Genomic DNA, 139,914 nt, shown 5'->3' with positions numbered 1-139,914 from the left:
TGGCTGTCTTTAGACCAGCCCCAGGACCCACAGAGAGGACCTGGTGGGGAGAGACTGACCGTGACCCCTTTCTCTGTCCTCACCTGAGCCTGGGCCCTTGGCGGCATCCTGTGTCCTGTGTGTCTGGAGCCTCTGGCTTTGTGTCTCCTTTAAGTCCTGTCTGCTGTCTTCCCCACCCCTGACAAACAAGGCTGTCAGGCTGAGTGACCCAGGAGGGTGGAGGGCAGACATTCCTCTCTGCTGTCTTAAATTATTTCAAAAATATTCCTGCAGGAAGTGGAAACATGATGTTAGACTTGGAGTCATGCACAACCTGCATAGCCTCAGGTGCACTGGGCCTCTCTTTTCCCTGTCTGTGAAATGGACTATTTCCGTTCTCCCTCACAGGGTTGCCCCGGAGCACTTAGCCTCATAGGAAAGGCTCAAGGAACTCAGCTTTCAGCCTGTGGACTTCTCATTGTCAGCACAGTGGCCTCACTTGGGAAACTGAGACTTAAGCAAATTACCCCGAGGCAGGGTAAGGTGGGGGGCTGAAAGTTAGCGTCAGCATCTGGCAACCCTGAAGTGCTGGCTGGGGCTGTGACTGAGTGCTTCCTGCTATTTGCAGGGTCTGTGACTTTAGGTGGATGTTCAGCTCAGGGGACCTAGGGTACATCCACCTGCCTGTCACCCAAGTGCCGAGAAGACACCCTGAGGCCCTGGCCAGCTCCCTGCCAGCCAGCCCTAGCCTCAGGGAGAGGCTCAGCAGGGGCCCTTCCCTTATAAGGATAACTCAGCAACACGACCCAGCCAGCTGGGGAGGATGGGGGAAGGGAAGTGACTGCAGCGGCAGGGGCTATGCGGCTACAGCTGGAACCTAGGGCAGGCACTTGTCCACGACACTGTGCTTCTCCCCTTCCTCTGCCAGGGTTCAGCTGGACTTCCCAGAGGGTCCCACTGGCAGGAGTAGGAGGGGATGGCAGGGCCTGAGAGGCCAAAGGAGGTGACACACGGAGGTAGGATGCATAAACCGAGGCCACGAGAGGGGCCAGGATCCCTCCAGCTGTAGCAGAAGCACTCAGGTCTGCAGCCCACTCCTGGCTGGGCAGGTGATTGGAGGGTCCAGGGGAGTGTTCCCTTTCTTCCTTTGGACAAGTCAGAGAGGGTGGGGATGGGGCAGGTCAGCCTGTAGTGACATCATGTCCTGAGCTGGCAATGACCTGGGTCCCTGGGATACTGGCCTCCCCAGTAAGTTCAGCCACCCATTCTCTGAAAACCCACCAGGGAAATCACCAGGCGGTGGATGGGCCTAATCAGGATCTCTGAGCCCATCTAGTGTCACCTGTTGGTTTTAGAGAGGAGGAAGGAACAGCTCAAAGGGGATTTCAACTGGCACATTGATTCTGTTTTAGACTTGGAGGTGTGTGCATGTGTGTGTTTTCTTTGGTTTCCTTTTAAAGTTCCTTTTTAAGAAATCCTGACTGGGAGGGGGATAACTCAATTGGCTAATTCTCCCCTTGCATGTGCTGGGATCCCATATGACCACTGGTTCATGTCCCAGCTGCTCCACTTCCCATCCAGCTCCCTGCTTGTGGCCTAGGAAAGCAGCAGAGAATGGCCCAAAACCTTGGGACCCTGCACCTGTGTGGGAGACCTGGAGGAGGCTCCTGGCTTCGGATCAGCTTAGCTCCAGCTGTTGCAGGCCACTTTGGGGGAGTGAACCATTGGATGGAAGATCTTTCTCTCTGTCTCCCCTTCTTGCTGTGAGTCTGCCTTTCTTTCTTTTTTTTTTTTAAAGATTTTATTATTATTGGAAAGCCAGATATACAGAGAGGAGGAGAGACAGAGAAGATCTTCCATCCGATGATTCACTCCCCAAGTGAGCCGCAACGGGCCGGTACGCGCCAATCCGATGCCGGGACCTGGAACCTCTTCCGGGTCTCCCACGCGGGTGCAGGGTCCCAAAGCTTTGGACCGTCCTCAACTGCTTTCCCAGGGCACAAGCAGGGAGCTGGATGGGAAGTGGAGCTGCCGGGATTAGAACTGGCGCCCATATGGGATCCCGGGGCTTTCAAGGCGAGGACTTTTGCTGCTAGGCCACGCCGCCGGGCCCCAGTCTGCCTTTCTAATAGCAATGAGTAAATCTTTAGGCAATCCTAACTTGTTCACTGAATAAAAAGCCCAGGACTTTCTTTACACCTGGGCCTGGTTAGTTCTGAGGCCACATGTGGGATTGGCAGCCAGATGAGTCCAAATCCTAAGGGAGCACTCAATGTGATAGGAAGGAAGCGGGTCTCATGCTTCTGTGTAGAAGCTGTGTGACCTGGAGCAGACACTCAGCTTCTCTGAGTCTCAGTTCCTCTCCAAGGGCAGAAAATCTCTTCTGGCAGGTGGGGGTGGGGAGTGGAGGATGAAATGAGGCGATTTAGATAAAGCATTCAAGGGTTGGCATTGCGGCCTAGAGGCCTCAGCCGCTGCCTGCAATGCCAGTATCCCTGCTGCTCCATTTCCAACCCAGCCCCTTGCTAATGCTCCTGAGCAAAGCAGCAGACATGACCCCTGCAACCTACATGGGAGACAAGGAAGAAGCTCCAGCCTGGCTCAGCACTGGTCATGACAGCTGTTAGCTTTTTTCCTCCACTAACCCAAGACACCAGGCACCTCAAATGAGCCACAGGAGAGGACATTTATGTCAGCGAGAAGGGCAGCCATGGGGCAGAGAAAGTGGGAGCAGAAAGAGTGCAGGGTGGGGGGAAGAGAGAGAAGAAACAAAGGAGGTGAGGGAGCAAAGAGCAGAGCAGAGTGCAGAGACAGTGTGGAGCAGAGGGAGAACCAAGGGGAAAGGCCCCTTTCTAGCCTAGAGGTTGGCACGGGGTGAGGGGCGGTCAGGGATTGGCAGATGCAGCTGGACACCAGGAGTACATGCCTCCGAGGATTGGGGGAGTGGGGAGTCAAAAAGTATAGGGATTGGTGGAGAACGCAGTTTAAACCAAAAGGGCACAGAATTTAAACAAGTGAGGCCTTAAGGAGGTTGAGACCTAGCGGAAGCAGGGATTTAGAGTGGTGCTGGGTTTAAGGTGGTGTGTCAGTCTTCAGGGCTGCTGTTCCATGCGCTTATTACAACGGCCATCTTGGGAGCAAACCAGAGATACAAGATCTCTCCTCTCATTCTGACTTTTGACTAAATATTTCCTTTTTTTTTTTTAAAAGATAGAAACAACTCTTCTACATTCCCCAAATCTCCTCTCTCCTTGTTTCCAGTGACTGAGGATAAATATCATTCTAGCATCATCAATTTGTTTTGTTGGTTTTGAGCTTTGCTTCAATGGAGTGACACAGGGTGCATCCTTTTGAGTCTGACTTTGTTGGCTCAGCGTGTGTGTGTGAACTTGAGCTGTTATTCCATGTCACAGGCCACCATTCATCTTTAGCTGAAGAGGACCCACATGTTCAGGCCTCCTCCACCCATATGGCAGACTGGAAGTAGCTCCTGGCTTTGGACTGGCTCAGGCCTGACTGATGTGGCCATGTAGGGAGTGAACCAGTGGGTAGAAGATCTCTACTCTCTGTAACTTTGCTTTTCAAATGAATAATAAATCTTTAAAAAAAAAAAAAAAAGATTTTCCCTAGGTCTTGCCCTCATGCAAAAGCAGAAGCACTATGCTTGTGTTTATTTTCTTTATTTCTTTCTCTCTCTTTTTTTTTTTTTTTTTGATGGTCAATACCCAAAGTTTATTAACAGCCCCAGACGTTTTTGTCTCTCTCTTTTTTCTTTTTAAAGATTTATTTTTATTTACTTGAAAGACATAGTTACAGAAATAGTGAGAGACAGAGTGAGCTGTCCCATCTGCTGGTTCAACTCCTTAAATGGCCGAAACAGCTGGAACTGAGTCAGTCTGAAACCAGGAGCTTTCTCTGGTTCCCACGTGGGTGCAGGGCTCCAAGGATTGGGCCATCCTCGGCTGCTTTCCCAGGCACATCAGCAGGGAGCTGAATTGGAAGTAGAAGCAGTCGGGACATGAACCAACATCTTTGTGGGATGCTGGTGTCATAGGCACTGGCTTCATCTGCCATGTCACAACACCGGTTAGCAATTCATGTACTTTTACTTATTTAAAAGACAAAGTAACAAAGAGAGAGAGAGAAATAGAGAGAGAGAGAGATCTCCCACCTACTGGTTCACTCCCCAGATGGTCGCAACAACCGGGGCTGGGCCAGGCTAAAGCCAGGACTTAAGAACATTACCAGAATAGGGAGACCTACCTACTGTTTCCAAAGTGTGCATTACCAGTAAACTGGCGTGGGGATCCAAGGCAAGACTAGAACTCAGGCACTCCAAGCAGACATTTTAATCTCTGTGCCAAATGCCTGTCCCTAAAAATAAAGCTTTACCTTGGCTATGGCTGCTAGTAAGAGCACAAGGGGCTAGGGTCAGCCTTGTCCCACTCCAGCCTCTTGGCTGCCAGACGGCTGCGTGGCCAAGGTGAGGCCCTTGGGGCCCTGAGCCTGCAGAGATGCCAGAGCTGCTTGGCTGCCTCTACCCAGAGGCTGGGCTGGGTCCTCTGGGCTTCCTCCCTCCTCAGCCTTCCAGCCAAGTCAGCAACCTGGCCCTGCCCACTGCTCTTCCTTCCTGCCCCGTGGCCTGGGTCTGAAGGGAAGCAGGCCATGCTGAGTCCCTGGGATAGGTCTGGCTGAGCTGGCTGAGCCTGCTGTGTACAGCTCTGTCCCTGGGGGCCGGATGAAGGGGAAAGCCCCCAAGCCACAGTAAGCTGTCTGGATTGCTACAGGAGGTCTCTCCAAGCCAAACCTGCTCTTCCTGGGCCAGGGCTCAGCTCCTGGATGTAGTGGGTCTGGGAAGCAGGTTGTCTGTGTGAGTTCAGATGGATCCTGGCATTTTCCAGTCATTTTCAAATATTTGAGTTCTTCAACAGGGCTTTGTAAGGGTGGCATTGACCTTGAGTCCCCATGATCTGCTTCTTGGTTTCCTCATCTATGAAATAAGCAGAACGGGAGGGGAGGATGTGGTTGCCAGTGGGTGGCAGTCAGGGGTCATGTGACTGACAGGGCTCCTGAGTGCCCAGCCAGACCCAGGCCTTGGGGTACAGCTGTAGCAGCGAGAACGAAGACTTGGACCGGCATCTTCTTCCATCCCCAGGGCAAGGGAACAGCACGGGGACACGGGCTGGGCAAGGCCATGCAGTGCCCACTTGTCTGCACTGAGCAGAAGCCTGACCTGTTGGAAGGAAAGAGCTGCCAGCACTGCCTGCTCTTGCCAGCCGGCTGCACCAAATTCTTTTTTTTTTTTTTTTTTTTTTAAAGATTTATTTTTATTACAAAGTCAGATATACAGAGAGGAGGAGAAACAGAGAGGAAGATCTTCCGTCCGATGATTCACTCCCCAAGTGAGCCGCAACGGCCGGTGTGCGCCGATCCGAAGCCAGGAACCAGGAACCTCTTCCAGGTCTCCCACGCGGGTGCAGTGTCCCAATGCATTGGGCCGTCCTCAACTGCTTTCCCAGGGCACAAGCAGGGAGCTGGATGGGAAGTGGAGCTGCCGGGATTAGAACCAGTGCCCATATGGGATCCCGGGGTTTTCAAGGCGAGGACTTTAGCCGCTAGGCCACGCCGCCGGGCCCGGCTGCACCAAATTCTGGCCAGTGAGTCCCTGTCCTTCCGCAGCATGGCAGTGCTCTCCAGGGTAGCTGTTGAAGCCCTGGTACTTTCTCACATCCATATGGATGCCAGAGAGGAGCCAGTTGTGCTTGGGTGTTTGGCATCCCATAAAGAGAAGGGTCCCTGGACAATTCTTGTCCTCTCTTCACCCTGCCAGGGAGTGTCTAGAGCAAGAGAGGGTAAACCTGTGTGGGACCTACTTCAAAGCCCCGGCTGGGGCTGCAGGGGGCCAATTGGCTGGTCCTGACAGTCCCTGGGCCTGCGGGGGCACCCTTACAGAGGACAGTGTGGGGTGGAGGCAGGAGGGGAATGCCTTCCCATCCTCTGTCTTGGCTTGAGATCCACTCCTGACTTGCTGCTCACATGGCCCCTCATCCACATTGGGCTTTGTTAACCAGGGTCTGGCTTGAACTAGTGAATTGAGTCTGTATTTCTAGCAAAACAATAAACTGAAAGGGAAGAATCATGTCCACCTGAATATCAGTGGCGGAGAGGACCACACTTGAGCAGCAGTGGACGAGGCTGGGCAATGTGGCCTGCAGGAGGCCCCTGGACAAGCAGTGGCTGCTGTTGTCATGGCTGCATCATGGCCTTCTCTCTCAGGAACTTTTCAGAATGTCTTCCCTGGAGCCACCCCTCTGTAATTTATCAGAGAAAATCTAAAGAGGAGAGGAGCCTAGGGAACCTGCAATTTAGATACAGAGAGGCAGGGAAGGGTCTGGCCCTGGAGCAACACACATACACACAGAGGCCTGAATCCTCTGGCACCTCCCACTTCTTACTGTTTAGGAACTGGGCCCAGACCCAGTGTTGGTGCTACTGCTGGGAAGAGACCAAGATCCCCAAACACTGTTTTCCTTCTATCCTTTACAGTGTTGATTCCTGGAATCAAGAAGTAGGGTACTAAGAAGGGACCTAGTTCATGCTTCGGCAGGTAGACGGGGACCCCTCCCAGGCCAGGCTTCCTGAAATACAGCTAAGCAGCATTCTCAGGATTTGGCAGAATATTCAGCGTTGATTAAAGAAAGATCTCCTGTTGGGAATGCGGTGAGACAAGAGGAGAGATGGGCCTACCAGGGTCAGGTTTTGAAAGGCAGAGCAGAGCCCAGCATGCTAGCCTAAGTCCTTGCCTTGCATGTACTGGGATCCCTTATGGGCACCAGTTCATGTCCCAGCTGCTCCATTTCCCTTCCAGCTCCCTGCTTGTGGCCTAGAAAAGCAGTAGAGGATGACCCAAAGCCTTGGGACCATGTACTCACATGGGAGAACCAAAGGAAACTCCTGGCTTCAGATCAGCTCAGCTCTGGCCATTGTGGCCATTTGGGGAGTGACCCAGTGAGTAGAAGATCTTTCTCTCTGTCTCTCTCACTGTAACTCTGCCTTTCAAATAATAAACCAATAAATAAATGAACCTTAAAAAAAGGAAAGACAATCCAGTATGTAGGTTAATTCAGAATGAATTAGAAATTTGAATTTGGGCCTGGCGACGTGGCCTAGTGGCTGAGGTCCTAGCCTTGAAAACCCCGGGATCCCATATGGGCACTGGTTCTAATCCCGGCAGCTCCACTTCCCATCCAGCTCCCTGCTTGTGCCCTGGGAAAGCAGTCGAAGACGGCCCAATGCATTGGGACCCTGCACCCGCGTGGGAGACCCGGAAGAGGTTCCTGGTTCCTGGCATCGGATTGGCGCAGCAGCAGCCTGTTGCAGCTCACTTGGGGAGTGAATCATCGGATGGAGGATCTTCCTCTCTGTCTCTCCTCCTCTCTGTATATCCGGCTCTCCAATAATAATAAAAAATCTGTAAAAAAAAAAAAAAGAAATTTAAATTTAAGACTCAAACTATAATAGTCCTAGAAGAAAACAATGCAGGCAGGGGGAGGTAACTACAATGAGATATAACTTTAGCCCAGTCAGAATGGCTAAAATCCAATACAGAGAGAATTTCAAATGCTAGCAAAGATGTGGAGACAGGGAAACACTTATACCTTGTTGGGAACATAAATTAGTGCAGTACCGGAAAATAGTGTGGAGATTTCTCAAAAAACTAAAAATACACTGACACTATGATCCAGCAATCTCACTACTGGGTATACTCAAAGGACTTGAACACACTGAATCAAAGGGACACTTGTACCACCATGTTACAGCAGGACTGGTCACAATAGCCAAAACTTGGAATCAACCAAGGTGTCCATGATTAGATGAATGGATAAAGATAATGTGGCCTCTATATGCAATAGAATATTATTCAGCTATAAAGAAGAATAAAATTCTACCAGTTGCAGCAAAATGAATGCAATTGGAGGACATGATGTTGAGTGAAATAAGCTGGACCCACAAACACGAATATCGAATGTTCTCTCTTGTAAGTGGGAGCTAAACTTAAACAAAAAGAACTGTTTCTGTGTATCAGTATTGCTGCAAATATATTTTATTGTTTTAAATATTCAGTATTTATTTATTTTTTATTTATTTATTTATTTATTTTTAAAGATTTATTCCTCTTATTACAGCCAGATATACACAGAGGAGGAGAGACAGAAAGGAAGATCCTCCGTCCGATGATTCACTTCCCAAGTGAGCCACAACGGGCCGGTGCTGTGCCGATCCGAAGCCGTGAACCTGGAACCTCTTCCGGGTCTCCCACACGGGTACAGGGTCCCAATGCATTGGGCCGTCCTCAACTGCTTTCCCAGGGCACAAGCAGGGAGCTGGATGGGAAGTGGAGCTGCCGGGATTAGAATCAGTGCCCATATGGGATCCCGGGGTTTTCAAGGCGAGGACTTTAGCCGCTAGGCCACGCCGCCGGGCCCAATTCATTTTTTATTTTTATTGCAAAGTCAGATATACAGAGAGGAGAAGAGACAGAGAGGAAGCTCTTTAGTCTGATGATTCACTCCCCAAGTGACTGAAATGGCCAGGGCTGAGCCGATCCAAAGCCAGGAGTTAGGAACCTCCTCCAGGTCTCCCACGTGGGTGCAGGGTCCCAATGCATTGGGCCGTCCTCGACTGCTTTCCCAGGCCACAAGCAGGGAGCTGGATGGAAGTGGAGCTGCCAGAATTAGAACCAGCACCCATATGGAATCCTGGCACATACAAGGTGAGGACTTCAGCCACTCAGCTACTGTGCCAGGCCCTCAAATAAATAATTTTTAAAAATTCAACTATAAATGGATCAATAACTCAAAATTAGGAAAAATTATTTAATATTGTATTGATATTCCTCATTAAAACTAGGGAATACTGGGGTTGGCACCATGGTTTATTAGGCTAAGCCTCTGCCTATAGCACCAGCATTCCATATTGATGCCAGTTCAAGTCCAGGTGGCTCAACTTCAATCCATCTCCCTGCTTATGGTCTGGGAAAGTGGTGGAGAACGGCTCAAGTCCTTAGGTCCCTACTGCCATCTGGGAGACCCTGAAGAAGCTCTAGGCTCCCAGTTGCAAACAGGCTCAGTTCCAGCCATTGAGACCATTTTGGAAGTGAACCAGTGTGTGGAAAAATCTCTCTATGCCTCTATTTTTTAATCTCTCTCTTTCTCTCTGTACCTCTGCCTTTCAAATAAAAATTAAATGTTTTTAAAAGAAAATGTAGAAAAATACACAGAGAAAACTTGTATGAATCAATTAACAAGAAAAAAACCAATGTAGTAGAAAAATAATTAAAAGGGCCTGGTGGTGTGGCCTAGTGGCTAAAGTTCTCACCTTGAATGCACTGGGATCCCATATGGGCGCCGGTTCTAATCCCGGCAGCTCCACTTCCCATCCAGCTCCCTGCTTGTGGCCTGGGAAAGCAGGAGAGGATGGCCCAATGCTTTGGGATCCTGCACCTGTGTGGGAGACCTGGAGGAAGCTCCTAGCTCCTGGCTTAGGATCAGCACGCATCGGCCCGTTGCGGCTCACTTGGGGAGTGAATCGTCGGATGGAAGATCTTCCTCTCTGTCTCTCCTCCTCTGTGTATATCTGACTTTGCAATAAAAATAAATACATCTTTAAAAAAAAAGAAAAATAATAAAAAGATAGGAGTGTGGAAGGAAAAGCTCAGCCACCTCTGCCTTGAGGCAAATGCAAATTCTCCAAACAGTGACTATCGTTTTACATTCATTTAACTGGCAAAGTTAAAATGTTTGACAATACCAAGGTGAAAGATACAGATCATGAGATGTCTCATAGCGCTTTTTGGAGTAAAAATTAACACAACCATGTTAGAAAACAGTCTGGCATGTCCTTGTTGAGCCAAAAGTACTCCCTGGTTACATTATTATTCCTGATTTAAAAATGGGCAAACAGAGGCACAGAGTGATGGTGAAGGGACCAGCCCAAGGTTACTGCTAGTGAACTTAAAGGCTTGGATTTGCATGGCACTGCTGGTCTCCAAGAAGGATACAGGGCCCAGACAAGATTTCCAGACCCGAGGCCACCACTGGTGAGGCTGGAGTTTTCTGAGACTTCATAGATAAAAGCTAAGCGGAATATTTGAAGGTGGCATGAAGAAAGACACACAGTCACAGCCTTGCAGGGAGAAAGACATTTTCCTGGGCTTCTGTGCCAGAGTAAGTTCTGGAATAATCATTCAGGTGCATGACCCTCCTTCCCTCCAAAGCAACTACTGCCCTGCAAAGGCCCACAGGGACCCAGTCCTGTGAGAATGCAGGGAGAAGGCACAGTGTCCTTGGCAGGGGTCAGTCCTGTGAGAGAGGCACGCAGGAGGTCGGTTCCTCCGGTGGATGGCAGCACAGGCACTGACCCCTCACCCCGTCTCAGGCGTGTCTGGAACCCACAGGTCCTCCTAAGACCCAGCTGAGCTGGGGATTAGTGCAGCTTACAACAGACAGAAGTGTGGGCATAAAGCTTGGGGGAGGCAGAACAGGCTGTGGAATCCAGGCTTCCGGCAGGAACGTGGCAGGCCACATACCAGGCCCCCAAGCTCACCTCCGGGGAGCCCTGCCTGCACAGGCACATTCACCTCCACAGCTTTCTTCCTCCGAGATCCCCTTGGCTGCCCTCTGGGTATTCTGCACCAAGCCGAAGGCTTTGCCAGGCAGGTTTCTAGGTTGGACTCATGGGGTCATTTCCAACTGCCAGCCAGATTCAAGAGGAGATGCTACCTATAGGAGTGTGTTTTTGGGGAAGGATGGTGACAGGAGGTAAGACCCTCTGTGTAGATGGATCACTACACCTGCTTGAAACATCAACATTCAAGCCACCATAGAAGGGTCCTGAGAACTGGAGCGCATGTAAGCCACGGGTCCCACATCACTCCTAGCTGTTTGAAAACACACGCACATGTTTGGTTATCTGTGCTTATCCTTTCTGCGTTACAAAACAGTATAACTTAATCCTCTCATGCAACTGGACTTTTGTACCCATCCACCAATTCTTCTGGATTCCCAGTCTTTCCCAGCTCCTGTTCCCATTTTATCAACTTTTTAAGCTTCCATACTGAGAGAGAACAAGCAGGATTGGTCTCTCTGTGCTTGGTCTACATCAGCTGTCATGATGTCCTCTAGTTCTGTACAAGTTGCTGCAAATGGGAGAACTGCTGTTTTCATGCAACAGTGCATTTTAAAAAGATTTATTTATTTTTATTTGAAAGGCAGATTTTTTTACAGAAAGAAGGAGAGGTTTTTAATTTGCTGGTTCACTCCCTATCTGGCTACACTGGCTGGAGTTGAGCTGATCTGAAGCCAGAAGCCAGGAACTTCTTCTGGGTCTCCCATTTGGGTGCAGGGTCCCAAGGCTTTGAACCATCCTTCACCTTTTTCTCAGACTATGCTGGGAGCTGGAAGGCAAATGGAGTGGCCAGGATGCGAATCAGCACCCATATGGGATGCCAGCATTTGTGGGAGAAGGATTATCCTGCTTTACCACAAGCTGGTCTCCAACAGTGCAATTTTTTTAAAGATTTATTTTATTTTTATTGGAAAGATGGATATACAGAGAGGAGGAGAGACAGAGAGGAAGATCTTCAATCCAATGGTTCATTCCACAAGCAGCTGCAACGGCTGGAGCTGAGTCAATCCAAAACCAGGAGCCAGGAGCTTTTTCCAGGTCTCCCACGTGAGTGCAGAGTCCCAAAGCATTGGGCTGTCCTCGACTGCTTTCCCAGGCCACAAGCAGAGAGCTGGATGGGAAGTGGGGCCACGGGGATTAGAACCGGCGCCCATATGGGATCCTGGCGCACTCAAGGCAAGGACCTTAACTCTATGCTATCGTGCCGGGCCCAATAGTGCAATTTTTATGACTGACTGATACGCCATTGTGTTTTACTACATTTTCATTGTCTATTCATCCAGCAATAAATACCCAGGTTGATTTCACATCTTGGGAATGACAATGGTGTTATGATAAACGTGGGAGTGCAGGTATTTCTTAGGCTACTGAGCTCCATTTCTTTAGATAAATGCTCAGTATTGAGATTGCTGGGTTATATGGTAGCTCCATTTTTAGTTTTTTGGTTGTTTTTTTTTTTTTTTTAGGAACCTTCTTGCTGTTTTTCATCATGGATATACTAATTGTGTTCCTACCAACACTGTAGGAAAGTTCCTCTTTTTCTGCCAGTGTCTGTCTTTTTTTTTTCCCTTTTCCTCCTAAGATTTTGTTTTACTTATTTGAAAGGCAGAAGTACAGAGAGAGGCACAGAGACAGAAAGATTTGTCTGCTGGTTCACTCCCTCAAACAGCTGTGTTATCAGTGGCTGGGTCAGGCCAAAGCTGGGAGCCTGGAACTCAGCATCTAATTCTCCCAGTGTAGACACCCTGAGCCATCATCTGTTATTGCCCTGTGTGCATTTGCAGGGGACTGAATGGGATGTAGAGCAGCCAGGATACACACCTGTGCTCTGATATGAGATGCTAACTTGCTGAGCCACTAAGCCGCTGTCATTTTCTCTTTTGGACGACATTCTAGCTATGGAATGAGATGATACCTCCCAGTCGTGAACATGTTTGGGATCTTGCTAACAGCTGTGCAGGGCAGGGATTTAAACGAGCTTCTGGAATAGATGAGGTCATGGAGAGGGCCCGGGCCGGCAAACGACTTCCAAGCTAAGCAGAGCCCACACTTGGATGCAGATCTTTCCACTCCAGATTCCAGCCTGCTGGGGGTTGCCTGGATGGGCGGGGATAGAGGGAACCCATTGACTGGAGGAGGGAAATGGGCCTGGGGCAGATGCCTCGGAGGGGTGGGGAGTGCGGGTTTGCGACAGAGATGGGCCACCCGAGGGAGGGGCTCTGGGGGTACGAGAGGGTATTTCGCCTGTGTTTGCTTTCTGGTCTCTGAGGACCTCCCAGCTCTGCCTCCTCTGCTCCCTGCCAGACACCAACCAGGCACCAGGCACATCTTGTGAGCTTGTCAGGGCTGACCCAGTCACGAGGCTCCTGACCGTGACCGTGTTCCTCGTGCAACCTCAGATGAGTCAGGAGAGGAAGCGGGTGCCAAGGGTTTCTGGGGAGTCTCTGCATGCTGCAGGCAGCTCAGGGCCTGGGGCGGGGTGGGGGAGATCTCCTGGAACCCCTGGAGGCTGGGGTTCCAACGACCTGGGCTGTGGGACTACCTGATCAAAACGTCCTCAAACTGAATGTGACTTACTCCCCATAGCGGGGCACCAGCAAGGTCACTGAGGGTACGAGTAGGACTGGGCCAGTGCCAGGCAGGCCCTGGACTTGCCTAGAAGAACGTGAACCACAGCAAGAGCCAGTCCTGGCCCAGACACCTGCCCACCCCCATCACAGAGACCTTTCTCTGTCACCAACCCCCCTCCCCCCTTTTTTTTTCTCTTTTGTAAACTCAGATTCTGGAAATTGCATTCAATACGATTACATCAGTGTGCTGTCAAAGAGAACCAGATCAGGAATCACTAATCTTAAAATCCCCCCAAGAATTCAAAGAATCTAAAAATTTGGAAAGAAATATATTTTTATTTTCACCAACTTCCGCCTGGGTTTCCTTTTTAATGACCAATTTTGGCAGCAAGCCTTAACTGTGTTAGCAGGAACTTTGATGGTGTAGTTACTTTAAAATCATGTTTCAGTTTCTGGAGATATTTCAAAATGTGGTTTATGCTCATAGCTGTTTCACAACTGCAACTGTTGCTGGATGTTGATGTTTCATGCATTAATTATAAAACAGTATTACAGGGCCCAGCGGCGTGGCCTAGTGGCTAAAGTCCTCGCCTTGAAAGCCCCGGGATCCCATATGGGCGCCGGTTCTAATCCTGGCAGCTCCACTTCCCATCCAGCTCCCTGCTTGTGGCCTGGGAAAGCAGTCAAGGACGGCCCAAAGATTTGGGACCCTGCACCCACATGGGAGAACCTGGAAGAGGTTCCTGGTTCCCGGCTTCGGATCAGCACAGCACAGGCCGTTGTGGTCACTTGGGGAGTGAATCATCAGACGGAAGATCTTCCTCTCTGTCTCTCCTCCTCTCTGTATATCTGACTTTGTAATAAAAATAAATCTTAAAAAAAAAAAAAAACAGTATTACAAGGGCTGGTGCCGTGGTATAGTAGGTTAAGCCTCTACCTGTGGCACCAGCATCCCATATGTGTGCCAGTTCAAATCCCGGCTGCTCTGCTCCAAACCAGGTTCCTACTAATGGCCTGGGAAAGAAATGAAAGATGTCTCTTGTGTTTGGGCTCTTGCCAGCCATGTGGGAGACGCAGAAGACTATCTTGGCTCCTGGCTTCGGACTGGCCCAGCTCTGGTTGAGTTCTGCCCCAGCTCCAGCTGTTGTGGCCATCTGGGGAGTGAACCAGCGGATGGAAGATCTCTGTCTTCCTCTGTGTCTGTCTCTATATAGAAAAAAAAAATATATATATATAAGCTGAACTTATCAAGAGATTGTTCATAAATTCTGGAAAAAAACCCATTATTACTACATGAACCTTTTTCTTTTCTTTTTTTGAAAATTGTCAAGTACATTTTGATATACTTGACTTTCTTTGTGAGCCTAATGCTCTGATTTGAATATCCCCTCCAAAACTCAGGTGAATTTTAATTGCTGATTAAAAAGAATGATGCATACCTTTGAGAGACAGAGAAATTCATCCCCTCAGTGTTTGCCACAGGCAAGGAGCTAAATTCAGGAGTCAGGAATGCAAGCCGCTCTCCCACGGGGATCCCAGGAACCTAAAGCATCTGAGCTGGAGCCATTGTGTGCAAGCATCTGCATCATCAGGAAGCTAGAGTCCAGAGCTGAGTAGGGAACCCAGGTACTTCCTTGCAGGATGTGGCATCTCACTTAGCAGCTAGGTTATAAGCCCATCCCAAAGTGAGGGCCTCACTGTAGAAAGCAACAGAGGTGGGCACCTTTAAAAAGCAGCCATTAGTTCAAGGACAGTGTCCTCATGAAGACAGAGTTGCTTCTACCAGTTGAACCGTCTCCTAAACAGGCATACACAGAGTTTAACTTAACAGTCCATCTGTGATGCCGGCATCTCATATGGGCACCAGTTCATGTCCTGTCTGCTCCAGTTCTGACCCAGCTCCTGCATAATGTGCCTGGGAAAGCAGCAGAGGATGGTGCGTAAGCTGCTACACCCACATAGGAGATCCAGAAAAAACTCTGGGCTCCTGGCTTCAGCCTGGCCCAACCCCAGCTATTGCAGCCATTTACAGAGTGAATCAGCAGAAGGAAGATCTCTCTCTCTCTCTCACTCTGTCACTTTGTCCTTCAAATAAAATTAAAATACATTTTTAATCTTGCTCTAGTTAACAAAACTGATGCTTAGTCTTAGCAATGTGAAGTTTTAAAAACTTGAGCGTGTGAGACTGATGGTGTGGATGGAGAGGCATGGCCACAGGCTAGTGTGACAGGTGGCAAAGGGAAGTCAGAGCCCTTCTTGGTTTCCTGCCCCCACAGGGCTTCCACTGATGGAATGATGTCCTGGAGGTCTTTGCCTGTTTTTATTTTTTAAAATAAATTTCAATCCTTTTTTTAAAAGATTTATTTTTACTGGAAAGTCAGAATTACAGAGAGAAGGAGAGACAGAGAAAAAGATCTTCCATTTGCTGGTTCCCTCCCCAAGTGGCTCCAGTGGCAGGAGCTGAGCTGATTGGAAGCTAGGAGCTACTTCTGGGTCTCCCACATGAGTGCAAGTTCCCAAGGCTTTGGGCCATCCTCCACTACTTTCCCAGGCCATAAGCAGGGAGATGGATGGGAAATTAAACAACCAGGACATGAACCCATGCCCACATGGGGTCCCAGAGTTTGCGAAGTGAGGATTTAGCCATTGAGCCAATGCATGAGGCCTTAAATTTTCATTTTATTTGAAAGTGGGGAGAGAGAGAGAAAGAGAGAGATTAAGCTTCTATGTGCTGGTTCATGGCCATGACTACCAGGTCTTGGCCAGAGACAAAGGCAAGAACACAGAACTCTCTCCAGGTCTTCCATATAGGTGACAAGGGCCCAAACACCTGAACTACCACTGCACCCAGGGTGTGTATTGGCTGGAAGCGGAGCTGGGATTTGAACTCAGGCACTTGTGATATGGGACACAAGTATCCTAAGCAGCCTCTGAACTGCTGTGCCAAACTCCAGCCCCAGGAGACTCTTCTTGTGTCACGTCTTGGAGTGGGTGTGCGCTTGACCTCCTTAACAGTTGGCCTGACCTCTGAGGTTGACCCCAGACTGTAGGGTGAGTTGACCTGGCCTTGTTTGGGCTCTGCGGCCTCCCTTGGTCCCCTGGGCATGGTAGGCGGGCAGGCTGCCAAGCCTACGCTCAAGTGCATGGAACTGGCTCCCTGGGTGAGTCTGGAGACCCTGGAGAGGAGCTGCTTCCCCCTGCTGATGGCTGCTCCATGAGCAAGGCTGAAACCAAGCCAGATGGAGAACAGGAAGCAGGACTCAGAACACCAAGTCACAATTGAGAGGGGAAGGGGAAGCCAGGCCACCTACTTTCTAGCTGTGGGAGTCTGGCCCTCTTCAGAGCTGGGCCCATGCACCCACAGGTCTGTCCTCCCTCTTCCTGCCCCTTCCCGCCCTAGACGCCAGCAACTCAGCTCCCAGCTCTGGGGTTAGCAGAAATGAAATGGCCCCCGTCACAGATATGGCCAGAGGATTATGCAGGCAGAGCCCATCCAGGAGTCCCTCTGCGTTTGCCAGCCATGGTGGCCAGAAAGAGGCTCATATGTTTGGTCTCTGACCAGGAATTTCAAGCATGTTAGGAAAACTTCAGGCAGGGACTGGTGTTAGGGTGCAGTCGGTTAAGCTACTGCTAGCAATACTTACATCCCATATCGGATTGGCAGCTCGAGTCCCAGCTGCTCCACTTCTGATCCAGCTCCTTGTGAATGCACATGGGAAGCTGGTGGAAGGTGGTTCAAGTGCTTGGGCCCCTGCATCCACATTGGAGACCTGCGTGAAACTTCTGGCTGCTGGCTTCAGCCTGGTATAACCTGGTTTTGGACATTTGGGAAGTGAATGAGCAGATGGAAGATCTCTTTTTTTCTCTCTGCCAAATAAATAAATAAACCAATAACACATAATAATAATAAAGCTTTAGCCATTCAGGCTTCACTTTTCAGATCTGTTTTCCTTGCTCTTTCATCTGTCCTCTTAATATTTTCCTTTAAATCAATTCCTTTTAAAACAACCCAGGGGCCTGTGATGTTGTGGCACAGCAAGGTAAGCAGCTGCCTAAGATGCTGGTGGTCCATACTGAAGTGTCAGTTCACATCCCAGATGCTCTACTTTTTTTTGTTGTTGTTGTTAAAATTTATTCATTGGTGGAGTCCAGATAAGTTTGAGCAGTGGGCAGGTGTCTGGATGCCCCAGACACATGGCTGTGTCTGGGGGATCCTGTGCCAGGCCAGGTTTCCTGCTGGGGATCCTGGATCCCCATCCACCACTGGTGGGTTTGGGAGGGTCTTGGGCTCGTGGGCAGCCATAGCGCCAACTGGCACTGGGTTCCAACAGCTGGCCACTTGGCGGCGAGCTCTGGGGTCTTGGGGGTATGGAATTACTGCCTAGGGACATCCATGGGTAATGCCATTGTACATGTAGGTGAGGATTGAGTCCTGAGGAACACCTAGCAACAGGATCACTGTACTTGCAGGTAAGTGAGGGGACTGAGACTTGGTGGTTTGGAGGGAAGAGACCTGAAGATCTTTATGGGTCAAACTGATGTACCAGCTCACATGGGAGTCCTGGGTTGGACTTGTTAGCATGGAACATGGCTGATTACCACATGCCGGTGAACACACAAGCTATGGCTAGGGGCCTGTCTGGCAGGGCTAGATCCTAGTACCTGACACTGAGTGTTGGATCAGGGAATGGGTCGCATTAGATTCGGCCATGACATCAACCAACATGCAAGAGAACCAGGTCCAGGATTGAATTCTGTGGGAGATATGTGGGCCCAACCCTATGGAACTACAAGTCCCACTGGTTAGCTTGAGAGTTGGGATGGGTTATGGGCTGAGCTGGGTGTGACATGGAACTCACTGATACTCACCGGTACTGGGGCTGGGAACAAGTGGACAGGTCTAGGCTGCAGCACCCACATGAGCACCCTAAAACAGGGTGAAGGGTGAGCTGGGCCACACCAGCTCATACAAAGGTCAGGACAGATGGGGCAGGCCATGTTGAGTAAGGGCCAAGCACCTGCTGGTGTGTGTGAGACACAGGTCTGGGAGTGGCCTGAGCAGGGGAACCTGGGAAACTCTCCTAGTGGGTCACAACTCCCACTGATGAACACATGGTCCAGACCTGGGGTTGGGCAGCTGGACAAGGTAACTTCCTCTGTTAGCAAGTATGTGAGTTGGTTTTGGAAGGGGGCAAACAGGCAGGGCCAAGCAAACAATAGCCCACTGGCAAGTGCAGAAAACAGGATGGAGTACAGGTCATGTTGGGCTAGGCTGCCATATCTACTGGTTTTGCATGAGCCAGGGATGACAGCAGACTGAACAGGGCCAAGTTGTGGCACCTGTCAGTGAGAGCTAGGACTGGGGGCTGGCTGGGTCATGCCAGTTTGCAGCATCTAAAGGCAAAGGTCAAGAGAGAGGAGGGGTTATGCCAAGCTGGGTCAGAGCAACCACTGGCACATGGGAGGTCTGTGGCTGGGATCAGGCCTGGTTGGAAAGCTAAGATGACGTCCTGGCTGGGTTGTGGGTCCCACTGGTGAATGTGGCGGCCAGAATGGGGGCTGCAGTCTGATCTGGACATGGATGCTGTCTCCCTTGGCATGGGTGTGGACTGGGCCTGGGGTGTGCAAGACTGGACTAGACCCTAGCACCTATTGGAGCTCATGAGAACCAGGATGGGTGTAGGCTGGGCTGGGCTAAGTCTCTGTACCTGCTGAGCCATGTGTGAGCTATGTCTGGGTATGGATCAGGCTTGGCTCGGCTGTAGCATCCAACAGTAAGAACTGGAATTTATACAATTAAAAAAAAAGGGTGAGGGGGAAGGAAATAAAAAAGATTTATTTATTGAGCACAACTGCTCCACTTTCAATTTATTTGTATTGGAAATTCAGATTTGCAGAGAGAAAGAGAGAGAGAGAGGATCTTCCATCTGCTGGTTTACTCTCCAAGTAGCCCCAACAGCCGAAACTGAGCCGATCCGAAGCCAGGAGCCAGGAGCCAGGAGTTTCTTCTGGGTCTCCTACATGAGTGCAGGGTCCCAAGGCTTTGGACCGTACTCTAATACTTTCCTAGACTACAATCAGGGAGCTGGGAAGGAAGTAGAGCAGGTGGGATACAAATCGGCACCCATATGGGATCCTTGTACATGCAAGGTAAAGACTTTAGCAGCTAGGCTACTGCACTGGACCCAGCTCGCTTGCTTGCTTGCTTGCTTTCTCTTTCCTTCCTCCCTTCTTTATTTCTTTTTTAAAGATTTATTTATTTTTTATTGAAAAGTCAGATATACAAAGAAGAGGAGAGACAGAGATCTTTCATCTGATGATTCACTCCCCAAGAGACAACAAAGGCCAGAGCTGAGTTGATCTGAAGCCAGGAGCCAGGAGCTTCCTCCAGGTCTCCTGTGTGGGCCCACATACCCCCCATAGAATCCACACGATGGCTCAATGGAAGCTGGTACACGCACAGGGTGCCCATATGCGATCCCAGTGCTTGCAAGATGAGGATTTAGCCATTGAGCCATGGGTGTAGAGACCCAAGGACTTGAGACCCTCCCTCCTGGTGGGCACTCTGCCTGTGGGAAGAAGCTTGTGGGGGTCGGGCTCTATCCTGGCACAGCCAGGATCATTCACTGTAGCACCGTGTGCCCGTGAATGAACGAACACTTGACTATCTCTGGACCTGAGTCTTCTCAGCTGCAAAAGGAAGAGCCCCGATCTGTGAACCCAGCTCTTTCTCCCACTTCCTCTCCGGGACTGCAGAGGAGGTGGGTGGAACAACGAGGCGTTCCTGCCTTTTCTATTGAGCAACTGAGTTTTGTTTCTCTTCTGGTTGAGGATGTGGGAAACAGAAGGGTAGGATGAGGGTGGAGAGGAAGCTACTGGTGGGAGGTGGGAGAGTGGCTGCCACCAAGCCCCTCCCCGCGGGAAATTCCCTCCACTGCCCCTCTTCCAGTGAACCATGGGAAATGTTTGGGCAAGGACATGGGTCAAGGGTATGGCTGTGCCTGCCTCTGGAACACTCACCCTGAATGCTGACCTGGGGCTCCAAAGGGGAGTGGGAGTGGACAGAGATCACAAAGTTGCCCCACCCACCTCTGGGTTTTCCAGAAAGGGAACTGAGGCCCAGCGGGGCTGGGTGACTGGTAGGGGTCATGTAGTGGTTTGGAAGCAGAGTGAGACAAGACCTTGGTCTCCTAAGCTCTGCTGCTGCGACTCTTAGCAGAAAAGTTCAAATTGGAAGATGCTGTAACCACACCACTACTGGAGTAACTGGGTTTGAGTGCCAGCTCTGCTTCCAATATTATCCCATTAACGTGCACCCTGGCAGGCAGCAGGTGATGGCCCAAGCACTTGGGTCCCAGTTACCTATGTGGGAGACCCAGATGGAGCTTCTGTTCTGGTTCCTGGCTTTGGTGTGCTCTGGTGTCCTGGCTGTTGAGAGCATTTGGGGAGTAAATCAAATCTGTCAACTAAGTAAAAGAAAGTTCCACTTCCTTTTTTTTGAAGATTTATTTATGTATTTATTTTTGGAAAATCAGATTTGTAGAAAAAGGAGAGACAGAAAGATCTTCTACCCACTAGTTCCCTCCAAAATGGCTACAACAGCTGAAAATGAGCCAATCCGAGGCCAGGAGCTTCTTCCAGATCTCCGACAGGGATGCAGGGTGCCAAGGATTGGGGCCATCCTCTATTTCTTTCCCAGGCCACAAGCAGAGAGCTGAATGGAAACGGAGCAGCTGAAACATGAACCAGTGTCCATATGGGATCCTGGCATGTGTGAGGCGAGGAATTAGCCACTGAGCCACCAGGCTCGACCCTCTAATTCACTCTTTTATTGGAAAGTCAAATATACAGAGAGGAAGAGAGACAGAGAGAAAGATCTTCCATCCACTGATTCGCTCCCCAAGTGGCTGCAACGGCCAGAGCTGAGTCAATCCAAAGGCAGGAGCCAAGAGCCTCCTCCAGGTTTCCTACATGGGTGCAGGATCCCAAGGCTTTGGGCCATCCTTGACTGCTTTTCCAGACCACAAGCAGGGAGCTGGATGGGAAGTGGAGCTGCCAGGATTAGAACCGGCACCCATATAGGATCCTGCTGTGTGCAAGGTGAGGACTTCAGCCACTAGGCTACTGTGCCAGGCCCCTCTAAATTGTTCTTAACAGGAAGTGTGGGCACTTTTGTTCTGACAACCACAGCTGCTACACACACACACCTTGGTACTCAGGTACTGTACCCACAGAGAGCCATCTGCTTGTATTCTATCTGTGTCTGTAATCTGGATGCCATCCAGTCTGAGGCTCCCACCTTGCATTATCTGTATGTCTTGCATTTTCTTCCTCTCCTTTTTTCTTTGTTTCTTTCTTTTTTTTTTTTTTAAAGATTTATTTATTTTATTACAAAGTCAGATATACAGAGAGAAGGAGAGACAGACAGGAAGATCTTTCATCCGATGATTCACTCCCCAAGAGAGGAAGATCTACCAACCACTCATTCACTTTCCAAATGGTCACAATGGTCAGAGCTGGGCCAATCTGAAGCCAGGAGCCAGGAGCTTCTTCTGGATCTCCCACATGTGCAGGGTACCGAGGATTTGGGAATTAGAGCAGCTGGGACATGAACTGGCTTTCATATGGGTCTCACCACTTGGCTTATGTGTTGACAGCAGAAGGCAACTTTGAAGGGTTGGAGCTGAGACGGGGGAGAGTTGGTTGAAGGGGAGACCAGGAGGGGCCTGCATCCTTGGAGCCACACCCTAGTGGGTCAGTGGCCAACATAGGCCCATCGATTGGGCTCATGGCTGATGCCATCAATCTAGGGCCTGGAAGAGCTGCTCCTGGTCCAAGGGGCCAAATTGACAGAGACACTGCACATCTGCCATGGGGGCCATTCGGCACACAAGGGACACTTGTACACCTTCATGCTTCACGGCCCCTTGTTGGAGCCTCAGAATACCCATACTAGAAACCCTAATTTTCTCATTTCACCACTGAAGCAATGGGGCTCAGAGGGGGTTAACTGACTTGCTCACAGTGGCCCAACATGGAACAGGCAATTCTTCCTGAACCGTCACTGCTTCAACACAGAGTCTGGGGCGATCGTGTTGATAGACAGCCTGGTCATAAGCCTGGCCTTAGCTGCAAGGGAGGCTAGGTGAGGGAGTGTCTGAGTGGAAGCTGTTTTTCCCAAGGAGTGGAAAATTCCCTTGAGTGGGCGGGGGTGTGGTTTCAATACAAAGGACAAATGCCAACCCTATTACCTCGTGGGGATGTTAGTAAGAATAAAATGATCGAGTCTTTCAAAATGTGTTTGGCACCCACCTCCCACAAAGAAAATGCTCAGTAACCATCAACTTTCGTTCCACTCAAACTCTGGGTTCCTCATGGAAGTGGGTCTGATTTTCGCTTTCCACTGTATCCCCAGGGTGGGGGCAATGCCACCGTAGGAGCTTGACATGCTTCCTAAGGGACACGAGTGGCTTGCCCCTCACATCTGTGCTCTTGTCACTCTCTTTTATGACCTGCCCATGGCCATGGCTTTTCTCAAGGAGGAGCCCTGTGAGGGGCAGGAGCATGCTGTGGAAGGAGTCAGGGATTACAATGAGGTTCTCACATATGCTGGCTGCGTGGGCTTAGCCGAGTCACCTCCATCTCGGTTTGCACACCTGCAGATTGGGTCCGACGACCTTAGCTGCCCTCAGCTTGTGGTGTGAGGAACAAGTGAGAAACTGGTTGCGCAGCTGTGAGAAGCCTTGAACCCCAGAGCCAACCAGGAAGAGGTTGATAAAGATCCCACCCGAGGACTGGCCTTTGGAGAGGGACCCGGGGCCATGCACGAGGGGAAGTGGCCTTCCTGTCCCCTTCAGGGGACAAGGGTGTGCTCCTGTATCTGCGAGCCGAAGCTATTTTTACCCGGTACAACTGCGATGATGATGACGGGGCCTCTTCCTGAAAGGGAAGGGTGGCGAGCGGAGGCCTGAGTCATCAGCAGGGCGGTGAGGTTGCACAGGCTGCCGCAAGGATGTGTGTGGCAAGCGGGCCTGCCTGCAAAACGACTACCTCCTCCTGTAGCGGCTCCCGGGAGGCGGAGAGGCCCAGAGGAGTTTAGGTGTCAGTTTAGGGCTTAGGGACATGTCCATGTGCTCGACACTAGATGTTGGGCAGTTGTCCCATCTGACTGAAGCCTGGTAGCCCCCATGGTAGACAAGATCTCTTACCCAGAGGACACTGAGACTGGCTGAGGGGATGTGATGGACATGGCCTCCACAGAAAGCCTGTCAGGGCCGAGAGATTCGGATCTTTACTGGAATGGCAGAGGAAGGCTTCCCAAAGACAGCTCTGTGTGAGCAGGGCCCTCACAGCTGGACAGAACGTGGCATTCTTGAGGAGAAATTAGGTCACATGACATGGAGTGGCTCCAACATGGCTGGCTGGGACTGGTCAAGCTTGGGGGTGCCAAGTAACTGAGGGTGGCTGGCAGGATGGGCAAGAGGAGCTCTTTGGGGTCTCCCAGAGCTGTGCAGGCCCTGGGCAACCTCCCCAAGATACAGTCATAGGAAGGGGAAGAGAGCTGTGGTGGGGGTGGGGAACAGGGGGTGACCCATCGGGCCCAGAGGAAACCCAGGGTGGCTTCCTGCTGTTCCCCCTTCCGGAGGCTGAGCTCAGCAGGAGCTGAGTCCTTACTGTAACCCGCTTGGCCACTGGCACACAGCTTCCTAAGTTGAGCTGGAGTTTGTGAGAGTTCTTTGAGGGATGGACTCCAGCAAATAAGAGAGGCTGATGAGCCCCTTCTGTGGTCCTTGGTAGGACCCCAAGCCAGTCTTTCTGTCCAAGCCTCAGTTTCCCCAACTGTAACACACAGAGTGGACACCATGGTCTCTAAGGGACTCTGTTGTGCTGACCAGGGCCTGGGAGGCCAATGATAATAGCTGGGTACAGCCCTCAGGGTTCCCTCCACCCTCAAGGAAGGAGGGTGTCCCTGGCCATTCCCTGAGCAGGGCTAAGGCCGAGAAGCAGGACGTGTTGCTTTTGCCCCTATTCCATGGCAGGTGGCTTGATGGCTCTAATGGTCATTCCCTCCTGCTCTGTTTTCTGGCCCAGGTCCTGGCACTTGTGTTGGGATCTGTAAGGACAAGAGGGGCCTTTGAACTGTCAGAGAAAACAGACATTTTTTATACTTCCGCTATTGAGAGGCGAAGAGAATGAGTGTGAGAGCGCACAGTTCTGTGCTGTTCACTCCTCAAACACCTGTGGTGGCTGGGACTTGGTCTGGTCAAGGACAGAAATTCTATCCAGGTCTTCCATGTGGGTGGCAGGGACCAAGTCCTTGAATCACCAGTGCCTGCTGGGGTCTGGAGTTAGAAAGCAGTTGTGGGGCCCGGCGGCGTGGCCTAGCGGCTAAAGTCCTCGCCTTGAAAGCCCCGGGATCCCATATGGGCGCCGGTTCTAATCCCGGCAGCTCCATTTCCCATCCAGCTCCCTGCTTGTGGCCTGGGAAAGCAGTCGAGGACGGCCCAATGCTTTGGGACCCTGCACCCGTGTGGGAGACCCGGAAGAGGTTCCAGGTTCCCTGCTTCGGATCGGTGCGCACCGGCCCGTTGCGGCTCACTTGGGGAGTGAATCATCGGATGGAGGATCTTCCTCTCTGTCTCTCCTCCTCTGTGTATATCTGGCTGTAATAAAATGAATAAATCTTAAAAAAAAAAACAAAAAAACAAAAAACAAAAAACAAAAAACAGTTGTGGGTATTGAACTCAGACCCTGTGAGGTGGGACATGGGATGTCTTAGCTGCTCCGCTCCCTGCTGCTGCTTGCTCACATGGTTTGGGTCAGCAGGAAGAGCAGGATCTCGTTTTGACGACACCACGGTTGCAGCTGCCCAGAGCTGCCCCTTACCCTCTCGGATGCCAAGCCCTGGCCTTGTGTGGGCCTGCCTTTCCCGTTAACTCCAGATGGAACTTTTGGTTTCAGTGTCTGAAAGAGAAACTTCTACTTGTCTGGACTCATGTATCTGTGTGGACAGATGACACACCTGGGAGGTTGGGGCAGCTGGCATCTGTATGCCCAGGATCGTGGGAACCCTAGTTCCCAACTAAATCCCAGAACATATGCAGGAAACTGAAATTTTGCAACCCGCCTGGGTATGTGATGGGTGTGTAACACTGGGTTCTTGGGGATCACTTGATACTCTAAAAGAGTGTTCACCCCTGGCTTCTCCATTCCTGGGCTGATGCCTACCGAGGCTGGCAAACGTGGGGCAAGTACGGGGCGGGTTCGGGTGGAATCTGAGTAAAGGGACAACCAGGCATGCACCGGTTTCCAGGCCTGGGACAAGTTGCATTCCTGAGCCTGTGTCTTCTTCCACGGCAGAAGGGGTGATTTATATTGCTGATTTGTATTAGGCCTGCAGCCAGGTGTTGTGTGCGGCTTGCCGTGTGTTTATTCAGAAAAGTATGGATAAAGGGCTCCAGTGTGCTAGGGACACTGTGAGGTCAAAGGAGGACATGGAACTGGAGGAAGTGAGGTGAGGAAGACTGAGGAAAGCCAAGGTCAGATGCAGGGGAGTGGTGGAGGCCATAGCGTAAGCTGGCTCTTGGAGGCAGCATCCTGGCACAGGCCAACCTAGGGAAGCACTCTGCGGCAATGCTGTTTTCTTTTTTTTTCTTAAGGATTTATTTATTTTTATTGGAAAGGCAGATATACAGAGAGGAGGAGAGACAGAGAGGAAGATCCTCCGTCTGCTGATTCATTCCCCAAGTGGTTGCAACGGCTGGAGCTGAGCCCATCGAAGCCAGGAGCCAAGAGCCTCTTCTGGGTCTCCCATGCGGGTGCAGGGTCCCAAAGCTTTGGGCCATCCTCGACTGCTTTCCCAGGCCACAAACAGGAAGCTGGATGGGAAGCGGGGCTGCCGGGATTAGAACCGGTGCCCATATGGGATCCCGGGCATGCAAGGCAAGGACTTAAACCATTACACTATCACGCTGGGCCCAGCAGTGCTTTTCAATGGAAGCCAGTCCTGGCTGGCCGGGAAAGAGCTTCTGACCTAAACTCAGAGTCCTTGGGTGGTAAGAGTACAGCCAAAGAGCCACCCCTCAACAGGATGCCGTGGGGAAAGGCCCTCCCCACTGGGGTTCTGGGAACTCACATCCAACAGGAGGGGCTGTGGGGAAGGGACTGTCCTCTCCCCACCTAGCAGGCTCTGTCTTCATTTGCAGCTTCCAAGGCCCCCACTAAGGGCTGCCACCCAAGAAGAAGCCAGTCACGGTCAGATCTGGCTGAACCACGGGCTCAGGCTGAAGGACATAGGTCTGTGAGTGAAGGTGGGGCATGTGCTAGGGCCTCCCTTTCCAGTGCCCCAAAGGCTGCAATGACACCCCACCTGCCCAGTGAGCAGCAGCTGGCCCGGCCAAAGGCAGAGGGGGGCTGTGACTTGCAGCACCTCTCCTGGCAGAGGGGGGCAGACACAAATGCCTGCCAAGGCACATCCTTGAACAGGTGCCCACGCTGTGTCCACAGGGATGGGTGTGCACACCAAGCTGGCACATGTAGGAAGCTCCCAACACCTGGCAGTCACACAAAACACAACGAAGCAATGTGTAAGCCACGCTGGCCTCGGCTATCCCACACCACAGCCGATCTTGTCAGTCCACCTCCGTGCTGCCAGCTTTGCCTTTCTGCTCTCAGTGTCCACTCCCCTTCCCCACGTCAGCCTGGGATACTGCAGTTCGCCCTTCAGGTTCCCTGCCTCCACCCAGGACCCCATAGTGTGTTCCGTGCCATAGCCAGAGCCACCGCAGGGCTCAAAACCCCCATGTGTGTCTCACTCAGAGCCTAAAACAGGTCCTGAAATCCCAACACTCCTGGTTTTTGGACAAGCAAGATTTTTTTTTTTTTTAATTGGAAAGGCAGATGTACACAGAGAATGAGAGAAAGATCTTCAACATCCAGAGCTGAGCCAATCTGAAGCCAGAAGCCAAGACTTTCTTCTGGGTCTCCCACGTGGGTGCAGAGTTACAAAGCTTTGGGCCATCTTAACTGCTTTCCCAGGTCACAAGCAAGGTGCTAGATGGGAAGTGGAGCAGCTGGGAGATGAACCAGTGCCCATATTTGATCCCGGTAGTTGCAAGGAGAGGATTTAGCCACTAGGCTATCATGCCAGGCCAAAACAAAATTCTTTATATAAAAAAGTGACACTAAGGGTGCATGCTTGCTTGCTATCAAAATGTTTATTTATTGTACTTTTCATCTATTTGCAAGGCAGAATGATAGAGAAACAGAGATTGTTCATTCTCTAGTTCACACCCCCAGATGCCCGGGGTACCCAGAGTTGGGCCAGGTCAAAACCAGGCGCCCACAACTAATTTGTATGTCCTCTGTGGGTGGCAGGGTCTCCAGTACTTGAGCCGTGATTACCCGCTGCTTCCCAGGGTGTGTGTTATCAGGAAGCTGGGATGGAAATCCAGGAGCCAGCATTGCAACCAGGCACTGAGAGGGGATGTGGGTGAGCTGGTGTCACATGCCTGCCCCCAAACACTCTGATACTGTTTTCTTCTCCCGTTCACCCCGCACCTATAACACAATTTCCTTACATATCCTCTTCCTACCTGCATTTTGCTCTGTCCACGACTCTCTTCCATTAGATGCCTGATGGCGGACCCATCTTACTGCCTTCCAGCTTGCTCCAATATCTTGTCTTTTCTTGGCATTCTGGCAGAGTACAGCACTCCAGTTGGGGTTATCTCCAGGTTGGAAGAAGACCCCCGGGGGGGGGAGTGCAGTGCCAAGGTCCCGCAGCAAGGGACACCTGCAGTATTCCCAAGCTTGGCTGTTGGGGAGCAGGAACCAGGAAGAAAGCTGAGAGAGGGCCACCTGCTGGGAGGACATCAGGATGACCTGTCTGCCTGCAGTTCTTGGCCTTTCCACCTCCTCCCCAAAGTCCTCTTCCCTTGGTCTACTTATACCTCTTAGCATCTCTGTGTCCTCATTATTGCTGCCTGTATTGTCTATAAGCACCAGGAGGGCAGGAATTTTCATGTTTTTATCCTTTCCTACATCTCAAATACTTAGAACACCGGCATGTAGTAGGCACTTGCAGTAGGCATTCAATAAATAATTATTGGACACAGCGTGATGGCTTAAGATCCCATAATGGCGCCGGTTCGTGTCCTGGCTGCTCCACTTTCCATCCAGCTCCCTGTTGTGGCCTGGGAAAGCAGTCAAGGAGGACCCAAACCCTTGGGACCCTGCACCTATGTGGGAGACCTGGAAGAGGTTCCTGGCAACTGGCTTCCGGATGGCTCAGGTCTGGCCGTTGCAGCCACTTGGGGAGTGAATCAGCAGATGGAAGATATTTTTCTGTGTTTCTCATTCTTTCTGTAAATCTGTCTTTCCAAAAAATTGAATAAATCTTACAAAAATAAAAAATAAATTTAAAAAGAAATAATTGCTGAATAACTGAATACCACCCAGTCTCTTGGGGCACCTTAAAGAAAGCCTTTGTGTCTCAACGAGGCCCCTGCCTGGGGAAGGAGTGGATGGCTCCTGTGCTCTGGGGGTCTTGGAACAGGGGTAGGACAGCAGAGCCCTGGCTGGGAAGGGAGGAAGCCTGCAGGGCTGAGGCCACTGCAGCCTCCAGACCCTGCAGTTCCTGCAGCACGTCTGCCCGAGGCTGCGACTTAGGGATGTACTTGGCCAAGGCATCCATGTGCTTGGTCTCTGCCACAAGGCCTGGGTCTGTGAAATCTCCCACCTTCTGAATCAGCTCTTTCTGTGCCCCTCTGCTGGGCCTCCATTGAGTGCTTTCTTCAAGGACTTGGTGTGCATTCGGAAGCCCAGGAGCTGCAGGATGGGGGATGGAGACAGGGTTTCAGGTCTCCATGGCCCCCTCCAATTCCTAGCAACAGGGGCTCCTTGGAACCAACCTGATCCCAGCGTTACCACTGGTGCTTTCTTGGGCTCCTTCCTCCACAGGTGCCTGGGATGCTTGGCTCTCTTTGAGACGGCTTTGTCCCTCTAAACCTCTATGTCCTATGAGAGAGAATACTCACACGAGTGTAAGATGTAGCCTCATCCTCCAGTTGTCAGCTTGTGCACTTTCTCCTGGGCGTCTGTGAGCTGAAAGCAATGTCAATTGCAACACCAAGCTTTGGGGCGAGAACCCTGGAAAATGAATTTATTTTCATCTGGAAAAAAAAATCAGTATCTGAGATCACCAGCAAATGATGAAAAAAATAAAACAACATACTATCCAAAGCTCAAATGTCCTAAAAACTGATCACTTCAACATACAAAAAGTAAAAAACCTAAATTAAGAAAAGGTTAAAAAAAAGGATCAAATGACCACATACCACCCACTGCAAAAAAAGTACTTGCAATGTGTTACCAAAGGTTAATCTTTTTTAAAAAATATTTATTTTATTATTATTTTTTTAATTGGAAAGAAAGATAAACAGAGAAAAGGAGAGACAGAGAGAAAGATCTTCTGTTCGCTGGTTCATTTCCCAAGTGGCTGCAATGGCCAGAGCTGAGCTGCTCCGAAGCCAGCAGCCGGAACTTGCTTCCGGATCTCCCACGTGGGTGCAGGGTCCCAAGGCCATCCTTTTCATCCCAAGGCCTGTTTTCCCAGGCCACAAGCAGGGAGCTGGATGGGAAGTGGAGCAGCTGGAGCATGAGCAATGCCCATATGGGATCCTGGTGCAAGCAAGACAAGCATCTAGCCGCTAGGCTATTGCAGCGGGCCCAGACAAAAGCTAATCTTAACATACACATTTTATAGATCAATATGGAAATAAAAATTTAAAAATGGGCAAAGTGTGTAAACAGACACAAGGAAAGGGAATTCAATAATGGACAGCAGATGCATGAAAAAAAATGCTCTGCATTCATAATTAAAGACATGCAAAAGGAAACAGCAAAGAAATACCCTTTTCAACTACCAGATTGACACCACTGAAGATGTGTCATGGTGTGCCGTGTTGGTGAGGGCGTGATGCGAAGCGTAACAGTGGTCAGTTTGGAAATCGCTGCTGTGGAGGGGTACTGGAGCCACCACTTCTTTGAAGCCTTTTCTGTGGAGAGCTGAGATCTGTACACCCTCCGTTTGAATTTGTGTTGCACTGTGTTACCTAGCTAATAAAATGTAGCAGAAATCACATTGTCCTAGTTTCAAGTGTGATCCTTAAGCTTCCCAGTAGGTTCTACTTCTTACCTCGTAGACATCAACTACAGGTTACCTATAACGAGTATATCATCTGGCACTTTTTAAAAAAATTTATTTTATTTTTATTGGGAAGTCAAATTTAGAGTGAAGGAAAGACAGAGAGAAAAATCTTCCATCCACTGGTTCACTCCCCAGGTGGCCATAACTGCCGGAGCTGAGCTGATGCTGAGCCGGTCTGAAGACAGGAGTCAGGATTCTCTTCTGGGTCTCCCACACAGGTACAAGGTCCCAAGACTCTGGGCTGTCCTCAACTGCTTTCCCAGGCCACAAGTAAGGAGCTGGAAGTAGAGCAGCCAGGACCCGAACCTTTGCCATATGGGATTCCGGCATGTGCAAAGTGAGGATTTTAGCCACTAAGTTACCACATTGGGCTCTCACCTAGCAATCTTATGCTGTGGATGTGAGTATGTGGAGTCAGAGGACAAGGAGAAGAGAGGCCCCATCACGTGGGTGACAAAGACACCTTGGAAGAAAATCGAAAACGAACCGACCATCTGAGCCCTTCCTGAAATCCTGAACAAAATGATAGCTTTAAGCACAACACTTTGGGGGTGGCTTGGTACATATAACAGGTGTCTGGCACAGCCATCAAACTGAAATGAGCTCTTAGTCCCAGTGATTGTACTTCTATAAATCTAATCTGCTGAGATGTTTGCAGCGTGCATCAAACCAACCCGGCAACGAAGTGGATTACTGTATTGTTGCTAACAGCACAAGACTGGGAATCATCTGTATGTCTGTCGTTAGGAAAATGGGTTAAAATAACTCCAGTATATCCAGTCAATGCTAACAAGGTACAGCTGCCAACATTCTGAGACAGTTGTCCCACTGGCGGTCCTGTGAGAATCGGGGCTGTGGTAAGAAGTAAATACGTTACTGCGACCTTATGGTATGTGTCTATGCTGTATGTATTTTGAAGATGTAGAGTTTTGAGTTTTAAATTAGGTTGGACCACACTATTATATCTTTTTTTTTTAAGATTTTATTTACTTATTTGAAAGGCAGAGTAACCGTGGGGAATACCTAGAGAAAAAGAGATCTTCCATCTGCTGGTTCATTATCCAAATGTTTGCCAACAGCAGGGGCTGGACCAGGGCAAAGCCCAGAGCCAGGAACTCCATCTGCGTCTCCCACATGGTTGACAGGGACTGGAATACTTGGACCATCATCTGCTGCTCCAAGAGGCATTATCAGGAAAGGACTGTGGAGTAGGTGGGACTCCAACCACTGAGCTGATGTGGGATGTGGAGGTTGGCTAGGCCACAATGCCCAGCCCACATTTTTTAAACTCCATTGGTTTATTTTTTAATTCACACACAGAAAACAAAAAGTCAGAATTTTTAAAATACGTAGACAATACCTATTCCAGATTAGGAATGCAACTAAAGGAAATCATTCAATGTCTGTCCAGCCCACATTTAATACCCTTTTTAAAAATAATAACTTATTTGTATTGGAAAGGCAGCTATACAGAGAGGAGCAGAGGCAGAGAAAAAGATCTTCTGTCTGCTGATTCACTCCTCAAGTGGTGGCAACGACTGGAGCTGAGCTGATCTGAAGCCAGGGGCTTCTTCTAAGTCTCCCATATGGGTGCAGGGTCCCAAGGCTTTGGGCTGTTTTCGACTGCTTCCCCAGGCCACAAGCAGGGAGCTGGATGGGAAGCAGGGCTGCCGGGATACGAACCAGTGCCCAAATGGGATCCTGGTGCATGCAAGGTGAGCACTTTAGCCCTTAGGCTACTGTGCCGGGCCCCACATGTAGTATTTTGAAGGAACAGCAAAAGCAAAATATCTGCCAGGCTTTCATTGTAGGACAGAGAGGGGAGACTGACAAACACAGGTTTGAAGAGAGACGGAGCCCCACGTTTTGGACTCTTGTTATCTCCTAGGAATTCTTATCTTAGCAGGTACAGAACCAATCATTCCTTTTCAACAACTGCTCAGCATTGTGTTGTGCAACCCCACCACCTTTCTTCCCCTGTCCCCTAGTGGTGGACCCCTGAGTCACTTCCAGTTCTTTTCTCACAGTTACAAAAAGCATGCCAGCATCCTTGCACATTCGCTTGTCTTTGCTCGGTTAGTATTCCTCTTGCAGTGTGGATTCTTAGAAGTGGGGCTCTTGGCATTAAAGATACTTAAATTTTTAGATAGACTCATTGCCATCTCTTTTTGTAGATTTATTTTTGTTTTCAGATGGACTTTAATATTTTGCCAAGTCTTATCACTCAGGCTGTGGGTTTGAAGGAATACACAGATGAGTCAGCCACCATGTCTGCTTTGTAAAGGTCGCAGGCTGCCTGGGACTGGCCTGGACGGGATGGGGTATGGGAGACAGGGATGGCAGTAACCAGAACTGCATTTTGGGTTTGGAGCGATCGCTCTTCCAAAAGGGGGTTTCCTGGTGCTTGTACTGGTTGCAAAGTACTTCCTGGAACTGTGACTCATCCGACTCTCACAGCGGCCCTTGGTATCCGGCAGTGCTGTCACCGCCACCTTCCAGATGGGCCTGACGGACCAAGGCCTCACCCAAATCCAGCCTCCCAGCTCTTAACTCCTCCTCACCTTGCCAATGGCTTTACTTACCCAGAATCACCCCCCAAACCCCAACCCCTTGTCCCCTACTGTGAGTTGCACTGGCTGAGGAAGCTGCACACTCTGTGCCACCTTCTCATAGAGGCCTGGGATGTGCCCTGGGTCACTGCATCCTAACCCTGACCCAGCTCCGGGATCCAGATGACAGATGCTGCAGCTCCCTCCCCACCATCCCGGACCGCAGCTCAGCCCACCTTCTCCTCCACCTGCTCGACCCACTGGGAAACCAGGCCTTTCCAGGTTAATTCGGGTTAGGCACTGCACCTCTCCTGCAGGTGTTGAGGACGCACATTCCTCTGGCAAGAAGCTACAGTAATTCCCAAATTGTCCGTGTGAATCAAGTTATTATTTTCCCGGCCTCTCTGGGAGATCTGAAGAAGACAGGGAAGGAAGGGTAAACACATGAAGTCTGCAGTGAATCCCACACTTGCCAACATCCTCGCCGCCTCCGCCCCGCGGAGGGGGAGGGGACAGGGAGCAGGGCCCTCTCTCTGTCTCCTTCCCTCTGCCCCCTCCAAGGTCCACATCAAGCCCTCTCACTGGCAAGTTTGGGAAAAACTTAAGATGACAGCGTAGCCGGAAGCTCAGAGGGCCTGTGTGTCTCCTCCACCGGCAGGTCCAGCCCACTTGGGCTGACATTTCAAACTGCATCCCGCAGCCCCTCCCCGGCGCCCCACCCTGGCGTTGTCCGCGCAGTGCCCGCCTTGGGGTCAGCGACCTGCGTGCGCACACCTGGAGGAATTACGGTAACGCCGACCGCGGCTCTTCTCTGGCTCTAGCTCCCCCGCGCGTCCACAGCGAGGATTGCAACGTCGGGGGGGAGGGTTGGAACCCAGCGGGTTCCGCCCACTCCTGGCGGGGAGCCAGGGAGCGAGGCCCAGCCTTAAATTACTTTTCATTCCTGCCAGAGTCGCTTCCTGGACTCCCAGCGGCTCGGGTGACCCGTGGCCACGGGTCTTGGGCACCACTGAATTAATTTTTTGAAGAGAGGCACGCACAGAGCTGCTCTGACAAATCCAAGGCTTGCTGTGTGTCCCTGGGTGAAGCACTACCCTCTCTGAGCTTCACTTTACTCCACTAGCTTTTGCCTCGCCGTTAAGATGATGAACTGGGGGCCTGGCGCGATAACCTAGTGGCTAAATCCTCTCCTTGCATGTACCTGGGATCCTATATCGGTGCCAGTTCATGTCCCAGCTGCTCCACTTCCCATCCAGCTCCTTGTTTGTGGCCTGGGAAAGCAATAAAGATGGCTCAAAGCCTTGGGTCCCTTCACCCAAGTGGGAGACCCAGAAGAAGCTCTTGGCTTCGGACTGGTTCAGTTCTGGCCATTGCAGCCACTTGGGGAGTGAACCAGTGGATGGAAGATCTCTGTCTCTCCTTCTCTCTGAAAATCTGACTTTCCAATAAAAATAAAAATAATTCTTACAAGAACAACAACAAAACAAAATGATGAGCTGGAATGGCACAGGTCTTCTCCCACTCACTATGTGCTGGGACCTGGCTGGGTATGTTATTAAAAGTCCCATCCACAGAGGCAAGAACTTGAGGATCAGAGGGGATTTGCATGGGAACACACAGATGCAGGGGCAGAGCTAGGCCTGGCCTTGGGAGCACAGGCGTTCGCAAGTGCTTCAGGACAGGGCATGGAGTACAGGCCCTGTGAATGGAAGGGGTTTCCAGAGACCTACCTGAAAAGTCAGCTGGCCCTGCCTTCTTTGGTGTCATTAATTCCTCTTCTGATGGGGTCTTCATCCCTCTTGATGGCCTGCTCGAGTGGGCAGGGAGCCTATAAGAACACCCAAGGCTTTTGTGGAGAGAAGGGGAGAGACTTGTCCAGGCCACACAGCTGGGCGATGAGGACCTGGCTGGGAGCCTGATGCTCATGCTGCGGCCTCCCCTGCAGTTCTTCAGGTGGGTGTGGGAGGCTCTGTCCTGATGACTCCCTCCTGGGACCCCTTCAGGGGCTCCCTGCTGGCCACTGCTGTCCTCATTGCGACAGAACCTTCTGTTGCCTGCCCCTCCTCCGGGAATCCCTCCTCCAGCCCAACAGATGCCATAAACAGAGAGACCAGTGGGGCATGGATTTCCAATGGCAAGTTCAAGACCAGCAGACATTTTCCCTTTCTCGGTGTATGAACAACTGTTTAAAAAAAGATTTGTTTATTTTTATTAGAAAGTCAGATATACAGAGAGGAGAGATAGAGAGGAAGAGCTTCCAGCCAATGATTCACTCCCTAAGCAGTTGCAATGGCTGAAACTGAGCCAATCCGAAGCCAGTAGCCTCTTCCAGGTCTCCCACGTGGATGCAGGGTCCCAAAGCTTTGGTCCATCCTTGACTGCTTTCCCAGGCCACAAGCAGGAGCTAGATGGGAAGTGGAGCTGCCGGGATTAGAACTGGCGCCATATGGGATCGTGGTATGTGCAAGGCGAGGGCTTCAGCCGCTAAGCTATCGTGCCAGGCCCTATGCACAACTTTTGTGTGTTATCAAACATACATAGTGAGTGACATCATTGAGTAGATGAATTGTGGATACTTTTCCCTTGTCATGGCATAGTTCTTTTGGTAGTGAACATAATTGGTAAGACAAGATATTAGAAAAGTTATTTTAAGATTCTCTTCCGTTTTTTTTTTTTTAAGATGTACTTATTTTTTATTGGAAAGGCAGATTTACAGAGGAGAGACAGATCCATCCTCTGATTCACTCCCCAAGCGCCCAACACGGCCAGGGCTGAACCAATCCGAAGCCAGAAGCCAGGAGCTCCTCCGGGTCTCCCATGTGGGTGCAGGGTCCCAAGGCTTTGGGCCATCCTCCACTGCTTTCCCAGGCCACAAGCAGGGAGCTGGATGGAAGTGGAGCAGCCAGGACACAAATCGGTGCCCATATGGGATCCCAGCACATGCAAGGTGAGTACTTTAGCTGCTAGGCTACTGTGCCTGACCCCAATTTGAGTAGTTTCAAAATTCTTTTTGTCCGTGTATACATCCGGGGTACACAGTTGTGTTAGTTTTTAAAGTCAATTAGAATAGTTCCTCTCACAGCAGGGATGCCACCAACACCACAGGTACCATTTGTTTCGTTCTGCTTTTGTGACATCCTTAAATGCTTACTTTCTTATTGCCAAAGAATCTGGAAGATTCTCACAGCGGGAACTGTGAGGCTGTGAGAGACTGCTGGGGGGCGAGGGAAAGGCAAAAGGGGCGGGCTGAGCAGAGCTGACGCAAGGGCAGCATCAGAAAGGAAAATGACACAGATGGGTAATGTACGCAGAAGAAGGGAAAATGCCTACCTTAGAACAATAGGAAAAGGACACATTGGTTACATCACAGAACACTTGCAGGCCATTTAGTTAAAAAAAAAAGAGTACAGGCCTTTTAAGGGAAATCCTGCCTTTCCCACGGGAGTTGAGCTGAAGGGCCACTTTTTACAGGGATGTTTTATACGAGTGGAGAAGCAACAGCAGGAGAGGAAGATTGCCAGTTTGGTCAGTGGAGTGCCAATGTCACACAAAGGGAGACAAGGCCATGTGCGTTTTCTGCTGGGATGCCACGCCTCCTCTGTGAAACGTGCCATTCAGCCAGAACACCAGCCGAACCCAGCGACCCAGCTGCTGACTTACAAGGAATACGGGAGGCAGGCCCAGCATCTGGTGATGCCCAGATCCTGTACTGAAACACGTGGGCTGCAGCTGCAGCTTTCTAGTGGTGCTCATCCTGGGGGCAGGGAGGGGACAAAAAGTGATGCCCCAATCACCTGGATCCCTGCCACCCACATGGGAAGACTCAAGGAAGTTTAGACTCCTGCCTGGGACGTGGCCCAGTCCTGGCTGTCGTTTAGGAAGTGAACCAGTGGATGAAAGCTCTCTTGTCTCTGTGCCTTTTCAATTTAAATAAGCAAATAGAGAGACACAGAGAGAGGTTTTCATTGCGGTGGTTCACTCCTCAAACTGGCCACAATGGCCGGTCAGGGCTGGGCTACGCTCAATCCAGGAGCCAGACGCTTCATCTGGGTCTCCCCCACAGGTGACAGACTACCTCCTCCTCCAGGAAGCTTTCCAGAACGGCAGCCTGTGGACTAAGCACTGAAAGACATTCTTCCTCCGCAGATTCCTAAAGAACCGTAATCACATCTCTCGTGGTCTGACTAGTTTTTTGTCACAATCCCGAAATCCAAAGCAATTTGAGAAGCTTTAAGGCCTAAAAGGCAAAGGGCAGACAGGGTCTGCAACACCATCCTCCTGCTGTGTTTGGTGTGTGTTTTCTGCATTCGCATGGATTGTTGCAAACCCCAGGGTGCGTATATTTACTGGGGTTCCATTGTAGGTCTTTCTGTGGTTTTACTTCTGCCCAACACTGGGTGCTTCAATCCGTGTTGCCCCCAGTGCACCTGTTCCCTTGCTTCTCCAGCCACGCAGAGTCATTTCACTCTCCCAGTGACACATTTAGGGCACCTTCAACTCCTGGCGAACTTCGTTCTCTATGTCGCTTCATGGGTCTGAACGAGATCAGAGCAATTGCTATACAGAGTCAGGTTTTAGGGCCACAGGTCCTGGGGCTCATGGCCTCCCCACTATGACTGCTGTGGTGGCTCCCTGGGGCAGTGACTGGCCGCCATAGCTTCACCGTCTCCCCCTGGCTTACATGTGGCATCACCCAGCTTTCTCATTTTTTGCCAGTCTCCCCAGGGGCAGGTGACGGCTCATTGTCATTTGAACTGCGCCCTCTGCATTTTTTGTGGTCATAAATACATCGTCCCACCTCTCGGCTTGCTGGGGTCGCTCGCTGCTCCTTAAGGGCTGGCTCAGGTTCTTCAGGGCTTTTCCTGCTGCAGAGGGCACCAGGAGAACAAGTCGAGAGCGCGCGGGGGCGTCTGCCCCCATGCCTGGTGCACTGTCGCCAGCGCCCAGGAGGCTGCGAGAGCTCCCGGGGGCGGGGGGCACCAGCGGAGCCCCCAGCTGGCTTCTCACTTGGTTCTGAAAGGCGCCAAGCTTGGGGCAGGTGGAGAAAGCAGCGGCAGGACCCTTCCGTTGGTTGGGGGGGGAGCTCCCGCGAGCTGTGCTCCGGGCGGGAGGGCGGGGGCGAGGGGTGTGCTGGTGCCCTCTGCCCTGAACTCGCTCACACGCGCGCCTCGGGCGGGCTGCGCAGCAACAGGATGGAAGAGGAGGAGCTGGCGTGGGAGACCCACGGCTGTGAGTCTGGGGACACGGTGGCGGGGTGGGGTGGGCCTAGGCCGAGAGAGGATCCGCCACCTCCCCAGTCCAACTCTCCATCCTTTCGGGGGAGTCCGCCGGTGAGGTTGATGTGACCCAGTCCGCAGTGGCTACGTGCAAGGCACTATCGCTCGCCTGAGACCTCAGAGCAAGTGCTCCCCTTCCTTGCCAATTGCAGGCTGACAATGACAGGGGATAGCAGTGAGCAAGGGGAGGGAGGCTGCCCGCCCCCGGGTCTGCTCTGAGGAGCTTGGGGCCAGCATGCGAGGGAGTGTACTTCCACCGTGGTGGGCAGTCAAGCCCTTCAGCCTGTCACCTCCAGGACTGAACAGCAAGCACAATGGCTTTGAGGTGGAAAGTTCAGGGCTTTTCTGAGAAGCAGTGTGGAGTGGGGGTGGGTAATAGGGGAGGTGGTGGGAGGTGCAGGCCAGGCTGAGGGCCTGGGGTCGGCAGGCTGACCAAGAGCAGCGGGAAGCGGGCAAGAACTCTTGGTGGGGGACAGATGGAGCCAGTCTGCACTGCATTTGCTACTGCAGCTGCCATGTGTGGGATGAGAAGAGGGAGCTAGACTGGGGCTGGGTCCCCAGCCAGCTGGCCACCAGTGCCTGCAGAAGGCCCTCTGCCCTACAGACCAGCTGTCCTAGTGGGGAGGGCAGCGAGGCAGGCCTAGTGGCAATGATCCGGTCCTTGCCTCTCCTGGCAGGTGGGCAGAGTGGCTCTGCACTGGGCTGCAGGCGCAGGGCACGAGCAGGCAGTGAGGCTGCTCCTGGAGCACGAAGCGCCAGTGGATGATGCCGATGTGGTACAGGGCCCCTCCCAGGGACATGTTGGTGTGTGTCTGCCTGTCTGTCTCCGGGGTTGGGGCGGGGTCGGGTGGGGGAGCAGGGGCGGGGGTGATAGTGGGTTACGATCCCTCTGGGTCTGGGAGCCGGCTCTCGTTGCTGAGACTGGTACAGGTGGGTGGGAGCACTTTGTGTTCCCATTTTCGGTCTGTCCCTGTGTTTCAGCTGCACGGGCAGAGCCAGGACAGCAGGATGAAAACCTGCTCAGTAGGGTTACCAGGACAAAGAGCTCCAGCAGAAACTGCTAGCACTTGAGCCAAGAATTGCATGAAGTTTGACAGTCATGCTGAGTTGTAGGGCAGATAGTGCACTGCTGAGACCGAGCGAGAGAGAGGGGAGAGAGAGAGAGAGAGAGAGAAGAAAACTTACTGGGTTTTCTGCAAGTTTGGGAGGAATGCCCAATGACCAACAATGACAATGACTTTTGATAAGGATTCACTTAGAATCTAAAAAAGCACAAAACTTGAAACTTCCCTGCAGAACCAACACACTTTTCTTTGTCCTGGCTTCTCTGCTCCCAGGAAGGGGCTGGATTAGGAGTTGGGGTCAGGATCCCTGTAGGGGGACAACCTCACCCCCTCCTCTTGCTGCCTCGCTCCATCTGCTCCCTGGACCTTCCTGGACCTTCCTTAGAGGCCGGCTAAGGGTGGAACGGGGAGGGGAGTGTTGTCTTGGGTGCCTAGTACGGATGTGTTGGTGAAACATTGCAATGTCTTGCATGACTCTTTTTCCACCAAGTCCTCTGCCAGGACACCTGAGCCTTGTAAGAGAAGCTCTGGGGAGATCCGGGAGGGGAAGTCCTACTCCCCCTGCAGACAGCAGCGAATACATCCTGTGTTGTAACCACATGGGCATGCAGACTTCAGTTATAGGCGTGTAGAGGAAGTATCTCAGTCAATTTTCTTTATTATTATTATTTACAAAGATTTATTTATTGATTTGAAAGGCAGAGTCACATAGACAGAGAGAGAGCTTCCATCTGTTACTTTATTCTCTGAATATCTGCAATGGCTAGGGTAGGCCAGACCAGACTAAAGCAAGGACTTCACATGGGTGCCAGAGCCCAAACACTTGGGCCATCCTTTGTTGCTTTGCCAGGCCCATCAGTAGGGAGCTGGATTGGAAGTAGAACAGCTGGGACATGAACTGGTGCCCATATGGGATGGCAGCATTGCAGATGGTGGATTTATCTGGCCCCCATTTTTTTTAATTTGAAGAGAGAAATAATTTCTATCAGCAAATGTTCATAACAGTGGGGGTTGGGCCAAGCTGAAGCATGGAGCTGGGGAACTCAGACATGTGGGTGACAGAGACCCAAGTACCTGAGCCATCCCCGCTCCCTCTCAGGGTCTGTATTAGCAGAGAGCTGAAGCCAGGACTCCAACTGGAATGTGCTCCAATGTGGAATGTGAACTTTTTTAAAAAAAAAAGATTTATTTGTTTTATTTGAAATGCAAAGTCATGTAGGGAGAGATATCTGTCTGCTGGTTCACTCATCTAATAATGGTCACAATGGCCAGAGCTGTGCTGGTCTGAAACCAGAAATGATGGGCTTCTTCCAGGTCTCCCATGCAGGTGCAGGGTCCCAAGCACTTGGGCCATCCCCTGTTTCTTCCCCAGGCCATTAATCATGGAGCCGGATGGGAAGTGGAGCATCTGGGACACGAACCAGTGCCCATAGGGGATGCTGGTGCTGCAGGCAGAGGCTTAGCCTGATATGCTGTTGTGCCAGTGCCTAGCATGGACATCTTAACTGGCATTGTAACCATCAGGCCAAACACTTGCCTGTTTATCTGTTTTCCTCTGCGCTAACTGAACACCACAGGTGGGTAATTTGTAAGAAAAAGCAGCTTATTGGTCCCACAGTTTGGAAGCGGGAACGTTCAAGGTCTGGCAGCTGTGAGTGTGAGTTCCTTGCAGGTGGGGACTGTCCATGCACATGGTATCTTCTTATAAAGCCACTGTCAGGCCCAGTACAATGGCTTAGTGGCTAGATCCTCACCTTGAACACACTGGGATCCCATATGAATGCCAGTTTGTGTCCCACCTGCTCCACTTCCCATCCTGCTTGCTGCTGGTGGCCTTTGAAAGCAGCAGAGGACAACCCAAAGCCTTGGGATCCTGCACTTGTGTGGGAGACCTGGAAGAAGCTCCTTGCTCCTGAGTTCAGATCAGCTCAGCTCTGGCCATTGCAGCTATCTGGGGCGTGAACCATGGGATGGAAAATCTTTGTCTTTTCTTCTCTCTGTAAATCTCCCTTTTCAATAAAAATAAATAAACCTAAAAAGAATGAATAAAGTCAGTCCATTGGATGAGGGCCCAAGCCTTATGACCTCATTTAATCATGAATATCTCCCCAGATTCCCACCTCCGAATACTATAATCAGATTCAGTCTGCACCCTCTTCCTTGTTCACAAAGGAGATTACGTTTTAATGTGGGTTTTGGTGGAGATGCTCAAAGCTTGATGGGGAGACATTTCAGCAGGAAAATACTGGGGAGGGAGTTGGTGTCTAGTGATATGCCACTGGGCTATGTCCTGGACAGCTCCTGGGGACCCATGCTGGTGTGAGAGACAGTGAAGTGTCTCTGGTGCCCCTATATCCTGTTCCCAGGGCTCTTCCTGCCCCATTCCTGACACTTCACATCTTTTACTCCCCAGCCTCCATGGGCTTTTCCCTCTAGACCACGCCCAGTGTGAGCATACCCTTCCAGTGCTGGCTCTCTTAATAGCTTCAGCCCAGAGCAGTATCCTAACCCTGAACCTAACCCTAACCCCTCTGAGGCAGGGCCAGCCCCTTCTGCAAGATTCCATGAGGATAAGCTTACATTCTTGTGGTCCCTGCTGGCTCTCATAGCTTCTGCTCCTGCTGGCCATTCTCTTGAAGGTCTGCAAATAGTTGTCCACCTGCCATTGACCTAGTATGGCTCTCAGTCCTTGTCCCTGATTCCCACAGAGCCCCCCTGCACCTGAGGCCTGCGACGTGGGATGAGCTTCCACCTGGAAAGGGAGGGCACTTTGCTCACGCAGGACAGCAGAGTCAGGATCAGCAAGACCTCCCCCCCCCCGTCTGTGCAATCTGTCTAGACCTTTCTGTGTGCTGTGCCCAGCCTCTGCCACTACCAATTGTCTGCACCAGTGCCTCCCTTCCCCCAGACTCCTATAGGGCAATGCCCCTTGTTTGGGATGCTTAGAGTCTGCTGCTCACTCAGCTCCCACTGGACTTCCATGCCCAGCATGGCCAAGGCGTTCACCCTCTCCAGCTCCACTTTCCCCAGAAGAGGAGTTCTGGTGCCTGCCCCCAAGACCCCTTTCTTGGCACCTCTCACGCAAGGTTCCTTGTGGGGTCATACCTGGGAGCATACCCATCCCCACAGGGGACAAAGTCCAGGGGGAGGGTGAAGGGTGAGTGTGGGAGCTTAGGGTGCTTTTCATTGACTGGAAAGACCCCGGGGGCACAAGGGTAGTGCCTTCCCCAGATGTAGAACTGAAGCTGTGCCATGTGGGACCGGTGTTCCAGCTGCCCCAGAGGCTGCTGGGGTAGGAACTGCAGGGCTGCAGGTTTGGGTACATTATTGTAAATTTCTTGTTGGGCATGATGTTTGATACCCCCCGCCCCGCCCCGCCGAGGCCTTGTCAGCGCAGTCCTAGTCGTCTGCCTGCGCAGGATGCTGAGGTCTCCAATCACAGCAAGTCAGAAGGCAAGTAGAGTGCATCTTCCTCTTGAAGCTGTGAGTATGAATATCTCTGACTGCTTCCTTCTTTTTTTTAAAGATTTATTTTATTTTTATTGCAGAGTCAGATATACAGAGAGGAGGAGAGACAGAGAGGAAGATCTTCCGTCCGATGATTCACTCCCCAAGTGACTGCAATGGCCTGAGCTGTGCCAATCTGAAGCCAGGAGCCAGGAACTTCCTCCTGATCTCCCACGTGGGTGCAGGATCCCAAGGCTTTTGGCTGTCCTTGACTGCTTTCCCAGACCACAAGCAGGGAGCTGGATGGGAAGCAGGGCTGCCGGGATTAGAACCGGCCCCCATATGGGATCCTGGTGCATTCAAGGCAAGGAGTTTAGCTGTTGGGCCACCACGCCGGACCCAGACTGCTTCCTTCTAAATGTTTGGTTTTAAAAGAGTTTTTGAGGGCCTGTGAGATACAGGCTGATTCTTGACTGTTGATGCTGGGATCCCATTTGTGCGCTGGTTCATGACCCGGCTACTCCACTTCCCATCCAGCAATACTGCTTATGGCTTGGGAAAGCAACAGAGCATGGCCCAAGCGCTTGGGACCCTGCATGCATGTGGGAGACCCAGAAAAATCTTGCTCCTGGTTTCAGACCAGACCAGCTCTGGCTGCTGCAGCCAGTTGGGGAGTAAACCAGCAGATCTCTCTCTCTCTGTAACTCTGACTTTCCAAGCTAAAAAAAAAAAATTTTTTTGGTGGGGGGTAGTGGACATTTAGCTTAAATGGTTAGGAAGCCCTTGCCCTACACTGCAGAGTGTGAAACTCGGGTCCAGGTTCTGACTGCAGCTTCCTGCCAGTGCAAATGCTGAGCTCAGGCAACTGGGTCGCTGCCAGCATGTGTGTGAGACTCGGATTTCTTTCCCAGCTCCTGGCTCCAAATCCGGCTGCTGGGGAATGAACCAACAGATGGGAGATCTTTTTTTTTTTTTAATAAAGATTTATTTATTTTTATTGGAAAATCAGATATACAGAGAGGAGGACAGACAGAGAGGAAGATCTTCCATCCGATGGTTCACTCCTCAAGCAGCTGCAATTGCTGGACCTGAGCCAATCGAAGCCAGGATCCTGGAGCCTCTTCCAGGTCTCCCACGCAGGTGCAGGGTCCCAAGGCTTTGGGCCTTTCTCAACTGCTTTCCTAGGCCACAAGTATGGAGCTGGATGGGAAGTGGAGCTGCCGGGATTAGAACCAGCGAACATGTGGGATCCCAGCGTGTTCAAGGCGAAGACTTTAACCACTACTCTATTGAGCTGGGCCCGGGAGATCTTTTTTTGTCTTTCAAAAAAAAAAATTAAAATTAAAATTATTTCTTATGAACTGATGATGGGAATAGATGGAAACTGTTTTATTTTTAGGTTTCATTTAGAGGGGACAAAAGCTTGTAATAATATAGCCACAAAACAAAAAAAAAAAACCTCCTGTTTTCTAAATTTCTAAAGCTGGGAGCTCTGTGGCCTGGGAGGCTCTTAAGGTTGCTAATGCCATGTGGACACAGGGCCAGGTACACAGCCACGCCCCCTCACCTGGTTCTCCCCACCTCCCCGTGTCCTCTCCCCTAGTTTGGGGTGAACGCACTCCTCCTGTCTGCCTGGTTCGGTCACCTGCAGATCGTGCAGGTCCTGGTCAGCTTCGGGGCGAAGGTCCACTGTGAGAACGAGGTGAGGCTTTGGCTGGAGTCCTCCCTGACCCCCCTCCTGGGGGCCTCTGTCTCTCAGCCTGAAGCTATACAGGCCTCTCCATCTCTGCTCCCTCTGCCCTCTGCCCGTTGCCTACCTCTGCCTGACCCCTAGACCCCATCCTCTGGGAACCTTCTGGAAGCCCAGGCTGACACCAGTGCTGTGAAGCTGGGACTCCCAGCTGCTTTCATTGAGGTTTGGGAGAAGGTCTGAGTGTAGCCAGGGAGAGTGAATGTGGGGGCAGATATATGCATATGGTGGGGGTGGGGAGGGCACCCTTGCCCTCCCTGCCTGCCCTTAGCTCCCAGGGGTGGCTGTGATGGGGTAGAAGGAACAGAAGTCCATTCACCAGCTTTGGCACCTTGGGTAAACCTTGGTTTTCTCCTTTGGGAATGGGGAAGTGGCCCATCTTGGAGCAGGGGGACAGCACTGTCAGGAGAGGACCAGCAGCTCAGGGAACCTGGCATCTGTTGCTCAGGTTGTGTGTGGTTGGTTGGAGGGAGGGCAGTGAGTCAGGCGTGCTCCGGCCAGTGACACGCACAGAGCACGCTATTCCTGGCTTCTTCGTTAGTGACTGGATCAGAAATAATGTCTGGGACCTGTTTGCCCGTTCCGTGGGGGATGTTCTGGGGACAGCTGGTGATCGATAACCTCAGTGTCCGTCTTTGAGTCATTTTGCAGCTTATGACGTTTCTGCTGTAGGTGCCCTCATCCCCCCAAGCTCAGGGGTTACCTTCCTGACCTCTGTGACAACGCAGGCTCAGAGAGGCAGGTATCATTGGTCCCCGACCACACAGCCACTTGTTGTTGGCAGCGTTGTCCCTCCTGGGGAAGGGGTGGCTATGTCTGGGAGATAGGCAGTGTGTGACAGGGGCCTCCGTTCGCATATCACCGGGGCCACCTGGGCTTGCCTGCAGGATGGCCTGACCTTATTGCACTGTGCTGTCCAGAAAGGCCACGTGCCAGTGCTGGCGTACCTGATGAAGGACCTGGAGGATGTGGCCCTGGACCAAGCAGATAAGGTGAGAGCCACCTCATCGTTAGCTGGCCCCTGAGGCCACTGGTGTTCACCAAGCTTTCTGCTTTCCTGAGGGTCCCCTCTGGACTCTCAACGCCTTCCCCAGCCAGGGGAGCTGCTGGTCTGGAAGAGGCCTGGGCACGAATGGGCATGGTTCAGGCAGAACATGTTCAGGTGGCTCTGAGAGACCCTGACCATGGACCAGACAGGTGAGAGAAGGGAGCGCCTGCTCTTGGCTTCCTGGAAGAGGTGGTGTTTGCTGACTCACCTGGGTTTGGGATTACCATTAGAATAAAAGGGGGAGTTAGGGTGTGAGCAAACAGAGGAGGCAGCATCTACTGAGCTTCAGAGGGCTTCAAGGGCCCTCGGTATGTGAATTCTGTGGGGCTGAAACAGTGGGTGGGCAGGCTGGAGGGGAAACCTGCAGCTGCAGCCCCAGGGATCTGTCCTTTATTCAATGGGCAGTGGGGAGAGACCCCACAAAATGGCATTGGGTGGCAATTAGGGTCTGGGCTTTCCAGAGTGGGTGCATTTGACCAGGGGAGGCACAAGGACAAGATGCTGCAGGCTCAGAGTGGCTGGCAAGCAGAACCACTTGGGCAGGCTGAGCAAGCCTGACTCCTGTCTTTCTGGCCAGCTGGGCAGGACAGCGTTTCACAGGGCCGCTGAGAACGGGCAACTGGAGACTCTGGACTTCCTCGTGGGCTCTGGCTGTGACCAAGGCGTCAAAGACAAGGTACAGTGCCTGTGAGGCTCTGGGCTCCCTGCCAGCTTGCAGAACCCCTACCCCATTTGCAAGTGCTGCCCACTCACCTGTGCCCACCTGACTCTACCTGCACTCTTGGAAGGGCCCAGGGAGCAGGGCCTGGCTCCTGCCTATCCTGCAGGCATATTGCAGGCTACACCCGGGGGAAGCCCTGAGTTATGGTTTCTGGCTGCAGGAGGTACATGCCATAGCCCTCAGGAAGAAGCTGTGATTAGCTGTGGCCAGGTGGCCTGGTGGCTTGGCTCTCCCTGGGGACAGGGGCTGTCTGTTGGTGGAGGTGTTGGGAAAAGCCTCATCCCTACCACTGGCTATGCTGTTGCTATGGCAACAGGTGGATGGGTGCCATTGACTCAGGGTAGAGAGCTGAAGCTCAGGGTTTTGCTCATCTGAGGAGGGGTGAGGGTGGGGGAGCAGAGGAGATGGCCCTGCAGGTGACTTGCATCATGAAAGGTGTGGTAGCACATTGTAGACCATGCTTCTAACCAAGGTAGTGCCTCCATCATTAACCTTTGCGATGGTGTTGTGGCGGGGACTGAGGGATTTCTGTGTAGAAGGTGGTGACAGTGAGCTCCCCAGACAGCTGCACCACAAGTGCTAGACCAGGAAGTGTGGTCACCAAGTGTTAGTTCTGTCTTAGCTGGGGAGGATAAGGCCTAGAGATAGGGGTGCTCTGGCTAAGGGCACACAACACGATAAAGGGAGGGCCGGGTGCAGGAGCAGCACAACCCTGGTTCCTGGTGCCGAATCCTGAGTTCCTTGCCCTCCAGGGGCACTGAGCCCTGTGAGGGCTGCAACAAATCCGTCCACTCATCCTCACAGGACCCCACAGCTCAGAGCAGCCCTAGCTCCTTCCTTCTGGAAACGTGGACTGAGAAGGTTCTGGGTGTGCCAAGAAGGAGTAGGACAGCCCCTTACCAGGACAGGCTGATGGAAGGGGACAAAAATGACCGTCCCTTAGCAACCCTGGGAGAGCCGGAGCAGCAAACACAGAGGAGAGAGATGTGGGTGGTATGCAGGCGAGTCTTGCCATCAGAAAGTCAAGAGAGAAGTTTTGAAGCTTGCACCTCCCTACTGAACTCTGCTTTCTGCTTAAGGAAGGAGGGGTGGTGTACTGCATACTGATGAGGAATGTGGGTCAGGCCCTCCAGCTTCCTGAAGATCCCCTGGACACAGCCGCTTGCCACCATGGCTGCCTTTCCTACGGCCCGTGGCTCGTAGCAGTGGCTGTGTGCGGGCCCACACAGGCAGAGGGCACGCAGAGGGAGCAGGACGGAGCTAAGTACGGGGTGGATCGCTAATTCATTCATGTGGTATTCCAATGCTCATAAAGGAAGCCCAAGGGTTTCCTCTTGATCCCTTGTGAAAGCGACTGTCCTCTTATATGTGTGCAGCTTGGCCAAGGGGTGGTACATTTCTCATTTTGAGTTGAAGTCCAAGTGCCTACTCTGTTACATGCTGGTGAGCGGCCATTGCTTGCCCCTGCCTTTTAGAGGCCCCTGCTTCCTCAGTCAGGATGCTCTTGTTTCTGGTTGTTCTTTCTGGAAGATTGATTTATTTATTTGAAAGACAGTGTTACAGAGGTGAGAGTAGAGCGGAGAGATGGAGCTTAACTTCCCCTGCTTGTTCACTCCCAAAAATGTTTGGAGTTGGACTGGGCAGGAGCCAGGAGCCAGGAGTTTCATCTGGGTTTCCCAATAGGCTGTAGGGGCTCAAGCATTTGGGCCATCTTTTGCTGCTTTCCCAGGCACATTAATGGGGAGCTGGATCAGAAGTGGAGCAGCTAGCACTGGAACTGGCACTCATATGTGATACCTGCTACACCACAGGGCCCCCCCCTCCCCACCTAGTTTTTCAAGTATTGGGTCTGTTTTGAAAATATAAGGGAAGTGAGAACTTAGTTTGATTTCTGGTTCTGCATGGCCTTGGCCCTGCTGACAGAGCAGCAGCTTGTCATATACTTGTGACAATCCCTCTCTAGGATTCCGAGGTGGTAAAATAAGCGGGCGACCTCAGCGGGCGCGGGGGCTGTGTGCCAGGCTTCCTCAGGCGTCCTTCCCCTGCAGGAGGGAAACACAGCGCTTCACCTGGCTGCCGGCCGCGGCCACTTGGTGGTGCTGCAGCGGCTGGTGTCCCTGGGGCTGGATCTGGAGGAGAGGAACGCGGTGAGTCGCCCCCTGCGGGAGGCACAGAGATGAATCCGGCCCCCCAGGCGTGCAGGAGCGCGGGCTCTGGTGGTTCCCTCAAGCCGGGAAGTGATGAGCCTAGCGTGCGTCCCCGGAAAGCTGCTGTGGCTACAGCAGGGTGGTCAGCAGCAGAGGCACTGGACTAGCACGGAGGCTGAGAACAACTCCTACTGAGAGGGCATAGCGAGCACGTCCAAGGACAGGGGCCTGGCAGTGCCCAAGGGCTTGGTCCTGTCGCCCCCCTTCCCCACTGCCACCTGTACCCCCCTTGCCTTGTGTTTCAGGAGGGCCTGACCGCCCTGCACGCCGCTGCAGAAGGTGCCCATGCTGACTGCGTGCAGCTCCTCCTCGACGCCGGCAGCGACGCCAACGCCCTCACCCAGGTGGCCATTTCCCACTGATTTTCCAGGTGCATTAGCTGGGCGGCTGGATCGCAAGAGGACCAGTTCAGATTCAAACCAGCGCCCATGTAGGATGCTGGTATACACAACTATGTCACGATGCCAACACCTTGCAGTGTTGTTTGGGTTTCTTGGGAGCTTACAAAGCCTCTGTGATAATATGATTACCTCAGAAGCACATCACCCATTTTACAAATAAGAACATGGAAACTTACAGATTATCTTAGTTCATTTTCTTTTTTTTTTTCTTTCTCCTCTCTTGTCTTCAGTTGCTTTGTTGAGGTGTATGTTGCATCAGGCCCCTCATTTAGGCGCACAGCTCCATGGTACCCACAGTCATGTTCTCATTGCTGTCATTTTCTTTTTAATATTTGCTAGGCTATTTCTATTTATCTGAAAGGCAAAGCAAAAGAGGAAAAGGGAGGGGGGAGAGGAGAGAGGGAGAATATCTTCCATGTGCTGGTTTACTTTCCAAATGTCTGCGGCATCTAGGGCTACACCAGGCGGAAGCCCAGTGTTAGCAGGCAGCTGGATCAGATGTGGAGCATGGCTTGATCCCAGGCACTCTGGGATGCAGGTGTCCCCAAATGGTGGCCTAACTCTGTCACAAGGCCCACTCAAGCCCATGCCGCTCAATTTTAGAACATTCTCATTAAACATTGGTTGTGGGGGGGAGAGAGAGAGAGCGAGAAGGATCTTCTATCCACTAGTTGGGTCCCCAAATGCCCACAACAGATGGAGCTGGGTGGGTGGTAGGGTAGAGCTAGGAGCTGAGAACTCAATCCAGGCTTCCGTGTGTGTGCGTGGCAGGTACCCAGTTAACTTGATCCACCAGCACCACTGTCTCCCGGGATCTGCATTAGCAAGGAAGCTGAGATCAGGGGCTGGAGCCAGGACTCAAACCCCAGCATCCTGCTGTGGGTCTCAGGGGACTTAGCCCCAAGGCTAAACACCTGCTTCCAAGCAGCCAGAAGCTTCTTCTGGGTCTCCCATGTGGGTGCAGCTGTCTTCTGCTTTCCCAGGTATATTAGCAGGGAGTGTAGCAGCTGGAACTCAAACCAGCCCCCTATGGGTTGCCTGTACTGCAGGCAGCTTGGTTTAATCTGCTGTGCCACAGAGCTCGCCCTAAAATATATATATATTTTAAGTATTATTTCATATGAAAGAAAGTTATCAAGGAGAAAAAAAAAACATAAGAGATATACATAAAATAGTCAAATGGCAATTGTGAATTCAGCGAGAATGTCAGTATCAAACTAGTTCGCCAAACTTTGCAGGAGTATGGAAACTACTGGTCTAACGGAGTGGAGAGAACTGTAACCCATGAGGGGCAGGGTCTTCCCTAGGATACACAGTCCGTACCTGGCCTTGGCACAGTGCTGCTCTTGGTCAGCCAGGCCCTTTTCTCTGTGCTGGGTTCTGGGAGTAAGGGCAGGAGAGGGAGCTACACAACACCTCCTTCAAGGAGTAGTTATGGGCGTTCAGAAATGAGGAGCTTGCGGCCTCTGGTGGCATTCAAGCTGCCCCCTGGGACGTTAGGCTGCAGCCCCAGCTTGAGGCTCCCACTCCATGGAGTGGCAGGCAGCAGGCTCTTCTGGTTGCATTTCCCACTGGGAGGTGGGCACACTTACTCAGCTGGGACTTTGCTGGGGGTGAAACAGCTCCTCCTGCCCCTCTGCCAGATGCCCTGCTTTTAACACCAAAATATCCCACAGCCCTATCTACCCAATCTCCTTAGTCTTCCTCTAGGTAGCCACCTGCTCAGGGCCTGCCACCTGCTTGTCCTTGCTGGACAAGGAATTAGGTGGACTTGGCTCTATGCCGCCCCCAGGGTTTATGATGGGAGTAAGGAAGAAACAGAGACCCCCATGAGCAGCTTTTACTGATCCCCATCCCTGGGCAAGTCACTCAAATTGCCAGCCTCAAGGTTTCATGGAGCTAAGAGGCCCCTGTGGGGGTGGAGGGTGGGTTGAGACCTAAATGGAACAATGAAGCCTAAAGTGCGTTGTCAGTGGTGCTGTGAGGGCTGCTGTGACTCTGCATTTCTTCTAGAAAAAGCTGAGCTGCCTGCACTATGCGGCCCTCAGGGGCTGCGAGGACGTGGCCAGGGCGCTCATCCGAGCAGGAGGCTGCACCCAAGTGGCAGATCATGTAAGTGTGGGGCCTAATTGGAGGGAGTCCCCATATGGCCCAACCTGTGGCCACAACAGGCAAAAAGGGGGCACTTTGGGCCCTGGGAGACTGCCAGGACTAGAGGAGCCAAATCTTGCTCCAAGAGGAACAGGGTTAGAAACCCAGTTTGCCCTGAACTATTTACTGCTGTCCTCTCCCCATGTATGCACTGCATCTAAGTGAGAATCTTTCACGTTTCTGACCATAGCTCCTAGCTGTTCAGTGTGTGTGTGTGTGTGCTTGTGTGTGTGTGCTTCCTTGTCTGGCTTTGAGGCCTGGCAGTACCACCATTTAAAAACTGAATAACTTCAGGGTGAGCTACTTCACTCTCCCTTGTCCTCTGTCTCCTTACCCATCTATAGTTTCTTAGGACTCCATTTTGCCAATGAGGAAATAACTTCATTAGGTTGAAGATAGCTTCAATAGGAAGCTTCATTAAGAAGCTAAAATGGTTTCTATATTTGAAATGACTGTAGAAAAGACAGAGAAGAAAGGCAGATTTATTTATTTGTATTTAAAAGGCAGATTTACACAGAGGGAGAGACAGAGAGCTATATTCTAGTAGCTGGTACACCTTCAAAATGGTCACAATGGCTAGAGCTTGGCTGGTCTAAAGCCAGGAGCCAGGAGCCAGGAGCCAGGAGCTTCTTCCAGGTCTCCCACACGGGTGCAGGAGCCCAAGCACTTGGGCTATCCTCTGCTGCTCTCCCAGGCCACCAGCAGGTAGCTGGATCAGAAACAGAGCAGCTGGGATGTGAACTGGTGTCCTTTTGGGATCCAGTGCCAAAGGTGGAGGCTCAACCTGCTCTGCTACACTGCTGGTTCCTATTATAACCTTTTTGTAATTAATAACTGAGGGCTTTTCTGACAACAAATGTGAATGTATACCATCAGTGTTACTGGCTTGGCATTGATCCACAGTCCGTGATACTGTATCATCTACAGAGTGTGATGCTGTGTCAGTAAATCCATGTTGTCATTTAGATGGGGCCACAGACCCCAACTGGTGGGCATAGAATTCTGCAATTTTGAGAGAGGCCTTGGGTAAGCACTGATCATTCATCTCATACAGAAACACTTACCTGCTCCCTACATGCTGGTGGATGGAGAGGCCCAAAGCCACGGTCCCTCTTAGCCATGTGATGAGAACATCACCCCGATACTTCTTAGGTGGCTGAATGTTTAAGAAGCTAGAAGGGTTCCAAACCCACAAGCACTGAGCCCCACCCAGAGCTGGGGACGACCCCTGACTGACGAATGTGCCCCCTTCCACAGCAGGGAACCTCTCCAATGCACCTGGCTGTGAGGCACAACTGCCCCGCCCTGGTCCAGCTCCTCATTGATGCCCACAGTGACCTGGATGCCACTGACCATGTAAGTAACTGCAGGAAGCCTCGGGCCCCTCCGGGGGCGGGGGTGGACAGGGAAGGGCTCTGGTCAGCTAGCATGGCCCAGAGTTCAAGGGCTGTTGTTTTAGGTCCCAGAGGTTGAAGGTGGCATCATTTTCATGTTCACATGTTGAGTACTTCAGAGGTTTTGTTCAGAGCCGCACAGCATGGGAATAAACAAGTCCCTACAGTCAGCTGTCCTTGGGCGTCTTCCCTTGGTCCGGGTCTGACTGGGAGCTGCAGGCCGTCCCTGTGTAATTTTTGGCTGCTTAGCTTCCTGGCTTTCTCCCCAGAGGCAGCAAACGCCCCTACACCTCGCCGCTGAACACGCCTGTCAGGAGGCTGCAGAGCTGCTCCTGGTCAAGGGGGTCGACTTAAACCTGACAGATAAGGTACCTGTGCTTGCCACCCACCTGCCTTTCAAGATGTCCATGCCTCCCTCTTTGCTACCAACACCTCCTCCTTATTCTCCTTTAGGCTGTCCAAGCCTCAAAACACAGCATTTCAAAAGCAGCCACTTCCAGGCAGCCTTCCCACCCTTCTGCTACCTTCACCTCTCTCCTCTGGGTTCATCAGTCCCCTTCCCCATGTTCCGTGGCTGCCTTTCCTATTTCCTGGTCCCCATAAGACTGTGAGCTCCTTGAGTCGCCTGGTGGGGAGTGGGAGGAGTGGCATAAGTGCTTCATTGCTGCCCTCCTACCCTCTACCTGGGACCAGACTTGGGAGGACCTCGCAGCTCTCACTGTGTTCTGTGTGGCTACCTCCTGGGGTGGCTTCAGAAGAGCCTGGGTGGGCAGGGGGACTGAAGTAAGGTTGGGAGGTCACAGGTTCAAGAAGGTATGGGCACTCGTGCATGTAACCCAGCAAGGCCAGTCTGGGAGGTGGAAGGCCGAGTCGAGGGGCTGGGTTCAGGCCTGAGGCTGCACCTGTGGGAGGGAACTCCCTGCTTGGAGCTGGGCCAGGGCCAATGGCTGGATGGGAGGAGCCGCTTGCTGTGTCACAGCTGGAGCCAAGGGCCTGGGGTCTGGCAGGAGACAGGCAGATGTCACAGATGCGCCCACGCCCCTTCTCTGGGCTCTGCCCCTTCTCTGACCACGTGTGGGCCTGTCTCTGACCACAGGAGTAGTGGCCCCTGCCTGTGATGAAGAGGAGTTTCATCGTGTCCAAGGCTTTCTAAAGAAATGCAAGAGCTGCCAGAATTATTACCATTGCCCTTTAAAATTCTTCTAAATTTTTGGAATTATTTTTCAGTTGTAACTTACTATTCACCTCTGCCTTACAGTGGGGGAAGACTGCCCTGGCTGTGGCTGCCCGTGGCAACCATGTCAGCTTGGTGGACATGATCATAAAAGCTGATCGTTTCTATAGGTGGAAGAAGGTATGGAGGCCCACACATGCTTTCTCTGTGTTGGAAAGGGGCCAGTCATGGATCCGGCTGGCTTTCAATCCCAGTTTTGACTGGAGGGTGTTAATGCTGGTCTCAGGTACCACTACGAGTAGCTGGATGAGCTTCCACACACACTGACCGACACAAGTGGACGGAGGGGACAGTGCCAGTGTAGAGGGGCCTGGCTGTAGTTCCTCGCTGACAAGTGCATAAATGCACGCATGTGTGGGTGCCATCTCACAGTCATCCCCAGGGACTCGGACACGTTGAGTTCTGAGGAAGATGTGCTGGGATGGATTAGTGATGTCTGCGGTGGGCTTGGAAGAGGAGAATGGCAGAGTGCAGGGCCAGGCTGTGGCAGTCAGCACCGGGGGAGGGGACTTGTGGTACCCCCAACAGGCTCTGTTGTCCTTGCTATAAAAAAAAGTTTTGATACACACAATTTTTTTTTGCAATTCTTCAGTTTTCACAATTAGTATACTACATAAGTTGCATATTGTAAAACCTAGTTTTCTTTAAATGTTTACATTTATTTTTTAAATCCTTTTATTTTCCTTGAATCACTAGTAAGTTTTAACACTTCTAAGGAAGCCTTTTCATTAATACCTGGACCCAAGTTTAAGCTGAGTCAATTAAATAACCTTAGATATTCTAAACTAAAATTTGTGGGATAGATTTTTCTTTTGAAGCACTTCAAATGCTTCCAAGATCTCTAAAATTATCTCAGTAAATCCAGTAAATTAAACCAAAAAATCCAAGCACATAATGCATACCAATGTTTTGGTCAATGAACAACAGGCTGTATAGATGAGGGTACCTGAAAAAGTTTGTACAAACTGGAAGAGTTGCTTTTTTTAAAAAAAGAGATTTATTTATCTTTATTGGAAAGGCAGATTTACAGAGAGAAGGAAAAAGAAAAAGAAATGTTTTCCATCTGTTGTTTCACTTTCCAAGTAGCCGCAATGGCCAGAGCTAAGCTGATCTGAAGCCAGGATCCAGCTGCTTCGTCTGGGTCCCCCATGTGGGTGCAGGGTCCCAAGGCTTTGAGCCATACTCCACTGCTTTCCCAGGCCACAAGCAGGGAGCTGGATAGGAAGTGGAGCAGCTAGGATACGAACCAGTGCCCATATGGGATCCCAGCTCATATAAGGCAAGGACTTTAGCTATTAGGTTACTAAGCCCGACCCAGATTTTCTTTATTTTTATTGGAAAGGCAGAACTACAGAGAGAGATGGAAAGATAGATTGTCCTTCTGCTGGTTCACTCTCCAGATAGCCACAATGGCTGGAGCTGAGCCAGTCTGAAATCAGGAGCCAGGAACCTCTTCTGGGTCTCCCACAAGGATGCAGGGGGTCCAAGGCCTTGGGTTATCCTTTGCTACTTTTCCAGGCCCTTAGCAGGGAGCTGGATTGGAAGTGGAACCACCTTGATATGAACCGGTGCCCAAATGGGATGCCAGTGCTACAGGATACTTAGCCAGCTACACCACTGTGCCAGGTCCCCAAGAGCTAAGTTTATTTTGGTGCAAAACAATCTGAAATCTGCATGAAACATTTAAGGGATCTTTTGAAAAGTCCATGGAATGTGAGTCTTGCAAAAGAAACAAAAAACAAAAAAACCCACATCTGCACGGAGAGCCTGGTGGGGGTGTGACTGCTCGGCTTCTGCTCCCGGGTTCTATCTCCGCAGGACCGCCTTTCCTGCAGGGACTCCCATGACCCTGCTACAAGGAGCCTGACCTTTAAGCAGGACCACCGGCAGGAGACGCGGCAGCTCCGCTCCCTTCTGTGGCGCCTGGCCTCCAGGCACCTGCGCCCCCACGAGTGGAAGAGGCTGGCGTACTCCTGGGAGTTCACCGAGGCTCACGTGACTGCCATCGAGCAACAGTGGACAGGTACCACCTCGTCCTGCCCATGTCGGCGGGCAGAGTGCTGGGGACGCCTGGGTATGATTCTGGGAACCGAGCCTGTGCCATCCATAGCCCAGCCCCACACTGCGTCCAGCTGCCATTTGTCCGCCTCACTCTGCACAAGCTGGGTCTCTGCCTCTGCCTCCCAGGGAACCTGTGAATTTCACTCTGCCCACCAACCCACCTGATCCATTTACTCCATCAGTTACCTGCTGCACTCAAGCCACTCCTGGTAGAAAGAAGCCGGTCCCTGCTGTGGAAGCTGCTCAACCTCTATTTGGAAACACTGACCCTGGCACAAATAAAAATAAGGCATATAGCTATCAGGAAGGAAGACAGCAGTGTTCATTTCAGATGCTTGTGAAACTAGGAAACACAGTCTTATTAACTGAAAAACACTCGGAGTTAACCAAGTAATCCAATGAAACAGCTAAGAATGTGATAAACAGACACCATAGTATGTACCATCAGTTGGGAAGGTACATAGTACTGCCTGCCTTCCTTCCTTCCTTCCTCTCTCCCTCCCTTCCTTTCTTTCTTCATCTTTGTTTTTCTTCCTCGCTCTTTCCTTTCTCTTTCTCTCTCTCTGAGGGGCAGAGGCAGAGAGAGAGAGAAGAGAGAGAGAGAGAGAGAGAGAGAGAGAGAGAGAGAGAGATTGAGCAAACTTCTATCCCTTGCATATGGGTACAAGGTCCCAAGCACCTGGGTCATCCTTTGCTTCCCTCCCAGGTGCATTAGCAGGAAGCTGGATAGGAGATGGAGCAGCCAGGATTTAAACTGGTGCTTATATGGGATACCAGGTACCACAGGTAGCAGCCTAATGCACTATGCCACACCACTGGTCCCTAGAATGTTTTAAAGCAGGTCTTTTTTAAAAGATTAATTTAATTTATTTGAAAGGAAAAGTAACATAGAGAGAGGGCAAGACACAGGGAAAGAGATATTCCATCAACAGGATTGTTCCCCAAATTGCTGCAATGGCCAAGGTCAGGCCAGAACCTACATCCAGGAACAGCACTCTGATAATGAAGGCAACCGGCTTAACTGCTGCACTGCAATGCCAGCCCCTAAAACAGGCTTCTGTTTATAATAGTGTGTGTCTCATTTGATAAAGAGAAACATGATTGACACACACAAGTAAACAGTAACAACTGAACAGGAACCCTCATGTGGAAAGCAGCTAAGTTGCCTTTCATAGGCTTACACCCCATATCGGAGTGCTGGTTTAGCCCTGATCCAGGCTCCTGCTAATGCAGTCTGGGAGGCAGCAGGTGATAGTTCAAGTGCTTGGATTCCTGCCACCTACACAGGGGACCAGGGTGGAGTTTTGGGCTCCTAGCCTCAGCCTGGTCCAGCCCTGGTTTCTTGCGGATCATAACACGGAAAACCAGTGGATGGAAGATCTCCCGTCATTTGTCTCTGTCTTCCAAACACTGAAAAGAACTGCTTAACGGGTCAAAGGTGGCGCCACGTTAAGCAGAGCTGTGGCCGAACACTCACAGCTATCCCCTGGATTAGATGACGCGTAGTCCTCACCCACCACCTCCAAACCTGGCTATAGACAGGAGGCACCTGGCAGCTGTGACAACCCCAACGCCCAGGCTGCCCCAGGAGAGGGTAGAATCTTTTGTGGGTGTCAGGGTAGAGGCGCTGGATTCTAAGGTTTCCTAGGAATCTCCAGGGAGCTGCTAAAGTGGGCCTTTGCGTGCTAAGCAACCAGCAAGGTAAGTGCCCCACGCATGCATCCTGGTTGACCACAATGTTTTCTGAATGCCCATCTGTGGGCATCGGGTGCGGTCTAGGGGCCCAAGACACCAACCCTGCTGTCTACAGCCACAGCGGTAAAGAGCCGGGAGAGGAGGAGCCAGGAGTCTCAGCCTAGGGCTGGGGTTAGGGCGGCCTGATTGGCCACACTCCTCCTCCGTTTTTCTCACTTCCTCCTCAGGCACCAGGAGCTACCAGGAGCACGGCCATCGAATGCTGCTCATCTGGCTGCAAGGTGTGGCTATCGCAGGCGAGAACCTAGGCAGAGCGCTGTTTGAGGGCCTCGTGGCCATTGGCAGGAGAGACCTGGCGGGTACGCGCCCCTAGATGGGAGGGATGCGGCAGAGCCCCAAACCGGTTGCTTAGGCCTGGGGCGCTGAGCTGCACCCCCACTCCCATCAGTGCCGTCCTCCCAGACCTCCCCTTCTCAGCGGTACGGTGATTCCCAGCCCAGGTTTCCCCATCAATGCAACGAAAGTGTTAGCCCAAAGGTACGCTACACCTGTCCTAGTCCCCACAGCCACTATCATCTCAGCCTTGGCAGTTACATTCTTTTTTTCCAGTTTGCAATAAGAATGGGATTGTTTGTTCCATCAAATATTAAGATATAGAAATCCAGACTGGCTTAACACAAACTATTCGGTGGCCTATCCCAAAACCTGATTTCCAGGTAGGCAAGGGTGTCTTGTGGAATCATCAGGCAAGCAGAACAGAAGGTTTCAGAACTTAATTCTATCAAAAGCAAAGTCAGCTCATGTCCCCTCTCCCCCACCGGAAAAAAAAAACAAAACCTGACACTGATATGTGTTGGCAGGTGCACTGGGTGGGGCAATCACAGAATCGGTAAGGTGGTTGGGAACAGCACGTTAGCTAAGATGCAGCAGAAACATGCTCTGGTCCCTGTGTCTCTCCCGACTACTTACACTCAGGCAAGGTGGAAGAGCAAGGAAGCATCTCTGTGTGAAGAATTAGGGATTTTTTGTTGTTGTTGTTTTTAATGTATCAAAATGTTCTTTTTTTTTTTTTAAGATTTATTTTTATTACAAAGTCAGATATACAGAGAGGAGGAGAGACAGAGAGGAAGATCTTCCATCCGATGATTCACTCCCCAAGTGAGCTGCAATGGGCCGGTGCGCGCCGATCCAAAGCCGGGAACCAGGAGCCTCTTCCAGGTCTCCCACGCGGGTGCAGGGTCCCAAAGCTTTGGGCTGTCCTCGACTGCTTTCCCAGGCCACAAGCAGGGAGCTGGATGGGAAGTGGAGCTGCTGGGATTAGAACCAGCACCCATATGGGATCTCGGCGCATTCAAGGCGAGGACTTTAGCTGCTAGGCCACGCCACCGGGCCCGTCAAAATGTTCTTAAATATAATCTCTGCGTCTTCGGTTAGCACAAACTCTGGCAGGTGAGGAAATCATAGTACTGACCCCAGATGGCACAGCCTAGACACGGTGAGGTCACAGGAGTCTTGTCTTTTTGCAGAAAGCATCAGGAAGAAAGAAAACGCAGAGCCCCATGGCCCCCGGGGGTGCACGATCATGTGACTGGAGGAGCCAGACTTTCGGGCCTGGAACTGCCCAAACAGAACAGGGCCACCACGTAAGGGCTTTTAAGTGGCCAATGTTAACAGAGTCCAGCTGTGGAGGAGTCCAGCAGGCAGATGGCCAACGCTTGATTTGTCACGAGGCTTGGTCCAGAGCTTGTGTGGTGGTCCAGAAGCCATCATTTCCCATACTGTGGTCCTAGCAGCCCTCAGCGCACCTTCATCTCTGGCATCTGGCAGCCTCCTGGAAGTGCAATGAGCCATGTGCACAGGGTACAGCATGGCCCAAAGTGCAAAAGAAGTCTCCGGCCACACTATTCATCTGGTGCTGGGATCAGATGCCAAACCCAGCTATCCTTCCTTGACACGAGGGCTGTTAACACCCCTTCCAGAATGGACTGCCCTGACTTCTCTGCTGGATTTTTTTTTTCTTTTTCTTTTTGGATCAGAAGTGGAGGAGTTGGGACACGAACCGGGCCCATAAGGGATGGCAGCACTGCAAGCCTGTTGAGCTACTGCACCAGCCTGCCTTCGCTGGCTCACTCCACAGCTGTTAGTACTTACAGATCATTTGTACAGTTTGATAGCCCTCATTCTCCCCTCTGGTATTACAGTCGGTAAAACTTCTAAAACTCTCAAAATCACTTCCCTTTATAAAAGTAGCTGCAGAAATATACAAAGAGTTTCTGAATGTTCCTCCTAAAACTTCCTCAAATACTGACATCTTACATAATTTTGGGGTAACTTTTTAAACCAGGAAATTAACATTGGTACATGGTTTTATATATATATATATATATATATATATATATATATATATATATATATATATATATATATATATGTATTTGAAAAGGCAGATATACAGAGAGAGGAGGAGAGACAGAGCGGAAGATCTTCTGTCTGATGGTTCACTCCCCAAGCGGCCACAATGGCTGGAGCTGAGCCAATCCGAAGCCAGAAGCCAGGAGCCTCTTATGGGTCTCCCACGCGGGTGCAGGGTCCCAAAGTTTTTGGCCATCCTCGACTGCTTTCCCAGACCACAAGCAAGGAGCTGGATGAGAAGTGGGGCCACTGAGACTAGAACCGGTGACCATATGGGATCCTGGCGTGTTCAAGGTGAGGAGTTTGGCCGCTAGGCTATCACCCTGGACTCAACACTGGTACATTGTTAATCAACTGGTTTGCACACTTTAGTTGTGCCAGTCAGGTCATTTTTCTGGTCCAGGATCCAGTTCAGGACAACCAAATTGCTTTTAGTTGTCATTCCTTTCAATTCAAAAAACAAACAAAAAAACAACTTGTTTGTTTAAGAGGCAAAGGTGAGAGAGAAAGAAGGAAAGACACAGAGAGAAAGAGGTCCCTCGCTCACTGGTACACTCTCCCCACTCCCCCCAGTGCATGCAACAACTGGGGCTGTTAGGATCAACGCTGGGTGTCAGGGACTCAGTTCAGAGCTCTCCCATGTGGGTGGCAGGAACCAGTTACTGCAGCCCTCACTCCTGGGTTGGGTTCCTGAGGTCTGCACTGGTGGGAAGTTGGAGGAACAAGCTAGATACTGGGCCCAGATATTCCAGTGTGGGTCACGGGTGTCTAGTGTGGGATGTGGTGTTTGAAGCAGCAGCTGGGCCACAGGGCCTATTGCCTGGGCCTCCTCACTGGTACCAGCCCTCAAACACGGGTCCTCTCCATGGAGCAGCACTGTCCCCTAGAACTTCCTGCCAGGACAGAAGTGCTGCACTTCTGTGCTAACATGGCAGCCACCTACTCCCTGTGACTAAGCAAGCTCTGGAGATGTGGCTGGTGGGCTTAAGTTGCTGAATGGCAAGTGGCACCGGTGTTGGGCAGCACATCTGGTTCTGGGGCTTCACTGTGGGGTGCCAGACAGGCGTTCGGTGGCTGTGGGGCTTGGCTGCTTGTGTGGTGCCTGGGGAGGGGGATTCTGAAGCCTTACAGTTTTCTGGGACTCATGGAATGTCTGTGTGGGCTGTTTCTGTTGGGCATTGGCTCTCCGGCGTGGACACTGCTGGCTGCAGCCAGTTTAGGCGACCACAGGGTAGAGTCTCCCCTCAGTGTTCCCAGCGGGCCTGGGAAAGGGGCAGAGCTGACACTGAGAGCTGGAAGGGATCTTGGATAACACAGGTGGCAGGCGGGGACCATGTGGTAAAATCTTCCATTAGGCGGCTTGCCTGGCCTTAACTAGCGAAATGATCATTTCTCTTTGGTCCAGCAGCCCCCCTTTCTGACACAAACCTGTACAAGTTCCAAACGACAGGTAAGTGATGCTATTTTTTTTAAAGATTTATTTATTTTTATTGGAAAGTCAGATATATAGAGAGGAAGAGAGACAGAGAGGAAGATCTTTAGTCCATTGATTCACTTCCCAAGCAGCTGCAAAGAACAGTGCTGTGCTGATCCGAAGCCAGGAGCCAGGAACTTCCTCCAGGTCTCTTATGCAGGTGCAGGGTCGCAAGGCTTTGGGCCATCCTCAACTGCTTTCCCAGGCCACAAGCAGGGAGCTGGATGGGAAGTGGAGCTGCTGGGATTAGAACTGTCATCCATATGGGATCCCGGAGCATTCAAGGCGAGGACTTTAGCTGCTAGGCCACGGCGCCGGGCCCAAATGATGCTATTTGTTGCCATGTCCTTTGGGAAAAGAAACAACTGGAAGCAAACTCAGGGACATCTCCAGGGGCCTGGAGACATGAAGCCTGGTCCACTACCCACATGGTGGCCACCGCTTGCAACCCTCACCAGTTGCTATAGTATGCATAGGGCCTGGTACCCCTAGACCCGAGGCATCATCTAACGTTGACAGCATGGAAATGTGGCTCATTTGTGGGGTTCAGAAGGTCTTTAGATGCCTGGGGGTGTGTCCTAGGGAGGCAGTTCTCCAGGGAAAGGGTTATGAAAACCCAGGCTCTGACCCAGCCACTGTGTGTCCTCTTTCCTCCCCCTGCGATCCTTCCTCCACTGCCCTCCTCTGAGGCTGGACCAATGGACTGAATAAATTTGGGAGTTAAATTAACCTTTTCATTTCATAAAGCTCACTGTGCCAGGTAGTTCACTGTGCTAACACAAACACACACACACACACACACACACACACACACCCAAAAGATCTCCCATCACCGATTCACTCTCCAAATATCTGCAGCAGCCACTGCCAAAGCCAGCAGTCAGAAGCCGGAAAACCCAGCTCTCCCAGGCGGATGGCAAACATAGGAGCAGCCACTGCCTGCTGCCCCCCAGGGTCTGCATTAGCAGGAAACTGAAACTGGGAGTGAACCGGGCCTCAAACCAGGCACTCCGATCTGGAATGCAGGTGCCCTTGAGTGGCAGGTGAGCCTCAGAGCCAAATGCTTCGGAGGACAACCCACCTATTTGCCTTTTGGGAAAGGCATTCTGTACCACTGCGTGTTTACAAGTTGTGCTGTTTTTCTGAGATGACAAAACAAGTTCTTAAATAAAACTGAAATATTGAAATATACGTCTCAAAGGCAACATTTGATTCTCTTATGTAGGGATTCTTGAGCCAAACTTCAAAGTCAGATGAGCTGTCACATGTTAGCTCTGTAAACATCACCACTCAGCACAGGCCGGGAATGTTTATCTGAGTCTTCTGGGCCAGGCAGTCAGCTGCCGGTGGTGAGGGGAGGAGATGCCTGCCCTGTGAGGCTTAGGGACTGGTGGGGAGAGAGGCGTGGCCACCCACAAGTATTACATCATTCTGTTGGTGCTATAACTCATGGGTGCAAACAGTGTAGGATTTGGGGCAGCTGTAGGATTTGAAGTGCCTAGGTTTGAGGACTGGCTCTGTTCCTGATTTTAGCTTTGTTGTATTAGGCAGGTGATGGTTGGGTTCTGAGCTTTCTACTTTGACCTGGCCTAGCCCTAGTTGTTGCAGGTATTTGGGGGAGTAGGAAGATGGAAATTGTGTATAACTTTCAAACAGTTGTAGGGTCCAGCGTGGTAGCTTAGCAGTTAAAGTCCTTGCCTTGCACGTGCTGGGATCCCATATGGGTACCACTTCCCATCCAGCTCCCTGCCTGTGGCCTGGGAATGCAGTAGAGGATGGCCAAAAGCTTTGGGACTCTGCACCCGTGTGGGAGACCTGGAAGAGGCTCCGGGCTCCGGGCTTCGGATCGGCTCAGCTCTGGCCGTTGCGGCTGCTTGGGAAGTGAATCAACGGACGGAAGATTCACTTTTGATTCACATTTGGTTCATTTCCTCTCTGTCTTTCCTCCTCTCTGTATATCTGACTTTGCAATAAAAATACATCTTTTAAAAAAAACCCTATTAAACAGTTGTAGTTAACCCCACTTTTTTTTTTTAAGCTACAGGATTGCTTGCTTTCCCAGCGAAGGTGTGGGGAGAGGGCCACACCACTCCAAATGTGTCTAGTCTTGTCTGATCTTGGAAGCTAAGCAGGGTTGCAACTGGTTAGTACCTGAATGGGAAACATGGACACAGCCAGGCTGGGCAGAGACTTCAGTAAGAGGCAGGAAGAATTGGGGGGAGGTAGGGGCAGGGAGTGTGAAGGGCATATGCGAAACTCACAGTCCATGCTATGATCCAGGCTTTGATGCCCACACTGTAGGGTAATTGCTGAACAGAACAGGGCCCCTCTTTCTTTTAATTTAAAGATTTATTTACTTTTATTTGACAGGCAGATTCAGAGAGAGAAAGAGATCTTCCATCTGCTGGTTCACTCCTCAGGTGGCCACAATGGCTGGAGCTGAGCCCATCTGAAACCAGGATCCAGGAGCTTCTTCTGGATCTCCCTTGTGGGTGTATGAGCCCAAGCACTTAGGCCATCCTCTACTGCTTCCCTAGGCCATAAGCAGATAGCTGGATCAGGAGTGGAGCAGCCAGGACACAAACCAGCTCCTTGCAGGCAGACGATTAGCTTTCTAAGCCACTGTGCCGGCCCCTAGCAGGACCTCTTTTTGGAAGGGCAATCTGTTTCTGCTTCTAGAGCATTCTTTACCTCACTGTATGTGACTCTCCTTTGTATTTTATTTTTATAAAAGGTTGATCTAAAAAAGACTGCAAGAGAGATCTTCTATCTACTGGTTCACTCCCCAGATGGCTACAATAGCCAGGCTGGGCCAGGCTGAAGACAGGAGCCCAGAACTCCATGCTGGTCTCCCATGAGGGTGGCAAGACTCATGTGTTTGGGCCGGCCTCAGCTGCCTTTCCAGGTGTATTGGCAGGGAGCTAATTAGCGGAGCAGCTGGGATTCAAACTGGCACACTGATTATGGGATGCAGGTGTTGTAAGAAGCAGCTTAATGTGCTATACCACAATTATGGCCCAACTCTCTTCTTGTGCGTGTGTGTGTGTGTGTGTGTGTGTGTGTGTATGTGTTTTAAAGATTTATATATATTTTTAAGATTTATTTATTTTTATTGGAAAGGCGGACATACAGAGAGGAGGAGAGACAGAGAGGAAGATCTTCCGTCCGATGATTCACTCTCCAAGCGGCTGCAACGGCTGGAGCTGAGCCAATCGAAGCCAGGAGCTTGGAGCTTCTTCCTCTAGGTCTCCCACGCGGGTGCAGGGTCCCAAAGCTTTTGGCCATCCTCAACTGCTTTCCCAAGCCACAAGCAGGGAGCTGGATGGGAAGCGGGGCTGCTGGGATTAGAACCGGCACCCATATGGGATCCTGGCTCGTTCAAGATGAGGACTTTAGCTGCTACACTGTCACGCCGGGCCCTCGTTTTTAAAATGTATATTTAAATCTATTTTTCCAACACATATTTACTTTGTTTACTGTTATTTTTCCCCTCTCAATACATATAATTAAAGGGACAGTGTTTATCTTCTTTCTCTCTAAATCTGCCTTTCCAATAAAAATACATACATCTTAAACAATATAAGGAACAGCGTAGTGGCTGAGCAAGTTAAGCCATTATCTGAGATGTCAATATCCTATATGGGAGCCAGTTGGAGTCCTGGCTGTTCTGCTTCAATCTAGCTCCCTGATAATGTGCTTGGGAGAGCAGCAGAAGATGGTCCAGGTGCTTGGGGTCCTGCCACCAACGTTGGAAACCCAGAAAAGGTCCTGGATTTGCCTTGGCCCAATTCTTTCCCTCTTTGCAACTCTGCCTTTTAAATCAACCAATCAATCAATCAATCAATCCCCCCAAACACAAAATCTACCAAAACCAAAACATGGAGGCAAAGGAGTCACTGGGGGTTGCTCTCTGTGTATATGACAAAGGCCTGTTTCACAGTTTTACACTTGGGCCTGTTTTCCACAATGGAGTTCCTGAGTGTTCTTACACTGGTGTGTGACAAGGTCAGACCAGTGTGTGGACAACATGGAAGGTGGATGGGGCAGATGACTGCTAGAGCTGGGAAGAGTCAAGAATTAAAATGCATGCATGCATTATACATATGTATATATATTTAAAGATTTATTTATTTTTATTACAAAGTCAGATATACAGAGAGGAGGACAGACAGAGAGGAAGATTTTCCATCCGGTGATTCACTCCCCAAATGACCACAATGGCTGGTTCTGTGCCGATCCGAAGCCGGGACCAGGAACCTCTTCTGGGTCTCCCACGCGGGTGGCAGGGTCCCAAAGCTTTGGGCCATTCTCAACTGCATTCCCAGGCCACAAGCAGGGAGCTGGATGGGAAGTGGAGCTTCCGGGATTAGAACTGGCGCCCATATGGGATCCCGGGGCGTTGAAGGCGAGGACTTTAGCCGCTAGGCCATGCCGCCGGGCCCTATACACATATTTTTTAAAATGACCGATTCATTTACTTGAAAGTCAGAAAGGAGAGGTGGGGAGATCTTCTATCTGCTGGTTCGCTCCCAATGGCTGCAGTGGTTAGAGCTGGGCTGGCCCAAAACCAGGAGCCAGGAGCTTCTTCCTGGTCTCCCATGTGGCTGCAGGGGTCCAAGGACTTGAGCCATCCTTTGCTGTTGTTCAGGCCAGAAGCAGGGAGCTAGATCGGAAGTAGAGCAGCCAGCATATGGTACCCATACGTGAGCAACCAAGCGGGCAGCAGTGATTCTTTAGTCCCCTTTCCTTCTAGGTTATTATGTATTTAAGATTTCACTTATTTACCTAAAATGCAGAGAGTGACAGAGAAAGAAAGATCTTCCATCCTCTGGCTGACTTCCCAAATGGTCACAACAGCTAGCAGTATTCTGGGCTCCATTTTGGGTCTCCTATGTGGGTTCAGGGGCCCAAAACACTTGGGTCATTTTCTGGTGCTTTCTTAACAGTAACAGAGGGCTGGATTCAAAATGAAGCTGCTGGGACCTGGTGTGATGGTTCAATGCCTAAATCTTCACATTACAAGCACCAGGATCCCACAAAGGCACTGGTTCTTATCCTGGCTGCTCCACATCCCATCCAGCTTCCTGCTTATGGTCTGGGAAAGCAGCAGAGGACAGCCCAAAGCCTTGGGACCCTACACCTGCATGGAAGACCTGGAAGAGGCTCCTGGCTTTGGATCAGCTCAGCTCTGGTTGTTGTGGCCATTTAGGGAGTGAACCAAGATATTTTTCTCTGTCTCTCCTCTCTGTAAATGTGATCTGCCCTTCCAAGAAAAAAAAAAATCTTAAAAAAAAAAAAAAATTAAGGATGAGCTTATCCTAGAGGAAAAAGAGAAATTTGTAATCCATGCTTTTGCAGAATCTTTCAAAAATAAACGCACAGGGCTGGTGCACTGCAGAATGTATGAAACCACCAAAAACCACGTCATCTGTTTCTCAAAGATCCTATCTGAGCAGGCCAACTGGGTGCCGACAATGATTACAAAAGACGCTGGTTGAAATTGAAGTTTTATTCCAAATGACTGTATGGTCTAGAAAGACAACAACTGACTCTCAAAACAATGTGCTGAACTGGAAAGTAAAAGTAGTTGATTTGTAGGAGAACAAGCCATGAGGTGTGAGCCGTGGTACTCTGACAATGGTTACACCCAAGAAAGCCCGAGAGTACTCAGTGTCCTTCTGACAGATTCTGATGTGCAGTAGTTACTGAAATCAACACAGAAAGCAAGAAGAAGCAACGATGCAGAAAGAAAAGGAAAGGATCGACAAAAATCCACAAAATCCCCAACCTCAGGAATTAACATTCACTTTTGGTAGCAAAGTCATTACAATTCTTCAAATGGGAGGCTTCAAAAGTATTTCCTGAAATTCCACAGCTCAAAAACAACAAACAAACAAACAAACAAACAACCCCCCAAAACCCCTAAGGGGAATAGTTGTGCTGGCTTAGTCACGTTGCTGCTGTCCCGAGGGTGACAGTCAGTCCTGCTTCCCGAACAGTGAGAACCATGAGCCGGCTGCACCTGGAGGCAGAGGCCGATCGTGCAGGGGCACGCTGGGTCACCTCATCTCCCACAACCAGGGCCACCGCTACTGCTCCTCCTGGCTGATGCTGAGGTTACCCTTTTGCACCTCCAGCTCCTCGGCGCTGACCATCGCTGGGTCGATGGCTGAGTACTTGGTGCCATGGAACTGCAGCAGATGTATCTGCAGGGACGCAGGGTGGTCATTGTGAACCTCCCAGAACAACGTGCACACTGCCTCAGACAGCTTTGGCGGGAGATGCCCCCGCTGTGAATACATGCTTCGCGTGTTGGAAATTACGAGTTAATGAACATACACCAACTAGACAAAACCTGGCAAATACAGACTAGTCAAGGGAGACTTTTAAGAAATCATGAGGTGCAATCTTTACTCCCGGAGGGTTTGGCCTGCGCTGGGTCTCTCCTATGATATGGCCGCACGCTGCCCTATGGGAAGATGCCCACGTCCCATCCATGGCTGGGAGCTGCGTCCTTCCAGGCTTCTGGCTCTGGGATTAATGGTGTGAGGAAGATGTCTGCACACCAAGCTTTCCTACGTTTGGGATTCTTTCCTTAGGGTCTATTTCCACAACAGGATGACAGGATTTAGGCAAGTGGATTTTTAAAAAAAAGTCTTTTACTTGCCAAGCTGCTATTCCAGCATGAGCACAAGGCTGGGGACATGTTTTGAGAAACATCATTAGGAAAGCTCATTTCTGCGTGAACATCTTAGAGTATTTAGGAGATGTGATGTGATCATATGGGACCCCATCAGACAGGCAGTCCAAAATGTCATTATGCAAGCATGTGGCTATACCCATCAGATGAAGAAATAGGTTTGCATGGGTGGGGACAGGGGAGTGGGTTTTATGCATTAAAGTCAGAGGGCAAAAGGCACTGCGTGGACCTCAGGCTGCCCCCACTTGGGTCTGGTGCCCTGCTCTGACTGCATTGTGACCATGAGATAAGGTCATAGATAAGGTCATAGCCTATCAGTGGCTACCTCTACATGAGGATGTGGGCCTGCTGTTCTAGAAAAGGGATAGTGGGCACAGTCACCCAGGGGCCACCTCTGCACCCCACTGAATTTTCCCCTAAATTGTTGTGTCTAAGTTAATGCCTCATTCCTTTGGGGAATTCTTTAGCTCTCTTACTCCACCATCCCTGACCCCTGCTAATACAATACAATACAATACAATACAATACAATACAATACAATACAATTTTATGTTATAAACCTTGCCTTTTGGGTTCAAAGGGCTTGCAACTCCATGCCGGAGCTTACCTGCACATAGAGGTTCACCTCGGCACTTCGGCACAGGTATGGGAAATTGCCTCCGGTTTTAAGGTGAGCTCTCCGGGCATTAGGATACAGTTTGTACATTTCTTCCTTAGCTTCAGTTGAAAGTGCACTCTGGTCAAACACCTTTAAAACAAACCCAAGGCTGAAACCTGCTGGTATTTTAACGTTCTTTTCACAATATGGAAAGTACCATTCCATGCTAACGATGAGACAATGCTAAATCCTTGAGCCACTGCCTAGTTTACTTCAAACTCCAATCCAAGACATCACCTGTAGCTTGTGCCTCCTGCATCCTTGGGGGAGGGAAAAAGGGGCACCTTCTCCCTCAGAGGTGGCTAATTCAGTGAACAAGATATTTATACATACTTTTTGTTAAAGATTTCATATTTATTTGAAAGTCACTGTGATAGAAGAGAGTGAGAGACAAAGTTGGAACAGCCCAAATGTCTGTTGACAGATGAATGGATAAACAAGATGTAGTGTATAGGAAAAATGACACATTAATCAGCTTTAAAAAGGAATGACGGGGGGAATCCCAGTCTATACGGAAAAAAAAAAAGAAAAAGAAAAAGAGAAAGAAAGAAAGAAACATTCTGATGCATGTGATAGCCTTGGATGAATCATGGAAATATCATACTACATAAAATAAGTGAGACACAAAAGGATAACATATCAATTTAGTTGCATGAGTACTTAGAGTCTGCAAAGTCACAGAGATGGGAAGGAGATTGCTGGTTGCCATGGTTTAGGGGAGAAGAAAATACGGAATCGGTTTCTAGGCATAGAGTTTCTATTCGGGATGCTGAGAAAATTCTGAAAATGGATGGTGGTGATGGTTTACAACACTGAATGTGCTTACTGCCACTGGACTGTGCCCTTTAAAACTGCTGACCTTTTCTGGGCCTGGCGTGATAGTGTAGTAGTTAAAATCCTTGCCTTGCACATGCCGGGATCCGATATGGGTGCCAGTTCTAATCCCAGTGGCCCTGTTTCCCATCCAGCTCCCTGCTTGTGGCCTGCGAAAGCAGTGGAGAAAGGCCCAAAGCCTTGGGACCCTGTACCCGCATGGGAGACCCATAAGAAGCTCCAGGCTTGGGCCCGGCGGCATGGCCTAGCAGCTAAAGTCCTCGCCTTCAACGCCCCGGGATCCCATATGGGCGCCGGTTCTAACCCTGGCAGCTCCACTTCCCATCCAGCTCCCTGCTTGTGGCCTGGGAAAGCAGTCCAGGACGACCCAATGCATTGGGACCCTGCACCCACGTGGGAGACCCGGAAGAGGTTCCAGGTTCCCGGCTTCGGATCGGCGCGCATCGGCCCGTTGCGGTTCACTTGGGGAGTGAATCATGGGACGGAAGATCTTCCTCTCTGTCTCTCCTCCTCTGTGTGTATATCTGGCTGTAATAAAAATGAATAAATCCTTAAAAAAAAAAATAAAGACTCCTTCTAACATCCTAAAAAAAAAAAAAAAGATCTTCCTCTCTGTCACTCCTCCTCTGTGTATATCTGGCTGTAATAAAATGAATAAATCTTAGAAAAAAAAAAAAAAAAGAAGAAGCTCCAGGCTCCTGGCTTCAGACTGGCTCAGGTCCAGCCATTGAGGCCACTTGGGGAGTGAATCATCAGATGGAAGATCTTCCTCTCTGTCTCTCCCTCTTTCTGTATATCCACCTTTCCAATAAAAAATAAATAAATCTTAAAAGAAATTGTTTACATTTTCTTATGTATATTTTATCAAAGTAAAAAAGGACACTTTTGTGCTAATGAGGATTTATGGATTCTTTACTTCTTTGTTCTTGTAGGCACCTTCTTTTTTGTATGCAATTCTGTTGATGTGAAAGCAAAGATACCCAAAACAGATCAACTATCCATTATGTCCACTGACACTTTGATTTCCAGCCAGGAAATATCTAGGACAAGCAATAACAGAAACTGGGAGAGTTGAGGGATACAACAACAAAAGCCCGTGCGGCACCTGAAGACTCACACCGGAAACATACAATAGTTACAAGGGAGCTTACATCCATGATGGTCACAGGGATGTCCCGAATCTTATGAGGTTCCACATAAGAATTTTGACAATTCAGGGTAAGTCTGGAAGCCAGTTCACTCTGGCCCAAACTTTCCAGCTGCAAGAAGAAACACATGTCATGTACTTGAAGTCATTTTATTTCTCATACTTACTTTAAATCTGCAGACAATATTTACTGTGATATTATGTATTGTGGGGCTGGAAAAGTCACCAATAAGGAAACACAAAGTATCTGCCACCCCTACCAGTGGTTTTTGTTCCTTCTGGGAGCCTGGAAAAGGTTCCTCAAACTCAAACTGGTTATGTACAGCCTGTCCTGCCTGCTTTACCCATGTGCCTATGGGCAGCATGCCAACGCTACAGCTCAAAGGGGACTGTTAAACACATAAAACCTCTCCAATTGGGAAGAACCCCAGAAATCATCTCGCCCGGTGGTGCCTAAATGCAAGCCTATGGACCTGATTAGATTATTTGGGAACTGGGAAAGGGAAGTGAAATAAACACATTCCCAGATCCCATGCCCAGGGATTCCAGGTGCTTGATACCTGTATTTATTTCAGTATTTCTTTTCATCTACTTGAAAGGAAGAGTGATGAGGTGGCTAAGGGGAGGAAATCTTCCATCTGCTGGTTCACACCCCATAAGCCTACAGCAGCTAGGGCTGGGCCAGGCTGCAGCCAGGAGCTTAGAACTCTGTCTGGGTTTGTTATGTGGGCAGCAGGGGCCCTAGCACTGGAGACAGCATCTGCTACTATCCAGGCTCACAAACAGGAAGCTACCTCAGAAGTACAGGAGGAGCCAGGGCTTGAACCAGGTACTCTGATATGGGATGCAGGTGTCCTAAGCAGCAGTTAACTCAATGTACCTCAATGGCCGCCCCAGAATCTTTTTCCTCTTTTAATTTATTTATTTGAGGGACATAAAGATAGAGCATGAGAGTGAGTTACTGTCTGCTGGTTCACTACCCACCCATTGTCTGCAACAGTGGGCTGGGTCAGGGCTGAAGCGGGGAGCCATGAACACAATCCAGGCCTGCCCATTACTTGAGCCATCACCACTGCCTCCCAGGATATGCATTCACAAGAAGCGGAAGTTGAATCTGGGGTCAGATATTGAACTTACACAGCTCAATGTGGGTGGTGGGATGTGGGGTGCTGGCATCTTTACCATTAGGCCAAGTGCCTGCCCTCGCAAGTTAAAATCTTCCCATGGAACAATGCAGCCAAACCCTCCGAAGCAGTAGCTCAGATGAATTAAGAGTTAACAAGGAAAATTGCTTAACAATGACCTCCAACACTACTCAATGAGATGACAGATCTTTAGGAACTAAGTGGCCATGAAACCTCATGTGAGCTGTGGTCTTTACTTACCCTGTCCACCATGAAGTCAATTGCATTTGCCATCATAGGGTCCACTGGGCCAGAAGAGAAGTTTCCAAGAACTATTTTTTTGAGCATAAATGCTGGCATCAGCCAAAAGCTGTAAGACAAAGACCTGATAATTTAAGCTTCTACAATTAAACATGTGAGAGATTCAACATGGCCACTCTGTCACAGCTAGCTGCTTGGACTCCAGAGAGGAAAAGACCTTTATTCTTCCTACAAGAAGCTCAGCATCCACTTTTACACTTTATCAAGCTTCCCAAAGAGTTAACATGTAATTAAATTTTAACAATTTAGAATAACTATCAGCAATATTTCCAGAGGCTTTACCAAGATAGATACTCTCATGATTCTAAGATTTTTTTTTTCTGTCTTATTTTCAATGGTTAAACTATTTCCTTTGGAAAACTCAGCATCAAAACAAATATTTCTTCTTTCTGGTTGATAACATCTTTTGCTTTCAAAATACCAAAATGAAAATCACCACGCCTCCCAAATTTTGCTACCTAACACTGTGTTCAATGAGTCTAATTCAAGGTAATTTCATCTTCATAAATTTCTATATATGATCTTTAACTGGTACTTCTGTGAATTTTGAAAATTAAGAGGCATTATAGATGGCAAATGCTAATTTCCCTAAATTATGCTGGAAATCATTTGCAAAAGGTAGAGACCAATTTCTGATACTTATTCTCATTAGAACCCGCTTTGTTGGAATTACAGCTTCCCTCCAAAGGACTGTTGAGCCATCTTTCAGTTAAGTTCTCTTCCACCCCCATCACTTCCCTGCCTGTGGCCTGGGAAAGCAGTAGAGGATAGCCCAAAGCCTTGGGATCCTGCAGCCGCAGGGAAGATCTGGTAATAGCTCCTGGCTCTTGGCTTTGGATTGTGTCAGCTCTGGCCGTTGTGGCCACTTGTGGAGTGACCAGTGGATGGAAGATCTTTCTGTCTCTCCTCTCTATATAAATCTGCCTTTCAAATCAAAATAAATAAATGTTAAAGAAAAGAAGTGGCAGCAGAGTGCTAAGAAAATCAACTACCAAGATACCATCAGGACAAGTTCTAAAAACACCAGGGTGGAGTGGGCATTTGCTTTAGCGATTAAGATGCTGATTAAAATGTTCAGGTCCCACACTGGAGTTCCTGGGTTTGATTCCAGGCTCTGCCTCCCAATTCAAGCTTCCCAGCAGTGCAGACCTTGGCAGCTGGTAGTGATGGCTCAAACAGTTGAACTCCTGCAGACCATGGGGGAGACCTGGATTGTTTCAGTTCTTGGCTCTGGCTTCAGGACTAGCCCTGGCTGTGTGAGCATTTAGGGAGTGAATCAGCCACTGGAAGCTCTATTCGTGCTTCTCTGTCTTTTTCTATTTGCTTCTCAAACAAATTGTTAGATTAAATTTTTAAAAATAAAAATATTAAAACTCCAACGCTGTATAACTGTGAAAGCAATGTCTGCCTATAACATTATTTTAAAATTAACCAGACCACACAGGTACATTGTGACACTGGGCTTTTTCAAGGCAGAGCTTAGCCTTGGTGGTAGGATCAGAAGTTCACAGAAATGGATCAGCTTCAATGTACATGCTAACACCCATGAAGCTGATTTAAAGGCTGAAGCCAAGGCAAGAGCAGCCCTTCTGGCTGCGCCCAGAGCACTGGCGCCTTTGTCAAGCACAGACAGACATGGAGCGTGATGTCGTATGGAGCAGCTGCTGAGGGACCGTGTGCTTCCACCTTTAGTTTGGGAAATAGTATCTCAAAGAGATAACCTATAAAAAGTAGAAACAAGAATTTGTACAAGATTTATGGCAGCACATAACACTTGGAAAAGCCACGTGCATGGAAAACTGTGTCAGGTAATACACAACAGTTTACACAAGAAATTGTAAATTGCACAAGCAGACCGCCCATCAGTTTTATAGAGACACCGAAGATGGTAGAGGCGATGAGAGTGTATTAAACCACCCCTCAGAATAACAGATAGAGTTGAATTTAGAATTCACACAGTATTCTTTCTGAAAGGTGGTTGTTTCTCATTTTAAAATCCAGAGAAGTTTCAGAAGGCAGATGTTGATAAAAAGTTCTCCCTCTCTCCTGTACCCAGAAATCCACATTTTCAAAATCCCACTGGATAAAACAACAAGCATTTCTGGCCTGATGTTTATTTCCTCACCTGTTTGCAGTCCAAGTCTGGTTAAAGATGGAGGTATCACTGAAGGCATTGCAGAGGATGAGGGAGTGGACTCTGGGAGACTTGTGGGTATATTCAGCAAATTTCTGTGCCAAAAAACCTCCCAAAGAAGCCCCAAAGAGATGAACCTAATTACAAACAAATATTAGGCAGATCTATTAGGCAGATCCTAAAATGCTGATCGAATGTGAATATGTAAAAGAAGTTGCTTCAATTATTTCAAACCATAGAATGTAATGTCATCACTGGTCAACACATTGAAATAGAAAGGTACTTCACAAAGTTACTGGAGATACGGAATTACACGATGTGTTTATTTTGGTGCAAATGAATTTTGAAATCAATGCATAGCTTCTAATAAAATGTATAATCTATGGATTTCAATTTTTTTGGCACCAAAATAAATTTTTGAAGTCACCTTAAATTTTTTTTTTCTTTTTAAATTTCTATTGGAAAGTCAGACATACAGAGGAGAGACAGAAAAGATCTTCCATCTGCTCATTCACTCCCTAAGATGCCATAATGGCTGGAGCTTCTGGGTCTCCAATGAGGGTGCAGGGTCAAGGCCTTGGGCTGTCCTCGACTGCTTTCCAGGCCCCAAGCAGGGAACTGGATAGGAAGCGGGGCCACTGGGATTAGAACCAGCACCCATATGGGGCCCCGGTGCATGCAAGGTGAGGACCCTAGCTTCTAGGCTACCGCACTAGGCCCTTGAAGCCACCTTTTATCTGACAGAAATTCAGAAAATACTATATCTAAATGCAACTTATCTACTCCATCAAAAAATTATACAGTTGTGAATCCAAGTTAATGTAACCTTAAAAATACTATTCACAAATTAGAAAACGAAACCATTTGTTAAATTATAATTAAGATGCCTGCATCCCACACAGGAGTGCCTGTGCTCAAGTCTAGCTCTCCACTTCCACTTCCGCTGCACACCAGTGTGCACCCTGGGAGGCAGCATGTGATGACTTAAGCAGCTGGGTCCCTGCCCTCTGCATGGCAGACCTAGACGGAGTTCCAGGCTCCTGGCTTCAACTTGGCCCAGCTGTGGCTATTGTGGCCATTTGGGAAGTGAAAAGTAGAAGGAAGGTTTTACTCTGTCCACCTCAAAATTTCCATCTCTGTCTACTAATAAAAATGAGACACAAAAAAAACCTATGCTTCAATAATTTCAAACTCAGGTACATATCCAAGACAACTGAATATATTGTCACAAAACACTGTACACAAATGTTGATGGTAGCCTACTCAAAATCACCAAAAACTGGAAGCAATCCAAATGCCTATCTGCTGGTGATGAAGAAAGGTCTATCAATATACCTTTATTTAGCCATAAAGAGGGATGAAGAAATGATTCATGCCATCATCAGGACAAATGTTATGTGAAAAAAAGCCTGTCACAAAAGACCTCATAACTATGATGCTCTTTGAGTAAAACAGCTGGAACACACAAATCCAAAGATATAGAAAGTAGATTAGTTTGCAGGGTGAGGTGGAGGAAAGACGGGGAGGGACTGCTAGTGAACATGGAGTTTTGGTTGAAAAGAGTGCTCCAAAACTTACTTTAGTGATGCTTGCACATATCTATGAATATTCTAAACGACAATGTAGATTTTAAAGGGATAAATATCCGTTTATTGCAATAAAGTTTTCATTAAAAAACAAAAGAGAACATCAGATTTTACAATACAAATGCTACATTTAAAGTCACATGTAAGTAATTAATATCAGAGTACTCACTTTATCCAACTGTAAATGATCTAAAAGTTTCCTGAATCCATCACAAAATTCAAGATGGTCCCAATAAACCGGATACTGCAGCTGAAACAATGTTTTCAAATTTATTGTAAAAACTGCAAAGGTGCAATGCAATTCATATGTACATGAAAAATTTAGGACTTACATATAGCATTTCTTATTTGCTCATGCTATTCCCTACTCCAAGTATATTAAAACAAGCTCTCAGTTTCCACCAAACTTCATAATTCACATTTTATTTAACAGATGAAAATGTAAGAACAGACCAAAAGTTAAGCACACCCTAGCGATATTATGTGAATAATAATTTCAATTAGTATCAACTTCCTTTCCAAATAACTGAAAAAGTCTGAGGTTCAAGAGTAAACAGAGCAGAACCCACGCAAGTGAAGAAATAGCTCTTTCCTTTAAATCCAATTTCATACTGAATTATGGCTCAGGAAAACTAGAAATAAAATCTCTACTAGAGAGAGCTCTTTCTTTGGCAACACATCTATAAGGAGGTGTTCAACAGAGCTGTTTTTCTTTTAATTGACTTAGTCATTTGACTTGAATTCTTGTACTTTTATCTATGCCCCCACAGAAGTACAGCACTTGATCTTTCGTAACCTATTTCTTTTTAAAAAGATTTCTTTTTTTTTTTTACCTGAAAGAGAGCTATAGTCACACACACACTCTCTCTCTCTCCATCTGTTGGTTTATTCCCCAAATGGCCACAACAGCTGAGGCTGGGCCAGGCTAAAGCCAGAAGCCAGAACTCCATCCAGCTTTCCCACATGGGTGGCAAGTGCCCAAGGTCTTAGGAGATCTTGCACTGTTTTGGTGTATCAGCATAGAGCAGGATCAGAAGTGGACCAGCCATGACTTGAAATGACACCACATGAGATGCCAGCCTCACAAGTGATAAGTTAATATTCTACACCACATACATACCCCCAGGGAATGAGTTTTTCATGAAGCCTTTCATTTAAAAATACCCATGCCCTAAACAGGTGGTAAAAGTACGCAGCTTGGTATACATATGCATGTGCATACACATGTACACACACAACTGGACGCAACTAAACTAGGAAAATCTGAAGAAGGCTGCAGGTTTTAATAGTATCCATATCCTGGTTGTGGCATCATATATAATTTTTAATTTAAATTTATTTCTAAATGTTTGTTACATAGGTGAGGGGACTAACTCATGCAGGTCTGGGGGGAATGGGAAGGGATGGAGACAGGAAGGTGAGTGGAAAAAAAAAACCTCTCCCACACTTTTGTGACCGCGGGTGGGGGGTTAGGAGAGATGTTGCCCTGCTTCTTGCTGCCAGATCACATCAGCGCCAGGGGACAGAGATGGTCTCCTGCTTTTTGTCCCAGGGACCCTAATTGCGGGGGAAAAGAATGTCCTGATGGTGTTACTTGAATAATCTCCATTTTTCTGAGACGGTGTTGGCTTCATTGTGCATTGTATATAATTTTGTAACTTGTTCTCATTTAAAGGAGCTGGGCAAAGCACATAGGAGATAGTTCTATGTATTATTCTGAACAAATGCATGTGACTCTACAACAATACCAAACACAACTTTAAATAAGAAACGATCCATAACCAATATCTAGTGAATTTAAAACCTCCACGGGGGAGGGGGGTCTCCAGATCAAACTTCACAGGATCCTCTGGATCCTGACCTTTTCATGGACATCCAGTGAATGAAACCAGAAAAGCTCACATTAAGAAGCCTAGGGCAGCAGAGAGCCAGAGCTCCTGTGACCTGCTGGTGAAGAGTGAGCAGCACCCTCTCTGCAAGTCAAAGTGCTCTGCAGAAGGAAGTTAAACCCGAGGGTGGCTGCACTTCTCCTTCCCGGTTGCAGAGACCTGGGACAAGAACAGCCACAAGCCTGCTCTTCTAGAATATGCTGTCCAAGAATACCTGCAAACCTAGAAGACAGGAGACTTATGCTGCAGAGATTCAAAGTCATAGAGCAATAGTTAAAGAAACTAGAGGCCATAAGCCACAGAAGACCTGGGGGAAGGCAGCAGGGGAGACCAATTTCTCAGGTGTGGGTGAGTCAGGAAGAAGAGAAACTGGATGTTTTGTGTGGGCCACTGTTTGTGGTAACCCCAGTAGAATCTGGTTAGCTTCCAAGAGAAGATCTCTGACCCACTTCTTTCCTTTATACAGTAAATAAAATGTCTAGCAGCAACACCCCACGGGGACTACTATTTACATGTTAACATGTCAGGTCTTGGCAGCTCCAAAACCAGAGACTCTCCTTCCTTGGAAATGGGAGACCAACCAATACAAAGTCACACAGCAGAGACAAGCAAGTACATTTATCTTAAACATCAGCACCTTCCCCCAGTTCACCTTTTTCCCTAAAGGAGATTCCAGAATGACCAGTGGGAAACTAAATTTAGACCACACTCAGCTATGGAACTGGAAGCAAAAAACTTCCTAACCAAGGGTTAAGGGTATGAGCTAATTCATGACTCTCATCACGAACCACAAACGGCAATTAACCTACAAAGCAGACCTTGGCTCTGCTAGAACCAAAAAAAAAAAAAAAAAGACAAAAATGTTTCCAATCACTCAGAGCTGTGAGGAGAGGGTCAGGAGAGAATGCACGTGGGAGGCGAGTGCTGAGAAGACTGCCAACACAGGCCTGGCCCTGCAAGCCTCTGTACCCGTATGTCTGGGTACACACAGCAGCTGCTCTGCAAAGGCTTCATCTGAATTACAAAAAACCCCCATGTCAACAACTGAACAAAAACAAAAGCAGGGTCAGCACGCTGGCCAGGGAAGCTGCCAACTACAAAGCCGGCAGAATTCCATTTTCTCATCTGGGAAGTGGGCATGTGGGTACCAGTTCAAGTCCTGGCTGATCCACCTCCCAGTCAGCTTCCAGCTAATATGCCTGGGAAAGCAACATAAGATGGCCTAAATCCCTGGGTCCCTACCATCTATGTGGGACACAGGAAACAGCTTCTGGCTCCTGGCTTCAACCTGGCCCAACAACCCTGGCTGTTGTAGTCATTCAGGAAGTGGAGCAGCAGATGAAAGATCTCTCTCCCTCTCCTTCTGTAATTATGTTTTTCAAACAAATAAATAAAACATTAAAAAATTTAAAGCAAAAGGAAAAAACTCACAAAACATGGATCTCAGTTTTAATATTGAAGTAATGATACTTACGGCTATAACCCGGTAGCCCCATCCGGTCAAAGCCAAAATCTGCCGGAAAAACACATCGGCAGTCCCGCTGACAGGGGGAAGGAAGATGAGAGGACACCTGATGCTTCTAGGCCCCGCATCATAGAGTGACCAAATCTTACTGTCATCATCATCTACAATAATCTGGAGGGAAAGTGAGAAGGAAAACATGGAGGCCTTTTTGGATTTGGTTCAGATGTTGTCATTTTACATCACAGTTTCATACCGACAATTTTAATATAAAGTGGCAAGAGGGTCGCACCAGACAAGCAGGTAAAACGAACAGCTTTGGTCTCTTTTATTCAATGCAATCATATCCCACAGAATCATTTTATAGTCTTTCAAAGACCTGTTTTAATTTTCTTTTTTATCTATAATAGCAAGAAGTCAATTTTGTTTATCACAAAACAGTGGGTTGAAGTAACCTGTACACAGCATCTCTTCCGTATACTTCAGGTGGTGTGTGTGTGTGTGTGTGTGTGCGTGTGTTACACACAAGGAGGATGGTTTGCAGTGACTGTGCAGTGCTGGTCCTGTGGACTGCCTGGGGTCAGCAGGGTAAGAGTACGAATAGGGGAGGTGAGGGGAGACTTGGCTCCAGGGAGAAGCTAGGTAGAAATGGCACTAGCTAGGAGATGCTTCAGGAACTGACGCAGCCCAGGGCTGGGAGGCAGGAGGACTCGCACTATGAGGCCGGCCAGGCAGGTGCCCGTGAGTCAGGTTACTTCAACCCAGTCAGGGCTAGGGAGCGAGTGCAGGGAACACCTGGCTTTGGTGGAAGACATAGGACAGGGAAGAAGGTAACCAGAAACCTTCCTGTCCTTAAGCCAATAGACAGAAAAGATGAACGAGGATGAGCTGATGCAAGGCCAGTGCTGACACACAGCTCAGCAGACATTAAGGGATCACTAGGTGCTGGCCATTATCACTGTTCTCTGCATGAACACTTGCCAATGCAACTCAGGATTTACCCTACTTTTTACTTAAAAATTTCAAAGCCTCCAAGTTCTTTTTTCCTGAGTGCTCCCCTCTGGCAGGGCTCTGAACTCCCTGGCATCACTCTGGGGCTGGCAGTACGCCAACCGCTGTGACTAGCATCACCGGGAGCAAATGGAGCTAGGCAAAGTCCAGAGAGATTTCCAATTCCCTTTCAGGCTGGCGGAGGTCACAGTCATGATAAACTTCTGTTTCTGCCCTCTGTAGTTTGCCCACTTGCGTTTTTGCTTTTTGTGTTCCTCTCTTACTGTGACAATGACTAAAAACCTCTCCACAACCTTCGACAGTGTACCTCACACAACTGAGTCTTGTAAGAAAATCATGCAAGACATTCCTCTCTCTCAAACTTTCTGGGATCAATGATCACATGTGGAAGAAAGCCACACAAATATGCTCTGGAAAGTTCGGCTGGGGATGTTCTCAACAGACTCTGTAAATATTGAAATGTGTTGATCACTTTTGACTCCTCAGAGTTCCTTGGAGGATAGTTTTGTCCTTCAGAAAACATAGTTTCTGTGTGACCACTTATCAGGACCTTTGGACCGAATTAACCTGACACTGTAGAACATTCCATCAAAGAAACTACTTCCTCAGCTTCTTTCCCTGTGGGAAACAGCCCAAGGGCTCCTGGCTTAGAAGTGGGATTCACCTGATTCTACCAGGTTGTGTGACCTTTAACACGTTAACTCCATGAGCTGTGGTGCTTTTTCTCATCTAGGAAGTGGGCACAGAATACCCACCTTGGGAACTGTTGAAAGAACTAAATGTCTGGGGGTTTCCCACAACAGTGCCAGGTAGATGGGAGGTAAGCTTTCCACTAAATGACAAAGAATAGAATACATACATCTGCTTGTTTGCACATCTAAAAGCAGTTGTAAATAATGAGTGGAGTTATACCCACTTCTACTCGCAGATGAGTCTCAACAGTTCACTGTATGCAACAAAGGACCCACAGTCACGATATCTGATGATAACCTGTTCTCTCAAACACTATGAAAGCATAACATCTAAGTCATACACAGAAACAATACAAGATTTGACAGATAAAAAGTGTAGTAAAACCATACATACCTTTTTCAGAGGAACTGTACTTCTAAACCAGTTATAGTCAGGAGAGATTTTAATCTCTCCCATGATTGGCTTAAATGGTGGGTAATCCTGAAATGAAAGCATGTGATGTTTCATGTAAAGAATCCATGTGTAAAAACAACAACAACAATAATAATAATAACAGAATCCATGTGTACATCAAAACTGACTGGACAGTCTGGTCTAGCCAATACCAATAACACATTCAAACGAAGGCCACTTTTCCTTATTGGCATGTACTTAAGCAGCAGAAAGCAATTTGGTGAGAGGGAACCAAGAGAGGCACCCTTTGAGTCCCTCCAGAAGAGGAACCTTGCCTAGAGAACTTTGAACACTTAACCAAGATGACCATCAGTGATGTGGAGCTGCATGCAGACATCTGCCTGTGCTGATCAAGCAATCCTTCCCTACAGCAGCAGCCCCTATCACTGACAGCATCTTAAGAATACATTTTAGGGCCCAGCGTGGTGCCTAGTTGCTAAAGTCCTCTCCTTGCACGTGCTGGAATCCCATATGGATATCAGTTCATATCCTGGTGCCCTGCTTCCCATCCAGTTCCCTGCCTGTGGCCTGGGAAAGCACTGAGGATGGCCTAAAGACTTGGGACCCTGTACCTATGTGGGAGATCTGGAAGAAGCTCCTGGATCCTGGCTTGGGGTCAGTTCAGCTCTGGCTGTTGCAGCCACTTGGGGAGTGAACCATCAGATGGAAGATCTTCCTCTTTTTCTCTCCTCTTCTCTGCATATCTGATTCTCCAATAAAAATAAACAAATCTTAAAAAAAAACATTTAGTTTTAGTAAAGATGTTCCTGTCTGATTACAGGAAACAGCCCATATTAGAAAAAGTAAGTGTTAATAAATTCACACACAACTTCAGAAGCTCATATGAAATTCTTAATATAAAACACAGGAACACAGGCAAACCTGCCATTCACATGAAAGAAAAGTGTGGCCTTTTCTTGTAAGCTTAGTTATGTCCAGCTTCTTAAAAGCCAGGAGCCCGGAGCTTCTTCCAGGACTCCCACGCGGCTGCAGGGTCCCAAGGCTTTGGACCATCCTTGACTGCTTTCCCAGACCACAAGCAGGGAGCTGGATGGGAAGCAGGGCTGTCAGAATTAGAACTGGTGCCCATATGGGATACCGGCACATGTGCAAGGCAGGACTTTAGCTACTAGGCTACCATGGTAGGCCCATCTCCAGCTTTTATAAGGTTTTGCCACCTGGGGGATAAGTCATGGCTGTCTTCGAGTCTGCTTTCTTTACTTCACCATGGTACTCCCCCAAAGCCTAGAACAGTGCTTGGTATGGAGCAGGCATTGTCTGCCAAGCAAGGGAATGGCTACACCCTAAGGAGAACAAATGAGGTCATCCTAGAGTTCCTCCCAATTTTGGCGCCTATGACCTTTGGGCTGGCTGAGCACCTTCAGTCTTGCTCAATTGTCCATGTTATGTTGGAAGAGGATCCTGAAATGATAGTTCCCTGCTGCAGACTCTCCACTGCCAAGGGTGGGACTGCTGCTCATCTGTTTCAAAGGCTTCACATGCTTGCTTCTGCACCATCTTCTCTACCCCAGGCGCAGGCTGTGGCAACCAGAGCTGTCACTTCAGTGAGCATTCTCTGGGATGGCAAGGCGCATGGGCATCCTAAAGTCCATGGAGCTCCCCAGATCTGCAGTCTCTGTTATTACCTTGGAGAGCTTCTAATGTGAACCCCAAGGACACAGCATGCATTCCAATATTACAATCTATTTTTTTTTAATTAGAAAGTCATATATACAGAGAGGAGGAGAGACAGAAAGATCTCCAACTGCTGATTCACTCCCCAAGTGGCTGCAATGGCTTGAACTGAGCTGATCTGAAGCCAGGAGCCACAGCCAGGAGCCCAGAGTCCGGAGCCTGGAGCTGCTTCTGTGTCTCCCATGTGGGTGCAGGGTTCCAAGGCTTTGGGCCCTCCTTGACTGCTTTCCCAGGCCACAAGCAGATAGTAGGATCGCAAGTGGGGCCGCCAGGACACGAACTGGTGCTCATGTGGGATCCCGGGACATGCAAAGTGAAAACTAGCCGCTAGGCTACTGCACCGGGCCTTACACTGTAGTTACATTACACCCTAGACACCAGAATAACAAACAGTCTCTTCATCAAAGTTAACATGGCACATGCAGAAAACTGTTAAAATGGAAACTTGCTTAAGCCACCAGGAAACTGTAGTCTTATGCTGAAAGTCAGTTTGTGTAGATGTAATTATTCACACTGAAACAAAGGAAATCATTTTATGCTATCTTAAATGTTGAAAAAAAATCTAGGGGTGGGTGTTTAGCCTAGTGGTTAGGATCCCCACATCCCCCCATCACAGTCCCCAAGTCAGTTTCCCAGCTCCCACCAATGAACATCTGGGAGGAGGCAGGCAGCAGTAAGGGCTCAAGGAACTGGGTTACTGCTATCCATGTGGGAGATCTGGATTGAGTGTTAGTCTCCAGACTTCACCTTGGCTCAGCCCCAGCCATGTGGCGGCATTTGGGAAGTTAGCCAGTACATGCAAGCTCTCTCTCTCTCTCTCTCTCTTCCTCTCAGACAGACAAAAATCTAAGCCACTTTCACTACTGCCTTCCTCGAAGCTGGTTATCACTTTTAATGGAAAACAAACCCATGTTAGTCATTGCCAGATACTTTCCTGCTTGGACAGACCTGCCACATTCTCACGTCATCTAAATACTTCACTGTTTACTACCACATTATTAGAAAGAATGGTGTATTCTACAGGACAGCATATAAAAAAACTCATGGAGCAAACTGCAACAGACTTATAAGTTACATCTTAGAAATTAAAACCAGAAAGATTGCCATCCGTCACTAAACCAGGGATAAAAGATTATTCCAAGTGCCAGAGCCAGTGACTGCACAACCCACACCACCCCATGGATACACATCAATTCATACAGAGGCCTGCCGTTTCATTCACACACTTCCTTCCCACAATAATAAGTACAAAGCTGTACCTGGCCAACAGTTCTCAGTAGAATTCACAGCCACCTCAGTCCTCTAGCACGGTATAACTAATCCTGTTAGATGCAGGGGTTGCGCTTAGCCAGGATTAAATTTTTGTAGTGACAAATGGCTTTGAACACTTGCGCTAGTTTGGCAGCACATGAAAGGTGACACCAAAGGCTCCATCTGAGTAAAAAACAGCAGACTGCTGCAAGCGGACAGCAGCTGAGCAGGAAGAAAAGGAGGGCCTGTTCCTCTGGCTCTCCTTCACCCATTCCAGCCATCTTTTTTTTTTTTCCAAGTCACAAGACACACATTGTGTACACGGTCAAGAAGGTTAACTGAGATTGTGACCAGGCGGATCAGGATTAAACAAGAAAGAATGTGGATGGTGAGCCCAACAGGGATGCGATCTCATGATCCAATTCCTCACAGAAACCAAAGCAGCTGTTCTCGCTGATGGGAGAAGGGCCCCAGAGAGGCCAGTCTTACTCTGCACTGAGGGGAAGCCCTTCTCTAGGTGTGCTGGGGCACTCCATCCTCACTGGCCCTGGCCCATCCTCAGAGTGAGCCTGTCTTTCAGGATTCCAACAGAATCGGCCAGCGGATTACACTCAACGACACTGCCTTGACACATGTCGAAATCACAGACCCAGACATAGTAGGCTGAGGTTTCTGATCCTTTATCTCAGTCTACTGCTACTCCATACGTGGGCAACGTGTCCTTATTTAGCTCAGTAAAAACAAGAGTTACAAACGAGAGAGTTCCAACAGGGGAGATGAGGCCTTTTAACACACATCTCCCATTCCTCACCTCATCAGCACGCAGCTGCGGCTATTATTATTTTCTCAGATCTCTGCGTTTCTTCAGGAGCCTCTTCCATTATCTCCAAGCCCCGTGAGAGGAAACACTGCCTATGGGACATCTCTCCTGTGACACTTCTGGTGCTCTTGCCTTAAAAGCTTTGGGACATTCAGACACAGCTGTTAAACTGTCCCTCTGAGCCAACAGGAGCTGGACCATTACAGGAGACAAAGCAGCCGCTGAAGTGTCTTCCTTGTAACCCCCTCAGGAACACGAGAAAGGCCCTGTGACTCTCCTCACTCTCCCTCTAAGTGGCTCCTGTCAGAAGTGACAAAGACACACATGCCACTTTCAGGCTGCCGTGCAATGGACAAAATAACTGCCCTTTGCTCAGAGTTCCTAAAAGTTGACTGAAAAGACAAAACCTAAAAAGCTAATGTCCCTGGGCTCAGCGGCATTGCCCCGGGATGGGCTTGCGGGAGGGTATCTTGGCCTTCTGTCCTCCGCTGCCTCCCCACTCCACAGCCCACCGACCGGTGACAGCCACACACAGGCATGGTCACGGGCACACCTCAGCCTTGGCCACCCCACAGACACCTCCCTCTTCCCCGTCCCCCATACACGGGTTTACGATCACGTGCATGGTCACATGGACCGGCCCACCCGGGACCACACTCACAGTCTCATCCGGCCGAAGCAGGCGTGCACGCCACCCACCATGCGACATACCCCCAAACCCACGACCCCCTGCCCGGGGCCCCGCACGCCCTCACCTGCCGTGGCCGCCCCCACGTCCCTGGCCCTCCTCCCCTCGGCAGTGTTGGGCTCCAGTCCCGAGGCGGGCCGGGCCGTGGAGGCGGCTGGGCCCGGGACACGGGCCGGCAGCCGGAGCACTCAGGTCCTCTGAGGGCCGCGGGCAGTCGGGGCGCGCGGGAGGCCGGCCTCCCAGGGGCGGGGCGTGCTACACGGCGAGCTCGGTCCGGAGCGTCCCCTCCTCCGGAACCGGGCTCCGCCGGCGCCGGCCTCCCGCTTCCGGGTTCGGGGTGGGCGGGGCCACGTCGCAGGGAAGGGGCGGGACTGCGCGGCCGGCCGTCACCATGGTGACGGGGTGTGGCGTGAGAGGCCGCCGCGCGTTCCGTTCTTCAGGATGTAAGGCGGCCAGGAACCGGTGCAGCGGGCGGGGGCGGAGGCAGGAGTTTCCCCTGGGTGAGGTCTGGGTCATCTGTGTGACGCGGGCATCCGGGAGGAAGTGGGAGGAGGGGAGGAAGGGGACGCCTGGCCCTGGCACCTGCTTTAGGGTGTGGTGGGTGTGCGTTCTCGGAAAGCTTTGAGGACGTTTGCTTGGGTTCCAGATTTTGGGGAACTGGGTTGTGCACACGCTTGGCAGGTTTTGTTTATTCTACCAGCCACGCCTCCAGCCTCGTGCTCCTGTTTGAGGGCATTTCTGGGAGCAGACTCCTCACCCAGCCTCCCGTCCCGTCAGCGCTTTCCTTGAAAGATGGCTTTATAAAGATGAGTTTATAATCATTTTTCCCAGGCGGCCCGACTCCTTTCCTGTTAAACATCTCCAGGTTTGCACCAGAGTAGTGTACGGCAAGGTTGAATAAACGTGTTGGTCTTGTTTGCAGCTTTTAAGGGATTCTCCCACCAGGTTTTAACATGCCTGTCTTTCAGAAGTGGTAGGGAAGCCCTGTTCCCTGTCTAATGGCCTGTGGTCTGTGTCCTTACCCAGGCATTAAGGTCAGGGAAGACTCCAGTTAAAGTGCATTCTTAGTCACGACCTCTGTCCTCTGGCTTGGGAACCTGGGTTCCGCACCAGGATTTGGCCAGATTCCCTTGGCCTTTCCCCAAGACCTGGCGACACACCTCCTGCCTTTCCAACTCCCCTCTTTGGTAGTAATGGCCAGCCACAGGAACTGATGTTCTACTGTAAGCCTCACACTGGTGTGTACAGCATATTTCCACAGAAGGTTTCAAAACCTTGAGGGACTTCCCTGAGAATTCTGGAATAGTTTAATGAGGAGATTAAGTGGCAAGCCCCAAGCTGCATGGACAACTTATGCTGGGCACTGGTTTCCGTTTCTCCTGCTGGACTGGGGCCTCTGCCTGCAGCTAAGCAACCAGTGCCTTCCAGGAACAGCTCCTTGCCAGCACGCAGGGAAGCCTCTTACAACAAATACTTGTCTACTATGACAAGACCTAAGTTTGGAGAACAGGATCTGGGTTTTCATAAAGAACAAGCTAGAAAGGGATCCACTAAGACTGCCCCCAGCCTTCACGGGGCTACTGCCTTTGTTCCTTGGCAGCAACGTGGTAAGACATAAATACCCCTAGACTGCAAGACCTCAGGAGCTTGGCCACGCTGATTGTATTGTTTAGTTTCTCTTTCTCACTTAAAAGTGAAGCCTCACTTCTTCTACTCTCACCCTTGTGTCTGATCTCATAAACTGTCACAAAGACCAGGACACGAACCTGGACTCATCTCACCAGTTTTCTGTAACAGTGATCTGACCTGTCATCCATGGGTGCTTATATACTGAGTGTATTCATGCATGAATACATTGAGCAGTGTGTATCCAGCAAACTACAATTCTCCCACATCCCTAAACCTCACTTTAGAAACAGCTTTAATAAGATCTAAGCTTGAGGGTATCCCTGTGTATACTAGAAGTCCTTGTTCTGTTACTGTGTGAGACTTTTGAACTTGACTGCTGATAATAGAAAAACCTGTAATTTATGTAACTATAGTTCACAACCTACCTACTTTCATTATTTTATAAAAGATCAAAAGTGAACATAATGGAAGGTTTTGTTTCCCTTAGAAAAGAACCCACCACTCAGTTGTTCTGTAACAAATGGCAAGCACATTGTCAGTCCCCTTAATCCCAACAAGGAACATTTAATATCTGTGAATTCCAGCTGTCCTTTAAGGCACAACTGTAGGCAGCACGCTGTTGACTCCCCGTTGACGACAGGGCAGGCAGACCGGTGGATGGGCTGCAGGCACTTGCAGCTGTCCTGGCTGGCATGGGCCGAGTGGTTCTCATGGTGCCACTCCCTGTGTGAGCATCTCATCTAGAAACTGGAATGCTCACGCAACAGATTGTGAACATCAAGTAAACAGATGGCCAGCTGGCTCTCAGGATTGCCCAGACCCTGGGCCTGGCGGTGTGGCCTAGTGGCTGAAGTCCTCACCTTGAACGCCCCGGGATCCCATATGGGCGCCGGTTCTAATCCCGGCAGCTCCACTTCCCATCCAGCTCCCTGCTTGTGGCCTGGGAAAGCAGTTGAGGATGGCCCAAGGCTTTGGGACCCTGCACCCGCGTGGGAGACCCGGAGGAGGTTCCTGGTCCCGGCATCGGATTGGTGCGTGCCGGCCCGTTGCGGCTCACTTGGGGAGTGAAACATCGGATGGAAGATCTTCCTCTCTGTCTCTCTTCCTCTCTGTATATCCGGATTTCCAATAATAATAATAAAATCTTAAAAAAAAGAAAAAAGAATTGCCCAGACCCATGCTCTGTCCCTCTTAATTGATCTTTTGACAGGATAGTATTTTAGAACTCACCTTCACCATAACCCTAGATATATCATATATACCATAAAACAATGCACTTCTTAGGTTTTAAGGTTTGACCGTGGAGTGCATGTGTCAAAGCTGAGACGGAGTAGTGGCTTAGACGGACAGTGGACAGCATATCCAGGTGCACATGGAGAATATGGCAGTCCACTGGAGCCTGCAGAGGACACCTGATACTGCACCATAGGATGGAGGACAGAACAAACCGATCACTACCCCAGCCAAGAACTGGCAGTGAAAATCTGGGCAAATGGAGACTCTAAGGTGGACTATGTCAACCAGCGGAGTCTGGAGAGATTTCATCGTACTTGGAATGGCGAGATCAGCAGCAATTCAGAACTGTTGAACTATCAAAACCTCTTGAGCAGTGCCCTCAAAGCATGTCCCACATTGGAGACCCTGGGATGGTTGGGAGGCTGAGTGGGGCTTCTTCCCTTATCTCTCCCCTTCCCCCAGATATAGGAAGGAAAAAAGAATGTGGAAACAATGGTCTTACCCACTTTCCTGTAGCCCTTGATCCTTTTTGCCCTTGTTCAACTATGTAAAGATCATCAAAATAAAAATAATAAAAAAAGAAAATGCACTTTTGGGTCCAGCACGATAGGGTAGTGATTAAGGTCCTCGCCTTGAACGCCCGGGATCCCATATGGGCACCGGTTCCAATCCCAACAGCCCCGCTTCCCATCCAGCTCGCTGCTTGTGGCCTGGGAAGCAGTCAGGATGGCCCAAGGCTTTGGGACCCTGCACCCTCATGGGAGACCTGGAAGAAGTTCCTGGCTCCTGCCTTCGGATTGGCTCAGCTCCAGCCATTGCGGCTGCTTGGGGAGTGAATCATCAGACGGAAGATCTTCCTCTCTGTCTCTCCTCCTCTCTGTATATCTGCCTTTCCAATAAAAATAAATAAATCTTAAAAAAAAAAAGAAAATGCACTTTCTGAATGCTGATAAAGACCCAGCCCAAATAGTGTAGTGGTTACCTTGGAGGAGAAGTGGGGGTGGAAGGAAGCAGGGGTAGTAAAGCAAAGCTTTGGCTTTGGATTTAGTATTTGAGCTTATGTAAGCATGTACTCAAGTATTTGACGAAAACTAGAAGCAGCTACATCCATGTGGCCCCCTTGCTCTGAATCCTTTACTAACTCCCCATTGCCTTGCAGCTCAAATTCCAAGTTACACAGCTGAGAGCAGGTCTGGCTTTCCACTCTGTGTGAGACCAAAGTGCTCCCTACTGCGCCAAGGGCCTCTCATCCCAAACCCCATGATGCCTCAGTCCTCCCGGCTTTGGTACAGGCTCTTCCCTGAACTTGGGGGCCTCCCAATGCAGGCAATGTCCCTTCTTCACCCCAGGGTCTATGCAAGTGTAGGAAAGTGAAAGAGGCCTAAGCACTGGACTTTATATACCAATGCTAATACTTGGAATAGCATCCTTTGAGAGCTTCCCGGGGCACAACTCCCTGCAGTGTCGCACACCAGATCATGCTGGGAGCCAGGATCGGGAAATGAAAGCTGCTACCCATAGGCAGATCAAGTCTGTGTCCAGTGCACGCTACAGGGGATTATTGAGATCAGGCAGAGTGGGACTGGAACTGCCTGAGAAAGATGCCAGCATGGCTGTTCCGTGGCTTGATATCCGTTAAGTTTTATCAGAGATTATAGGTTACTTGTGATTAATAGTTTATTGTCATCCGGGACTCAAACCTGAGTTCTGTCTTTGGGCAAGACACTTCCCTGTCTAGTTTCCTTCTTTAAAACATTAAGTCCAACTTTGGACTAATGATCTATAAGTTCTTGACAATTTTAGTATTTTGGACTCTATAAATACGAGATGCAAGTTAAAGAAACTTCATATAGCCTTTGCCCAGAGCTACTCTTCTCTGTTCATATTCCCCCTTCTTCTTGCTCTCAATATTTCTTAAAAAGACCCATTTAAATAATGGAATTAAAAAAAAAAAAACCTTACTTTTATTGGAAAGACAGATCAGATTTGTGGAAAGGAGACAGAAAGATCTTAGATCACTGGTTCACTCCCCAAATGGCCCTAATGGCTGGAGATGAGCTGATCCAAAGCCAGGAGCCTCTTCTGGGACTCCCACATGGATGCAGGGTTCCAAGGCTTTGGGCCATCCGCCACTGCTTTCCCAGGCCATAAGCAAGGAGCTGAATTGAAGTGGAGCAGCCAGGACATGAACTGGCATCTATATGGGATCATGATGGGTATAAGGTGAGGATTTAGTCACTGAGCCATCATTCCACGCCCTCATTATTACCTTTTAAAAACAAAAGTTCCTAAGCAAAGGTACCCCATCTTGTGTATCATTTGCCAATGTAAACAATCATGGATAGTGAGCTCCCCAATTTACCTGTCAAAAGCCTGCAGTAGCCAGCAATAGACTAGGCTGAAGCTGGGGGCTGGGAACTCGATCCAGGTCTCCACATGGGTGGCAGAATCCAAAGACTTGAGCCTGTACTGCTGTCTCTGGGTCTGCAGCAGCAGGAAGCTGGTGCCAGAAGCCAGAACTCAGTGTGAACCTCAGGTATGCCAACATGGGGTGTGAGTGCCTCAGCCGGCACAGTAGCTCTGTGCTCAATACCTGCCCTGATGAGTGGACCTTCTGGAAGAATAGCGGTAAGAAACTTGGAAAAAAAGAGTTGTATTATTTTATCCCCCCAAATAGCAGTTTCTTTCTGTAGAGTTCTACAGTTTACCTAGATTCCTCATGAATCCTAGAGGTAAAAAATAGAGAAAGTAACTAAAAAATTCTTTTTAGATTGTCTATCTGGATATAGTGGGTTCTCAGTTAACATGCCCTGTCCTTGGTGCTGGCATAGTGCCATGGTGTTATCAGGCTAATCCTTTGATTATGGTGCTGGCATCCCATGTGGCCACTGGTTCGTGTCTCTGCAGCTTCACTTCCAATCCAGCTCCCTAATGGCCTGGGCGAGCAGCAGAGAATGGTCTGAAGCCTTCAGCTCCTGCACTACCATGGGAAACCTGGAAGAAGCTCCTAGCTCCTGGCTTTGGACTGACCCAGCTCCAGCCATTGTAGCCACCTGGGGAATGAACCAGTTGGATAGCAGATTCTCTGTCTCCCCTGTCTATAACGCTGCCTTTCAAATAAAATCTTTAAACAAACAAAAACAAAACAATTCATGTCCTTCCATTTCTTCATTTCTGAGCACCAAGGCCTAATAGCCAATGTTCTTTAATCAAGGGCAAAAATGTTGGCAAATAAGACACTTGGAGTCAGATGACAGGAGTGTGGATTCTGGCTTAACCTAGAAGTGGTTACTTAACCTTCTGGAAAGTTGAGAACCAGTAATATACCTATTTCATAATGCTACTGCCGAGATAAAATTAGGTAGTTCAGGTAAAGTCCTTAGACCCATGCCTGGCACATCACATGTGTGAGCCCACACTAATGATATTGAGAACCTGCATTCCAGGCGCTGGCTAGGTGTGCTGTTTCTGTTCCTCATAACATGCCTGGCAAAGCAGGTGCAGGTTGTCACTTAGCGGCCACAAAGCAGCCTGGGGCTGCAGACAGCGGAGGTGCAGGGGTGCAGGCTGCATTGGCGGACTCTCTGAATGCTCGTCAATGGAAAACTGTATTTTTGCCTAGAGGCTATTTGATGAAAATAGACTGCAAAGACCAAGTATAAAAGCAATAAATGTCCTTTTGGCTGCAGATCTCGGGAGTTTAATTTCATGCTCAAACATTTTCATTGTCCTCTAACCAGAATAAGACCCCTTTTCCCTCCCCCCTCACATGAAGTCCATTGTCCTCTTTAGGTTCTTAATCCTGGAGTTGTCACTAGCCAGCAGGCCCTGGTTTCTCCATTTCTAAACTGACATCTGGAGTTACACAGATCTGCTTCCTGGCCTCAAACTGTCTTCCTACTGCGCCTCTAAGGCAGCTCCTTCAGCTGCTCCTGCCACCCAGAGGAGCAGATGAAGTTGCAGGCCCAGATGAGGGATGAGAGCAGCTGGACCATGGTGGTGTATCACTCAGGAGTCTCCAGAGAAAGAGTCAGCAAGCTGTGTACATGAGGATATTCAAAATTACGGGCCTGGCATGGTAGCCTAGAGGCTAAAGTCCTCGCCTTGAATGCATTGGCATCCCATATGGGTGCCGGTTCTAATCCCAGCAGCTCTGCTTCCCATCCAGCTCCCTGGGAAAGCAGTCGAGAAAGGCCCAAAGCCTTGGGCCCCTGCACCTACGTGGGAGACCTGGAGAAGGCTATGGGCTCCTGGCTTCATATCGGCGCAGCTCTGGCCATTGTGGCTGCTTGGGGAGTGAATCAACGAATGGAAATCGTCCTCTCTGTCTCTGCTCCTCTTTGTGAATAATAATAATAATAATAATAATAATAATAATAATAATAATATCATCCCTTTGAGCCCAGTGCAATGGCTCAATTAGCTAATCCTCCCCTTTGCCAAGTGCTGGGATCCCATATGGGTAATCAGTTTGTATCCTGTCTGCTCCATTTTCCATTTAGCTCCCTGCTTATGGCCTGGGAAAGCAGTGGATGCTGAACCAAAGCCTTGGGATCCTGCACCCATGTGGGAGACCTGGAAGAGCTCCAAGCTCTTGGCTTCAGATCAGCTTAGCTTTGGCCATTTTGGGAATGAAGCAGAGGATGGAAGATCTTTTTCTTTCTCTCCCATTCGCTCTGTAAAATCTGATCTGCCTCCATTCTCCCCCAAGCCCAAAAAACAAATAAAACAAACCAACCCTCCTTTCAAAATCCATATACATACCAATAAGCTGCCCTTGCTTTTAGGGCCAGATACAATCTCCTTGAGTTTGACATAAATCCAAATTTTATTTAAATGTTTTTTATTATACAAGTAGAAAAGGCTGCTTTCAACTTTCTTGACACAAACAGAAGAAAGGGCGGCAGTCCATCTTCTCTTTCTCCAACTGTATCATCTTTTTCAGAAATGAAGGCAATTCCTTATAAATAAGGCTTTTTGTAAGTGACAAATACATAATAGGTTCTTGTCCATCTTCTTCCTATTTAATACACTGTTGCATAGCAACAATTTTTTTCGCCAGCTTCTTCTTAGTTGCTAGTCTGAGAGTCTGAAATCTGCACTGGCTTGCTTGAGCTTGGGAATGTTTTTGGTACCAAGGGTGCAAATATCCATTGTAGAAATCAGAGGCTGTCAGAGTTTTTTTAAGCATTACTGATCGGATGCCAATCCAGCCATCCTAAAACAGCGCAAGAGACAAACAATGAGTAGGCAGTGGTGGCAGGACTGGAAAACTAACTACACTTTAGCTTATGACTTATTTATTTTGGACACAAACCTTTACAACATGCCAAGCTGCAAAAAGCACTGTGCTAGGTCGCATACACCATTCCTTGGCTCTGAAGGTTGACTACTAGGGGGAGAGTGAAACCCGTTTAACCTAATGGGAGCAGAACAAGGGGGCGTCATTTGCATGGTGCTCTTTTATGGCTTTCTGAGTATGTCCACCTGTCCTACTGTGACTGGACAATGTGATATCATCAACAGGTAGCAGGACCAGTTTCTTCTCCATCTCTGAAGGCAACACTGATGCCCAGAGAGGGTGGGTGATTTGTTGAAAGTAGCACAACCGGTGAGATTCAAACCCACGTGTTCCCACAGTCCTAGCTTTGAGGGCAAACTGCAGGCATGTGGTGTGCGATCACCAGAGGTGCTATCAGCAGGACAGAGGCGTCCAGCCATGCTCCAGAACCCACTAAGGCAGATGAAGAGGGGCTGCTGGGGGCGGATGGGCAAAAGGGCTCTGCATCCAATCTGTGTAGGCCATGTCAACTTATCACTCTTCTTGAACATTTACAAGATAGAAAACCGGGGGAAGGCAGAATATTTTTCAGGAATATGTCTTGTTACGGCTCAAGTCATTGTACACAGTTCAGAAGTCTCTCCAAGAGCTGCTGGGAAATCAAAGCAGGAGGACTTTCACCTCGTAGCCATTCAGCAGGACACTGGATGTGACTGTCTTTTATGTTACCAAGCACAACAGCCTGTTAGCTAGACTGCATTACTGAAACAAATGTACAGACACAAATTTTCTTTTAAGAAAGGATTCAAGTTCCTTAACCATCTTTTTTTTTAAAGATTTTTGAAAAATTTATTTTTATTGGAAAGTGAGATATACAGAGAGGAGAGACAGACAGGAAGATCTTCCACCTGGTGACTCACCCCCCAAGTGACCGCAATGGCCGATGCTGTGCCAATCCGAAGCCAGGAGCCTGTTTCAGGTTTCTCCCACATAGGTGCAGGGTCCCAAGGCTTTGGGCCGTCCTTGACTGCTTTCCCAGGCCACAAACAGGGAGCTGGATGGGAATTGGGGCCACCGGGGTTAGAACTGGCGCCCATATGGGATCCTAGGACTTTCAAGGCAAGGAATTCAGCCTCTAGGCTACTGCACTGGGCCCTCCTCAATCTTCTTTCCCTGACCAAGTGACGATAAGGCCTTGGCACAATAGCAAGTGAATTTCAAAAAGCTTTTCTAGGGATTTCAGTATTTCTTAAGAAAAGTAAACAGTCTACTGCCCAATCACATGGACAGGCAGCAATTCCGTGAAGCCTGAACTAGATAATGATATAAATCATAAATTCAGGGACCAGTATAGTAGCTTAGTAGCTAAAATCCTCAGAGCCTTGCATGTGCCAGGATTCCATATGGGAACCAGTTCATATCCTAGCTGTTCCACTTTTCTTCCATTTCCCTTCATATAGCCTGGGGAAGCAATTGAGGACAGCTCAAAGCCTTGGGACTCTGCAGCTGCATGGGAGACCCAGAAGAAGCTCCTGGCTTTGGATCAGCTCAGTTCTGGCCATTCTGGCCACTTGGGGAGTGAACCAGCAGATGGAAGATATTTCTATCTCTCCTTCTCTCTGTAAATCTGAGTTTTCAATAAAAATAAATCTTTTTTAAAAAATGATAAAATCAGTAAAAACGAGTATGGTAATTTCAAACTAAAGGAAAATGTACCTTGCAACAAACCAGCAACATCTGTGACTGCTTGTGGTATATAACTGAACCTGGAGTAACAGCCTGTCCTGTTAGTTTGGGATCTGAAGAATGAGGGCGTGGGGAGAGAGAATGAAAAATAATAATGCAATTTCTTGGTATTTTCTGAAAAAAGAAAGAGGTAACATTTTGAGAAGCAGTTTGTTCATACTGGAAAGGATGTTTTTGCTGATCTCCTACTTCATAATCATGCTTTAAAAAAAAAAAATTATTTCCAGGGCCAGCACATTGACTTAACTGGCTAATCTTCCTTCTGCAAGAACTGGGATACCTTATTATGGGTACTGCTTTGAGTCCCAGCTGCTCCACTTCCCATCCAGCTCTCTGCTTATGACTTGGTAAAGTAGTAGAGATGACCCAGGACCTCGGGACCCTGCGGTCGCATGGGAGACCTGGAAGAAGCCCCTGGTTTCTGACCAGCTCAGCTCCAGCCATTGTGGTCACTTAGGGAGTGAACCAGCACATAGAAGATCTTTCTAATCTTTCCTTCTCTCTATAAATCTGACTTTCCAATGAAAACATTGGAAACACAGATTCAGAGAGACATGCAGTACCCTGGCCTAAATTCTCACTGAGCTGTCTGAACATTTTCATGATCTTTATCAGGAAGAAACTAACCGAATCAGTTTTTACTCCCTGAACACATTACTGTATCACATCACAGACTTTAACTAGAAGTGAATTCGGCCTACCTCCTAGGTTCTTGTGATGATTAAGGCAGTTCATGTGCAGGTGGGTGGGAAACTGGGTGGGGCTTCTCCCTTGATAACCCCCTTTACCTCAGACACATGAAGGAAACAATATGGAAATAATAGTCTTACCCACTTTCCTATAGCCCTTGAAGCTTTTTACCCTAATTAACTATGTAAAGATTGTCAAAAATATAATTAAAAAAAAGACAGTTCACGTGAGTAGACTTTGTAAGGAGCAAGAGAAGTGAATGTAAACTATTATCATCACTGAACAGAATTAAAAAAAATCCATATCTTTTTTTTAGTAAATGTATAAAATGAAGACAATTTTAAATAGATGGCAGTGAGAACATCTTCAACGTTAGTTATTCAGTTAGTACCAGCAAGGACTGAACTGTCCACTTCTACTAAATCCAGAAGTTTAATGGTGTTTTCCATCCAGAGTGTCTGCAATGGAATCTGCAAATAAAATACACGAAGCGTTCATAATGGAATATTTCAATCTGTAAGTCTTGTATTAATCTGGTCTGACTTTCCTCCCAGTTACCAAGGAACTGGGAACTCAGTTGTTAAACTTATGACACACAACATAAGCAATCCTCTCTGTTTCTCCAGGGTTTATAAGATCTTAAACATTTTCAAACCAATGTTTATATCTTTATTAATATTTCCAATTTAGATATATATTTATTATAAGAAATGCAAGCATTACAGCACTGATGTTAAAAACCATTTCTTAGAAAGTGATATTCTGTAACCACTATTAACAATCTAATGTATATTTTGAATATCATTACAAAAATCTATAACAAACTTTTACAAAGATCTTATAATTTACATTGGCCAATTTTTCATTACTTTACTCCTTTCTATTTCACTCTGTATATGCAGCATATATTTCAGTTTTTTAAGATGCATATTCCAGTTTTTTTCAATTTCTTGATATTATAAAGTGTTACTTATCGGTCTTTTAGATGTATCTTTGAGCACTACGTATTTCTGGAACATAGTTTTTGTGTGTGTTTTTAGGTGGAATGTCTGGGTTACAGAATGACATTTTGTTAAAGTCATGATAAGTAAAACAAAGAATCTATTGCTGGCTATTAGTGAGGCAAGTCAATTTATCACATATCTTAAAGACTTATTTATTTATTTTGCTTCATCAGCTGATACATTTCTTTGATTTTATTTAACTGTATACATGAAGACCAAGGGAGTTTTCCTAGTTATAAAGTAATCTTAAGAAAACTTCTATTCAACCAAAACACTATGTCTTGTCATGTTTCATAAACAGGCTAGTAAATACTAACAGGGTGCTTGTGCATATAATTCTAGCTCTGGAATAATCTGTTCACATTTTCATAACTAGTCACAGCCAATTCACTTTTACCAATCACAAAAAACAAAAATACATGCTGTCTGTAAATTCATTTGCTATCTTAAAGCTTTCAAACCAAAGAGAAAATATTTACATATCAAATACAAAATTAAAAATTGTTGGCCTCTAAAAAACAATGACTTACATGATCATGGATTTTTCTTTTCTTTTTACCAATTCATTATATCTATTCAACATGTGCATCACTGGTACTTACTAAACCTTCTTAATGTTTGCATGTTCTGTCAGGTTTATTTTGTTTTGTTGCTTCTTAAAAAGTTACCTGAATCTGTTCCCAGAAAGGATAAGGATTTTTGGAAAACCAATGTATCTACAGTGTTTCCAGATCTGCCACCAAAGCTAAAGGTAGGGGTTGGCAGTTCTTCAACAAGTTCAAATCCAGCGCTGAATTCACTAAGTAACTATTCCTTGGTCCAGTTACATGAGGTTATTAGGAAAAAGCCTTTTGCTTCTAACACCCTGGAGAGGGAGTTCACATACTTCTTCCTCTTGTCAACTGCATTGTCAGGATTAAGGCTTATGGCATCAAAAGTTCCTTTGTCAATACAAATTTGAAATCCAGATAGCTTTGTGAAAAGATTCAAAAAGGATCTAGGATATTTCCAGAAAGCTGAATTGCCAAGGGAGAGTAATCAATTCCAGTAATATTGGAAGACACCATTTCCAGTTCCAATATCCAGCATTGAAGCATCCAATAGAACCTTCCGTTTCTGCATCCACCTTAGCAGTCGAGTCATGCTCTCTTCTCCAACCAGATTTCTCCTGTATCCCCACATTCGCAGAAAGTCTGTAGTTCTCTCTCAGATAGCATCCCAAATGCTCTCTGGTCTCCAGAGTGGACAGGGCGCAGCCATCCTCGGCGGGACTGTGTGCCCCGGCCCGCACCGTACCTCCCCACTGCCGCTGCTGTCATCAGAGCCCCAACTCATCTCCAAGATTTATTTATTTTTATTGGAAAGGCAGATTTACAGAGAGAAGGAGAGACAGAGAGAAAGATTCAACAAACACTGAATCACTCCTCAAGTGGTCACAATGGCCAGAGTTGAGCCAATCCGAAGCCAGGAGCTTCTTCCAGGTCACCCATGCAAGTGCAGGGTCCCAAGGCTTTGGGCCATCTTTGCTTTCCCAGGCCACAGGCAGGGAGCTGGATGAGACATGGAGCAGTTGGGACATGAACCGGTGCTTATATGGGATCCTGGCACTTGCAATGTAAGGATTTAGCCAATGAGCCATCGTGTCAGGCCCACTCTTTGCATATATCTTACCAATTTGTTCACATCTTAATAATTTGCAAAGATCTTTTTATATTTAAGATAGTAGCTTTTTAACTCATGTACCTGTTATGAATATTTTTCCTAATCTGTTGACTTTAAATTTTGGTGTCAGTCACTCATCTCCATGTTTAAATTTTCTTTCTTTTTTTAAGATTTATTTATTTAGTTCTTTGAGAGGCAGAGGAACAGAGATAGAAGGAATGAGATACACACAGAGAGGAAGATCTTCATTCCCCAAAGGATCTGCCAAAGCTAGGAGCCAGGTACTCCATCATGGTCTCCTACACAGGAGGCAGTGACTGAAGTACCTGGGCCATTAGCCACTGCCTTCCCAAGTGCGTTAGCAGGAAGCTAGATTGGAAGTGGAGCAGCTAGGACTGGAACCGACATTTCTATATGGAATATAGGCATCTCAACTGGTACCTCAACCTGCTGTGCCACATACCAACCCCTTCAAAAGATCCTGGAATGATGTGGACTGAAAAAGACACATATTTTTTACTGAGAATAATAAGTATGCAGAATACACGTTCAGAACATATAGCTCTCGTGCTTGAGTGGGGATCCACCTGCTCATCAGAGCATTCAGAAAGGAAAACGATGGTGAGGACATAATGTCAGTGTGCACCATCATTACTGTTATGCCTGCATGGACTTAAATATCTCCTTTGATCCTGGCAGCTGAGAACATGGCTAGTGATCCCATGGGAGAGGCACGAGAACACACACACAGAGAACATGGAGGTCTTGCCGAGCAGCCCTGGGAATCAAGCCCTATCTTGTCTCTGAGAGCAGTGCTCTCAGTCTCTAACAGCACAGAGTGCTTCTTGGCCAACAGGAAAGGAGAGCTGCAAAAGACAGAGATGTGGACAGGCCCCCGAGCTGTGGCCTGCACCGCATCTCAGGATGCTGCCCACTATCTCTGCATGGATGTCTTCTAAGTGTCTCAAACACAACATGGCCCAAATCCCACGAACTCTGCTTCTAAGACACAGTCATCTTCAAATGTCAGCCTAAGCATCAGCCTGTCCCCCCACCTAAGACAACCTCCAGTTAATCGTGCTATTCTATTTTCATTTTCATCAAAGAATGTTCACTTTTTTTCTGTTTTTTCTTTCTTTCTTTGTTGCCTGTCTTCCCACACCACCTCTATCTGCAGTCCCTACTGTACTAGCTGACACATTAACAGGCCGTCAGCAACAGTTTTGCTTCTGGAAAGATGAGTAACAGCAGCTGTCACTGAATGAGTGCTTGCGCTCCGCCAGACATCACAGGAGCTGCTTTATGCACACTCCCCCAGCCCTTATCTTCCCACCAACAAACTGAAGCTCAGGGGTAAAGTACCTTGCCCCAGTTCCCCAAGTCACAAAGTCCCCAGAGGGGCAGAGACAAGAGGGAACCCCACCCTGTCTGCCTCGGAAGTCCCTGTTTCCTGACGCCACTTGGCTGTCGCCAGAAAAGTACACCATTTGTTCTCAGACATGTCTTCTTGCTCAAGGCTCGACTCTGACTCAGTACCTAGCAATGGGACTTTGAGCAGAACTTGGTAATAGTTCACGGAATATCTGTGTTAGGGCTCAATTTAACCAACTTTAAAACTGGATGATAACAACAACATGAGGCTGCAGTAAAGAATCTGCTATGGTGAGGATATCCCAAAGCAATCTCCTATTTTACTCAACATCAGTGTAAGAAGTCAGTCATGCATTAAAAAGCAAGTATTTGGTAAACCCAGAGTGTCAATAGCACAAGCTACCAAAATGAAAAATTCCCACAAACTTATCAATGAAATGAGAAATTTAACTTTGATATTTTAACCAGCTATTATGTTTATTTTGTATGTCATATGTGGATATCAATTAATTGGGAATTTGACTATAAAAAATTGCTCAGGGGCCCGGCACGGTAGCCTAGTGGCTAGAAGTGCTTGCCTTGCATGTGCCAGGATCCCATATGGGTGCAGGTTCATGTCCTGGAAGCCTCCCTTCCCATCCAGCTCCCTGCTTGTGAACTGGGAAGGCGGTGGAGGACAGCCCAAAGCCTTTGGGGACCTGCACCCACGTGGGAGACCTAGAAGAGGCTCCTGCCTCCTGGCTCAGCTCTGCCTGGTGCAGCCACTTGGGGAGTGAACCGCTGGATAGAAGATCTTTCTCTCTGTCTCTCTGTAAGTCTGACTTTCCAAGAAAAATACATAAATCTTAAAAAAAAAAATGGCTAAAGGCAGAAAGATACACTGAAAAAAGCTTTGGATTAGGAGTTGTGAAACTTAACATTTATTACTTAGTGACTGGGTACCCCTAAGTTAGTAACCTCATTTCTATTTCCCTGGTCTATGAAATGGGATAATTAAACGAGGTTATATTTAACTGAAGATGCGAACTCAAAGGCTGCTATAAAAACTGAGAGTTTAGATAATATGTAAAAGAAAAAAACCTTTATGTTTTCTAGGTTTGATTCATAAGATTCATCCCTAAACACATTCAAAAAGCAAATAAAATGCAAGTAAAATCCAGTAAGATAAGACTATAACCTGAATCTTCCAACTTACTATGTTTCCAATGGCACGATAAAGTCTGAATATTTGCTCTGAAGTTTGTTCTTCCCATTTGACACAGCTGGTGCCAGCAGATACCTTAGGAGCTAGAAGACAAAGCCATGAATAAGGATGACTGTCAGGTTCAATGCCATGAATTGATAAAAACTGATGCTCAGTAAGAGACTCGAGAGAATTTAATATTCTTCCACTGAACACATATGTTCAAAACTTTCCATAATACAAAAATAAACTGAATAAGCACTGAAAGAAAACATGAGTAGAAAATGCCCTTCTAACTATGACTCAAGGCCAAGAAACAATTAAAGATGGATAATTTGTACAACATAAAAATCAACTTTCTTAAAAAGAATTTATGCATTTATTTGAAAGGCAGAATTAGAGAGACAGAGAGATCTTCCATCTGCTGGTTCATTCTCCAAATGGCTGCAATGGTGCGAGCTGGGCCAGGCCAAGGCCAGGAGTCTGGAACTCCATCCAGTTCTCAAGCAGGTGGCAAGGACCCAACGCTCTGCTGCTTTCCCAGGCACATTACTAGGGAGATGGATCAGAAATGGAGCAGCTGGGACACAAAGCGGCACCCACATGGCATGCTGGCATCACAGGCAGCAGCTTAACCTACAGAATCACAATGCTGGCCCCCAAATATACTTTTTAATAAGACAAAAGGAAAGTTAGATTTAAAAAAAAAAAGAGAAAAAGGAATTTCAATTTGTATCACAGAAGGCTAATTTTTCTACTATTTAAACTAATCCTAGAAACTGAGATCAAAACCCAACAGAAAACTGGGCAAAAGATATGACACTTCTGGAAGAGAAAGAAATGTAAATAGTCTTTAAACACAGGAAAGGATCCTATACATCCTCCACAGGAGTAGCACTCTTTAGAACTACTCTAAAGATACAAGTTCTTATTTATAGATTAGGAAGGAGCATATGCAAAAAATTATTTCTAGAATTATTTTGCAAAGTAGTAAAAGATAAGAAACAACCCAGTGCTTATCAGTGGGGCCCTGCAGGGGCACAGCTGGTTAGGCTGCCGCCTGCAATGCCAGCATCCCGTAACAGAGCTGGTTCCAGTCCTGCTGCTCCACTTCTGATACAATTTCCTGCTAATGTGCCTTGGAGGGCAGTGGATGACTGTCCAAGTACTCAGGCCCCTGCCACCCAAGTGGGAGTCTGGGACACAGTTCTTGACGCCTAGTTTCAGCCCGGCTCAGCCTTGAGTTTGTGGGTATTTGGGGAGTGAACAGGTGGATGAAAGATCTCTGTCTCTTCCCATCACTCTTCTTTCCAAATTAAATAAATCTTTTTGAAAGAAATAGGGGCCCTGTTAAACAAATCCATATCATCCACAACACTAAGAATGGTGCTACCATGAAAAAGGAAAGAACAGGGCCTGGCACAATGGCTCAAATTAGTCAGTTCTCCCCTTGCAAGCACTGAAATCCTGTATGGGTGTCAGTTTGTGTTCTAACTGCTCCCCATTTCCACTCAGCTCCCTGCCTGTGCCTGGGAAAGCAGCAGAGGATGGCCAAAGTCCTTGAGACCCTGAGAGAGACCACAAGAGAGACCTGGAAGAAGCTTCTAGTTACTGGCTTTAGATTGGCTCAACTCCGGCTATTGTGGACATTTGGAGAATAAACCAGCAGATGGAGAATATTTTTCTCTGTAGATCTGTCTTTCCAATAAAAATAAATACAGCAGCAGGTGGCCCAATCCTTGGGGCCCTGCTCCTAGGTAGGAGATCCAGAAGAAGCTCCTGGTTCCTAGTCTCAAACAGCCCAGCTCAGGCTGTGGATAGCCACCTGGGGAGTGAACAAGTGATGGAAGGTATCTCTCTCCACCTGTTTTTCTGTAAATCTGCCTTTCAAATAAGAACAAATCTTTTTTTTTTTAAAATAGTTTATTTTTTTGAAGATTTATTTTATTTTCATTACAAAGTCAGATATACTGAGAGGAGGAGAGATAGAGAGGAAGTGGAGCTGCCGGGATTAGAACCAGCGGCCATATGGGATCAAGGCGAGGACCTTAGCCACTAGGCCACGCCGCCAAGCCCAAGAACAAATCTTAAAAAATTGAAAGTAAAGTAAAATCATAAAGAAAAAAAAATTTAAAACACCCATGGAAATTAAAAAATGAAACAAAATGTCATGGAAACATAGTATCATCTGAATCTTGTCAAGCCTTTAGAATTTCTGTACTGGAAATGCAAGCTACAGAAAGCCCAAGCTAAACCACACTGGCAAAATATCAGCTAACCAGGTATCTGGCCTGGATTCTTCAAAGTCAGCAACAGAGGGAGAAAAACAGTGGAGGGATTACACTGAAGAGGCTGGAGAAATAAAACAACTATTAAACAGTTCAACCCAATTTTTTTTTTCAAACTCTAAAGCAGATTTTGACAGAAAAACTTAAATATGAACTAGATATTAAATGTTATTAGGATATTCATTTTTCTTAGAAATGCATGCTAATGTACTTAGAGGTGAAAGGCTGTGATTCGGGCCCAGTGGCGTGGCCTAGTGGCTAAAGTCCTTGCCTTGAACGCGCCGGGATCCCGAATAGATGCTGGTTTCTGTCCCAGATGCTCTGCTTCCCATCCAGCTCCCTGCTTGTGGCCTGGGAAAGCAGTAGAGGACGGCCCAAAGCCTTGGGACCCTGCACCCACGTGGGAGAGCCGGAAGAGGCTCCTGGCTCCTGGCTTTGGGATCAGCACAGCACCGGCCGTTGTGCTCACTTGGGGAGTGAATCATAGGACAGAAGATCTTCCTCTCTGTCTCTCCTCCTCTGTGTATATCTGACTTTGCAATAAACATAAAATAAATTTTAAAAAAAAAAGGCTGCGATTCATACCTCTAAAGGAGAAAGCAAAGCTTACTGCATGTACTAAACACAGAGAGAGAAAGAGAGAGAGAGAGAGAGAAAAGAGAGAAAAAGGCCAAATTTTGTTAACTGTTGATTGGCTGAAACTGGTATTTACTACACTAGCCTGTCTAAAGCTTTATAGGGCACACGTTAAGAGGGAGACAAGCACTCACCAGTCATTCCCTGGGAAAGGACATGCCAGTGGGCGCTCTGTCTTAAGTCAAAACGCAGGGGAAGGGACAGCCAAGGCGCGGCTGTTTGGACCATCCCCGAGACATCAGCGTGTCTGTGGCCTTCACTCACCGTGTGTCACCCCCTCAGCTGGCTGCTGCCGGCCCTGCTGCAGACTCTCAGGCAGAGTCCTCAGAACTGACAGGAGCTACAGGAAAACGAGATACATTTAAGGTGAATCAAACAATAGGAGCAGAAATACATTACAGGTCTGTACTATGAGATGCCCTGTAACTTTAAACAGAGCTGTGGGGCACATTCTGGGGGCAGTAAATCGGCTCTAGGTGAGAGGACCCAGGCCTGCTGGGTGAACCTTGAGTCACTGCTACGCCTCCCGAAAATGCTGGGCTCCGCCTGGCTGGGCCAACTTTTGCCATCAGGAAGACCTGGGCTTGACTGCTCACTCCCCATAGCCTGTGCAGAAAGGTAGGCAATGGAGCTTTGCAGATGGAGACTGTACTCTACAGTCTTGGGGCTTGGGTTTCAAATCCCAGGTCTGCTACCTACTAGCTGTGTCACTGTGAGAAATTATTTCTCTTTGGCCTTCTGTGTCATAACTCTGTGAAACAGATGCTAGCAATAATGTCTCAAAGGCTAGCTGGGAAGACAAAAAACAAACAAACAAACAAACAAACAAACAGAACAGGGTTGGCACACAAGTCAATACTCAATAAAGAGCAGACACTATTGTAAGACCGCTCCCAGGGTGAGTGGCCAGAAGAGAAAGTGCCATACACAATAGTTGAGACAATGTTTTTCTGCTGTGTATAAAATCAATTAGTGTATACAGGGAAACATACTATTTTAGTCATTAAGTATTTGTCCAGACTCCACTGTTGGATTCAGTGCACTGTACACAGCCATGGAGAGAACAAAGATTATCTATCAGGTGGGGTCATTAGCAGAATTCCAGGACACAGAGATGCAGATGCTGGAACCCAGGCATGGAGAGGGGAGGAAAGCTAATAGTCACTCAGGAGCCAGCCGTCGGTGCTGTCTGACGGGCAGCCAGTGAGACCCAGAAGTGTGGTCTAACACACCTCACCCTCAAAGGTGACAGCTGCCTGATGGGAACCTGCCCTGCCCAGAGCTCTCCAAAATATCCATGTAATCACAGACAGTGGGTGAAGTTTTAGGAAGTCAGGGATAAAAACTCCATTCCTCACAGATTTTTTTTTAAACAAAAGCTTAAAATTTAAGTCCTAGAACTGTTTGCCAAAACTCTGGGGAAGTCTATGAAGCAACCGAAGAGCAGAGGGATGTGGCGGAACCGTACCATGCTGGCACCCAGTCTTGACAACACCACTTCTAACTCTTTCGCAGTGCTTCTGGGGGGCACAGGCACAGTTTCCTGCTTGATGATGGGACCCACGTCAAACCTGGCAAAGAAATCAAAATGTGGATAACAGCATGATCATTGTTTCTGAGGACAGATATATCTGTCTATACGCCACGAAGACAGTTCAGTACTGCCTACTAGTGGCATTGCTAGACATTAGCAACAAGAAATGTGTCAAAGAGGAGCAAAATATGTCCTGCACTTAGATTTCAAATTACTTTTTTACCTAGGGTTGCAATCAGAGATTTAATTACAATTATGAGCAATTCTACCAATAGGCATTGTTTTGAAAATCTCTATTTGTGGGCCCGGCGGCATGGCCTAGTGGCTAAAGTCCTCGCCTTGAAAGCCCCGGGATCCCATATACGCGCCGGTTCTAATCCCAGCAGCTCCACTTCCCATCCAGCTCCCTGCTTGAGGCCTGGGAAAACAGGAGGGATGGTCCAAAGCCTTGGGAACCTGCACCCACGTGGAAGACCCTGAAGAACCTGGCTTTGGCTCAGCTCCGGCTGTTATGGCCACTTGGGAGTCAATCAGCAAATGGAAGATCTTTCTGTTTCTCCTTCTCTATGTAAATTTGTCTTTCCAATAAAAATACATCTTTAAAGAAAAAATAATAGGTATGGCAGAAAAGATGTTTTAGACAATTTATGACAGTGATACAAAATATATTCCTCCAAATTTTGGGGGGCCATGATTTAGAAACCAAGGCCAGGGGCCAGCGCCATAGCTCAACAGGCTAATCGCTGGCATCCCATATAGGCCTGGCGAAGGTCCTGGCTGCTCACTTTCTAGCTCCCTGTTTATGGCCTGGGAGAGGACCAGAGGGTGGCCTAAGTCCTTGGGATCCTGTATCTATGTGGGAGACCCTGGCTCCTGGCTTTGGATGGGCTCAGCTCTGGCCATTGTGGCCATCTGGAGAGTGAACCAACGAATGGAGGATCTTTCTCTGTCTCTCTTTGTTTAATCTGCCTTTCCAAAATAAATAAATAAATCTTAGAGCCCAAGGCTAGCAGAACTGAGATCCCCAAAAACCAATATAGAGATTCCTGTGTTCGGCATCTGGCACAGTAGATAAGACGCTGATGAAGACACTTGGGAATTACATCAGAGCCTTGCCTTGAGTCCCACCTCTGGCCTGGATATCAGCTTCCCACAGATGCAAACCCTGAGAGGAAGCAGGTGTTGGCTCAAAAGGCCGGGTCCTTTCACCAACGTGGGAGACCCATGTTGAATCTCCAGCTATTATGGGTATTCGGGGAGGGAACTAGTGGATTGGAGCTTTCTCTGTGTGTCTTCTCTCTCCCTTTATGGCTCTCAAATTAGAAAAAATAAAACCATCTCATATTTATGCAGTATTTTTAAGAAAAATCCAGATGTGAATATAACTTCAATTAATAAGTTAAAATTTTCACAAGGGCTTTTTCACATGTAAAAACTTTTTATATAATTTTACTTATCTGAAAGGCTGAGAGAGAGAGAGAGAGAGATCTCCCATTTGCTGGTACATTCCTCAAATGTTTGTAATAGTCGGGGCTGGGTCAGACCAAAGCCAGGAGCCAGGGAACTGGGTCGCCCATAACTCAGCTACTTGGACTCTCTCCTGTTAACACAAGACACAGGGCTTATGTCAGAAGCCGGGGTGGCGGGGAGTACAAAAAGCCACGAAGCAGTCTGTAGTTGCAGAAGTAAGCACCCCGCCCACTTTTCTCCTGAGATTGGTATCAACATTTAAAATTCCCTCCTCCAAAGTCCCAAGCAGACACCCTGTACCTTTTGGGTCTGATCTGCATGATGGTGACTCCAGTGAGTGCGTCTCCGTGAAGCACCGTGTGGATGATAGGGGCTGGCCCCCGCCACCTCGGGAGGCAGCTGGGGTGCACGTTCAGCACGCCACTGAGGGAGGAAACGCAGAGATTAGTCCCCCGGCGACCTCAGCTAACTAGCGGCTTTGCATCATTAGACTTTTCCCCCAGATGGCCCCAGGGCTGACCACTTAAATCTAATCCAGATCACCCAGAAAGAGAAAGTCAGAGGCCAGTTCAAGGGTCACCCTTTCATCCTAAGAAACCAATGCAACTTAAAAAGCTGTTCCACAACAGCTCATGACTTCTGGGGGTTTTTACTCTACTATGCACCTTACAAACGCAGACTGTACTTAGAGCCACACGATCACCCTCAGTTAACTGAGTTCACATAGAGGATTTCTAAAGTAAGCTTCTAGAATCCCCATCTAGCTCCACTCACCTTTGCTGCTTTTCCTAACACACCTCTCTAAGTGTTTTAAATACTAACCTGTACTTAGTTTAACAGTGTCTCTCTACCAGTACAACTATGCAAATCAGCTGTGTAACACAGGAGCCTCCTGTGTGCAGGGGGCTGTGGACAGAGGAGGAGGCTGGGGATAACAGCTGGGAGACAAGCCTAAGGTAGAACGGGTAGCCAAGGTGGCCCAGTCCAAGCGTGGTCAGAGCCCCCAGTTCCTGCAGGCCAACAATAAAGGTCTTTGCCTTTTTCTGAGTGAGATGAAGCAGCAGAGGCTTCCAAGCAGAGGGGTGGGAGCCAACTTAGGCTGAGAGGGACTGCTTGCCCGTGGGCTGGGTAAAAGATTGAGAAGCCGAGGTGTGGTAGCTGGCCATTGCAGGGACCCAGGTCAGGGTGGCAGCAGTGAAAACTGCGAGAGGTTCCAGGCGGGTTCTGATGGCAGAGCCAATTGTTATTTTAATGGGCTGGCTGGGTCATGGGATGCATCTAGGGTTTGGGGTTTGGGGTTTGGGACCTACGCAGCTAGAAGGAAGGATGGAAGTATCACTTCTTGAGATAAGGAGTGAAGGAGGAGCAGATGTTGGGCAGAGGGTCAAGAATATAGTCTTGGGTACCTTGGACAGAAGGGGTCTGGAAGCCACCCCAGCAGAGCCAGGAGGGGGCAGCAGGTGGTAGGCAGCTGCAGTCGGAGGAGCTGGGCAGGAGGGACAATCAGCCCATCCATGGCATTTAAACACCAGGCCACAGAGTGCCACCAGGAACTTGTGGCAATTCATGCCAAAAGGCATACTTTTATTTTTAAAAAATGATCACTCAAGTTCAGATTATGATATGGTAGATGCCAGATTCCTTTATCAAAACCAAGGTCACCCATCTGTATTTCCTCAGAACGCAAACTTACTAGGGAAATTTAAGAATAAGAGCCTCACTCAAAAGTCGGCCAAATGAAGCGACGACTCCCACGTCGTACTCCCCGGAGCCCACGTCCGGCCACTCGTGCACCGGCAGCTGAGTCTGCAGGGCAAACTGCTTCACTGGCAGGCCTCGGGGCGACGGCGAGGGCACCGTGACTACCTCCAGCTTGTCGATGAGGCCTTCCTCCTTGTTCTCCCTAAGTCAGAAAAATCAGGAGGAAAAAAAAAGAGGAACAGCATGAAGGGAAGGACCCAACTTCACACACTACTATTGAATTATGTTTGGGATGAACTCATGAAGGATTTGGGACCAAATGATTACAACTAGCATGGAGGTGGCCATGTGGGCTAGTGCTTAAGACACTAGTGTCTTAGGCCAAGAGTACCTGCATTCAAGGGCTGCTTCTGGCTCCTGACTGCAGTTTCCTGCTAAGGTGCACCCTGGGAGGGTGACAGTCCCAGGAGCTAGGACCCTGCCACCCAAAAGGAAGGCCTGGATTGAGTTCCCAGCCCCAGCCACTGCGGGCATTTGAGGATGCAGTCAGTGGATGGGAAATCTTCCTGTCCCTCTCTCGTTGCTAATGGAAAACACAAGCAAGTGGAAGCTTATTTAACCAACTTGAAAACCCAGGTGGGGCAAGTGGCTACCATGTGTGGGCACTCTTATTCTAGAGAACTCTAGAAACACAAATGGCATGGACATTTTACACCAGAATACACATATACTATTTTGCATTTTTTTCTTTCCACCTATCAGTGCTACATATATTACTGCAGGAGTCTTTTTAAGATTTATTTATTTTCATTGGAAAGTCAGATACACAGAGAGGAGGAGAGACAGAGAAGATCTTTTGTCCATTGATTCATTCACCAAGCAGTCGCAATGGCTGAAACAGAACCGATCTGAAGCCAGGAGCCCAGAGCCTCTTCCAAGTCTCCCATGTGAGTGCAGGGTCCCAAGGCTTTGGGTGTCCTCGACTGCTTTCCCAGGCCACAGGCAGGGAGCTGGATGGGAAGCGGGGCTGCCGGGACACAAACTGGTCCCCATATGGGATCCTGGTGCATGCAAAGAGAGGACTTTAACCTCTAGGCCACACCACCGGGCTCAGGAGACTTCTTAAAGAAATGGATAAAACAGGGCTGGTACAGTGGCTAAACAGGTTAATTCTCTCTGTGGTGCCGTTATCCCATATGGGCACCAGTTCATGTCCCGCCTCATGGCCTGGGAAAGCAGCAGAACACAGCTCAGATCCTTGGGACCCTGCACCCACGTGGGATACCCAGATGTCCCTGGCTCCTAGCTTTGGATTTGCTCAGTTCTGGCCATTGCAGCCATTTGGGGAGCAAACCAGTGGATGGGAGATCTTTCTCTGGCTCTCTCCTTTTCTCTGTAAATCCGCTTTTCCGATAAAAATAAATACGTTTTTAACAACACTTCTTAAAAGCAAAAACAGAACTACCTTATTTTTTTTATAACCACAATTGCACAGTATTCAACATACGTTGTCTGCACCTACTGAAGAGCTAGGAGAATGCAATCCACGATCCTGTTGGCAAAGCTGCCGCTAACATCCGTCCCTACCCGCCACACTAGCTCTGCAATGACTAAATGTGTACCTAAGATGTCTGCTTTGTACATTCATTTATCTGAAAACAGCTCTTGTGCCGACCGTGTCCTTTCCACCCCGCACTGTGGACAACACGAGGGAGACACGGCCGTCCGTGCAGCCCAAAGGGTCCAAACTTGGAGGAGGGTCGGAAGTCAGAAGGGAGGGGAAAGCCAGGACTCGGAAGCCAGGGTCGGCTTCGGCCCTACCCTGCTGTGCTGACGACCTTGGGCGGGTAGCACCGGGTGCAGCCCCGCGGCCCTGCGCTGCACCTGCCGGGGACCCGATCCGGCCCCGCAGCCCGACCCGGCGCCCGGCCAGCTCGGCCAGCTCGGGGCGCTGGGCCCAGGTACCTGGCGGCGTGCAGCGCCCGCAGCGTCTCGCGGGCGAAGTGGTCTGTGCCGAAGAACAGCACCCGCCAGGGCGGCTTCTCGCGGACACGAGCTTCCCGGCGGTCTTCTCCGCCGACCCCGGCCAGCGCTCGCCACGGGGGCCGCGACCTCCGGCCCGCCGCACCGCTGACCAGGCCGGGCCCCCAGCAGCTCCGCGCCAGCACCCTCATGGCCGCGGCCGGAACCCGCCCACCCCGCGCAGGCGCGCTGCGCCTCGTGAAGTCGTCGGAAGAGGAGGGCGGGACCCGAGGCCATTGGGCGCGGAGTCACGTCAGGGCGGGAGGGGGTCGCCCACCTGACTGATCGGAGGCGTATTCCCGCTGTGTTGCAGCTGGTGAAACGAATTCGCATCTTGTAGAGTGGCCTGCTTGTCACCTGGGAGGCAGAGCCACAGACGACCTGGGGAGGGCGACCAGACCCAGGCCTCGGCGCCTCGTGCCAGGGGCAGGGACCGAGCCCGGGGAAGCTGTGGGCAAGCTGTTTCCGGGCTCCCACCACCGCAGGGAGTGCCAGTCCGGGCCCGTCCGCGAGAGGGCGCTGCGCACCAGCCTTTTTTCATTCTGCTGTCCGAGGCGTTACCGCCCAGTGCGGGTGCAGTGGGTGACCACTGGGGCTGCGTGGCCACAAGTGACCCTCTCCCCATGTTGGCGGCTGATACACAATCGCCAAGGACCTTTCTTTTTCCCCTCCCTCCCTGCCCCCCTCTTTTCTCTCTCTCTCTCTCTTTCTCTCTCTCTCTCTCTCTCTCTCTCTCTGTTTTATTTATTTTTATTGGAAAGGCAGATCAAATATAAAGAAAGGAGAGACAGCGAGAAAGATCTTCCACCTGCAGGTTCACTCTCTGGATGGCTGCATCCAGAGCGGAGCTGATCTGCAGCCAGGAGCTTCTTCCAGGTGTCCCACATGAGCACAAGGTTCCAAGGCTTTGGCCCACTTGGCGAGTAGACCAGGGGATGGCAGGTCTTTCTGTCTCTTTCTCTCTGTAAATCTGCCTTTCCAATAATAATAAATAAATCTTAAAAAATGTTACTGCAAGTATCTTGTATCGGTTTACATAAAAAACATGCTTGTGGGATCAGTGCAATGGTTCAACTGGCAAATTCTCCACCTTCAGCCACCAGCATCCCATATGGCTGCTGGTTGGTGTCCTGGCTGCTCCACTTGCCATCCAGCTCCCTACTTGTGGCCTGGGAAAGCAACAGAGGATGGCCCAAAGCCTTGGGACCCTGCACCCACGTGGGAGACCTGGAAGATGCTCCTAGCTCCTGGCTTCAGATCCTGGCTCAGCTCTGGCATTGCAGCCACTTGAGGAGTGAACCAACAGATGGAAGAATTTTCTGTCTCTCCTTCTCTCTGTAAATCTGCCTTTCCAATAAAAATAGTTAAACCTTTTTAAAAATCCAGGCTAACAACGACTAGCTGTTCATCAAAAATGAATTTCCAGTGTGAGACTACTTGTAAAGCCTTTCCCCTTACAGTCAGATTGTAATGAAGTTTGGAGTCATTCCCAAGATATGACAGGGTTGACCGAGATGTCCTGATTACTTCTGGGGCCAATGCTGTGCCTCATGTCCCGTCCCCCTGACTCTGACTCTGACCCCTCAGGAATGTGAGGGCTCGGATTAGGTGTGGACAGTTCAACACCCAATGCTGACTTGCCAAATTCTTGGACATTCCTCAAACACATCGCTGAGCAATGTATCTTGAGAATGAAACTTCAGGGAATGAGATTTACGAAAAGGACTACACTGCAAACAGCTCAGAGAACCGGAGGGAAAGGCCATAGACTTTGATTTTATTCTACTGTTGGACTCTGATTTGTTGAGTGACTGAAGCAGATACTTAGTTACATTGTAACCAGGAGCAAAGGGTCAAAGACACTGAGAGAATTAAGGATTGTACATAAAGGTCAATGACATCAAAAGTCTCTAGGGCTGAGGGTAGAAGGCAGGCGATGCCGGTAATGGCTGCAGAAAGTTCTGGCAAAGACTACTTGCTTTGTCTTGTGTCACATCACTTCCCACCCCAAGCTGATACACTAACTTGTTTCCAGCAAATAGCTGTCTGTTGGAAAGTGTCTGAGAGTGACAATGACTCTCTTTGAATGCCTGGCATCCAACCTGCTACAGAATAGACATCTCAAGGCCTACTGATATGAAATGCCAATCACTTTTTACTTACTTATCCTACTTTTAAAAAATTATTATTTTTTATTGAAAAAGCAGATTTACAGAGAGCAGGAGATACCGAAAGATATTCCATCCACTGGTTCACTCACAAAGGGACGCAATGGCTGAAGCTGAACCAATCTGAAGCCAGGAGCTAGCAGCTGTTTCTAGGTCTCCCACATGGGTGTAAGGTCCCATCCTCTGCTTTCAGAGGCCACAAGCAGGGAGCTGGGTGTGAAGTGGAATAGCTGGCACCCATATGGGATCCCGACACTTGCAAAGTGAGGATTTTCCACTGAGCCATCATGCTTTGCCCTTATCCTACTTTAAAAAAAAAATTCTTGGGCCCGGCGGCGTGGCCTAGCAGCTAAAGTCCTCACCTTGAACACGCCAGGATCCCATATGGGCGCCAGTTCTAATTCCGGCAGCTCCACTTCCCATCCAGCTCCCTGCTTGTGGCCTGGGAAAGCAGTCGAGGATGGCCCAAAGATTTGGGATCCTGCACCCGTGTGGGAGACCCGGAAGAGGTTCCTGGTTCCCGGCTTTGGATCGGCGCAGCACCGGCTGTTGTAACTCACTTGGGGAGTGAATCAAAGGACGGAAGATCTTCCTCTCTGTCTCTCCTCCTCTCTGTATATCCGGCTTTCCAATAATAATAAATAAAAATCTTTTAAAAATATAAAAAAAAATTCCTTCCTAGAGCCACCATCTTATGTTTGCCTGCTCTGGGTTTAACACAAAAGCAAGCCCCCAACGCTGGGCATTTATTGCAGCAATTAAAATGTGGTTTGGGGGTGTGGGTGGTTGTAGTGACTCAATGGGGCTGATCCTCCGCCTTGAAGCCCCAGCATCCCAATGGGCACTGGTTCATGTCCTGGCTGCGCCATTGGTGATCTCTGCTTATGGCCTGGAGAAGCAGCAGAGGATGGTCCAAAGTGTTAGGACCCTGCACCTGAGAGGAAGACACATGAAGACAGACTCCTGGTTCCTGGCTTTGGATTGGCTCAGCTCCTGCCATTGTAGCCTTTTGGGCAGTGAACTAGTGGATGTAAGAGCTTTCTCTTTCATGTAAATCTGCCTTTCAAATAATAGTAATCATAATAAACACTAAATAAAATATCCTTTGGGACACCTGCACCCCATATTAAAATACTTGACCTTGAGTCCTGGCTGCTTTGCCAATTCCAGTTTCCTGCTAATATGCACCCAGGGAGGCAGCAGTGAGAATTCAAGTGTTTGGGTCCCTGCCACCCAGTGTAGTACCTGCACTGAGTGCCCCAGCTCCCAACTGCTGCAGGCATTTAGAGAGTGAACCAGCAGGTGTAAGCTTTCTCCATCTTTTTTTTTTTTTTTTTTTTTTTTTACCTCTTCCGTTTGTTAAATAACAGCAACAGCAACAACAACAACACCCTTAGAAGAAACCGATGATTTTGGCCACTAGTCCTGGTGTCAGCTGAGGATGGACGGCCTGTCCCCAGGGTGGAACAGCCTGTCTTGGAAATATGGAGCAGTCAGCTCTCCCTTGAGGTCCTGGTTGCCTGGCTGGCTGACTGGCTGGCTGCCTGGCTGCCTGGCTTGCCTGCATCTGCTGCCTGGGGGTGGAGTTGGTGGGGGGAGACAGGGAAGCAGGAAGATTCTTGCCCCTGGCCCCCAAGCTCAGGGCAGGATTCTACTTGAGTCCTGAACCCAGAGCTTAAAGTCAGGAGTCAGGACCCCAGACATTCGGTAGGTATTCTCTACCTTTCATCACCCCTACTTTTTTCAGAAAAGGGTTCTCTCTCCTCTCTCCTCTCTTTAACCTAAGACTGGCTGACCACAGATGAAAACCCACCACGTTTGAAGGGCTTGGCCTTTGTCATGACACACTGGCCCCTCCAGATGCTTTCCCTTTCGACTCCTTTTAGAACCTGTGTGCCTTAAGTCTCAAGCTCAAGGGCACACACTGGATCAGCAGCAACAATGGGCAGGACCAGTAGCTGGTTCTGCTGCCAGGTTATTCACTTCCCTCCAATGACTAGTCACCCAGCTTGCAAAGCATATGCATCAGTCACAGCACAAGTTCTGTTTCTGTATTAAACAGATGCCCCGGTGTTTCTCGTGGCATTCCAGAAGCAGACAGGTAGGTGGTCCACGAAGCCGTTGGGGGTCCCCGATTCCTTCCACCTTGTGGTTGGGACTAGCAAACGTTTACTGTAAAGGACCAAAGAGTCAACGTTTGAGGCCTTGAGATGCACAGAAGCATTGTCACCACTACTGTATTGTGCTGTGGCAGCCACAGATCATATGGAACCAAATCGACACAGTGTGTTCCTTCAAGCAGCCCATATGGGATCCCGGCGCATGCAAGGTGAGGACTTTAGCCTCTAGGCTACCGTGCCAGACCCTGTCCACTGTTTCAATTCCCAAATAACTGCAATGGCTAAAGCTGGGCTGCCCTGAAGCCAGGAGCCAGGAGCTCCTTCTGGGTCTTCCGGGTGGGAGCAGGTGCCAAAGTCCTTGAACCATCCTCTACTGTTTCCCCATTGGATTAGCAAAGAGCCAGATTGAAAGTGCAGCACCCAGGACATGAACCTGTGCCTATAAGGGATGTCAGCACTGCAGGCTGCAACATTGCCAGCCACACCACACCCATTTGTGCCAGTCCTCCCAGGTTATTTATTGCTTTTATGCTTTTCTGTTGCCTCCCTCCCAAGGAGGACAGGCTCCTCACCTGTCCTGCTCATTCCACACCTACACATAAGGTGATATTGGACAAGCAAATGAATACATGACAGCATGGCAAGGAACTGCACTTCCAGGCAGCTCCCAGGTTCCCCACTAGAGCTCTCCCTCCCTGTACCGTCATTCACACTGGTCACCAAGGCACAACTCCCACAGGAACCTGGGCTTGATATTCAGCCTCACCAATGGGAGCCTCACCCCTTGCTGAGTCAATTTTAGGGGTTTCTAGGCTGCAAGGAGTCAGCATGTAAAAATACATCCAAACTGGGCCCGGCGGCGTGGTCTAACGGCTAAGTCCTCGCCTTGAAAGCCCCAGGATCCCATATGGGCGCCGGTTCTAAACCCGGCAGCTCCACTTCCCATCCAGCTCCCTGCTTGTGGCCTGGGAAAGCAGTCGAGGATGGCCTAAGGCTTTGGGACCCTGAACCCGCGTGGGAGACCCGGAAGAGGTTCCTGGTTCCCGGCTTCGGATCGGCGCAGCACAGGCCGTTGCAGCTCACTTGGGGAGTGAATCATCGGATGGAAGATCTTCCTCTCTGTCTCTCCTCCTCTCTGTATATCTGGCTTTCCAATAATAATAAAATCTTTAAAAAAAAAAAAGTATAAAAAAAATTAAAAAAAAAAACCATCCAAACTGAATGGCACTGATCTGGTCGGGTCGGTGCGGAACACCTCCCATCTTCCTGCTCATCAAGGTGCCTGACCCAGCCTGCTTCCTCCTGTCCGGTCACTGGTGCTCTGGGACCTCCCTCCAGCCCTGCCCTGCCCTGCCAAGGCTTATTTTACAGCCCCTTGTGAGGTACTCACACAAAGCCATGACCTTCACCATGAGAAAGCATGAGCTATAAAAGTCAGCCTTGATTTTCTTGCTCTGTGGTTAAATATTGATAATAAGGAGAAACTGAGGGTCAGAGAGGGCATTCCTGCCTCCTACACATACCTTGGCAGGGGAGTGGGGAGGCCCATATTGCCCAAGTGCTCTGTAAGTCCCTGTCCTGGAGCTGGCAGGAGGGGCTGGCACACAGGGACAGCATTAGGCTCCTGGTTTCTGCAGATTGTGAAATCGGGTGACGCCTGCTTGCTCTCTGAGGTCTCTCATTCAAGAGGTCATTCACCCCAGTGAGGCAGAGAAGGTTGCCGGCCTGGGCGTGTACTATGGGCAGAACCACTACAAGGACCTGGCTGCTACGGGTTGTGCTGGCACTGACCGCGGTGACAGCTACATCTGCCCAGGACAGCTCAAGTGTACCTACTGTACTCCCGGGAAGAGGAGGAAGAGGAAGAGCCAGAAATCAGTGCTGCTCCCCACAGCGGATCAAGGCAAGCTGCAGCGTGAGTGTCCACCACCTGCCCCGGGGGATGGGTGGCTCCAGTGCAAATCACTGGAAGTTGTGGTGATTTCCGAGAGGGAGCTTAAGGAGATGCGACAATCGGGTGGCAGATGGCACCTGGGAGGGATCCTGAAGTAGGAAAAGGACACAGAGGAAAGCCAGAGATGATGATTTCTAGCGTTAGACTGAAATGGTATTTGGGTGCTCCCTCTGGAAGCCCACTGGCTAAGTGCCCTGGCAGACAGGTGTGTCTGTGGCATCCAGCACAGCAGGCGGGGTTGCCTCTCGGCTCTGGGCTTGTGGATGTCTTGTTATTCTTTCACGTTTTAATATTTATTTGAAAGGCAGAGAGCGATATTTTCCACCTGTTGGTCCACTCCGCCACTGCCTGCAATAGGCAGGAACTCCATCCTGCTCCCCCACGTGGGTGGCAGGGGCTCAAGTCCTGGAGTCATCACCTGCTGCCTCCCAGGGTGCACATGAGCAGAAAGCCGGGCAGCCAGTGGAGACAGGACTCTGTCCCAGAGGATGTGTGTGTGGGATGTGTGTGTCCTAAGCAGTGGCTCAGCACACTGCGCCGTAACACATGCTTCATCATTTTAGGTTTATTTTGTTGGTTGCTGTTTATTATAATAATATAGGTATTGAAGATATACACTCGGAGTTAACGGTGTGGCATAGCAGGCAAAAGCTTCTGCCTGCAACGAAGCATCCCATATCTGTGCTTATTCGAGTCCCAGCTGCTGCACTTCCCATCCAGCTCCCTGCTAACAGCCTGGCAAAGCAGTGGAGGACAGCTCAAGTGCTTGGAACCCTGAACCCATGTGGAAGACCCGGAAAAAGCTCCTGGCTTCAGCTTGATTCAGCCCTGATGGTTTCATCCATCTGGGAAGTGAGCTAGCAGATGGAAGATATTTCTCATTTCTCTCTCTCTCTTTCTGTCTCTCTCTGCCTTTTAAATAAGTAAATAGACACATACATGCTCCACTGTGAATTTTAGCCCACAGTCATTTTGTACACTTATCTGATTAGCTCTGCCAAGTAAACAACCCAAATTAGAGTTGTATTTTTTAATATTATTTATTTTTACTGTAAAATCAGATTTACAAAGAGAAGGAAAGATAGAAAGATCTTTCATCCACTGGTTCACTCCCCAAATGACTGCAATGACTAGAGCTGAGCTGAGCCAAACTGAAGCCAGGAGCCAGGAGCTTCTTCTGGGTCTCCCATGTGGGTACAGGGTCCCAAGGCTTTGGGCTGTCCTTGACTGCTTTCCTAGGCCAGAGGCAGGGCGCTGGATGGAAAGTGGAGCAGCTGAGACATGAACCAGTATCCACAGGGGATGCCAGCACTTGTAGGTGGAGATCTAACCAATTGAGCCATCACACTGGCTCTGGAGTTTTTTCTCATATAAAATCACAATGTATGCATGATTTGAAATGCATGCAATGATCCTGGAATTATCATATAGTGCAAAAAATAATTACAGATGCTGTTTTCATGAAGGCAGTGAGTGTGTATCCACCGGGAATCTACACAATGCAGAAGCATTCACGTGACTGTCCTTCCACGTGGGAGACCCAGAGTGAATCAGGGGATGGAGCCCTCTGTCTCTCCCTCTCTCTCTGTCAATCTGTCTTTCAAATAAAGCCTTAAAAAACAAACAGAATGAAAACAAAACCAGAATTTCAGAACGGTTGTCTCTGCGGTTATTTTCTGATGCTGCTAGACCGGCGGCCAAAGGCTACTTCAGGCTGTATCTGGGCAGGCTTTCCTCCTCCACCCACTCGGGGCGCCTCGTTCTCGCTTGACCTTTGGCCTTCCTCCTGATGCCCCAAGACATTTTCCCTATGCTCCGGACAGAGCTGTCTCTTGGTTCTCTCTCTCTCTCTCTCTCTCTCTCTCTCTCTCTCTCTCTCTCTCTCTCTCTCTCTCCAGTCCCGTCCCCTGACTGCTCCTCCAGCACAGACCGCTATCCTCTCGTGTCTGTTGTGTGTCTTTTCAAAGAAGATGTGTTCTTGTGAAATGCGTGCTGCTTTGTGTCCCCGTGTTTGGGTTTTCATAAAGGCGGTGGCATGCTTCCCTCACGACCTGTGAGGAGGCTTTCTTCAGGATGTAGTCTGAGGAGAGGGCTGCTGTGTCCTGGGGTGTGACCCCTTCGTCCACACTCCCTCCTTCAGTCCAGGAGGCGGCAGCTCCAGACGCCTGCCCATACGCTGAGTCATCTGCTTTCAGAATAGGAGGCTGATCTGGGGTGGGCACTGGACACAGATGGTAGTCATTGCTTGGAACCCCCCCTGACTTTTTGGGGGGGTTTGAGCAGGGACCCAGTGGATGAAAGAGCTTTAGCTCTCAGTGCCTGTCTTCCACATTAAAACAACAACAACAAAAAGCCAATCTAATAAATGCTAGGTGGTATCTCATTTTTGCTTTACTTTTCATCTTTTCAATGACCAAGGAGTTGCATTGCTTAATCTATTTGTCCATCTATAGGTCTCACATTTCTTTTCTTTTTTTTTTTTTTAATAAGATTCATTTGTTTTCATTGGAAAGTCAGATAAACAGAGAGGAGGAGAGACAGAGAGGAAGATCTTCCATCCGATGTTTCACTCCCCAAGTGATCACAACGGCCAGAGCTAAGCCAATCCGAAGCCAGGAGCCCAGAGTCTCTTCTGGGTCTCCCACACAGGTGCAGGGTCCCAAGGCTTTGGACCGTCCTCAACTGCTTTCCTAGGCTAGAAGTAGGGAGCTGGATGGGAAGTGGGACTGCCAGGATTAGAACCAGCGCCCATATGGGATCCTGGCGTGTGCAAGGTGAGGACTTAAATCGCTAGGCTACCACACCGGCCCCAGATCTTGTGCTTCTTAAAATGCCTATTTGTCTGTCCACTCATCTATTGGGATCTTTTCTCTTGGTCATCTGACAGAGCTTTTTGTATGTCCTAGATACCATTTTTGCTTTTGCTTTAAGCATTGTGAGAATCTTAGCCCAATCCTTATTTTTATTTGTTTAGGGATTTATTTATTTAAATGAGTTGAGGGAGAGAGTGAGGGAGGGAAGGAGAGAGAGAGAGAGAGAGAGAGAGAGAGAGAGAGAGAGAGAGAGAAACACTCATCCGTCTGCTGGTTCTCTCCCCAGATGGCCACAATGACCAGGGCTGGTCCAGGCTGAATCCAGTACTCAATCCCAAGCACTAAGACCACCTTCTGCTGCCTTTCCAGCTGCATTAGCAGGGAGCAGAAAGGGAAGTGGAGCAGCAGAACTTAAACCAGTGCCCATATGGGATGCCAGCATTGCAGGCAGTGGACTTAACCTCCCTCTGCCACTTTTTCAATTTACTTATGAAGCAAAGAGACAGAGATCATTCATCTGCTGGTTTACTTCCCAAATACCTGGAATAGTCAGGACCTGGCAGGGCCAATGTCAGAAGCCCAGAACCTGGTCTGTGTCATCCATGAGAGCGGCGGGGACCCAACTGCTTGAGCCACCACTTGCTGCCTCCCACGATGCATAGCAGCAGGCAGCCGGATCGGAAGCAGAGGGAAGCTTCACACCCAGGCATCCAACACGGGCTGTGGGTGACTTAGTCGTTGCACCAGATGCCTGCCCCCAAGACTTTTTTTTATTACTTGTGATAAACTCACATAATAAATTCAGTCCAGTATGTGGCTCTGTGGTATTGACCATGTTCACCTTCTTGTGCAACTGACATCCCCCGGTCCAGAACTCTTTTTGCCTGGCAAAATTCCAACTCCACACCCAGTAAGCAGTAACTCTTCACCCTCTTCTCTCCTGCTGTAGGGCTTTTATATATTCCCTTCATGATATTTAAGCAGTTTCATTTTACTTCTAATTTATTAGGAGCTTTTGAAATCTTACATGTGATTTTTCTGTTTTGGTATATTAATGTTATTTTCTGTTTTAGTGTATTAATGTGCACTGATGTCATTTCTTTTACATGTATGTATATGTAAGTTCTAATGTCAAAATTTCATTTCTGGCCTCAAATTGACTTGACAACTATGTGTCATTTTCTTAATACTTTGGTGAGTTTGCTCAACTAGTACTTTACAAAGGAGATTCGGGTCTGTTTTCATGAGTGAATGGAACCATTATTTTCTTTCCCGGTGTTGTTTGTGCTCCTTGTCTGATTTGGGACACAGCTTTTTCAAAATTAAGTACTTATGCAAAATTTATTAGAACTCATGATTAAAGTCATCAAATGTGGGCTTTACATGTGAAAGTCTCTCCCTCCCTCTATAACTTCTTTAAATAAATAAATAAATAAATCTTTTAAGAAAAGAAAAAAAAGGGGGGGGCAACACAGAAAGATCTTCCACATGTTGATTCGCTCCCCAAATGGTCACGGAAGTGAGGACTGGAGCCAGGAACTGCATCCCAGTTTTCCATGTGGGTACCAAGCATTCGGGCCGTCTTCTGTTCTCTTTCCCGGCACACCAGCAGGGAGCTGGATCAGAAGCAGCGTAGCTAGGGCTAATGTGTTGTATAGAAGGTAAAGGCATTCCATATTGGTTGGTTTGTGTTCTAATTGTTCCATTTCTGACCCAGCTCTCTGCTAATGGCCTGGGGAAAGCAGTGGAGAATGGCCCACATATGTGGACCCCTGCACCCACATGGAAGACCAGGGTGGAGTTCCTGGCTCCTGTCTCATATGAGAAGCTGGCAAGGCTGGCAGTGAATTTATTCATTATGCCACAGTGCCGGACCCAATCTTTACTATTTCTTCTTTAGTTTTTAGAGAGACTCAAAGAGGAGAAATCCGTCTAACTGCTGTGAGCCAGAAGCAGGAGGGGTGGAGGCAGGGTGGCTCCCGAGCTTTGAGACTCAGGCCACTTCTCCTATCCTGCCTCCCTTGGAGCAGGAGCCCAGGTAAGGCAGACACCTGCGGCCACCTGTTGGCTCTGGGCAGAGGAAGTATGGACCAGGACCACTGGCCAAGTTTGACCAGTCAGCCCTTGAAATGTGGCTTGTCAGAATTGAGATATGCAATAAGTTAAAATGTACGGGTAATTTTAATGATTGGTACCCCAAATTATAACCTCAGTAAATTTTCAGATAAATGAAAGGATACTATTAGACCCACTGGCTTACACTGAACATGCTGTCTACCTTAGCTTCCTTAATTCTTTTCAATATGGAGGCCTACCAGTGGTGTCATACGCAGTAACAGAATGCCTGTACTTGCACACTTGCACACACCGACGTGTGTGCTCAGAAGATCTGAGGTTTGGGGGACACAGATTGCTTAACTGGCTTCGTTTTGTGGGAACGGGAGACGGGTGGAGACTCAGCAAGTGAGTTCTCCAAGTAAAACGAGCTCTGGTTCTTTCCTAAGAAGTCACAGACAGCGATTCAGGAAACTAGTCCTCACAAAGGGGGGGGTCCTCAAAGAATTCTCGGGGCGGCACCGAGGAACCAGAGAGGCCCAGCCTCCATCAAGTGAGAGGAGGCATTGGTTTGTGATTGGCTACTGCGTGAGACCCGAGGGTGTAGGGTGCGACATTTAGCAAAGCCAAGGGCTGGGGCCAACCAAGCAGGCTGGGGGAGTCCTCTGCAGGTGATTCCTAGAGCAGTGTCCCACAAACTCCCAAATAAAGACTTGAGGCCCTTCTACTCTGACATGCAGTGTCAGCTTCTCCAGGCCCCACTGTGTCTGGGTTTGGGGCTGTGCTTCGTCCCCGAAGTTTGCAACAGAGGAGCTCACAGTTCAGGGCGCCACAGCAGCTCCTGCTCTTCTTGGCTTCCTTTCCAGGGATCTTCAGGGATTGGCTGCCCAGGGACTGGGAGCTTGCAGGCCTGGAGGGTAGCTGAGTCAAGAAGCCAGAAAGGGGTCCCAAGCAGGAGGCAGGTCATGGACCCCACCGAGGTGGCTCTGACAGCCCCACCTGGCACTGCAGTGCCCCAGGAGCTGCTGGCTGAAATGCTTTGGTTTTTCCGCATGGAAGACGGTGAGTGGCAGAGGGCTGCGGTGGGAATGGAGTGCACTCCCTGGACAACCCCTCTGCTCTGGATACCCACCGCCCCACCCGCCCAAGGCAGGGACAGACTGGGCGGCAGGGGCTCACACTGCGGCCACCTTTTACCTATGGGGTGCTCACTCATTTACTCCGTCCCCCAATCATTATTGTGGCTACTTATTAAGCTCCTACTCTGTACCAGGCAGTGTTCTCTGTGTGGGGGAATAAAATTTAAAAACAAAAAATAAAAGAAAACAAAAAAAACACCAAAACCCCCCCACATTTCTGCCCACCCAGAGGAGAGAAGAGGCAACAAAATAAGTGACGGAAGTGCATGGGGTGTGATCCCAAGTAAGAAAAATCTGCCAGAGGAGGAGGAGCAAGTGTGAAGCAAGGGCTGATGGCGGGAGAAGCTGGCGTTTAACAGACTGGCAGGATGTGAAGGTGCAAGCCGCCTAGATTAGCTGGGGGACAAACATTGGTGACAGAGGGGCCAGCCAAGGCCAAAGCCCCAAGGCCAGCCTCTGCTGCGATCCAGGGAGATGTGGCCAAGTCTTCAGGAGCCAAATCCAGACCGCCTGCGTTCACTCGGGCAGTTGTTTAGCCAGCTTTGGAGCTGCCGCCTTCCTCCCAGCCTCCCTCTCTCTCCGATCCCTGTGGCTGGCTCTGAAACTGAAGATTGTGACTTTTGCCTTGACCCATCTGCCCCCTCCCACGCCTGCCTTCCTTTTCCCATGGTTACCCCGCTGCAGGGCTGTACCCACTGCCCCGGTCAGATAAGGGCCTCTTCGGGGCCAAGATCCTGTCTTCCCCTCTCCCATCCCCCACATCTCCTTCAGTCTAGAAGTTCCTCAAGGGCCAGGGGCTCCTCTCCACCTTGGTTGGGGTCTTCACAACAGGGGACAGCTGAGGGAGGCTAGTGGCTCAGACTCAAGGCCCTGTCCTGTATGTCCCTCCCCAGCAAGCCCTTGGAATTACTCCATCCTCGCTCTGACAGTGGTGGTGGTGGGGCTAAGCATATTCCTCCTCATAAGAAACATCCAGGGCAACAGGTAAGGAGCTGGCCCGGCGGTGGGGTACGAGTGAGTAAGGGGGGTGGGGGACCTGCCTTCCCAGAAGGAAATACAGGAAGGGCTATTCAAGAACTTGGCTCTCCACTGTTTGGGGACAACAATACACAGCCTCAGAATCCCAAAGCTGTTTAAAAACACAACTGGGCATCCACCCCCAGCTCTGGCTGGCAAGCTGGAGTACAGCTGTTGGAAACATGGCCCTTGCCCCCTCACACCTGTTCAGCAGATATCCCCTCCAGTAGGTGAGCTCAAGGATGAGGAGGCTGTCCTGTGGCACAGCAGACACTGATCTGTTCCCTCTGTGGTCCATGCAGGTCCTCTGGGCAGCCAGCTCTTCCTGGAGCTGAGTACCCGAGGTACCTCGAGAAAAACCAACGTGGAAAGAGGATAGGCAATGTGGGAGGAACAAGAAGCAGTGCCAGGCTGAGGATGTGGGCAGTGGGGGCCGCTGATGTGATGCGTGCAGGCTAGGGTTGGAGGGGCGAAGCTGGGGTCATGTGCAGGCTGGCCTGGGGAGGCCATATCGCTAGTCAGGTGTTTCCTGCAGAGATCACGGGTAGCAGAGACAGTGTTGGGGATTATCGCAGTTTGGTGAAAAGAACCCAGGATTCAGAGTCAGGAGATATAAGTGTCTGTCCCAGGTCTGTGCTTCTTTGGCTTCCTGAGCCCCATTTGGTCACCTGTCAGAGAAGAGGAGTGCTATGGATAGAATGAGCCACTGCACATGTGGGTGAGACATCCGGCTCTCCCTGTGGCTCCCAGATTGTGGAGGACTCCCCATGAAATGCTCTAACTCCCTGGGGAGACCCGGTCCCACCCCAACCACAAGATCTCCCTCCCTGTCCTGCTCCCCTCAACCCTGCCCAGGAACCGAAAGATGCAGCAGCTGGAAAAAGCAGTTCCGGAAGCCCTATACTTAAAAGAGGTCAGATCTAAAGAGGGCAAGAACCAGAACAACCTTAGAGAGTCTCTGCTCTCAGAAAAGCTCAACTGGGCCTCAGGGGAAATGGAGTTCAAAGACAGCACTGAACCACCAATCTTTCTTCGAGACCCAGCGGAAACAGCCAGCTGAGGGGCATACAGAGAACATCCGGGTCCCAATCAGGAGTGAGTTCAACTTGGCGGCTCCTAACTCCCCAGGCCTTACAGCCTTCCCAAGCACCCAAGTGCTTCTGTGAACAGCCTGGAATTAACACAAAATTCTGTTATTTAAAAAAAATCTTTTATTAAAATGTTTCTGGCAGTGTATAGTTGGAGTTGCATAGTTTATTCAACTGGTGGTGGCACGCGCACACACACACACACACACCCATGGTCTGGAGTACAAGTGCACAACCTCCTGACTTGGCTTGTGTGGGTTAAAAAGCCTGGTCAGCATTTAGCATAGGTGGTGAGGATCCCCCACCTTTGACCTCAGCCTTTCCATCTATAAAATGGGACTGAAGGCTGGGTGAGAAATGTTTTCAGTGCAGGCTCCTGAGGAGCTGGTGGTGGAAACGACCAAGACTCTTAGCTCAGAATCTTCTCCCAGAGCTCTCTCTGATTTGCTCAGAGTCTATGAGAGATTTCCTGTGGACTAGGTTCATAGTAAACAAAGTTAGAAAACTATGGCTTCCCCCACCTGTCGCAGCCTTCTGCCAACATTGGGCTCCTGCGGTAGAGTGTGGGGGTGTGTCTTGGCCTTAAGCCTGAGAGCCAGGCTGCTGGGATATAAACCCGTGGCTGCTACGCCAAAGAATTGATTTTAAAATGTGCTGTATTGGCCCCAAATGCTTTAGGTTCGATTTTACAAAAGTAGGCGTGGAGCACTGGAACCTATGACCAAGGGCACTACATCCTGCCAGTCAGACCACAAACAGGTAGGGTGTGTATCTGCCTACCAGTGGGCAGGTTGAGTGTACACAGAACAGCGGACAGTGGAGTCACCATCACCGGAGAGAGAACAAGGCTTTTCTGCAGCTCCTCAGGGTCCACGGACAGACTCCTCCTTCTCTCTTAGGAGGTAAAATTCCAGAACTACACCTGCCCTGGACTTAAGTCCCATCCAGCAGTTACTGTAAGCAGATTTTCCTTAGAAAAACTGCGATCTCCAGCTGCCCTTTCATGTCCAAAAGGTGGCGCTATGACATCAAGGCCGAGCCTCAGGAGCCAAGCCCAAGTGCACGTGGCTCTGAAGGTCTCCACCGCTGTGAGTTGGGGCCCTTGAGGAAGGACCAGGCGGGAGCTGGAGCAGCAGGAGGTCATAGCGGCAGGAAGGACACTGCGACTTCCTTTCGCTCAAGGCTGACCCCAGCTCTCTGGGTTGTAGCAGGAGCTATTTCCCTGCAGAATTTCAGAGGGAGCAGCTGTTCCCACGCTGACCAAGGGCGAGGGATCAGCGCCTCTGTTTGTCGCTGCAGTTCACACAGTGACCTGAGGGTAGGACACTGCTGATTGCTCTGCTCGGTGCTGGAGGCTGGCTCAGCTGTCGTTCAGGCATCAGCCAGGCGCTGAGCCAGCCTCCGGGCCCTGCAGTCCCTTGCAGGTTCGGGCCAGCTCCTGGAGAGGAGTGTTCAGAAGATCTTAAAGCCCTTCAGGAGGGTCAGGGTGGGAGCCTTGCGCTTGCTCTGGGCACGGGACGACTTGACTGTGACCAGCTTGGCCTGGGCCACGGTGGGCATCTCCTTCAGGCTGACGGTGGACAGAGTGTTGAGCGTGCAGCTGGCCAGCCCGTGCCGGGCGGTGAGCGGGGCCTGATGAGGGAGCAGCGCCCGCTCCTCCGAGATGAAGAGGGGCCGGGCTGGGGCGTTCTTCTCCAGCTCCCGCCTTGCCTCCCGTACCGCCTCGTGGAAGACGTGCTGCACATGCTCGAAGTCCAGGCAGGCGGAAACCTCGAAAAACAGGCATCCGAACCTGCCGGCCAGGGCTGCGCCCTCCGCCTGGGTGACCTGCCTGGGGTGCGGTGGAGCGGGGAGGCAGAGCATCAGGGCCAAGCTGTCCACACTCCTGGCGGATCCTGCCCTGCACCTGACTCCCCACTCACTAGCTGGGTGGCCTGGGGCCCTGGTCATCTCTCTGAATCCCAGTTTTCTCATTAGAGCAATGGCACAATGACACTTGTCTTTTGGGATTGGTTGAATTAGGACAGTTTGTGCACCTGCAGAACACAGCAGGTGGTCCTTGACTCTAAAGGTCCCTGTGGCTAAAGGAGGAATGCCTTCCTAGCCCATGCCTCCTCTGCCAATGCGGATTTACCCTGGCTAGTGGGATCAGCCCAATAGAGAAAGAAAAATTTTTTGAACTGCTACAACTGCCACAGAATCTACAGGGATGTGGCAGATCGTGTGTGCCTCAGGCTTGTGGGTGGCAGAGTGCTCATGGGAGGGCCGGGGTAGGCAGGCTAACAGCATGGACTGGTCAGAGTGGGGCAACTTAGGAGGAAGGAGCCAACCACACCTGCTTCCGGTAGGTCCATGCCACCTCCTGGGATGCGGCATTGAATATGGGGGATCCTGGGCCTTGGAGGAGAAGGAAGAGGAAAGAGAGGAAGGAGGAGGAGGCTGGCTCGTGGATAGGGCAGCTTCTAGAAGGGAGAAGAAGGTCGCCAGGATCTTGGGAGGTTCCATTGGCTGAATCCTCCTGATCACCACCCACTGCTGAGCCTCCCACCCGCTGCCATTCTTTGGGGAGGGGCGGGTATGGCACGGCTGGTGAGTCAAGACAATGGCACCATGGGTGGGAAAGGGTTTCTGAGCCAAGGTCAGAATGCAGGAGGCTGGGGTTGGACTAGCTGCCCAGGCTACTACTCCATGCAGGTGGAATGAGATGGGGGCAGGGAGGTGGTGGGGGTATCCGAGGGAGCCAGATATGTGGGGAAAGGGACCTTACAGTTTGCTGTTAGAGCAGGTTGAATCTGCAGCCCTGTCACGGCGGGAACTTGGTGATCTTTCAGCAGTAAGGCAGCTGAGCGTGTCGGCACTGTGAGAGTGGGTGCGTGGGCCAGTAACACTGTTCTGCTCCTAATTTCACTGCAGCCTAGTGAGCCTCTGACTTGTGGCTTAGGAACCACTGCTCTCACTGCCTTTCGGCTTCTTAGCTCTGGGCGCTCATGGAGGTCATGGCCTGTGCTTGGCTAAAAGATACACTGTGGGGGGCCCGGCGGCGTGGTCTAGCGGCTAAGTCCTTGCCTTGAACGTGCCGGGATCCCATATGGGCGCTGCTTCTGATCCCGGCAGCTCCACTTCCCATCCAGCTCCCTGCTTGTGGCCTGGGGAAGCAGTCGAGGGTGGCCCAAGGCTTTGGGACCCTGAACCCGCGTGGGAGACCCGGAAGAGGTTCCTGGTTCCCGGCATCGGATCGGCGCGCACTGGTCCGTTGCGGCTCACTTGGGGGGTGAAACATCGGATGGAAGATCTTCCTCTCTGTCTCTCCTCCTCTCTGTATATCCGGCTTTCCAATAATAATAATAATAATAATAATAAAAACAAACAAACAAAAAAAACCCCCATACACTGTGGGTATCATCAGATCCCGCCCCAGGAAATCAGGATGTTGCCCAGAAGGAAGCTGGCAATTGGGCAGCTCCTGTGGTTTCGTCTGAGCCCTCATCATCGTAGCTATTTGTTCCTACACCATTTGGGAGTGATCCCTTTTGGAAAGACTTGGGTTAGGACAGGGGTCTGTGGTTTCTCTCTGTCTCTGAGGTTGACTTGCTCACAACCCAGGCTTGGTATGTCCTCAGAGCCCATCTCCTTTGGCTTTAACACCACTCTGCTCCCCACACTTGCTGAAAGATGGCTTGTCTACATCCAATGTCTTGGGAGGTCCCATCCGTGGTCTTTTCTCACAGGACCACCTCTCCCTCCTCCCACTGCCCCGCTAGATGAAGGATCCCACCAAAGGAGGAGTCTTGGCTATCCCAGTCAAGGGGCCTTTAGGGGCCAGGGGAAGCCATGAGCAGGTGGACTGGCTGCCCAGGAAGTGGGTTCAGGGCTGCAGGGTCTGCCAAGGGCAGACAGCAGTCTCAAGTGTCTGAGGACCAGGCTGGCCGCTGGAACGCATGGACAGGCTGGAGTGGAGTGGCCTCCGAGGCAAGGCCTGAGGTCAGCTGGAGGGAGCAGGCCCTACCCCACAGCATTCTAGTTCCAGATCTTTTCAGGCACTGTGATCCAGCCACTCTACTCTGAGCTGCCCTCTGGCCCAGTCCGTGACCTCTGCCTCAAGTCCAACCCTTCACTCAGCACAGCCAGCGGTGGGAGGGAGCTGGGGGTCAGAGTTTGAGAGAGGTGAGTGTTGATTGGACTTGCACAGACACCGGACCCAAGGAGCCAATCAGAGCCTCTCTCTGGAATTAGAATTGAACATGAGAGGACTAGTGAGCTCCCGACTGGGCCTGGAAGGCCAAGGAGACCCAAGCCAGAAAGCACAAGGCCAAGACAGATCACAGAGTAATCTTGCTCTTGACTTTCAAGATCCAGCCCCTCAGGTGGCTCAAATTCCCTTTCCTTCCTCTCTACCTTCCTCCCCTACCTAGCAGGGCATTCCAGTTCTGACCAGGAGGCAGTCCCTGCAGTCCCCCCACCCCTGTGGGATCGCATGCTCACCGGTACTGGGCCATGTCCAGCTTGTTGCCCAGCAGCAGGGCAGGGAAGCCACGCTGTGTCTCCTTGGCATGCAGGGCCAGCAGCTCCAGGTAGCCGCTGCTGCCCTCGAAGCTCTGGCGGCTGTCCACGCTGTACACCACCAGGAAGGCATGAGCCCAGTTCAGGTAGCGTTCGCAGTTCCTGGGGGTGTCCTGGGTGAAGAAGAGAAGCCCCTCGCAGGGGCAGGGAAGGGGGTAAAGGCCTTCACCTGAGCTGCACTCCCACCCTCCACGCCCACGTCTGCCAGCTGCCTGCTTCCCCAGGATCTTTGTATATTGTCGTCACAGAGCCCTTCTCAAAGGGGCACTTGACTGTGGCTCTGGACTGGCATGAAAGGAGGCTTTGTCTCATGAGTCATCCCTCCCACCCACCATCCATCCAGAACCTTGAAGACCTTGACCCCTTGCGCACAGAGCCAGGGCTCCTGGCATTGCTGCCAGAGACCTGGTAGCTGTCCCTGATGCTGCTGGTTTCAGGTCAAGTTCATGCTGCCCCTTTGAATTCTGAGAATCACAGCCGGGGGCAGTGGGGGGGAATGGCAAGGGATGACAAGGAGATGTGGGTGCTGGGTTTTCAGGAGAAGGGGCTTGTTCCAGGAGCATCTGTGTGAACAGGTATACACCTGTCTCCACGAATCAGCCCATTGCACAGGATCTCAGAGCTGATCCAGAAACTGCCAGATCTCCCCAGCCCCTTGTCCCATAGACAGTCTTTTCCTTTGGTAAATGAAGGATTCAGGCCCAGGGGGCACAGCGCCCCCTCAGGGTCACACAACAAACTGCAGCTTAAAGGGAATCCAAATTCCACCCCCCTACCCCCCAACCCCAGGCCTGGGTCAGGACTCCTCAGGGGGCTACACTGGCTCTCGGCCATCTGTGTGGAGCAGGTGATGTTACCGGGTCTGCAGTGTCCATGACCCTCAGGTGGATGGGTTGGTGGTCCACGGTCTCCTCCGAGCTGTAGGTATCCTCTGTAACACATACAGGCAGCTGGGTCAGAGGCTTCAGCTCTCACCCTCATGGGGGATGCGGCAGGACCTTCCACCTGCAGGGCTCAGAGCATCAGAGCCACTCAGATAGCACGGCCCCAGGGTACAGAACCACAGGGACAATCACTCTATCCCCAGCCCTCTCCTATGCAATGGCCTTTGAGTAAAGGTGACCCTCAGCTTTCCCCAGAGGCCCTCTGCCCCTGGTCACCTCGCTGAGCAGAAATAGGGTACTCCCTGCCTTCTCCTGTAGCACTCATGTGAGCAGGCAACCCCAGATCTGGACACAATGCCAGCAGGGGTGGGCCACATGGAGGTGTAGGAGCTGTACTCCCCAAGCCCAGGGCTCTTCCACTTGCTGCTCCCTGGACCATAGAACCCCCCCACTCCCCCAAGGGCACATGCCACATGATGATAGGAGGGGAAGTCAGACCGTCCCTAAGTTTCCCCAAGGTTTTGCAAGCACTTCTTGCCCTTGGGACAGTGCAACATATCGGAGATGTGGAATTCAAGCAGCCTCATCAGCTGCACAGCTTGGCTGAGTCACCTGGGCTGTCAGAGGCCACTTCCTCATTTTAAAACACGAATAAGACGACAACCTGGGCCTGTGACAGGTGAGTGCTGACTGTTCGCTCCTACATTAATTAACTCACTGGAGGGTCCACCTCTCAGGGCTGTGTGAAGGCCTGGTGGGCCCTGGGCATATAGCCAAGTCCGCTGTCAAGGCCTAAAAAGGTCTGCCACGTGTTTGGTGCTTCCTGGTCAACAGGGCAGCTTCACACTCCTGTGTGATTTTTTTTACAAGTTTTTATTCTGGAATACCTTTATAGATACACATTGAAGCTGCAAAATAGTAAAGGATTTCCTATGCACTTTTACTTGGCTTCCTCCAAAGTAGATGTCCTATATAATCACAGTACAATCAGCAAAGCCAGAAATGGAGCTGGCTGTCATACCATGAGCTAAATGAGGGACCTTATTTGGACTTCGTGAGCCATTGCTATCTTGTTTTTTCCAAATCTTAAGATATCCAACCTGAGAAAGCAGGAGGTGGCCAGAAGATAGGCCAAGAGGACCTCATCAGCACCCCGGCAACCATTCTCCCTGCCGCCACCCTTCACCTGTGCCATGTGCCCACATGCATGAGGGTACTTGGTCCTTGCCTTTTCTCTGAGGTTCTCTCTATTCCATGTTACTCACCTCCTGGGCAAACCTGGACATGTTCTCTGCCTTCCCAGCAGCACCCATTGGGATGGGAGCAGCCTCAGAGCCAACCAAGTTCACAGTCAAACTCTCTCCTCCTAGGGCCACTAGCCGCCAAGCCAGGCCCTGGATGCCCTCCAGATCCGCTAGCCTCCAGCATGAATCACAGACAGGCTCTCGTCCCTAGTCCCTTTGGGGACTTGGATAAATAGCTGCTCTTATGCAAAGACAAAAAAAAAAAAAAAACTGATGGAAAGTATGCCCCAAATGTTGAACTATATTTGGTCCAAGAAGAGCTGCCCCTAGATGTCTCCATCTTGTTCAGATTTGTCTTTGTTTCCCTGCCAAGGCTGGCTGAGTTCCCTTATAGTTGCTTCCCTCCAGAGGTGCAGGGTCCTGGCCAGCCAGGCTCCGGGGTCCTGCCATATCTTCCGGCACCATGGCCACTTCTGTTGCCATTGGTTCCTTGGCTGAAAGAACAAGGCAAGGCCCAGAGCACAAGGGAACCCATCCCAGGCCACTCAGCACCCTACCAGGCAGAGGATCACCTGGGTGGGCTGATACCCCCTGGGGACTCCCTTCCGCAGGAGCCCCAGATTATTGGGTCCCCCGACTCAACCTGCAAGGAGGGAGAGGGAAGGTCAGGAGCACTAGTTCCCCCTGGGGATTGGAATACAGACGGTCAGGCCGGAAGGAGCCACAGAGGTCATCCTGGCCAGCCTCCCTTCCCACACCAAAGCTTCAGAGTCTGGGGCTAAGGGCATCCTGTCCATTACAATAGTGACCCGGCTTCCCATCACTGGCCCCACCTCACGGTACTGCTGAAGGGCTTCCTTACTTCTCCTTCTAGTTAATACTCTGTGCACTTGCATGGGAAAAGAGTGGTTTCCCACGTTCTTTATGGTAGTAATAATGTCTTAAGGTACCAAACATCTCCTATCAGAGTGCTGGGTTCGAGTACCGGTTGCTCCACTTTTAATCCAACTCCCTGCTAATGCATCTGGGAAGGTAGAGGAAGATAGTCCAAATCCTTGGGCCCTTGTCATCCACGTGGAAGACCTAGAAGAAGTTCCTGGCTAATGACTTTGGCCTGACCCAGCCCCAGCTGTTATAGCCATTTGGTGAGTAAACCAGTAGATGGAAGAGCTCTCTCTCTGTATCTCTCTTTCCCCACAACCTTTCTGCTGTTCAAGGAAGTAAACAAAGACATCATTTCATTTGTTTATTTCAAGGAAGCTCTGCTCTGAGTGTGTGATGCCTCAAAAATGGTGTCTCCCTAGTTAAGTGGAATGAGGGCAAGAGAGGTGAAAGCTGGAGTTTCTCCCCAGCCACGCCAGGAGAGATGTTTCCAGTCCTTCTGCCAGAAGACAGCATTCTCTGGGAGCCTCCACCCTCTCCCCAGATGCTCAGCACAGACCAAGCCCCACAGACCAGGCATGGATCTCTCAGTCTTCACAACGAATTTTATAGCACAACGATGAACAGCTCTGTTTCCCCAGTCCCCCTGCAGCTTGCTCCTGCTGTGGGAAAGGGAACCCTCCCTGATGGTGGGATGCAACCTCTGAGACATGACCCTAGTCTCCCAAAGCATCCAAGAGAAGGGTCTGGTGGCCTTCCTAGATCATATCCTCTCAGGGTGGAGTGAGAGACCAGAAGCTACGGTGACTAAGCCCCCCATGGGTGGCTCTTCTCCCCTACAACACTCACCCACCCATTCCAAGGCAAGTCCACCATTCAAAAATGACTCAATCAGGAAGCTCAACCTATGGCATGGGTTCAGCTGGTGGGACTCTGTGCCAAGGAGAGACACTGGGTGCAGGGAGGAAGGAACTGGAGCCAAGAGATGCCAAGAGGATGCCAGGTCCAAACTTGAGGACCAAGAGACCCTTTCCAGTGCAAGCCTGGCCCGTGCAACACTGGATGCCCTTGGAAGCACTGTCCTTGTCCCTTCCCATACATTCCAGCCCATGATGTCCTTTCCCTTGCCACCTACCCACCTCACCCCTATCCCTAATTCCTCCATTCTAAGTCTGGTACCCACTGTGGTTTCATACTACTGCATCCTGTGCTCTGCTATCTTGGGAGGCAGCCTCTGCTCCTCGCAGGGACTCCCCTCAAACCACTGTGCACCCTTGGCCCAGAGGCCTCATCTGGGTGGTAAATAGAGCCAAGGTGCAGGTGTGGAACAAACCATTTGGGAGCTGTTAGCTAGGCACCTCCCCACTCCACACCTGGCATTTCATTTTAGATCGCCTTTGAGAAGGGGATTCTGTTACTTTAGGAAAGAAATAAATTTTTAAGGGTCTACTCCCATTATAAGTCTTCCTACTTTTATTTCTAAATCATTTATTTCTTTGAGAAGCAGACACTTAGAGAGAAGAGAACCTATTCCCACCCATGGGCTCATTCCCCAAACACCTTACAATGGTCAATGACAAAGCCAGGAACCCAGAACTCCAGCCAGATCTCCCACATGGGTAGCAGAGGCCCAGTTCCTCAAGCCATCACCATCACCTCCCCAAGTCTGCATTAGCTGGAATCTAGGGTCAACAGTTAAAGCTGAAGCTCCAACCTAGTCATTCCAATGTGGGACACAATGGTCCTAATGGGCATCTTAAATGCTAGACTAACCTCCAGCCCAAGAAGCAGCATTTTTACACCACAAGCCTCAGTATTTCTGGGGGTCTCTGCCCCAACACAGTGTTCAGCATCACTCTGAGTAGAACTGAGGGGCCAACAGGCACCAACAGGTGACGGGGCACCTTCCTCCAGATGTGCTGGTGGCATTCCACCTGGGGCCTGCCACAGTGGAGGCAGCCTCCGACTCAGGTCAGAGTCCTGGGTTTCCTTTGAGGGTCATTGGGGGAAAATTGTTGTGAATTTGAGGGAAAAAGGAACCCAAGGGTGTGACATCTTTTATTAAAAGAGCAAGCTGATCCAGAGTCCCCTTCCTCGATCTTACTCACAGCCAAGCTGGTGCTCATCCAATTTTGCTTCTATTCACTTTCAATGTGAGGGTTCCATGTCAGAGGTTTTTAAGGAAAAGGTCTTGCTGCTTAAAGATAATTTTTATAAACACAGATCTGGTTCATCTAAGAGGTTTTCAGCCACTACACATGGGAAAGCCAGCTGAGAGAAAGAAAAGTCAACATGCATTGAGTGTCTACTGTGGCCAGATCTTATGCTTCTGATAATTCCTTACATCCTCATGGTCATTGGCTGAAGTCTCTTCTAGCCATTTTACAGGTGCTAGCAAATAGCTCAGAGAGGTTAGCTGAGTGGCATTACGGTTACACAGTCAATATTGTTAAGAGTTAAATTCAGCTCTGATCAGCACCAAAGAACGTGTTTCCCAATAGACCATGATACAGCGAAACAAACAAAAACTAAAGCAAAACAAACAAACAAACAAAAACCCTGCACGTCTGAAACATGGGACACAGCAGCCAACACCACTGGAGACCCTCTCAAATGCCTGGCCCAGCGTTCCTGGAAAAGAACGCTGAGTGACTGCATGCAGAACACCACCCATCTGGAGGTGGGCATCTAGCTATGCCTGGTTTTCCTATTTTCACCATCAAATCTCATCCATCTCATTTGTTGGGTCAACATGCATCTCTCAATTCTCTGAATCAAGCCACGTCCAGGCCATCTCAAGCAGACTGTGGAGGGGTATTTATAGACCTTAAAACATTTTTCCAGGGCAAGCATTTGGTACTGCAGTCATCGTTACCCCTCAGGACCCCTGCCTCCTGTATGTCAGTGCCTGGGTTCAAGTCTTAGCTTTGCTCCCGATTCCAGGCTCCTGTGGATGCCCTGGTGTCGGCACCAAGCATCTGGGTCTCTGCCAACCACATGGGAAACTTGGACCAAGCTTCCTAGATCTTGGCTTAGTCCTGGATCAGTTGTTATAGGCATTTGGGGAGTGAACCAGCAGATGAAAGATCTCTCTCCCTTTCTACCTTTCAAATACACTTACCAACAAATACATTAAAAAAAATTTTTTTTCCTCCATGGGCAGGGTCACCCTGGTTGATGCTCCCTTCTGGTCAGCCCTGAGGTGCCCCGCATAGGGCCCAGACAGGTCCCAGGAGAAGTGGTTACTTACCCAAGTTGGGATCATACTCGCTGATGAACCTCTTGGTCAGAAACTTCACTGTCAAGGCTGCAAGAAACAGAAAGCTGTTGGCTGAGTCTTCCCAAGGCACACCAGGCAGCTGACCCCTGGACCCGCCCTGCTCACATGTGCCAGTCCTTTCTTAGCTTGCAGGTTCCCAAAGCTGACACCAAACTCAGCTCTTTGAGGAAATAAAGTGGGGTGGCTGAGAAGTCAGTTTGAAAGACCCCAATGACATCAGGTGACTGCAGAGCCGAGGCCTTATAGGTGTACTCTGGTTTGACTGGCTTCTTTTTTTTTTTTTTTCTCATGGCAAGAAAATCAGTGAGACATAAACTTAAGGGGTGTCTGTGAACTTGTACTTGGGGGTCAGTCCAGACCCAGGGAGCCAGTTAGGATCAACCTGGTAAGAGTCCAGCAAAACAAACAAATAAACAAAAACAAATAAAAACAAAACAAAACAAAAACCAGCCTGGACAAGCCTGGTGGGATTCTGATGGGGGGCAGGGGCAGGATCCAGCCAGATAGGTCGGTGTCCTGGGGTAACATGCCCTGGCCCCCCTGTTCCACATCTCCAGTCTTGGCATTCTCCGAGGCCTCCGCTCTGGCCATGGGGCCCCAGCAGAGTGCTGGCCTCTAGAACAAAGTCCTCCCTGTGGAATGCTCTGATTTTTTTGGTCTAGAGTCTGAGCAGGGCAAGGGCTAGCCGACCATCCCGGCACTCTTTCAGTGTCAAGCAACATTGTCAGGCAAATCCTTAAAATTCTTTCCTAGGATTCCTAACAAGGTCGGTTTGCAAAGCAACACCCAGGGAATACATATTTTAGAACTGAAATTTCTCCATTTAAAGTAGTCACTGGCTTCACAGAGCTACGGAGTGCAAGTTGATTTCCACTGGGAAGGGGACAAATCTCTTAGGTAGGAAAATCCAGGATTGCAGAGCCCCTCCTCTGAGACAGGGGGACCCTCCACCTTTCCCAGGGAGAGGCACAAAGTATTCCCCTCAGCCTGGTGTGGCGAGGATGGGCTGCAGGAAGCCCCTAGCCACAGGAGCCCCCTATGTCAGCCAGCTGTTAGAGACCCTGCATGGCAGGTGGGTGGGCAGACCCTTGTTTCTGGTGTCTCTGCCTATAGGGACAATGTCCCTTCTCCACCCCTGGGTGACAGCTGCCAGGAGCAGGGAAGGCAGCGGCCAGTGTTGGCAGAAGTCATCTTAGCGTTGGAAGCCCTGAGAATCTGGTCCACTAAGGACAAGTTGCAGCCACTTCTGCATCCAGGATGGCAAGAAGCGTGTGTGTGTGTGTGTGTGTGTGTGTGTGTGTGTGTAGGGGGGTGGCTTGAAGCATCTGATTAAAGCTAGGTGGTGTGCTCGGAGTCCCAACAGACATGGGACAAGGGGTGGGAGGAGTGGGACTGCACCTTTGGGTGGGGGGTGGATTCCAAACACTTGTGGCCTCTCGTCAATCATCCCACCCACCCCTCATCCCCGCACCGGGATCTCAGGGAATACAATTCCAAGGCTCCAAGAGGCACCCAGCAGGGTCCTTGTTGCCAGTCATCAAGACTGCTGGCCCAGGGCCAGGAGGTGGGGTGGGGTGAAGGTGGTGGAGCAGGAGAGAGGAGCAGAGAGGTGTGGAGATCCCAGGCACAAGTGGCAGCAGACAGTCGAGGGAGCAGAAAAGAGAAGAGATCCAAGTGATGGAGAAACCGAGGCAGAGGAACTAACCACGGCGCCCCGCCAGACCCATCTGGCAAATAGTGCAGGAGAGGACCCAATCCCCGCCAGACCCTGCCCCAATTCCCAGACTCCAGTGCCCTCTCCCCCGACCGCGCCACTCACCGGACTTGCCGGCCCCGCGGCGCCCCAGGATGGCCAAGTTGACCTCAAGGGGCGCGCTGTGCGCCGCGCTACCCGCGCGGGGCTTCCCGAACACGGAGGTCATAGCGACGCGGCGGCAACGACCCGCGTTCCCGGCCCCCGAGAACCGCACGCGGGATCCCCTGCGCTGGCGGACCCCAGGAGCCGAGCGCCCAGGCGGCCGCGCCCCCCGCTGCCCCTGCGGAGCCGGCGGGAGAAGGAGGAGCAGCCGGCCGGCGGCGGGCGGGGCGGCGCGGGGCTCCGCCGGCAGAACTCCTTGTAAGGGCCGCTGGGGCCGCCCGGCGCCGGCATGCTCCTCCCGCGCCCTGCCGGCCAGCCGCGTCCCCGCCTCGGGGTTGGGCCTCGCACACCAGGCTGGGCTCTTCCAGCCCCGCTGGGAAGAGCCAGACACTGTGAGTCCCGGGCGGTAAGGGTGGGAGGTAGAGGGAATTCGTTCCTAGACTTGCCCAAACGAACATCCACTCAATCTCTTCCCACCAGCAGGAAACCTACCCCTCTTTCTTTCCCACCAAGCCTGGCCTGCCTCCTCCTCCAGGAAGCTTCCAGGGTTCGTCTTCTGCCTTGCCCTCGCTTGGTGCTGGTGTGGGGGTATCACTGCAGAACCCCAGCTTGTTGGAGGACTGTCCGGAGGGCCCCTCACTAGGATTTCCTAGCCAGTGTAGGTTCACTTTAGACCCAACCCGTGCTGGTGGGGTACCTGCCATTTCTTCCTGAGGGGGTTCCTTTAGTGGCAGATGTTTGTGGCTTGTTGTGTAGATGGGGTGTTGATTCTGAAACCCACCCACCCCCAACCCCCGCTTGCCTACAAGTGTTCCCTGTAAGCCTGAAAGGACTCACCTACTCACATCCCGTGGGTTGAACACAGTTGTGCTGGAGACAGGGCAAGGGCCTCCCCTCCTGCTGCCTAGTCTCTAGGATCTGGTATCTTCCTTGAGGTATCAGTGTACTTGTGTACAGGAAGGACAGTTGGGCCTTGCCGCTGCTTGGGACTCAGCTCCCTGATAATGAAACCCTGGCTGGTAGCAGAAAAAGTACTTGGGTCCCTGCCACCCATGTAGAAAACATGGATGGAGTTCTGGGCTCCTGATTTTAGCCCGACTCAGCCCCAGTTGTCACAAGCAAGTGGAAACCGAACCAGTGGAAGATAGATCTCTATGTATCTTTTTATTAAAAAATTTATTTGCTTTTATTGGAAAGATAGATTTTACAGAAAGATCTTGCACCTGTTGGTTTGCTCCCCAAATGACAGCAATGGCCAGAGTTGAACTGATCTGAAGCCAGAAGCCAGGAGCCAGGAGCCAGGAGCCAGGAGCTTTTTCCAGATCTCCCACATGGATACAAGTTCCTAAGGCTTTGGACCATCTGCCACTGCTTTCTCAGGCCAGTAGCACGGAGGTAGCTGGGACACGAACCATAGCCCATATGGGATGCCACTGCTTGCAGATGAAGGTTCGGCCAGTTGAGCCATCACACCAGCCCCTCTATCTTTCAAATAAGTACAAAAAGATTGATGTGGACAGAAGAGAAAAGGAAACGTGAAAGTCCATGATGTGACTCAGGCCTGGTAGCAAGATAGCATCAGCCCTTCATGCCTCACCACCATCT

General features: G+C 49.6%; 5 protein-coding genes and 1 pseudogene across 7 annotated transcripts; 2 read left to right on the top strand and 4 right to left on the bottom strand.

Moving 5' to 3' along the window:
- Positions 1–38,185: 38,185 nt before the first annotated feature.
- On the top strand, positions 38,186–59,190 carry ANKDD1A (ankyrin repeat and death domain containing 1A). Its single transcript, XM_058665280.1, has 14 exons — positions 38,186–38,239; positions 38,947–39,045; positions 44,384–44,482; positions 45,418–45,522; positions 46,156–46,254; positions 48,348–48,446; positions 48,752–48,850; positions 50,921–51,019; positions 52,316–52,414; positions 52,722–52,820; positions 53,711–53,806; positions 55,505–55,709; positions 57,670–57,801; positions 58,969–59,190. The coding sequence occupies exons 1-14, from the start codon at positions 38,186–38,188 to the stop codon at positions 59,028–59,030; spliced, it is 1,446 nt and encodes a 481-aa protein (XP_058521263.1). The 3' UTR covers positions 59,031–59,190.
- An 8,123-nt stretch (positions 59,191–67,313) lies between these two features.
- Positions 67,314–86,106, bottom strand: SPG21 (SPG21 abhydrolase domain containing, maspardin). Of its 3 annotated transcripts, none has more exons than XM_058665672.1 (9): positions 85,862–86,105; positions 81,281–81,367; positions 79,196–79,357; positions 76,002–76,082; positions 74,238–74,383; positions 72,053–72,161; positions 70,672–70,779; positions 68,636–68,776; positions 67,315–67,534 (listed from the first exon to the last, which is right to left on the bottom strand). In XM_058665672.1, exons 2-9 carry the CDS (start codon positions 81,341–81,343, stop codon positions 67,418–67,420), a joined length of 927 nt encoding a protein of 308 aa, XP_058521655.1. In that variant the 5' UTR covers positions 81,344–81,367; positions 85,862–86,105; the 3' UTR covers positions 67,315–67,417. The 3 variants fall into 3 exon arrangements, with proteins under 3 accessions (XP_058521657.1, XP_058521655.1, XP_058521656.1); XM_058665673.1 differs by lacking the exon at positions 85,862–86,105 and adding an exon at positions 84,295–84,431; XM_058665674.1 differs by lacking the exon at positions 79,196–79,357 and having other exon boundaries at positions 67,314–67,534; positions 85,862–86,106.
- Positions 86,107–93,448: 7,342 nt separating this feature from the next.
- On the bottom strand, positions 93,449–111,444 carry MTFMT (mitochondrial methionyl-tRNA formyltransferase). The gene is made up of 9 exons (XM_058665671.1): positions 111,191–111,444; positions 109,218–109,427; positions 107,825–107,947; positions 105,989–106,091; positions 104,785–104,860; positions 101,609–101,700; positions 96,768–96,846; positions 95,657–95,739; positions 93,449–93,877 (listed from the first exon to the last, which is right to left on the bottom strand). Exons 1-9 carry the CDS (start codon positions 111,397–111,399, stop codon positions 93,680–93,682), a joined length of 1,173 nt encoding a protein of 390 aa, XP_058521654.1. The 5' UTR covers positions 111,400–111,444; the 3' UTR covers positions 93,449–93,679.
- On the bottom strand, positions 97,931–98,715 carry LOC105941922 (EEF1A lysine methyltransferase 2-like; annotated as a pseudogene).
- Positions 111,445–116,969: 5,525 nt separating the features above from the next.
- Positions 116,970–125,747, top strand: SLC51B (solute carrier family 51 subunit beta). The gene is made up of 4 exons (XM_058665337.1): positions 116,970–117,450; positions 123,224–123,419; positions 124,390–124,480; positions 125,369–125,747. Exons 1-4 carry the CDS (start codon positions 117,274–117,276, stop codon positions 125,571–125,573), a joined length of 669 nt encoding a protein of 222 aa, XP_058521320.1. The 5' UTR covers positions 116,970–117,273; the 3' UTR covers positions 125,574–125,747.
- An 858-nt stretch (positions 125,748–126,605) lies between these two features.
- On the bottom strand, positions 126,606–138,473 carry RASL12 (RAS like family 12). Its single transcript, XM_004577984.2, has 5 exons — positions 138,271–138,473; positions 136,422–136,478; positions 131,019–131,092; positions 130,084–130,274; positions 126,606–127,432 (listed from the first exon to the last, which is right to left on the bottom strand). The coding sequence occupies exons 1-5, from the start codon at positions 138,371–138,373 to the stop codon at positions 127,054–127,056; spliced, it is 804 nt and encodes a 267-aa protein (XP_004578041.1). The 5' UTR covers positions 138,374–138,473; the 3' UTR covers positions 126,606–127,053.
- Between the last annotated feature and the right edge of the window lie 1,441 nt (positions 138,474–139,914).

The sequence above is a fragment of the Ochotona princeps genome, chromosome 6 (genome assembly GCF_030435755.1).
Source record: "Ochotona princeps isolate mOchPri1 chromosome 6, mOchPri1.hap1, whole genome shotgun sequence".
Lineage (NCBI taxonomy): Eukaryota > Metazoa > Chordata > Mammalia > Lagomorpha > Ochotonidae > Ochotona > Ochotona princeps.
This window is presented reverse-complemented; position numbering and strand designations above follow the sequence as displayed.

Excerpts from the sequence above, each read along its gene's own strand:
- ANKDD1A (XM_058665280.1), top strand. The coding sequence starts at position 38,186 with ATGGAAGAGGAGGAGCTGGCGTGGGAGACCCACGGCTGTGAGTCTGGG. Across the intron at positions 39,046-44,383 it reads CAGTGGATGATGCCGATGTG|TTTGGGGTGAACGCACTCCT; the intron begins GTACAGGGCCCC and ends CCTCTCCCCTAG. Across the intron at positions 52,415-52,721 it reads ACCTGGATGCCACTGACCAT|AGGCAGCAAACGCCCCTACA; the intron begins GTAAGTAACTGC and ends CTTTCTCCCCAG.
- SPG21 (XM_058665672.1), bottom strand. The coding sequence starts at position 81,343 with ATGGGAGAGATTAAAATCTCTCCTGACTATAACTGGTTTAGAAGTACA. Across the intron at positions 76,083-79,195 it reads GGGGCTACCGGGTTATAGCC|CTGCAGTATCCGGTTTATTG; the intron begins GTAAGTATCATT and ends ACATTGTTTCAG. Across the intron at positions 72,162-74,237 it reads CAGACTTGGACTGCAAACAG|CTTTTGGCTGATGCCAGCAT; the intron begins GTGAGGAAATAA and ends TTTGTCTTACAG.
- MTFMT (XM_058665671.1), bottom strand. The coding sequence starts at position 111,399 with ATGAGGGTGCTGGCGCGGAGCTGCTGGGGGCCCGGCCTGGTCAGCGGT. Across the intron at positions 109,428-111,190 it reads CGGGCGCTGCACGCCGCCAG|GGAGAACAAGGAGGAAGGCC; the intron begins GTACCTGGGCCC and ends TTTCTGACTTAG. Across the intron at positions 101,701-104,784 it reads AGCTGAGGGGGTGACACACG|CTCCTAAGGTATCTGCTGGC; the intron begins GTGAGTGAAGGC and ends TTTGTCTTCTAG.
- SLC51B (XM_058665337.1), top strand. The coding sequence starts at position 117,274 with ATGGGCAGAACCACTACAAGGACCTGGCTGCTACGGGTTGTGCTGGCA. Across the intron at positions 117,451-123,223 it reads GGATCAAGGCAAGCTGCAGC|GGATCTTCAGGGATTGGCTG; the intron begins GTGAGTGTCCAC and ends CTTCCTTTCCAG. Across the intron at positions 124,481-125,368 it reads AGAAACATCCAGGGCAACAG|GAACCGAAAGATGCAGCAGC; the intron begins GTAAGGAGCTGG and ends AACCCTGCCCAG.
- RASL12 (XM_004577984.2), bottom strand. The coding sequence starts at position 138,373 with ATGACCTCCGTGTTCGGGAAGCCCCGCGCGGGTAGCGCGGCGCACAGC. Across the intron at positions 131,093-136,421 it reads CGAGTATGATCCCAACTTGG|AGGATACCTACAGCTCGGAG; the intron begins GTAAGTAACCAC and ends TATGTGTTACAG. Across the intron at positions 127,433-130,083 it reads CTGGACATGGCCCAGTACCG|GCAGGTCACCCAGGCGGAGG; the intron begins GTGAGCATGCGA and ends ACCGCACCCCAG.